Raw genomic sequence first — 144,179 nt, 5'->3', positions numbered from 1 at the left:
CAGTGCAATTTGCACTGCCCATTTTATTGAGGCTTTGCGACTGCACTTGACAGAAGTCAATGAAAGTCGCAAAGAAATCAGTAAATAGTAGCGCAGGAACCTTTTTTATAATCGCTGCGACATGAGTTGCAGCAATATGAACAGTTCCATTGCTGGCAAAGGGCATAATGTAGGGGGAGGAGTTCTGTCATCCTCAGAGAAAGAGTGGAGAACAATGTTAAGGCTCCGAAACATGGGTGGAATCTCCGCGATTCTGCCCGCGGTTCCAAATCCCTGTTATTTTCAATGGCACTTAAATTTTTACAGATTTTGCCGCAATTGTCACCTGGTGATTTGCGGTTAAAATTGCCCATATAGAATCACGTTCACAAACTTCTTTTGGGTGACAATCCTCCCGCGATTTTGTTTTGCGCAATTTTTCCTTGATTCGTTCCAGAACTGCTTATGGGCGACAAGCGTCCTGCGTTTGTTTGCACAATTTTACCACGATTCATCAGGAAACATTTGTGGCAAAATCACGTTGCAATTTGAGTGCCATCAAAAATAGCAGGGAACACAAAGAGTGTCCCGTGATTTGCGGTGATTGGGAAGTGCGGGCAGATTAGTGGCGGATCCGCCCGCGATCCAGAATGCCATAGTGTGAATGGAGCCTAAGGGTTACGTGTACAGCAAACCAGAGAGCGCAGGAAGTTATCGGTACACAATATTTCTGGCAGGATCAACAAGTATTTGTTTGCACTTATTTATCCACTTAAGCCCCGGAAGATTTTACCCCCTTCCTGACCAGGGCCTATTTTGCGATTCGGCACTGCGTGACTTTAACGGACAATTGCGCGGTCGTGCGATGCTGTATCCAAATGAAATTGACGTCCTTTTTTTCCCCACAAACAGAGCTTTCTTTTGGTGGTATTTGATCACCTGTGCGATTTTTTAATCATGCGCTATAAACAAAAAAAGAGCGTCAATTTTTAACATTTTAGGCCAATTTGTTTTCTGCTACATATTTTTGGTAAAAAAAAAAAAAAATCGCAAAAAGCGTATTTTGATTGATTTGCGCAAAAGTTATTGTGTTTACTAACTAAGGGAAAGATTTTTGTCATTTTTATGGGTTTTTTTTTTTAACGAGTAATGGCGGCGATCTGCGATTTTTTTTGCGGGACTGCGACATTGCGGCGGACAGATCGGACCCTTGACTGACATTTTTGACACTTTTGGGGGTACCAGTGACATTACTACAGTAATCAGTGCTATACATATGCACTGTTACTGTAATAATGACACCGGCAGGGAAGGGGTTAACTTTATTTGAGAAGGAGGGGTTAAGTGTGTCCCTAGGGGTGTGATTTTAACTGTGATTGGATGTGGCTGTGTGTGTAACAGCAGAGATTAACGGTCCTACACAGCAGGACCGTATGATCTCTGCTGTTACACAGGGGAGAATGAAAGGCGGCTGTGTTTACATTAGCCGCCTGCCTTTCTCCCGGTGTAACCGACGATCGCGAGTGACTCGCGAGTTAACTATCAGGCACCGCTCTCTGCTCGCCCCCCCCCCACCTTGCTCATTGGAGCGCTGGGCTGTGAAAGGGGTGGGAGCGGCCAGCTCAGGCTCTCAGTGGCTTGCTGAGTTGGGTGCCGATCTAGGCATCTGGGCAGATCCCGACTTCATTGTCGCGATTTTGCCTGAGCCTGGACTAGGGGAGTGATTCTAACTGGGGGGGGGGTGGCTTATGAAATGACCATAGAGACATGTGATCCTATATAGAAGGATCACAGGGGCTCTGTGATCATTCCAGGGAGAAGTACGGTCAGCTGTGTTTACAACAGCTGACCGTTCTTCTCTCTCAGCAATTGGAGCTGCCTGCTCGCTGCATCGGCTTCCCCGATGACGAGCGGGGGCGGGAGTGCGCCGCTGGCGGCGTGCGCTCGTCCCCTAGCCTCCCAATAGCGAGCGTCATACACGTACGGCGATTCGCCTGGGAGCGGCTGCCTGCCGCAGTACATCGTAAACTGGTTAATAAATACAAAAACGGGTGGAACTCCGCTTTAACTATTCATATGGTCATCATGAATGTTTGCCCTGTTGCTTGTAATCTGATTATCTCCTATGATTGTCAGTTCCATCTAGTGGTCATAATGCAGTATTTCTCTAAATATCTAAATCCAAAAAAAAATAAAAAAAATACCATGTTATGGCCACCAGATGGCGCTGATCTGGTGGTTAGGACATTGGTTAAGACATCTGCCCAGTGAATGTTTTATGCATAGACCCCCCAAATGTTGCCCTCAAATTGTGCAGCCCTAGGCAGGTAAACTTAGTTCCTAGTGGAATATTTAGGGTTAACAACAGCTTCAATCATTTTGCAACTGGCTCAGACACAGCGCACATTGTCCTCGAGTGGCGGTCCACCCACGCACTGGTAAAGCGGTGAGACTTCAACTCCTAGTTTAGGAACAATACAGGCAATCAGCATCTTCTGAAAAGGTCATTTTATTGTTTTGGTGAAAACACTGAATTTAAATAAAATTTCTCTCGTTCTCCAGCGTCAGTTGGAGCTCAAGGCTGGGATTGTATCGGCGATCACGGTGTGTGGGAGGGCTGTCATCTATAGGAAATCAGCTGCTAATTAGCTGGCTTCAGTCTGTGTTCCCTCTCTGAGTCACTCATGTACAGAGAGAGAGAGAATGCTTGCCAGGAGGAGGAATGGAGACAGGCATCACAGACACAGCAAAGGATTCAATTATATGGCTGATAACTCCGCTGAGCCTTACATAGTACAATGGGCACTGGCTGCAGTCCCTGCACCTGCAGGAGCTCACATTTCCCTCCACAGCCACACACACACTGGAGGAACTTTGAATGGAAGATGATTAACCTACCAGAGATTATTAAAGACAAAAGGACATTGGCTGTGTATGATTGTATAAACCTCCCTTTACTGGAAAGACCTCCTTCAATGCAGGAAGGGTGTCTTTCCAGTAAAAGTAGTAAAATAGCTAATGCAGGCAAGAAGTAAAACTGATCAGTCAAATACTGACTTTAAAATATATACTATATTACTAGGAGTCCCCTTCAAGGTCACAGTTCAGGTTGAATTGGATGGACTGGTGTCTTTATTCAACCTTAGCAGATATACTATATAACCAAAAGTATTGGGACGCCTGCCTTTACACGCAGATGAAATTTAATGGTATCCCAGTCTTAGTCCGTAGGGTTCAATATTAAGTTGGCCCAGTCTTTGCAGCTATAACAGCTTTAACTCTTCTAGGAAGGCTGTCCACAAGGTTTAGGAGTGTGTCTATGGGAATGTTTGACCATTCTTCCAGAAGGGCATTTGTGAGGTCAGGTATTATTGTTGGACAAGAAGGCTTGGCTCACAATCTGCACTCTAATTCATCTCAAAGGTGTTCTATTGGGTTGAGGTCAGGACTCTGTGCAGGCCAGTCAAGTTCTTCAACCCCAAACTTGCTCATCCATGTCTTTATGTACCTTGCTTTGTACACTGGTGCGCAGTCATGTTGGAATTGGAAGGGGCCATCTCCAAACTGTTCCCACAAAGTTGAAAGCATGAAATGTCTTGGTATGCTACACTATAATCCCCCTCCACCAAATGATTTGGACCAGTGCACAAAGCAAGGCACATAAAGAAATAATGAGGCACTAACACATAGATGCAATAGATAAAATCACAACCTCAATAAATATTGTAATAAAAAAATCACCAGAAAGTGCTTAATATCTGTGCAAAATGGGAATAAATTACCTATAAATATAGGTGATGGTGCAAATATAAACTTCACCGGATGGTGGAAAAAATATATAAGTAAAGTGCTGGTGCTCTATCCTTCTCAAGTAAACAATCCAAGTGTTGTGAATAAGTGCACTAATGTTAATAAATATAAATAAATATATGCTTAATGCAATCAAACATATAGGGGAAAAATTACTCCAATACAAAAAAAGGAGGAATGAAGATGTGAATTATATATAGGTGAATATGTGTTAAACACAAATATAAACATAAATATGGAAGTGACACACCATCAGGGGCGGACTGACCCTGGCTCCTCTCAAGCGAGCGACATAGGCTTACATCGTTTCGCCTGCCCGAGCCACCCTGCCACAGTAAAAAGGCGGCGGGTGGTCGGGAACTGGTTAAAATAAAGCATTAAAAATGGATTGCAAAATTCTGCTTGGCGGATTCCCTGAATCTGTCTGTGAAATGGTGCATCTCTAAGATGTTTACAAAGTACTACAGCAAATGCAACATTAAAAAAAAAAAAAAAAAACTTGCTCTTTAATTTGCAAAGAGGATAAGAGTTTGGTAATTTGGGGGGTCCATATGCTGTTTCTTTTATTTTTTTTTCTGAAAAAAAAAAGAAGCCAGCTGGGAAAGGTAAACTACAAGCAAATTTAATTGGTCACTGTTACTTTTGCTGAGCAGTGATGTGCAGGGATTTAGGCCGCCCCTGATAATTTGTTACGGATTTTAACCACTTTACCATCGGAGGATTTTCCTGCTGTACGTCCAGACCACTTTTTGCAACTTGGCACTGCGCGACTTTAACTGACAATTGCGCGGTCGTGCAACCCTGTACCCAAACAAAATTTACGTCCTTTTTTTCCCACAAACAGAGCTTTCTTTTGGTGGTATTTGAGCACCTCTGCGCTTTTCATTTTTTGCGATATTATAAAAAAAAAGCGAAAATTTTGCGAAAAAATTGACATTTTCTACTTTGACAGTTAAAAAATATCCAATATATTCAATTTTTGTCATATATTTAGGCCAAAATGTATTTAGCTACATGTCTTTGACAAAAAAATTCTCAATGAGCGTATTTTTAACCGCTTTAAGACCGGAAGATTTTACCCCATTCCTGACCAGGCTATATTTTGCGATTCGCCACTGCGTTACTTTAACGGACAATTGCACGGTCGTGCGACGCTGTACCCAAATTAAATTTGCGTCCTTTTTTTCCCCACAAATAGAGCTTTCTTTTGGTGGTATTTGATCACCTGTGCGATTTTTAATTTTTGAAAAAAAGAGCGACAATTTTGAAAAAGAAAAAACAATATTTTTTTACATTCTGATATACAGTATAACATTCCCCAAAAAAATGTAAAAATCAAATTTTTTTAACATTTTAGGCCAATTTGTTTTCTGCTACATATTTTCGGTAAAAAAAAAATCACAATAAGCGTATTTTGATTGGTTTGCGCAAATGTTAATGCGTTTAATAACTACGGGAAAGATTTGTCATTTGTCATTTTTATTGTTTGTTTTTTTTAGTAATGGCGGCGATCTGTGACATTTTTTACACTTTTGGGGTTACCAGTGACATTACTACAGTAATCAGTGCTATAAATATGCACTGTTACTGTAATAATGACACTGGCAGGGAAGGGGTTAACTTTATTGGTGATCAAGTGGTTAAATGTGTGCCCCATGCTTACTGACGTGTGTGGGGGGGAGGGGATTGTGTGACACAGACACAGATTGCAGGTTCAGCTATGCTGAATCCTGTAATCTGTCCCTGTCTGTCACATAGGAGATCCGCCCGCTTTGTTTACACAAGCGGGCGGATTTCCTCACTCGATCCCTGACGTTCGGGGAAGAGCGGCGGTGATCACCACCTCTCCTCCCCTGCAGGGCCGGATTAAGAGCATCATGGGCTTGGTGCTGAGGATTTTGAAGGGCCTTAAGGGCCGTGCCTTGGCATGCACCCAGAGAAGGAAGGGTGCAGCCATGCATGCCTAATTCAACATGGGATGCTGTCTCTGAAGCCCATAAACACATCCATGCATCGGCAACTGTCCCTCCTTGTCCGGCCTTCGTGCTGTGTGGGGAGGTTCTGAGGGAGCTGCCTGGGGAAGCGAGCATAGAAGCCAGACTTCTGTGTTTACAAGTGACAGAAGAGCGGTAACAGTGAATATGGCCAACCCGGGCCTATATTAAGGTAGGGGCCTGGAGCTGCAGCTCCAATAGCCCCTATGTTAATCTGGCCCTGCTCCCCTGGCCCGACTCCCGCTGTGTCTGAATACAGCGGGAGCGAGCCACCGGTGGCGCGCGCGCGCCACCGAGAGAGGGGAGAGTCTGGTGACTTAGGTCTACATTGCCAGACGATAACGAGACACTTTGCCGCAGTACCAGCCCAGTGAGCGGTCGGCAAGTGGTTAAGGGGGATCCCAGGCAAAAAATGGTGTGGGGTTCACCATGAAATCAATAGCCGGCCCTCCAAATCTGGTAAAAGTTTCAATGGGAAACACACAAAAAATGGTATAGGATCCCCTCAGACTCCATACTAGACCGCTATCTGAGCACGCAGCCTGACAGGCCAGGTCACATGCTCTTAACATGGGTCTGCACCATGATGATGAAGACAAGGTTTTTTTTCCCACAACTCTAGTCCATCAATTTTAAGTCAAAAGAAAAAAAAAACATACCTTTTGTATTCTTCAATATCCTGCTTGGGTGTCTTTGCTTTAGTCCACCGCATATTACAATCCAGAATTTTAATTGGCGCCCCTAACCTTTTGTTATTCACAAGAAATTGCCAGGTCTGCCTGTATACCAGATTCACCCTGAAGGGAAGATTGGGCCTCTAAGAACTTGGCATCGAAATCATTTGTTGCCCATTGCTGAGGCAGTCAGGGTACCAGCAGTATGTGATGAAGAAGAGGATGTTCCTAGGACCCCAAAATTACGACCTCAACCCCAGCAGAATCCTCAGTTTTTGAGTTCACCAGAAAGAGAGGAAGATAGTGAGGATGAGGAGATTATTTTTGATTGGTGGTGGCCGTCGCCTGAAAAGGGTCCTGTTAAAGTGGAGTTCCACCTTAATTTTATACTTACCTCCATCTTCTCGCTCCGGGTCACCTGAAAAAGAAATGGATAATCGCATTTTTTTTTTTTTTTACTTACCTCATAGCGAAGAAAAAATACTTACCTTACTTCCTTCTTCCTCCTTCCTCGGCCGCGGCCCGTCGTCACTTCCTGGCTCTGCAATGATACCTGGGAGCTGAACGTCATAGCTCCCAGGAATCATTGCGCCTGCACCGGCCCCGACGTCAGTTCCGGGGCGCGCGCGTCATCCCCTTCTAAACAGCTTCTGGGCATGCCCAGAAGCTGTGGAGGGATGACGCGCGCGACCCGGAAGTGACGTCGGGGCCGGCGCAGGGCATCGTGGGACCGAAGAAGACGGAAGAGGACCCCGAAGAGGATCTCGCTGGCTTCAAGCTGCCCACATCTGAGATGGCAGCGCTGGACAAGACGTTTTCAAGGTAAGTATTTGTCCTAACAGGTAAGTGCAACCCGGGACAGATCAGGGGCTAGCCATTGTGGAATGTACTAGCCCTGACTGTCCCGGGGGTATTTTTAAAAAAAAAAATAAAATTCCAGGGTGGAACTCCGCTTTAAGGATAATCACCCCTCTGTAGTTGATTGGCCTTCTCTGCCGCTTCCTGAAAGAAATAAAGCACAGGTGGTAGATCCATCCGCTACACCATCATTATCAGTTCCTAATGTGGGGCAGAGAAGAAGGAAGGAGTGAAGAGGTGATTGATGTACCCAGGGATGTCCCTCCTTGTGAAGATGTTTCAGTTGCTGCTCCATCCCTTGACTGGGGAATTGCCCTCTGATGAGAAAATGGGTCATCCACCTGTGGAGAATGTAGAAACTCTTTTGGAGGATGGAAGTCCAGCTTCGCAAAGGGATGAAGACTCAGGGAACACTCAGGAAGAGCCCAAGGGGCCTCAGCTAAGTTGTAGTTCTTGGGGTTTAGGGACTGAGCCTGAACCCAGTGAGGGCATGTCATCAAGACTTAGGAGAGAAATACATCCCTGAAAAGAAAAGACTGACTTATAATACTCTAGGAGAGAACTCTGAAGAACAAATTATAACGACTCAAAGCCCCACTCAAATAGTTGCCTCTTCTATTGGAGTCCCCAAGGAAGATGACCCTATTCCACCCGCTGACACTATTAGGTTGGCCACTGATTTATTGCTGGCCTATTGTGAGAGTGACTCAGACCTTTCTAGTATTTATTGATCAGTTATCAGCTGTTATTAATTCTACACAAGACTGTTATTAGTTCAAGTTCGGTGATGTCTTGCAACTTGGCTGAATCCTCTCTTCAGGAGTCCCTCCATCTTTGGGGACCAAAGACATTCAAGTGGGGGAAGATGTAGCCAAGTGGAGAAATAGCATACGGTATAATTGAGGCTGAAGTACTGTTTCTTTAAGATTGGTGATCAGTATGGGTTCTCCTATGAGAGTGGTGTGTTGGAATATGGGAGATGTAGTTCAAGGAAGGATAAAGACTATGCAGGATGGGCTTGATTGGACTATACTCCCAGGGAGCAGTGGAATCCGCGTAGAATTGTGGGTGAGAAGATAAATAAGGGGCGGAGTCGGATGTACGCTCTCTTGCTTCGGGGACCTCGTGGAGTGCGGAGGGTCTGGAAGAGGACTGCTGTTGAGAGCGGAGCAAGTGGAGGCTGAGGCCTGTGTGAGAGAGCGCATCTGAGTGGCAATGGAAGTCATGGTGAAGTGACTAGCCGGGTGCGGAGGCCTGCGGGACAGAAGTGGCGGAGAGTTGGGTGAGAGAGGCCTAACTGTTGTGTGTGGAAAGAGCGAGAGACCCAGTGACACAGCACAGAAGGCGAAAGAACTCTGAATATCTGAGACGGTTGCCATGGGACACTCCTGAGCTTTTGCAGTGTATACCACAAGTATACGTAAAGTGATTTATACTGATCACTTACTCATACTATTATGTATTACTACTAATACTCATAGTATTACTAAATACTCATATTTCAAGCAGAACTTGGATCTACAAATACCCCTTTCCCTGTGGATTACAAATGTCATTCCTGTGAATGACCACAGCTCAAGCTGCCGGTGAAGAATTGCAAGGCCTTGCTAGGAAGAGACTCTAGTAATTCATAGCTAAAGGGGGCCCCCTATAGGTGATAGAGTGCACTCTTTCAGTTGCTAGATTGAAGGTTAAAAGGTATCTCATTAAGACATATATAGATATACATATATTCAGTTGAGTTACTCAGATTTATCTATTCTATATACAGTCAGTGTAGACCAAATTGTCTGAAAGTCACTCTCACAAGTCTCTTAAGGAAGTTATATAATATAATTGTGCATATAATTAGATATCATTACAGTAAAACCTTGGTTTGAGAGTAACTTGGTTTAAGAGCGCTTTGCAAGACAAGCAAAATTTTCAAATAAATTTTGACTTGGTTTACAAGCGATGTCTTGGTATACAAGTAGCCTCAAGTCACAGCTGAGTAGAAAAGAGAAGAGAGTCACCTCTAAGTGTAGCAATATGGTTAAATTTAATGAAGGTACAAACTTTAGCAACTCAGATGGTTGATGATTGGAACAGGCACATCTAAGGATACAGGCATCCAGGCTAAAGCTGTCCACATAGACCATCCTCCGCACCGCCATCTACGTCATCCCTTCCATGCTGCCCCTCGCTTTCAGATCGCTTTACTGCAGGGTGGTCTTCCCGGTAAGGATTACAGACTGGCAGCCGGCGGTGCAGAAGATAGTCTATGTGGACAGCTTTACCCCGGATGCCTGCATACTAAGATGTGCCTGTTTTATTCATCAACCATGTGAGTTGCTAAATGTTGTACCTTCATTAAATGGAACCATATTGCTACACTTAGAGGCGCCTCTCTTCTCTTTCATACTCTGTAGCTCCTGCTGGATTTTGCTTCTAATCCCCTTGTGGAAGCGGCTATTTGTGGATGGACATTTTATGGTTATATAACCTCTCGCAATGCTATAATCTTTTTATATGGACTATAAACTGAAGGACTTATGAATAAATGGTTGTGGAACGAATCATCTGAGTTTCCATGATTTCTTATGGGGAAATTTGCTTTGATATAAGAGTGCTTTGGATTACAAGCATGTTTCCGGAACGAATTATGCTCGCAATCCAAGGTTTTACTGTATATCTATTTATATTCTGTCATATTGTTGTTACTAGATTTTGGGTCTTGGGTCTCATCTTTACCTTTGGGACCTGGAGACTCAAAATCTCATCATATTTCTTGGTCCTTATTCCAGTTTTGTTTGAAGTGCATCTGTTTATTTTCTATTTGAATCAGTAAACTAATATACTGATACTTAAGTGTCATTGGTATCTTTGAATTAACATGTCAGAACCAATAGTGCCTAGCGGGTCGGAGCTACCTGAGGGTCAAGGGAGCACGGAGGAAGTGAACAAACTCAGCAGCCCCTGTGGGGGCCGTGCTACACTTGCAATAATGTTTATTGAAAAAAAGTCAACAAGAAAAGGTTACAATACAAAAGTGAAACAAAAGAGCGACACAATAACCATTGTAAAAGGCAAAAGAAATGGTCCACACAGAAGAGGAACAAAAGAAAAAACTGAAAAATAAAAAAGGCAAGAGGTACATGGGTCCCCAAATGGCATGTATATATAGCATAATAATTAGGGAACACATATAGGAAATTGGAAAGGAGAGTGGGTTGCCCACTCTTGGATGTTGAGTCCCTTGAGCAGCATAGGGTGCATGTAAAACAGAACTTATAGAAGGGGACCCCTAAGACTGGATAACAAAGCCCTATTCAAGGACGACCTGTAGTAAGATAGGATATCGGTAGTTCAGGGAATACAGTAGAGATGGACGAAGAAGCCCAAGGCCCCTTTCACACGAGCGATCCGATCCGCCTGTCAGTTTTTCAGGTGGACCTAATCGGATGTTCTATGCATCCCTATGGGCAGGCCCGGATTGGCCATAGGGCACACCGGACATTTTCCCAGTGGGCCAGGGCTGGAAGAGGCTGTGACATTGTTTGTGATGTACAGGTGTATGTGCTGCATTATGGTGGAATGCAGGGCTGGCCATGGGTGGATCCACTGTGGATGGATATGTGGATTGTAGCAGGGCGGGTGTGCTGATGTATGCTGAAGGAGTCCTCACCATTCCCCCACCCAGCAAGGTGCTCCATGGCAACCTATGCCACCGCTGAACTGAAGGTCACGGTTTGCGCATGCACCACGCAGCCGCTGGTCACCTGGCTACCAGGATGCCAGATGAGAAGAAGAGACGGAGAGGCTGATGCCTTCCACACCACCACCTTCTGTATATGCAGCTGCAGGACCTTGCTGGCTTTCATTTGTGGGAGGGGGATCTCAAACCCGCCTCCTGCACATAAAAACTGGCGAGGTGCTGCAGCCGCCTATAGGGAAAGCAGTGCAGCTGGTGTACACCCACCTCTCTTCCCTCCCTCAGCAGTCTTCTAATCAGCCGGCTCATGGCCAGCCTTTTCTAATCAGTGTGCACCTGCTGTCTCTAGGCAGTGGTGTAGCGGAGGAGGGGGCAGCCGGGCTTTGGCCCCGGGTGCAAAATTTAGAGGTGCGCCGTCCCCAAGTGTGCTGCCCTTGATGTCATGTCATATTCCGTGGCGGTGGGAGCAGGGCATCGCACCCCTCCTATAGCAGCCATGTGCCTGGTTCAAGCTAAAGGGGAGACCGTTCTACCCAGAAAGTTGACTGTGGATGAAGTATTTAACATGCTTTGGAAGAACTACTAAAAGTAATACTCAAAAATCCAGTTATAAAGCAACACTCCTTTATAACTGGCTCTGTGAGTGATGCTTTATAAAAAAGCTATACTGGAAGGGACCAGTAGACAAAAAGAGAGCCTTTTGAGGATGGATAATGAAACCACAAGGACATGAGTTGGTCAAATAGAATGTGTTTTATTGGTGTAAATAATATACAGTTTTAGACTATGGTTCAAGCAGAGGAGTACAGAGGTGTGGATAGTACAAATAAGGTTGTATATAGAATAACACTTGTGGTGTAACTAACGTAGTGAGAGGTGGTAAAAATGATCAAGTCATGCGATGAACAATATAATACAGTAAGATGTATAAGTTTATATATAGATTGCAATGAATCAAACAGTACAGTACAATAAGATGTTTTCATTTTTTCTTTTTTTTCTCGCCTTTAAACACACAAGGGCTTACCTATTACCCCTACAGGACTAAATAAGCACACCCCCCCATCCTCTTCATTACCTTATTGTACTTACTGGAGTATCCCACTCTACCTTGCTCTGCCAGCAACTTTTCCATCTTGCTCTCTCATCCTCCCTCCTCCCCCCCTTTTCTCTCCACATTTCCCACCTGGAGCCCAGCCCCATCCCAGGAATCCCCGTCAGAAAACGGCCCTCGATTGGCCAACCTGTGGGACACTTACATCCCCTGGGGCACTACACTGTTTCCTGGGCAATCAATGTAACCCTGCCAGATCCCTGGCACCTTTAACCCACGTATACCGGCCCAAGTTCGGCCAACCTGTGGGACACTCACACACACCTCCCCTGTGATACTACACTGCTCTTTAGAAATCCAGTGTATCTTTGCCAAACCTCTGGCACTTCCAGCTCATGCATACCATAGTCCACGTCATTGACACTGGCTACCTATGTTCCCCTCTCATACCGAAAATACACATGGTTTATTCTAGGCACTAAGCCTGAGGGATCTCTCTACCAGTGCCATCCCCCCCAACAGACATTCGATTGATATATTGCAATCTATATGTAACTTATACATCTTACTGTATTGTACTGTTTGATTCATTGCAATCTATATGTAAACTTATACATCTTACATCACATGACTTGATCATTTTTACCACCTCTTACTACGTTAGTTACACCACAAGTGTTATTCTATATACAACCTTATTTGCACTATCCACACCTCTGTACTCCTCTGCTTGAACCATAGTCTAAAACTGTATATTATTTACACCAATAAAACACATTCTATTTGACCAACTCGTGATCCTGTGGTTTCATTATCCGTCCTCAAAAGGCTCTCTTTTTTGTCTACTGGTCCCTTCCAGTATAGCTTTTATTCTGCCCACGTCCTAGAGCCAGGGGAAGGACCGCTATACCGCTATAACACCAGGGACATCACACCCAACTATTTTAGCTAGACTATTTCCCCCCCCCCCCCCTTTTTTTTGTATGATGTTTTATAACTGACTTTGCAGTGATAACAAAGCCAGTTGTAAAACATTATCCACAGAGCCAGTTAGAAAGGAATTTCTCCTAATAACTGGCTTAATTTAGTTAATTTGTGAGTAAAGCCTAGTACACACGGGCCGCATGTTGGCTGGCTTCAGCCTGTGTGTATGGCGTCCAGACAGAGGCTTGCCATTCGGCTGGCTTCTGTCGAAAGCTCATGACCAAAAAAGGTCTGCCAAGCGACTCCTGATCAGCGCTCTTAGCCAATGGCTGAGAGTGCTGACCAGAGTGTTCTGGCAGGGGGGGGGGGGGGCTGGGGGGCTGTCCCCTTGTCAGAACACAAATCTTAGCAGGGGAAATCGCTGTACTAACATCGGGTTGTTAGTACAGCGGCTCTGACCTAAGCAGTCAGTTTAGTGGTGTGTACGAGGCTTAATGCTTTATAACTGGCTTTTCAGTATTCACAAAGCCAGTTACTAAGCATTACTCGCAGAGCCAGTTATAGAGGAGTCTTGCATAATAACTGGCTTTGTGAGTACTCCAATATATCTGGCTTTATAAGTCATGCTTTATAAACGGCTTTGTAACTACTACTTTAGAGGGTTTTTAAAAAGGAACTGCACTTTATAACGGGGTCTAGTAACTTTTTTTCTAAAGTAGTTGGTCACAAACCTTGTTCTAAGGCTACATTTGCACACACATTTAGGCACAATGCAAATCGCAAGGGCAGGTGATTCCTACTGTTTTGAAACCTGTGAGTGACTAGCTGTGTTGCCTTTTGTGTATTCCGAAGGTGCAGGAGTTGGGGCTGATCTAAGGTGTTATGGTGCAGGAATTGGGGTAATCTGAGTGTGATGGTGCAGGAATTGGGATGATCTGAGGTCTGATGGTGCAGGAATTGGGATGATCTGAGGTGTGAAGGTGCAGAAATTGGGGTAATCTGAGTGTGATGGTGCAGGAATTGGGATGATCTGAGGTGTGAAGGTGCAGAAATTGGGGCTGATCTGAGGTGTGAAGGTGCAGGAATTGGGGTAATCTGAGTGTGATGGTGCAGGAGTTGGGGTAATCTGAGTGTGATGGTGCAGGAATTGGGATGATCTGAGGTGTGAAGGTGCAAAAATTGGGGCTGATCTGAGTGTGATGGTGCAGGAATTGGGGTAATCTGAGTGTGATGGTGCAGGAATTGGGGTAATCTGAGTGTGATGGTGCAGGAGTTGGGGTAATCTGAGTGTGATGGTGCAGGAATTGGGATGATCTGAGGTCTGATGGTGCAGGAATTGGGATGATCTGAGGTGTGAAGGTGCAGAAATTGGGGCTGATCTGAGTGTGATGGTGCAGGAATTGGGGTAATCTGAGTGTGATGGTGCAGGAGTTGGGGTAATCTGAGTGTGATGGTGCAGGAATTGGGATGATCTGAGGTGTGAAGGTGCAAAAATTGGGGCTGATCTGAGTGTGATGGTGCAGGAATTGGGGTAATCTGAGTGTGATGGTGCAGGAGTTGGGGTAATCTGAGTGTGATGGTGCAGGAATTGGGATGATCTGAGGTCTGATGGTGCAGGAATTGGGATGATCTGAGGTGTGAAGGTGCAGAAATTGGGGCTGATCTGAGTGTGATGGTGCAGGAATTGGGGTAATCTGAGTGTGATGGTGCAGGAGTTGGGGTAATCTGAGTGTGATGGTGCAGGAATTGGGATGATCTGAGGTCTGATGGTGCAGGAATTGGGATGATCTGAGGTGTGAAGGTGCAGAAATTGGGGCTGATCTGAGTGTGATGGTGCAGGAATTGGGGGTGATCTGGGGTGTGAAGGTGCAGAAATTGGGGGTGATCTGAGGTGTGAAGGTGCAGGAATTGGGGTAATCTGAGTGTGATGGTGCAGGAGTTGGGGCTGATCTGAGTTGTGAAGGTGCAGGAACTGAGGCTGATCTGAGGTGTGAAAGTGCAGGAATTGAGATGGTATGAGGTTTGATGGTGCAGGAATTGGAGGGGATCTAAATTGTGAAGGTGCAGGAATTGGGGTGATCTGAGGTGTGAAGGTGCAGGAATTGGGCAGATCTGATGTGTGAAGGTGCAGGAATTGGGGTGATCTGATGTGTGAAGGTGCAGGAATTGGGGTGATCTGATGTGTGAAGGTGCAAAATTCAGTTGATTTCCTACTATTATTCAAGCGGTTTACAGCATTTATTTTATAGTTAGTTGAAGTTGTAAAGAAGTCTGTATAGAAGTTGACAGTTGTTTTTTATGCATCTGGCACTCCCAATTTCTTTGAAAACATTTTTCGGCACACTGTGCCCAAAAAAGATTGTCTACCCCTTGATTAGAGCAACCCTCATCTTGTGCTGCTTCATACTATTTTAAGGACTCAAACATCAAAACAGGATTTAAAGTAATACAAAAAAAAAAAACAAAAAAACAGCATCATATGGCAGCTCTGATCTAAATTGGACCCAGGCTGTCAGATTAAACTAAAAAAGGTACCGTAACCGAATCCACACATCCTGGAACGTTAAATCCTGTCATCAACCATCCCGATTAATGCCACGCCCCCCCCCCCCCCCCAGGCTGCTCAGTCTAAAATGCCCAGGCCTATTTCTTGTCCCAGTCCGGGCCTGCCTATGGGGCAGCGGGTGTCAGCAGAGACATGTCCGCTGACACTCGCTGCTATCCGATCCGATCTGGAGGATTGGATGAGAATAGACAGGCGGTCCGTTCTCATCCGATCTCCCCATAGAGGACAGCGGGGATCTGACAGCTCCGTCTCTGCACACAGAGCAGAGACGGAGCTGTCACTTGCCTGCTCAGAGGGGATCGGCGGATCGATCCCCTGCTGAGCAGAACAGACGTGCGCCCATGTGAAAGGGGCCTAAGAAGAAAAGAAGAGGTGTGAAACAATGAGAGGGGAGAGGAAAGGTACCGGAGTAGGAGGTAAGCGGCTATATAACATCATATTACAGTGGTAGATGAAGATATGAACACCAAGGTTCCCAGATTAACTCAAATTCTTCCTGTTTTGCTAGGAAGATACTGACAACCTTTTCCTGAGCCATAATCCGGGTACAGAGAAATTTTATAAATCCCTCATCACATTCCCCTGGATTTTTATGTTTCATCTATACAATTTCTACAATGATGAGCAGCTTTAGGTCCCTTCCATGCTTCTATTCAGCTCACGTGCATCAACTAGCAGAGTTAGGGCTCATTCTGATGGATGCTGAGATGCGACAGCAGTGCTAAACTGTTTTTTGGTGAGTCTGCATCAAGTGGTGGCCGGTGCTCCATGGGCTGGGCTGGGGGGGGGGGGGGGGCGGGTCAGACGAACCAGACCATACCCCCCTGACCACACCAGCTCCAGCCTGCACACCATACCCCCCCCCCCCTCCGGCTCACTCACCCTGGACTGGCAGGCAGCGGCGCCCCGAGCCCACCCTTTTTGAAGCCTATTAAAGCCTCTGGCTCTAATCACGTGCTTCAAAAAAACAAAAACCCCATTGGAATTCATGCGTCCGGCGCCCCCTGCATGTAGATTAAGGGGCCGGACGCATGGATAGGGGGGGGTGGCGCCCCTGCGCCCCCAATGGACAGGCTGCCGCTGTCTGCATCCATCATGGAGTTGCACGCAGGCAGCCTATAGAAGTGGATGTGGACACAGTAGCTGCACGGACACAGTCTCTTGTCAAAATATGATGTCAGTAGGAGTGGATGCATGGATTAGATAGCACAGTGAATGCATTTGGAACTGTGCACCTGCTCCTTTCCGTATCTCTAAGCCCGTGTTCACGCTGCCATGGCTTTAAAGTTGTGCGACTTTGGCACGACTTGCATGCGACTTCTTTAACAGAAGTCATTGTAAGTCGGTTCCATTGCACTGAATGGGGTCGGACTTCTGATGCGATAAGTGCTCAGAAATCGGAGTGCTTGTCGCATCAGTGTGAATCGTGCCTTATAATTTGACATGCAACTGTGTTTGTGCAGCAGCTGCATCCCCTTCCAATTCCATGGGACGCCTGTGTGCAGCTCAGAGGTGGATGTGTACGCAGAATAAACCAGCTAAGTATAGAGGATGGCGCTAATCACCCATCTGAATAAGCACTAAAGCCCCGTACACACGTACCGATTGTCGGCCGAACGATCGTCCGTCTTTTGTCCGGTGTTGTCGTGTTGGCTGAAAAGTGCTCAAGACTGCACACGAATTTTGTCGGCCAACAACAACCAACTTCAGAAGTGATGTCATGTGATGGTTAACTTTTCGTGTGTTTTTTCTTCTCTGAGCATGCCCAGTCTGGCTTTTGTCGGCCGAAATCTGTACTGACTGAGGAACAATCGGCCGTTCTGGTGTTGGCCAACAAAAATTTTATAGCATGCAGACCAGATTTTGTTCGGCCGAAAAGTCGCAGTCGGTTGTCGAAAGCATCATACTAACAAGCCGACAATTGGCCGATCGGACGTTGGCCGAATATTTACGGCCGACAATCGGTACGTGTGTACGGGCCTTTAGGCCCCTTGCACTTAGACAGGTGTCTAGGTCATGTGCATCCAATTTTGTCGTCAAGATTGACCACAATTTCTCAAGATCAAATGCATTTAGCCCCACGGTCTGCATTCTGTGCAAAATCTATAGCATGCCGAAGCCCTCATTCCCATTGGGCCCATTTGACATGCGAGTTGACCTGTCAAATTACATGCCAAATCAGAGTCTATTGCCAGCAATGGCATTGTCTGAATCGGTGCAACGCCGTCTTTGCGGCGCCGCACCTATTCCCAAAAGTAGTTTCTCCACTATTTTTGACGATTTCGGAGGTGATTTCAATAGACACCTGTGCAGGAACCCACACAGATGTCTGTCAAATCGCCCCTGAACTCGCACTGACATGCGGGTTTGAAATCAATTAGAAACCCGCATTCAGTGTGAAACTAGGCGAAATGCACTGTAGCTGTATGGGCAGAATGCTGCACCAAGGGCTCTCTGTGTTCAGGGCCAGTTCACACCACATGCAGTCCTGTGCATTTTATTTTTTTTGCTGCATAAAAAATGCATGGAAAGTAGGTTCTATGATCTCCAATGGTATAGATCACACCAGTGTGGTCAGTTCCAATGCGTTCTAGTTCCAGAGTAAAAAGATAAACATGTTGCATTTTTCCTGCACTGGACCATACTGGAACGCGGTAAAACGCAACAGATGCACGTCCATAGGTGTGCCCAGCTTATTGCAATAGGGTGTGCACCCCAAATGTATTAAAACATGGACGGTGTTAGTAGGGCAGTGGAAGTGTCAGTAGAGCAGTGCACTTGTTAGTAGGGCAGAGGTTGGTGTCAGTAGGACAGTGTCAGTAAGTTTTTATTTGTATTATTTTTTCTTTTTATTATTTTTTACAATTTTTTGTTTAGGTTCCCCATTGGGGACTTTGGTGAAATAGCAGGGGGAATCTACTGATTAGAGTGTGCCCAGGCACACCCAGCACACCCCCTGTGCACATCAAATATTTGAGAGAAATCGGCCTTTTGTGTGCATAGAAAAAAGTCTTAGATCTTTGAGTTCAGCTCATGAAAAATGGGGGCAAAAACAAAAATGTAGCGTTTATAATTTTGTTCATTGCATGTATATGCATATATAGATATTTATACATATATAGACATTGTTTTCACTAATATTTGAGTGGTTTGCCTCCCCCCCCCCCCCCCGGCTTTCTACATTTGTGTGTAAGCAGGGCAGTGGGGTGTTTATTCCAGCATTTTATATATTTATTTAGATTCATGGATAGATTTTCATCACAGTAAGGCCCCTTTCACACTTGTGCAAAATCGCATGACAAGTCGTTCTCCATTATTTCCAATGAGCCCCATTCATATCTGTGCAACTTGAAGTCGCACCGACTTTAAAGTAGTCCATGCACTACTTTTGGCATGATTTGGATGCGTTTTGAGGAAAAGACATTATAAGCCCAGTCAAACTTGCGTCAAAATCGCGGCAGCAAAGTCGTGTCAAAATCGCTGTAAAATCGTGTGACTTAAAAAGTCGCACAATTGTGCCGCAATTTTGTTGCTGCGATTTTATCACGATTTTGATGATATTTTGACTGGGCTTGAAGCAATGCCTATGTCTTTGGACCTCAAAATGCATTAAAAATCGGACCAAAGTAGTCAGGGCCTACTTTTGAAGTTGGTGCGGCTTCGAGTCGCATAGATATGAACGGTACTCATTGAAAATAATGAACGACTTGTCATGTGCTTTCGCAGTCCCAAATCGCAGGACAAGTCGCACAAGTGTGAAAGGGGCTTAATATCTACTTGTCATCATTATCGTTTTTTCTCATTCGATGTGTTTTTTGCTCATGGTTGCTTTGATGGTCTGGTGGGTGTTTTTTTTTTTTTTTTTCTTTTGCAATAAGTATGGTCTATATCTTATTTCACTGCCTTCGAGGGATATTTAAATTTATATATAGAGTTGTGATAAATAACATAACACATCATTTTGCTTGTTGTTAGGGAGCGCATTTAGGTGCATGCAGCAGCTTACTGTATATTTTTTTTTTGGGGCATCTACTTACCCTGTAGCAGCGCATGCGGTTCTTTCTTACCCTGTAGCAGCGCATGCGGTTCTTTCTTACCCTGTAGCAGCGCATGCGGTTCTTTCTTACCCTGTAGCAGCGCATGCGGTTCTTTCTTACCCTGTAGCAGCGCATGCGGTTCTTTCTTACCCTGTAGCAGCGCATGCGGTTCTTTCTTACTCTGTAGCAGTGCATACGGTTCTTTCTTTTAGGTGATACAACGCCTACTAACCACCTTTTCAAGGGTCTATGAAGAGTGATCCAAACAGAGCATTTAGTGCCGGTTCACATTAGTGCGATCACAGAGATCACATGTAATTCAAAGCGCACTGCTCCTAAATAAAATGCGATCTCTGTGCGGTGCAAATTTCAGCCATACAGTTTGTTCGCACCGCAATCGCGCTAAACACGCACATAACCCTTTTTTTTTATCCACAGCAGAATCGGATCGCATGGTGGTTCACACTAGTGCGATCCGATTCTGTGCGAACTTGCAGATCACACTGCGATATGCGATCTGATCTGGGGGTGTCGTTAACTTTTAACTGACACCCCCTGCGTATCGCATATGGCAGTGTGAACTGCCAGGGGTGCGGATGCAATGTGGGAACATGCTGCATATTCGCAGCGTTCCCGCATCGCAGAAGTGTGAACCAGAACTCTGAACGCGCTCTTCTTTCACACTATCCGGTCCGTCAGGCGGACTCCATTTCTCAGCGGGGGGTCGATCCGCTGATCCCCCGCTGAGCAGGAAGATGAGAGCACTGTCTCCGTGCTGTGTGCAGAGACAGAGCTGTCAGGTCTCCATGCATCTCTATGGGGGAATTGGATGTGAATGGACAGTCTGTCCGTTCTCATCCGATCCGATCCGCTGGACGGATGGCAAATAGGGTTTCCATCCGTCCAGATTTGATGGATCGGATGTCAGAGGACATGCCTACACTGACATCCGATGCCCCATAGACATGCATGGATGGGGGGACCGTTCAGATCCGCCATAAAAAATGACAGGTGGATCTGAACCGTCCACCTGTGGGAAAGGGGCCTGAGGGCTACAATGTGGATCACTCTTTAGAGAGCAATTGGCAGACAATGCCTCCTCACCACCTGCTTTAACCCCTTTCACTTGATTGGAGGAGCCTGTCTTGTAGGCTGCAGAGAGTCCCATGATTTCTAACAGCAGCCCTTCCTAAAGCCATCTGTTACAATAGATACTCTCTATATAATATTAGTTTAATTGAAGTAACATTGCTTGACCTTGCTCAATAAAAACACAGAGCACAGTGACAAAGTTTGCTGCTCTCTGCTTTTCTAATGGATTTCTGAGCTGGATGGTTTTGTAGTAAAAGTCAGATCAGTGTGTGAACACCTTTCCCCTCCCCCCCTCGCTTTCCCTGAGCTTAATCGCTGGGTGTCTCCCCTCCCCATGTGCTTCCATTAACGAGGAATTAAATGGTGGTATAAATATAAGGGAGTTAGGCCCAGAGAAGTACAACACTTCCTACTTTGTGATGGTGCATGATAGGAAATGAAGGGTTCTGGATGGACACGTGATGCTACAGCAAGGTAAGGCTGGCCACACATGGTCAATTTTTTTTGTACAATTTTCTGCTAGATTTACCGCATAATATGAGGCCAGAGCTAAACCACACTTTTGGTTGTATCCAATTGGGCAGGCCTTTGTACTACATAGTTGAAGGTTAATTTTCAAGAAAATTGTACAGAAAATTGTATCATGTATGGGCAGCCTTAGTCTTAAGATGCATTTTGTTTGAAATTGGGGAAAAGATCGAAAAATTTAAAAAGCTGACGGAAACAAGGTAAGTGAGTGGTGAGCATCTCCTGATGATGTCTCTTATATCTCCTGATGATGTCTCTTATATCTCCTGATGATGTCTCTTATATCTCCTGATGATGTCTCTTATATCTCCTGATGATGTCTCTTATATCTCCTGATGATGTCTCTTATATCTCCTGATGATGTCTCTTATATCTCCTGATGATGTCTCTTATATCTCCTGATGATGTCTCTTATATCTCCTGATGATGTCTCTTATATCTCCTGATGATGTCTCTTATATCTCCTGATGATGTCTCTTATATCTCCTGATGATGTCTCTTATATCTCCTGATGATGTCTCTTATATCTCCTGATGATGTCTCTTATATCTCCTGATGATGTCTCTTATATCTCCTGATGATGTCTCTTATTTATATATATATATATATATATATATATATATATATATATATATATATATATATATATATATATATATATATATATATATATATATATATATATATATATATATATATATATATATATAAAAATGATATCTCTTGGAAAGTGAAACTTGGTCTAAAAAGCTGAACTTCTCCTTTTTAATATGATTGGGAGAAGTATCCTTTTTGACCAGTATTTCTCAACTCTGAGCACACTTTAACAGGCCAGGTTTGCAAGAAAACTGAAAAAGATCATTTGCTGCTCGGTGACTACATTTTTTTTCAGTCTGGAGCACCCCAATGAAAATCTGGCCTGTTATGGGCCATACACACTATACAATTGTCTTTATATTTTTTTTTTTTTTTCCCTTTTTAGATTTACCAAATCTATATAATCCAAGTTCAGATCTAAACACTTTCAATGTGTGTGCAATCAGGCAGGCCCTTGCACTACATAGTTGAAGGTATTTCTAAAGGAAATCTAAACCAAAGTTGTATCCAGCTTTAGTGTGCCCTGAGGACCAGAGTTGAGAAACGCTGCTTTTGACTATTGTGCAAACAAATCCACAGCTGATGCAATTTTTCTATTGCTTTGCATGCTGCTGTGACCCATTTCAAGAATGGAAATGCATACAGATATATTATGATGCTATTCATTGATAAAGTTCTGGTGCAATGTGAGAAGCCATGCGATTCAGTGCTGGTTCCCGCATCGCACCAGATTGACACGGCGGTTCACACTGAGATTTGCATCACTGGGGGTGTTAATGTAACGTTAATGACTTCCACCAGATTGGTTTTGCAGTGAGAGCTGTGAAATGGTGCAGCAATCAGATCGCATAGGTGTTCACACCTATGCGATCTGATTGCTGCACCATTTCACAGCTCTCACTGCAAATGCGATCAGATTCTAGTGTGAACCAAAAATAAGGGTCCTGCGCCATCTCATCTCCCATATTATTTATTTTTTTTAGGGGGGAGAGTGGCAGTTTATTATGGGGCTGCAGCCACAAGCTACACCGTGGATTTACGCTTGTGGCGCGGCCCCATTAACCTAAATGGCCAACTTTCTCATGGGCGTGACACACTCACTCCTCACCTCATCCCATGTTTGTCTATTTTTCAGTTTTTGGGCAGAGTGGAAGTTTATAATGGGGCTGTGACCGCAAGCTACGCTTTGGCTTTATGCTTGTGCGGCGGCCCCATTCACCATATACTTAACCTCAGCCGTGTTAGCCCCCCCATATCAAAATTTTTGAACAAAACCTATGCAGTTGGTTGGATCTTTGTTGGATCAATTGTTGTTTGCGTTAGATCTCACACAGAAGTAGAGATATTAACAGTTATTTGCAGGGGGGGGGGGCTAAGACGTCGTCAGCCCCCCCATTATCAAAAAATTGGCTATTTTGGAAGATATTTGTTAGATCCAGTATGATCGACTAGTTGTTTTGTTAGATCTCACATAATTAGATTTATTAAATGGGGGGGGGGGGGGAGGATAGCCCCCACATGCAATTTTCTGGTAAAATTTCATTCAGGCTAATAGATCTTCATTAGATCCGGTAAGATCAGATGGTTTCAACGTTAGATCTCATATCATTAGAGATATTTCACATGAAAACACAGCGACTATGCAGCGTGTTCCCGCATCGCATCCGCACCCCATGGCAGTTCACACTGCCATATGCGATACACAGGGGGTGTCAATTAAAAGTTAACGACACCCCCAGTTGAGATCGCATATCGCAGTGCAATCTGCAAGTTCCTCAGAATCGGATCGCACTAGTGTAAACCGCCATGCGATCCGATTCTGCTGCAGATATAAAAAGGGTTATGTGCGTGTTTAGTGCGATTGCGGCCATAAAAACGTCTGCACTCCCAACAATGCACCGAAGTGACACAGGGAAGGAGACCCCCAGAAAACATACAGTATCTGCACAAGCGATCCCCACAGGGACTGCATCAGGGAGTCGCACAGACCTGGGGAACACACAGCAACACAGACTGCCACCCCAGACAGAGGCCCCACACAGAAGTACTTACCTGTACCAGATGGCGTGGGATGCCTTTATGAACGGAAAACCGCTGTCCTCACCTGACAGGGAGTGCCGTGAGCCAGGGACATGACACTGCAGCATCGCAGATGTGTCCTGTGAGGTAGCCACCTCACGGCTGCATCCCTGCGGCGAGCAGGGATGGGTCGTTCGTAATGCCAGGGCGAACCATAGCTGAACGCTCGATGGCGGGCTGGGGGTCCATCTGACCCTTAAACATTACTATATTCTCCCAGGCCCTGGCAAGGGTAGGGTCTTTTCTCTATTCAGTACCAAAGTTTTCCTTGTGCACATTAAGATCAGCAAACTCCAATGTAGCCTCAGGGTCAGCAGAAGGTTGTCCACCTTCACTGGCTGTGGGGACTTCCTCAGGCTCCTCCAGTTCTCCTGCCATAACAGAGAAAGGAAAATTTGGGGAACCTTGAGAGGAATCCCTTGAACCCATATGGCCTGGAGTTCCGAAACGGAGTCAGTTACTGTGACCGAGTCAGGACGGTCCCACAGTTCCCAAAACACATGGATGGCTGAGGAGCGGTCTCTAACCCCTTCAGTTTTAGCAGCAGACTCCTGTGCAAGTGTCTGCACCACGTCAGCCAGCGCCTTTCTGTCTGCTTCTGCAGCACTTGCCAGTTTTACAAACATCAACTGGGTTTGTTCTTGTACAGCACCAATCTGTTGTTGAAGCAAAGAGTTCGCTTGCTGTTGCGCAGCGATTGCTTGCTGTTGCGCAGCGATTGCTTGCTGTTGCGCAGCGCTTGCTTGCTGCTGTGCAGCGTTGGAGAACACCAACTGTTTGAGAATTTCCTCCATGTTCAGTCACTCCAGGTACTGGCCCTTTAAGTAGTAACTTACTACCACTGCCCGCAGGCCTCCACCATATGTAAGCTGGGGAACAGGTACAAAGCACCCTGGGATTTGCAGTCCTTCAGGCACAGATACCAAATCCAGGGTGGTAGTGACAAACAGTGCGGTGTTTATTGGTGCTGTACAGTGCTTTTAAGGAAAACTAAGCAGAGGAAATAATAAAATAAAAGCCTAGCCGTGTCTCGGCACTTACTATACCCAATGCAGGCCCTCACTAACAGGCTGAGCAAGCCCATCGTTTGTCAGCTTCCACAGATACAATCTGACAGTGTTACCAACCTTCTGCTCTCCTAGACAAACGTTGTCTGATTCCCCAGGCTGAGAGAGCCCTGGCTGTCTGTCTCTCTCAGGTGAGTTTAAATTGGCCTGGGGAAGTGGACCAAGATCTGAACTTGGATCATGGATCAAAGATCCCTAAAGGTGTATGAGAGGTGCCTGGGGGATGTATAAACCCCGAACAGGACTTTTCCTGGGACGCTCTGCTACAATATATATATACAGGGCTTTTTTTCTCAGAATAGGTACAGGAACTCCCCCTTCTAAGTCACTTCCTGTCTCCGCCCCTTACCCACCTCCAAGCACTGACCCTTGGTTCCGCCCTCTACCCACCTCTGAGGACCGACACTTGGTTTCACCCCCTACCCTGCTCCCAGTACGGCCCCTTTTAAAGAATATAGAGCCAAGTATAATTTTGTACTGCTAAGTATATTGTATGGAATTTGGTAATGATAACAAGAGAAGCAATAAAACAGATCTCCTGCAGCCAGCAGCAATAGACCCCCCCCCCCCCCAGCAACAATTGATCTCCCAGCAGCCAACATCAATAGACTCTCCAGCAGCCAGCAACAGTAGAACCCTCCCTAAACAGTAGATCCCGTCCAGTAATGCCCAGTAACAAAAGATCCTCCACCAGCAACAATATTGCCACGCAAAAATAGATCCACTCCAGCAACGATAGGCACCCCAGGAGCCAGCATCAGTAGACCCTACATCACAACCCAACACCCCTTGCTATGGCATACATTCAGTGCTGGAGGTGCCGGAACTGCGTTCCACCGCGTTCCTGCTGAAAAAAGGCCCTGTATATATATATATATATATATATAATATATATATACAGTAATCCCCCGCTCCATCGCGGTTCCGTTTTTGCGGTCCCGGTAATTCGCGTTTTTTTTTTTTTGTAATGTTATTTTACTATATAAATCATTAAAAATGAAATATTTTTGTGTTTTCCATAGCTCTTGCTATGTCTCTTAGTATCTTTTATGTGTTTAAATGAGTTTCTATTTTAAAAGTGTGTTTAAAGACCTTAAAATGCTTCTACACGTACAGTGACAGTAAAAAAATCATGCCTACAATGCATTTAATAGGGTTTTTCTATTTCGCGGAGTTTCACTTTTCGCGGCTGGGTCCGGAACGTAACCCCCGTAATGGAGGGGGGTTTACTGTGTGTGTGTGTGTGTATATATATATATATATATATATATATATATATATATATATATAAATATAAATATTTTTAAAATCCCAAAAAATTGTTGCCATATATCAGGCATCACTAAATGGTGGACCACAGTCTGCATCTGAACCGAGTCAGTGTCTCTTCCGGGCCCCTGCACCCCCCACTCTTTAGGAGTCATTCTGCCCACAGCCATCACCACTGCCCTTCTTACAGGGCTGACAGCTGGAGGCAGGACAGCTCAGGACAGAGGACAGGGGCTGCCCAATTTAACAAGCAGGTGATTGATTGCAAGGAGGCAAGGCGGTCATCACACAAACATGCGATTCGGACCTTAGAATATTTTACGGACTGGACCTCCATGAATTTTAGTTCAGTACCCCTGTCATATATGGTTGTATGTTGTTGTAGTAGTAGTAGTATCATCATTCCAATTTGGCCTAATGGTTCAACGGGTTTCGTGATAATTTTGCTTCCTCAGGAGCCACGCCTTTATATATGCAACCAAAATCAATCTACAAAGATGATAATATATAAATGCACAATCAAAATAAACCTTTATTGTATATTCATATATCGTTCTCTTTGTAGATTGATATTGGTTGCATATATAAGGGCGTGGATCCTGAGGAAGCCAAATTGATCCATCACGCCAAATATGAATTTTTACACTACTATTACACTCAACAATATATGGCAACATTTTTTGTGTGATTTTTAATGATAATTGAAATGTATAATAAAGTTGTTGGATTTATTTTTTTATTGATTTTCCTAGCGGTTTTTATAAGCTCAAAAAGAAACGCTAGAAAAAAAAACTGGATGAAAAATGCTGATAGCAGTGTTTTTGTACCGGCTTGTACTAGCGTTTAGAAGTGAAGGATCACATACTAGGTATCCTGAGCAACAGAGCCGCCTTGCTGCCATATATGTCAGTTATATGGTTAAAAAGGATGTGCATGGAGCCTAAAACAGCGGGATACAGCCAAAAAACATCAGCGCGTTTCAGCCAAATACGACCTTAATCATGACTCGGGTGTATAAGTGGGTCAGATTTCAATGAATGGGCAAAATGATGTTCCCTCTAAAGGGTAACTCTGCCTTTAAAAGTAAAAGGGGGGAGGGGAAGGGGACACTACAGTATAGTACAGTATAGTTCTGTGTGTACAGGTTTTTGTTAATATTTGAATAATTTTATATCATTTTGATAATGTATCTTTTTTTTTTTTTTTCCCTAGCCATATTTTGCTTAGTTTTGAAGATGTGACATCCTGTGATCACTTGTTTTTTTTTAGGGGGCTAGACTTGCATCTATGTCTCCAAACTGCGGTCCTTTGCTTTCTTTTATCCGGCTCTTGGGGAATTATTCCTCCCACTGATACCAGCGATGGGGCACAATTTCTCCCTCTGACACCGATATGTCATTATTCCTCACAATGACAGCACTTATGGGGCACTATTTCTCCCACTGATACCAATGATGGGGCACTATTCCTCCCACTGACACCAATGATCGGGCACTATTTCTCCCACTGACACCAATGATGGGGCACTATTTCTCCCACTGACACCAATGATGGGGCACTATTTCTCCCACTGACACCAACAATGAGGCAATATTCCTCCCAATGAAATACGTCTGTGATAACGCCCTGTGGGAGGGCGAAACGCGTGGACGCAATTTCTGGTCCTACGCTGCCGCTACGTCACTTCCGGTTGCGGTGGAACGCACACCGGGACCAAGCCTCCTCCTGAGCTAAACACCACATCCAGGAAGCCAGGAAATGAGACAGAATCTGCCTATGATCATTACCAAATAGTCTGTAATGCCTGCACAAATGTGAGTGTAACCTTATATGTTGATTCATTAAACTTTAATACGGATTTACACTATTGTGCATTTCTCCATTTTTGATTCTATGCCGTGTTGCTGTTTTGCTGGGAACATTATCCACTAGACCTCCAGGGATTTCATCTGGTTCCTTACTAGGACACAAGCTATTTTGACTTTCTATGCCGTATGGTATAGGAGTCAATTTTGTCCGGTAAGTGGAACATTCATAGGGGGTGGATCTACATCTACACTGCGCTGGATTGCTGGCATGGTTTTGCACATCTTTTAGCACTTTAATATTTGGACTATTTTTTCACTGGCTGCTTGCTGAATGCACTTTATACTCATTTTATTTTTATGTGGACTATATATATATTTTTTTTTCACTGATCACTTGCTGAATGCACTTTATATTTATATTTATTGATATTTCTGGACTTTCACATGAAATATTTAGGTTTTAAGTGTTTCACTATATATATGGTTGTTTTTGTCACCATTGTATCTTTCACACAAGTTTGTTGCAACTATCTGGCACATTGCATTTTCACCTATGTGTGTTACACCTTTAATGTTTATCGCAATGTGTATTATTTAATCACAACCTTTTTGCGCTGTGTAATACTCACTCCATATTCCAGAAAATGTTATTTTTTTGAACAGCATCATTTAGGTTTTTTTCTATTTATTTATACATACATATATTCTTCATACCCATAGCACAGTATATTTTTCTTTATTTTATTTAATATTCCTCCCAATGACACCAACAATGGGGCACTATTCCTCCCACTGACACCAATGTTGGGGCACTATTCCTCCTACTGACACCAATGATGGGGCACTATTCTTCCCACTGATACCAATTATGGGACATTATTCCTCCCACTGATACCAATGATGGGGCACTATTTCTCCCACTGACACCAACAATGAGGTAATATTCTTCAAAATGACACCAACAATGGGGCACTATTCCTCCCACTGATACCAATGATGGGGCACTATTCCTCCCACTGATACCAATGATGGGGCACTATTCCTCCCACTGACACCAATGATGGGGCACTATTCCTCCCACTGACACCAATGTTGGGGCACTATTCCTCCCACTGACACCAATGATGGGGCACTATTCCTTCCACTGATACCAATTGTGGGACATTATTCCTCCCAATGATGGGGCACTATTTCTCCCACTGACACCAACAATGAGGTAATATTCTTCCCAATGACACCAACAATGGGGCACTATTCCTCCCACTGACACTAATGATGGGGCACTATTCCTCCCACTGATACCAATGATGGGGCACTATTCCTTCCACTGATACCAATAATGGGGCACTATTCCTCCCACTGACACTAATGATGGGGCACTATTCCTCCCACTGACACCAATGATGGGGCACTATTTCTCCCACTGACACCAATGTTGGGGCACTATTCCTCCCACTGACACCAATGTTGTTGCACTATTCCTCCCACTGACACCAATGATGGGGCACTATTCCTTCCACTGATACCAATTGTGGGACATTATTCCTCCCACTGATACCAATGATGGGGCACTATTTCTCCCACTGACACCAACAATGAGGTAATATTCTTCCCAATGACACCAACAATGGGGCACTATTCCTCCCACTGACACTAATGATGGGGCACTATTCCTCCCACTGACACTAATGATGGGGCACTATTCCTCCCACTGATACCAATGATGGGGCACTATTCCTCCCACTGATACCAATGATGGGGCACTATTCCTTCCACTGATACCAATGATGGGGCACTATTCCTCCCACTGACACCAATGATGGGGCACTATTCCTCCCACTGACACCAATGATGGGACACTATTCCTCCCAGTGACACCAATGATGGGACACTATTCCTCCCAGTGACACCAATGATGGGACACTATTCCTCCCACTGATGCCAATGATGGGGCACTATTCCTCCCACTGATACCAATGATGGGACACTATTCCTCCCAGTGATACCAATGATGGGGCACTATTCCTTCCACTGACACCAAGCATGGGGCGGGGCACTATTCCTCCAATTGATACTATTGATAATATTTTTTGAATTTGGTAATTTTTGTTCCATTGCCTTTATGTTTCCGGCCGCACCGTCTGTCCTTGCATGTTTGGTCTAGCTCCTGACCTTAACAGTCCGCAGCCATCCTGCATCCACCCAGTTGGAGGGGGGTGACTGCTCTCTGTTGAGCCCCCCCATTTTTGGTTCCTTTTGAATTTGATTTGGAACCACTTTCTATGCCACATTTAGTGTCCGATCACTTAATGCGATTTACTTAGATATGTTGCTTCAGACGAGTGTTGACTCTCCTCCTCTTTTGGACTCTCACCGGGTGGTGTACCTTCGTCTGAATCCTTGCCCCTGTGGGGTTACTTTTGACCTGTGTTCCATTTATTAGTGCCTCTGTGATTCGGCCACTCTTGTGTGCATGTGGATTGCTCTTTAGGTGACAGCAGTCCACCTACAATATCTGTGTTTGTCCTTTGTTTTTAATTAACCACGTGGTTCATTTTTAGAGGTGAGGTAGAAGGTGTTGTGCCTCTATTTTACAACGTTACCGTGTGTTCTGCTTTTTGTATTTAATAAAATTTACCATTTTTTCATTAGCAGTGGTTCTGTTGTTTTTTCTTTTGAGACTCGATTTTGTGAAGTTATACCCCTGTTACTCTATTATATGGCGCTTTCTTTGGGGGTGACACCTCTTTTTCTAGTCATCCCATTCCCCTTTATTTGGGAATTTTTTCTCCCACTGACATCAATGATGGGACATTGTTTGCTCCCACTTATGCCATTTTCTATTTCCACTATCAGGCTTGGTATCAGTGGGAAGAATAGTGCCCCATCATTGGTGTCAGTGGGAGGAATAGTGCCCCATCATTGGTGTCAGTGGGAGGAATAGTGCCCCATCATTGGTATCAGTGGGAGGAATAGTGCCCCATCATTGGTATCAGTGGGAGGAATAGTGCCCCAACATTGGTATCAGTGGGAGGAATAGTGCCCCATCATTGGTGTCAGTGGGAGGAATAGTGCCCCATCATTGGTATCAGTGGGAGGAATAGTGCCCCAACATTGGTATCAGTGGGAGGAATAGTGCCCCAACATTGGTATCAGTGGGAGGAATAGTGTCCCATCATTGGTGTCAGTGGGAGGAATAGTGCCCCAACATTGGTATCAGTGGGAGGAATAGTGCCCCATCATTGGTATCAGTGGGAGGAATAGTTCCCCATCATTGGTGTCAGTGGGAGGAATAGTGCCCCATCATTGGTGTCAGTGGGAGGAATAGTGCCCCATCATTGGTGTCAGTGGGAGGAATAGTGCCCCATCATTGGTGTCAGTGGGAGGAATAGTGCCCCATCATTGGTGTCAGTGGGAGGAATAGTGCCCCATCATTGGTGTCAGTGGGAGGAATAGTGACCATCATTGATGTCACTGGGAGGAATAGTGACCATCATTGGTGTCAGTGGGAGGAATAGTGCCCCATCATTGGTATCAGTGGGAGGAATAGTTCCCCATCATTAATGTCAGTGGGAGGAATAGTGCCCCATTATTGGTATCAGTGGGAGAAATAGTGCCCCATCATTGGTGTCAGTGGGAGGAATAGTGCCCCATCATTGGTGTCAGTAGGAGGAATAGTGCGGTAAACACCCAACGGCACCCGCTGTGAATAGTTTCAATGGGGGCGAGCTGCCGATGGTGCACACAGGCGTCCACTACCCAGAAGTGCAGGAGGATCGTGTGTGAAGATATACGTGATCCTGCGCACAGCGGCGACCCTGTAGCAGTAAAACTGATATAGGGCAGTTGCTAAGTGGCTAATTTGACTGGGCAGAACAAATAACTCCAAATGACCCCTTTTTGGAAAATAGTCAGTCTGAAGTATTTAAGAGGCATGGCAAGTTTTTTGAATTTTATCACACAAGTTCTGAAAATTAAAAAAAAGAATATTTTTTTTTTTTTTTAATATTTTTTTTGTTGTACTGTCACCAGTGTAGTACTGCATGATCAGGGATACTGACTGGTGACCGTATGTAGAAAAAAAAATGAATAAAATTAGAGTGGTTTTAAAGGCAGAATATTTATTTTACCTTCATGCATTCTATGTATGAAGATAAAAAAATATTCTGTGTGCAGCAGCCCCCCTGATACATACCTGAGCCCCATCTTGATCCAGCAATGTGCACAATAGCCTCGGCTGTCGGAGACTCTCCCTCTGAGGCAGCAGCAGAGGCCAATGTCGGTGAGCCAATTAGGAGGGGGCTGGGCGGGGCCAGGCCACGGCTCCGTGTTGGAATGGACACGCACAACAGCTGCTCAGCTCGGGTGCCCCAATAGCAAGTTTACCATGTTTGTTATTCTTAAACAAAAATAAATTAATAAAAAACAACAAGACTGTAATATGAATTTGAATATTTTTTATTAAAAAAAAAATTTTTACATTTACACTCCTTTTTTTTTTTTTTTTTTTGTACATCATGCCGTCACGTCAGAGTAGTTAGGTGTCTTACAATAGTGATCCTGTACTACTCTGGGGGGGGGGGGGGGGGGGGGGTTGTGATCAGGGATATGAAATTTAGGATTCAGAAAAACAATTCTTTCACACAAAAAGCTTTCTTGTGATATTTTATCACCATTGGATTTTCCTTTTTTTCTTTTGCTAAATAAACAAAAGTGCACAGGAAAACCCCGCAGTTGATCCAGAGGAAGGCGAAAAACCCCTGCAAAGCGCGATTCAATTTGCTGCAGCAGGGGAAAAAATTCCTTCCTGATCCCCCGAGAGGCAATCGGATATTCCCTGGATCAACTTTACCTATAAATATTAGTACCCACTTATATTATGTACACCTAGGAAAGAATCCAGGACTTTTTTAAAGCAATCTAGTGACCTGGCTAGACCCACATCTTGGGTGGGGGGTCACAGTTTGGAATATTTTCCTTGGGCTCTATATGACCTTGTCCCGGCACTGCGTTGTGTGTATGTGGGGGTTGAGGGCTTTTACGTGCTTGGGTGAAACTTTGGTTCAAAGTTTTTTATATTTTTGATAAACTTTTCTTTCATCACATGTGGGACAAAAAGTCCCCTATGTGATGCATTTTTTGTGACAGGTTCTCTTAAATGAGACATCCAGGGTCTAAAAGACCCCTGACGTCTAACCTGCCCTCCACTGAAGCTAATGGAGTGCAGATCGCACACCAGGATGGGAAATTATATTTTACATGTTGCTTCTGGGCCATCAAACAGGAAAGGGAGATCAGGAAATGGACGTTCGCTGATCTCTCTTCCCTCCACCTGGCGCTACCTGCCACGCCAGTCCCGGGTCTGTCCATGGCTGCACAGAGCCCAGGAAACGTGACTGAGGCGCATGTGTGTGGGAAGAGGAAAGTGGCCGACGCTAACAGTGCTATGTGGAAGCGATCTGGTGGCTGCACTGCTACTGGATTGTTTCTGATAGCCAGCAGTTAGCATGACAGATTCACATACACTAAGTGAGATGCCTTCTTTTAGGTCTTGGTTTCACTTATGTTTTCGGGGCAGTAAAAATGGACAGCTGAGCCGTATTTACCCTCACTCAATCACTCCCCCATATGATGCAAAGGCACTGCCACCATCATAGGTAGTATTACACACCCCCAGTGGATGGCGCCAATGGGAATAAGTATAAGATTCCCTGGCACCACTTTCCTACTGCGTATGATGGTGGCAGTGCCTTTGCAGCATAAAGTGGTTGGGTGGTGGTAAATGCAGCTCAGCTGTGCGTTTTTCCTGCTCTAAAAACATATGTGAAAACAAGACCTAAAAGTAAGCATCTCACTGTATTTATGATGATGATCATCATCCTTATAGCACAGCAAGTGTTGTACTGTATAGCTGTCTGCACTGACTTGCCACATGCAATACAACAGTTGCTGGTGGTGTATCTTTCTGTACCTTCAATATTGAAGTGCTGTAAAGTTCACTTGCCTGCCTGTGCATTAGGATTCATGTGCTGGACTGTCAGCAGCATCCCTGTCCTGTCACCTCCGGCCACACGAGTACAGCCTCTGCCTCTTCGCTCCTCGGAACAGAGGAAGGTAGATCACTCCGCCAGGGAAAGGCAGTGAGTGGCTGGCCGAGAATTTAACTGCAACATCGCACAGTGGAGTTGGCACCTGCGAGCCGAAAAAGAAAAAATATTCATCTCTCTGCTCTTGCCTCCTGGGCCCCTCTGCTGGACTGATGGGGCCCAGAGAAATGTACTTTAAGCCCTGCTATGCCTAGGAACCTGGCTAAATCCAGTTAAAGTGAATGCACTATATAGATGAATGTTAAAACTGCCTGGGCCCCCCTGTCAAGCTGATAGGGCCTGGGCCTGGTACAGGAGGACCGTGCTGTACTGCCCTATCAGCGGCCCTGATGCCAAGGTGAGCAGTGTTGGGAAAAGGTGGCAGGGGATGTAGAGGTGAGCAGTGTTGGGAAAAGGTGGCAGGGGATGTAGAGGTGAGCAGTGTTGGGAAAAGGTGGCAGGGGATGTAGAGGTGAGCAGTGTGGGGGAAAAGGTGGCAGGGGATGCAGAGGTGAGCAGTGTTGGGAAAAGGTGGCAGGGGATGTAGAGGTGAGCAGTGTTGGGAAAAGGTGGCAGGGGATGCAGAGGTGAGCAGTGTTGGGAAAAGGTGGCAGGGGATGTAGAGGTGAGCAGTGTTGGGAAAAGGTGGCAGGGGATGTAGAGGTGAGCAGTGTTGGGAAAAGGTGGCAGGGGATGCAGAGGTGAGCAGTGCTGGGAGAGGGTGGCAGGGGTAAGACCCCTTGGCTGGGGGGTGCATTTTTAGTTTCCTGAAAGCTTGGAGAGTTTGGACTGTCATACATAAGGCAGGCAATACATTTTTGGTCATGCAATCAATGAATGAGAATAGATGTTTTCCATTCCCATAATTTTAGGGTATGTTAAAGGAGAGGCATGATGTTTTACATGTTTTGCAAATGTTTTGCATTTGCCACAATGTTTTGCATTTGGGCTGTGGCAATAATCATAGCCCCTATCATGCGCGGTGGGCAGTACCACCCTTGAAGCGCAACCCATTCAAATGCATGGGCCGCTCTGCAACCTGCCCGCGGTTGCTTCACAGTTGTCTTGTCTTTAGGAGGGGAGAACAGACCCCATGGAGGGTGATATCACAACTTCCAAAAGTTCTTCCTCGTCTTCTTCTCCTGCGGGTCGTTGAATCGCTGCACCTGTTTCTTTCATCGCAGCGATATCTTCTTTTATTTCAGCAAGTCCTAATTCAATCCACTTTAGCCTCTCCATCACTTTTCGTCTGTCCTTGCAGTTCCGAATTCTGTGGAAATAAAGAAAGATATTTATAAGAATGTGTCCATAAACAATCAGAAATGTTCAGATTTAATAGCTGACTCCACCTAAATTTGTGTTTGATAGAAAACCCCACTCCCCTTACCCCATTTGTTACTATTACCAGCAGCCTCAGTTCATTCATCTTTCCCCCATAGAACAAATGGTAAAGACATGTTAATCTCATTATGAACAACGAGGGGCTTGTGGTGCTAAATCGCAGCGAGGGGCTTGTGGTGCTAAATCGCAGCGAGGGGCTTGTGCTGCTAAAACCCCAGCGAGGGGCTTGTGGTGCTAAACCCCAGCGAGGGGCTTGTGGTGCTAAACCCCAGCGAGGGGCTTGTGCTGCTAAATCGCAGCGAGGGGCTTGTGCTGCTAAATCGCAGCGAGGGGCTTGTGCTGCTAAATCGCAGCGAGGGGCTTGTGCTGCTAAATCGCAGCGAGGGGCTTGTGCTGCTAAATCGCAGCGAGGGGCTTGTGCTGCTAAACCCCAGCGAGGGGCTTGTGCTGCTAAACCCCAGCGAGGGGTTTGTGGTGCTAAATCGCAGCAAGGGGCTTGTGCTGCTAAACCGCAGCGAGGGGCTTGTGCTGCTAAACCACAGCGAGGGGCTTGTGCTGCTAAATCGCAGCGAGGGGCTTGTGCTGCTAAACCGCAGCAAGGGTCTTGTGCTGCTAAAACCCCAGCGAGGGGCTTGTGCTGCTAAACCACAGCGAGGGGCTTGTACTGCTAAATCGCAGGCAGTGAGCACAGAAATCACACTATGTCTGTCTGCAGGCAGGAAAAGTTAAATAGGAGGTGGAAGCTCAGTGGCAGTGGGTGATAGCATGAAAACATGTAGTGTAAAAAATATAGAAAACTTATAAAGGATGTTCAGTGACTTACCTAAAGTAGCATGTTGCTGTTTTGACGATGATCAATATTAGAAGAACTAGTCCAACCCCTAAGGCCATTAATAGAAGGCGGCCATCTTTCTTCATTTGATAGAATGTACGGATGATATAGTTCAGATTGGGATCGGTGACTGGGATTCCCGAATCATGGGTACTGGTCTCAGTCGTCATTGGGGGAGACGTCCTGAAGCCCTTGGTGTCAATGACTGAAGGGGTTGTGCTATGTATATCTAGGCTTCCCATATCAGGGTTACTGGTCTCAGTCATTGGTGGAAGCATCCTGGAACCCTCTTTGTCAGTGACGGAAGGGGTCACACTATCTATATCTAGGCTTCCTGAATCATAGTAAACAGAATCACTGTTCTCAGTCATTGGTGGAAGCATCCTGGAACCCTCTTTGTCAGTGACGGAAGGGGTCACACTATCTATATCTAGGCTTCCTGAATCATAGTAAACTGAATCACTGTTCTCAGTCATTGGTGGAAGCGTTGGGGAGCCCTCTTTGTCAGTGACGGAAGGGGTCACACTATCTATATCTAGGCTTCCCGAATCATAGTAAACAGAATCACTGTTCTCAGTCATTGGTGGAAGCGTTGTGGAGCCCTCTTTGTCAGTGACGGAAGGGGTCACACTATCTATATCTAGGCTTCCCGAATCATAGTAAACAGAATCACTGTTCTCAGTCATTGGTGGAAGCGTTGTGGAGCCCTCTTTGTCAGTGACGGAAGGGGTCACACTATCTATATCTAGGCTTCCCGAATCATAGTAAACAGAATCACTGTTCTCAGTCATTGGTGGAAGCGTTGTGGAGCCCTCTTTGTCAGTGACGGAAGGGGTCACACTATCTATATCTAGGCTTCCCGAATCATAGTAAACTGAATCACTGTTCTCAGTCATTGGTGGAAGCGTTGTGGAGCCCTCTTTGTCAGTGACGGAAGGGGTCACACTATCTATATCTAGGCTTCCTGAATCATAGTAAACAGAATCACTGTTCTCAGTCATTGGTGGAAGCGTTGTAGAGCCCTCTTTGTCAGTGACGGAAGGGGTCACACTATCTATATCTAGGCTTCCCGAATCATAGTAAACAGAATCACTGTTCTCAGTCATTGGTGGAAGCGTTGTGGAGCCCTCTTTGTCAGTGACGGAAGGGGTCACACTATCTATATCTAGGCTTCCCGAATCATAGTAAACAGAATCACTGTTCTCAGTCATTGGTGGAAGCGTTGTGGAGCCCTCTTTGTCAGTGACGGAAGGGGTCACACTATCTATATCTAGGCTTCCTGAATCGTAGTAAACAGAATCTCTGTTCTCAGTCATTGGTGGAAGCGTTGTGGAGCCCTCTTTGTCAGTGACGGAAGGGGTCACACTATCTATATCTAGGCTTCCCGAATCATAGTAAACAGAATCACTGTTCTCAGTCATTGGTGGAAGCGTTGTGGAGCCCTCTTTGTCAGTGACGGAAGGGGTCACACTATCTATATCTAGGCTTCCCGAATCATAGTAAACAGAATCACTGTTCTCAGTCATTGGTGGAAGCGTTGTGGAGCCCTCTTTGTTATTGACGGAAGGGGTCACACTATCTATATCTAGGCTTCCCGAATCATAGTAAACAGAACCACTGTTCTCAGTCATTGGTGGAAGCGTTGTGGAGCCCTCTTTGTCAGTGACGGAAGGGGTCACACTATCTATATCTAGGCTTCCCGAATCATAGTAAACAGAATCACTGTTCTCAGTCATTGGTGGAAGCGTTGTGGAGCCCTCTTTGTCAGTGACGGAAGGGGTCACACTATCTATATCTAGGCTTCCTGAATCATAGTAAACAGAATCACTGTTCTCAGTCATTGGTGGAAGCGTTGTGGAGCCCTCTTTGTCAGTGACGGAAGGGGTCACACTATCTATATCTAGGCTTCCCGAATCATAGTAAACAGAATCACTGTTCTCAGTCATTGGTGGAAGCGTTGTGGAGCCCTCTTTGTCAGTGACGGAAGGGGTCACACTATCTATATCTAGGCTTCCCGAATCATAGTAAACAGAATCACTGTTCTCAGTCATTGGTGGAAGCGTTGTGGAGCCCTCTTTGTTATTGACGGAAGGGGTCACACTATCTATATCTAGGCTTCCCGAATCATAGTAAACTGAATCACTGTTCTCAGTCATTGGTGGAAGCGTTGTGGAGCCCTCTTTGTCAGTGACGGAAGGGGTCACACTATCTATATCTAGGCTTCCCGAATCATAGTCAGCAAAATCACTGTTGTCAGTCATTGGTGGAAGCGTTGTGGAGCCCCCAGAGTCAGTGATTGAAGGGGTCGCTCTATCTATATCTAGGCTTTGCGAATCATAGTCATAGTCACTGGTCTTAGTCATTGTTGGTGGAGACATCCTGGAGCCCTCAGTTTCAGTGACTGAAGGGGGATTGCTGTCTGTATATTGGATTCTGGTCTCAGTCGTTGGTGGAGACATTGTGGAACTCCCAGTGTCAGTGACTGATGGGGTCTCACTCAGTTTATGTCGGTTTCCGTGGTGCTTCTTGACCATCTCGGTATCGGCGGCCTCCAAAGTAGAATCTGATGAAAGAAAGACAAAGAAAATTAGCATAAATGTCCAAATAATGAACACTAGAGCAAACCAGGGTGCATTCATGACTATAAATCTACTCCAAATGTCCCTGGTCCAATTGATCATGAATCAAAACAAAACTATTCTAGCGCCATTCTTTATTGTGAACTCCAAATATGAATAGGTTTTTTTGTGTTTATGGTATCTATGGATCATTATGGGTCATTGCAATTGTGAGTCATAATAGATTTTGTATCTATTGACTGCATTCAGCCTTGACTTTTATATCAAAATGGTGAGATTTCATTGTGTTGGAGCTCTCTAAATCTAATTTGAGGTTTTTTTTTTATTGAAAATGTAATTTTGATAAAGGCCCCATGCACACAGGGCATTTTTGCAGCTTCTGTTAGGAACGTCAGACTTTTTTTTTTTACGTCATCTGTGACATAAGGGGGCAGGGTTCTCGGGTGATGTCACCGGGAGGCCATGCCCCTAATGGCTATATAATAAGCTGCACGGACCGGAGCCAGCATAATCACTGGAGACATCGTCGGAGGAGGACCGGAGGAAGAAGAAGACCAACGGGGAGAAGACAAGTGGAAGAAGAAGACCAGAGGGGAGAAGACAAGTGGAAGAAGAAGACCAGAGGGGAGAAGACAAGTGGAAGAAGACCAGAGGGGAGAAGACAAGAGGAAGAAGACCAGAGGGGAGAAGACAAGTGGAAGAAGAAGACCAGAGGGGAGAAGACAAGTGGAAGAAGACCAGAGGGGAGAAGACAAGAGGAAGAAGAAGACCAGAGGGGAGAAGACAAGTGGAAGAAGACCAGAGGGGAGAAGACAAGAGGAAGAAGACCAGAGGGGAGAAGACAAGTGGAAGAAGACCAGAGGGGAGAAGACAAGAGGAAGAAGAAGACCAGAGGGGAGAAGACAAGTGGAAGAAGACCAGAGGGGAGAAGACAAGAGGAAGAAGAAGACCAGAGGGGAGAAGACAAGTGGAAGAAGACCAGAGGGGAGAAGACAAGAGGAAGAAGAAGACCAGAGGGGAGAAGACAAGTGGAAAAAGAAGACCAGAGGGGAGAAGACAAGAGGAAGAAGACCAGAGGGGAGAAGACAAGTGGAAGAAGACCAGAGGGGAGAAGACAAGAGGAAGAAGAAGACCAGAGGGGAGAAGACAAGTGGAAGAAGACCAGAGGGGAGAAGACAAGAGGAAGAAGAAGACCAGAGGGGAGAAGACAAGTGGAAAAAGAAGACCAGAGGGGAGAAGACAAGAGGAAGAAGAGCGGAGGAAGGAGAAGACAAGAGGGGAGAAGAGCAGAGAAGACCAGATGAAAATTTTTAATAAACTTCTTAAACAGTCTCCTGTCATTATTTACATACACTGCCTCCAATGGGGTGAATGGGTAGGGGTACAATGTACCCCATACCCATTTACATAGGGAGGGGGTCCGGGATCTGGGGGGCCCCCCTTGTTAAAGGGAGCTTCCAGATTCCGATAAGCCCCCTGCCCCCAGACCCCCACAACCACCGGCCAGGGTTGTGGGGAAGAGGCTCTTGTCCTCATCAACATGGGGGCAAGGTGCTTTGGGGTGTGCTTTGGCATGGAGTTCCCCCTCAAGGTTCTCAGAGCTCAAGTCACACCACAAGTCGGATCATCCTGATCTGACTTGTGATGCGACTTCCATTCAAATCAATGGCCTGAAAGCCGTATCAAAGATGGTTCCTGGGCAACCATTGACTAGTACATTTATTAGATAGCGACAGCCTGGATCATAGATGTCATTTTTGGCCATAGTGTCATTTTACTGGTCCCTATAGGTGTATAGTGTGAGAAGTGATGGTGAGATACAATACATCAGATTGCCGTCTCCTGTGTTGATTTTTTGGTATAAGATGTGCGTTTTACCTTGTGTGGGGGGTAGTGTTGCCACCTCATCCCTTTAATCCAGAACACATATGAATTACACAGGTTCTGGGGCTGATATAATGCACATAAGGCACAAGTGAGTTTAATTACCACCTTAATCAGCCACAGAACCTGTGTAAATAATGTGTCCTGGATTAAAGGGATGAGGTGGCAACCCTAGTGGGCAGAAATAACTAGCTGGGAGAGGGTTAAATGTAGTGATCGACCGATTATCGGCAAAGCCGATATATCGAGGGCCGATATGCGCTATCCCCAATATATCAGAATCGTAATGTGTTCTGCACATTCTGTCTGCAGGCCAACCAATCGGCTTACCAAGTAATCAATTATGAAAATAGTTAACTATTTTCATAATGGATTTTTTGTTTCAGCCCTAGAAATCTGTAACACTTACCAGTCACGTGAACGATGACCTTCTTATATGGATGACGCTGGACATTGTCCACGGTGAGGCGGACCTCGTAGGTTCCGCTGTCTCTTTGCTGGATCGAGCTGATGACCAAGGAGCAATCTTCTGTATCTGAGTGGGTCAGACCCAGATGAAATCCTTTAGTTTGGTGATTATGCAGGTTGTGTAAGATGGATCTGTAGGGACCGCCTCCTTCCGGAGTCATTCCCCACTCGATCCCAACACTGCTTGCACCAGAGAGATGTTTGGCGGTGAACACACATGGGATCACCAGTGTAGAGCCGGCTGTAGCCTCCTGGCGGGTGTATAATGGCCGGGCATGAGAAAATTCCACACCAAATGTCAGGTGTAGAAAGCAGAAAACGGCGAGCACTTTAAAAAGGCTCATTTTCCAAATTTGTCACAAAGAATGGAGAAAAGTGACAAAGAAATGAAGATAAGATATTTCTCTTAGCTAATCAGAAATAAATCTGAATATCCGCTTAGAAAAATCAAATGAGTTCACAGAGCAAATTACACAAGGTGCGCTCTCTGCGAAAGTCAAATCTCATCTGGCAGACAGTCCCTGCTGCGCGTGCTTATATAGGGTCTGTGATGTCATCAGCGGCAGTTGGGCTGTTATTTTTCAGCTCTCACTGACCTCAGCTAAAAATAGATTTGTCAGTTGGCCAAAATTAACTGTCAGTTTGTTTTGAAAAATAAAAAATTTTAGGTTTGAGAAATTAGCATTACATCCTGGTACGAATTAAAGGACAGCCAAATGACTGTGCTGGATTGTAGATAAAATATACAGATATATATAGATATAGATATAGATAGATATATATATATATATATATATATATATATATATATATATATATATATATATATATATATATATATATATAGTATGTGTTTTTTTCTTTAGAAACACATTTTGCTACTTGCTAGCTATAAGCAGCAAATATTGTTTTTTTTTTTTTTAAGTGGAAGTCTATGGAATAATATTTAGAGAATAAGCATATCTTCAGCATCACTTGAATTTTTAAGCAAAATTTTAGCCAAAATGAAAATAAAAATAAATATAATAATAGGAAAATAGAAATTATTATTAGTAGCAGCTTAATCATTTCTAATTTCATAATAATTATTATTACTTTTACTATTATTATTAATAATACATTTAAATAATATAGCAATGTTCCTAAATATAAAAATAATAGTAATATTAGGAAAATCGAAAGTATTTATAGTAGCAGCTTTATTAATTTCTAATTTCATTCATATTATCATTAATATATTATTATTATTACTAATACTAATAATAATAATAATAATTACATTTAATATAGAAATGTTCCTAAATACAAAAATAAATATAATAGTAATATTAGGAAAATAGAAAGTATTTATAGTAGCAGCTTAATTTCTAATTTCATTCATATTATCATTAATATTATTATTATTATTATTACTAATGTACTAATGATAATAATAATACAAAAATAAATATAATAGTAATATTAGGAAAATAGAAAGTATTTATAGTAGCAGCTTTATTAATTTCTAATTGCATTCCTATTATTATTTGTATTAATAATAATAATAATAATAATTAATAATAATAATAATAATAATATAGAAATGTTCCTAAATATAAAAATAAATATAATAGTAATATTAGGAAAATAGAAAGTATTTATAGTAGCAGCTTTATTAATTTCTAATTGCATTCCTATTATTATTATTATTATTATTATTATTATTAATAATAATAATAATAATAATTCTAATAAATAATATAGTAATGTTCCTAAATATAAAAATAAATATAATAGTAATATTAGGAAAATAGAAAGTATTTATAGCAGCAGCTTTATTAATTTCTAATTTAATTCCTATTATCATTATTATTATTAATAATAATAATAATAAAAATAATAATAATATTAAATAATATAGAAATGTTCCTAAATCTAAAAATAAATATAATAGTAATATTAGGAAAATAGAAAGTATTTATAGTAGCAGCTTTATTAATTTCTAATTTCATTCCTATTATTATTAATATTATTATTACTAATGATAATAATAATAATAATAATAATTAATATAGAAATGTTCCTAAATACAAAAATAAATATAATAGTAATATTAGGAAAATAGAAAGTATTTATAGTAGCAGCTTTATTAATTTCTAATTTCATTCCTATTATTATTATTATTATTATTAATAATACTAATAATAATAATATTAAATAATATAGAAATGTTCCTAAATCTAAAAATAAATATAATAGTAATATTAGGAAAATAGAAAGTATTTGTAGTAGCAGCTTTATTAATTTCTAATTTAATTCATATTATCATTAATATTATTATTACTAATGATAATAATAATAATAATTAAATAATATAGAAATGTTCCTAAATACAAAAATAAATATAATAGTAATATTAGGAAAATAGAAAGTATTTATATAGCAGCTTTATTAATTTCTAATTTCTATTTAAAAAAAAAATCGCAATAAGCCTATTTTGATTGGATGGCGCAAAAGTTTACTAACTATGGGAAAGATGTATGTCATTTTTATTTTATTTTTATTTTTTTACTAGTAATGGCAGCGATCTGCGATATTTAGCGAGACATTTAGCGACATTGCAGCGGACAGATAGGACCCCTAACTGACATTTTTTGGGGGGGGGGGACCAGTGACCAGTATAAAAAAAATGAATAGAAAAGCTGCAACCTTAGAAAAAAATATGCAAAAGAAAAATAGGTATATCAGGTGCGCTAAATTATTGTTGATATCCAATATATGATGATATAGTGATAAATCAATAAAAAAATATTGAGTGATATATAATTGGGAAACAGCCTCAAAAACCAACAAAGTAAATAACATGTACTCAACATTGAGTGAAAAGAGGTGAAGATTGGTATAAAATCGTACAAATGTGTGTCCAAAAAATAAGTCCATAAATAAGATGTGAAAGTCCAATATCATATACATCCAACATGCATGTGAAATGACTCCAGGGTGCAAATTCAACACAACAGATGTGTGCAGCGAAGACCTCCACCGTGAATGTATAAGCCCCTTACCAGATGGGATAATACAAGGGCGTGTGTATTATCAGATCCAATATTATTAGGTAATCCAGGAAAAGTGAGAAAAAGCCCCAGATCCTTCTCTCCAGTCAGGAGAGAGCAGGTCAGCCTCTTACCAGATAAACCATGAGTCTGGGCAAGAAATTCCGCCTGTAGAGAGTGCCTTTTCTGTTCCCTGGAATCCTTGGATCTGCTTGCTCTGGTCGGTGTATATAGGTCCCCCCCTCCGTCCAGCAGGGCCGCTTGTTGCTCAGGGCGGGGAGGATCTCCCGGTGACGCGGGAGGTGTCATTACTGTTTTACTAGTAATGGCGGCGATCTGCGATATTTAGCGAGACTGCGACATTGCGGCAGACAGATCGGACCCCTAACTGACATTTTTGACATTTTTGGGGGGACCAGTGACATTACTACAGTAATCAGTGCTAAAAATATGCACTGTTACTGTAATAATGACACTGGCAGGGAAGGGGTTAATACTGGGGATGATCAAGGGGTTAAATGTATGCCCTTAATGCTTACTGACATGTGTGTGTGGGGGGGACAGAGACAGAGATCGCAGTCTCAGCTATGCTGAATCTGATGATCTCCTCCTGTCTGTCACTGAGAAGATCCGCCTGCTTCGTTTACATAAGCAGGCAGGTCTTCTCACCATTTCCCCGACGATCGCGCGCGCGGGGGGGGGGGTCATTGCGGCAATCGGAGCCACTCCTCCCGCGCCCGGACTCCCGGTGTGTCTAGTCCAGTGACATAGGTCTATGTCGCTGGACCCAGGGGAGCCGACATGCCGCAGTAATATTATTGTTGGCGGTCGGCAAGCGGTTGAGGGTGAAGCATACAAAGGGCAAAATTAGAACCAAAGTATGCGATGAGCACTGTTGAATGAGAATTCATTGAGAATTGCTACTACATCCATTGAACCAGATATTGATGCATTCCTTTATCAAAAACAGTGTAAAATACCACTATAACTAGTTTTATGTTGCTTTTTTTACTTTTAAAATAAAAATGTTACAAGAAAATTAAGTTTTATTACCCAGATTATTATATATACAGATTATCGATTTCAGTGATCGTTAACTTGTGATCTGCCCAATGTTTTCTGCTCATCGCCTCTCCTTATTGTTAGTGCATGTTTATGTGTTGCCACCTTAGGGCAGCAGGCAGTGGTGGGATTCAAACATTTTAGTAACCAGTTCCGACTTTCCCAGCAGAATGACCAGCGTGCCCCCTTTCAATGCACAGTGACCAGCGTTCCCCCTTTCAATGCACAGTGACCAGCGTTCCCCTTTTCAATGCACAGTGACCAGCGTGCCCCCTTTCAATGCACAGTGACCAGCGTGCCCCCTTTCAATGCACAGTGACCAGCGTTCCCCTTTTCAATGCACAGTGACCAGCGTGCCCCCTTTCAATGCACAGTGACCAGCGTTCCCCTTTTCAATGCACAGTGACCAGCGTGCCCCCTTTCAATGCACAGTGACCAGCGTGCCCCCTTTCAATGCACAGTGACCAGCGTGCCCCCTTTCAATGCACATTGACCAGCGTGCCCCCTTTCAATGCACATTGACCAGCGTGCCCCCTTTCAATGCACAGTGACCAGCGTGCCCCCTTTCAATGCACAGTGACCAGTGTACATGCCCCCTTTAATGCACAGTGACCAGCGTGCCCCCCTTTCAATGCAGAGAGACCAGCGTGCCCCCTTTCAATGCACAGTGACCAGCATGCCCCCTTTCAATGCACAGTGACCAGCGCTGCGTGCCCCCCTTTCAATGCACAGTGACCAGCGCTGCGTGCCCCCCTTTCAATGCACAGTTACCAGCGTGCCCCCCTTTCAATGCAGAGAGACCAGCGTGCCCCCCTTTCAATGCACAGTGACCACAGCATTGCCCCCAATCATTGCAGAGTGCCAGCCACAGCATTGCCCCCAATGATTGCAGAGTGCCAGCCACAGCATTGCCCCCAATGATTGCAGAGTGCCAGCCACAGCATTGCCCCCAATGATTGCAGAGTGCCAGCCACAACATTGCCCCCAATTGCAGAGTGCCAGCCACAACATTGCCCCCAATTGCAGAGTGCCAGCCACAGCATTGCCCCCAATGATTGCAGAGTGCCAGCCACAGCATTGCCCCCAATGATTGCAGAGTGCCAGCCACAGCATTGCCCCCAATGATTGCAGAGTGCCAGCCACAACATTGCCCCCAATTGCAGAGTGCCAGCCACAGCATTGCCCCCCAATTGCAGAGTGCCAGCCACAGCATTGCCCCCAATTGCATAGCGCCAGCCACAACATTGCCCCCAATTGCATAGCGCCAGCCACAACATTGCCCCCAATTGCATAGCGCCAGCCACAACATTGCCCCCAATTGCATAGCGCCAGCCACAACATTGCCCCCAATTGCATAGCGCCAGCCACAACATTGCCCCCAATTGCAGAGTGCCAGCCACAACATTGCCCCCAATTGCAGAGTGCCAGCCACAACATTGCCCCCAATTGCAGAGCGCCAGCCACAACATTGCCCCCAATTGCAGAGTGCCAGCGATCCCCCCCCATGCACTTACCTCACGGATGGTCTCGCAGTCGGCTCCCCGCGTCTCCGAGTCCTCCCGCGGAGCCTCCTTCTCGTCCAACGGCACGGTGTTTGCCTTTCGACCAATCAGGAAGCGGGAGGACCCGCTCCCTGATTGGCCAGGAGGAGGATCATGTGACAATAACGAATTCTCATTCGCTATTGTCACAGAATGGGCGGGCCGTGGCGCCACGTCTGCCCGAGCGCGGGACATTCAATTGTCCTGCGCGTCCTCAGACGCGCAGAGGGATTCAGCCGGTTCTGCGAACTTGCAGAAAGTTAGCAACCGGTTCTATGGAACCGGTGCGAACCGGCTGAATCCCACCACTGGCAGCAGGGGTGTTTCAGAATTCCTCTCTTGTTTTACAAAGAGAAAAATAAAAGGATGTTCCCATGTCATGGACAGAAGGGGGTGGGTGGCCTGGCTCCCTGAGCTAGGAGGCTTTAAATTATGGGAGGAGTGTGCCTTTAATCAGGGAAAAGTCCCCCCGCATGATGCGCTGTTGGAAAAATAAAAGTGGAGCTAAAAGAAGACAGAAATGTCTACCAATATCCGAAAATAGAATTCCTTAATCCAATATGGGAACATTTTCATCATAGCTGCCATGTAGGGTCAGGATGGAATCTGTTGTTTTTCCTTCCTCTGGGCCAAAATAACTGGAATCTTATAGAAAATAAACTTGACAGATATTTAACTTTTTTTTTTTTTTTTAACAAAGTATCTTTGTGTAATGTAAGAGGAACGCTCCATGATAGTGTCTTTGGGGGCGATGGCACCCAAAACCCCAGTGCCGCAAGGTGCTACGGGAGACATGAATGGGCCTGTAGCACAGGTCAGTCCTCAAGTGATTTAACCAGTTCTGGACCGGAAGGATTTGCCCCCTTAATCACCAGGCCATTTTTTGCAATTCGGCACTGTGTTACTTTAGCGGAAAATTGCGCAGTCGTGCATAGAGCTTTCTTTTAGAGGTATTTGATCACCTCTGCAATTGTATTTTTTGCACTATAAGCAAAAAAAGAACGACAATTCTGAAAAAAAAAAAAAAAAAACAATATTTTTCACTTTCTGCTATATAATATTACCAAAAAAAAATTAAAAAAATCTAAATTTTTCATCCTTTTAGGCCAATTTGTATTCTGCTCCTATTTTTTTGTATAAAAAAAAAATCGCAATAATCGCATTTTTATTGGTTTGCTCAAAAGTTATCGCGTCTACAAACTAGGGGAAAGAGTTATATCATTTTTATTTTTTAATTTTTTTACTAGTAATAGTGGCGATCTGCGATTTTTTAGTGGGACTGCCACATTGCAGCGGACAGATCGGACCCCAACTGACATTTTTGACACTTTTGGGGGGACCAGTGACATTTCTACAGTAATCAGTGCTAGAAATATGCTCTGTTACTGTACTAATGTCACTGGCAGGAAAGGGGTTAACCTAGGGGCGATCAAAGGGTTAATTGTGAGCCTAGGGGGTGTTTTCTAACTGTATGGGGGATGGGCTTATGGAATGATCATAGAGACCTGTGGTCCTATATAAACCAGCAGACCGTACTTCTCTCTCAGTGGGCGCCCCCCAGCACCACTCCCACGACCGACGTACCCCTACGTCGTTTCGCGCAGCTGAGCCAGCCTGCCGCAGTAAAACTGCGGCGGGGAGGTGGCAAATGGTTAAACAAGAATCATCTGTGTTACCGATCACAACTAAACCAATTCTTCTGTACAAAAATGGCGCCTGGAATGTGGTTGGTGCCGTGCCGAGCCAATGTGGCCCTTTAATGCGATGGTACTGGATGTGATTGGATGACATTCACAAACTTGCCATTAAAGTGCCCCTGGAAATCTTTAAAACATGTATAATAAAATTATACAGGAGTCATGTACACAAACTAATGTTACTTCCCCAAAGTAAGACTATACTTTTTTTTTTTTTTTTACATTTTGGATAGAATGGGGGAGGGGTATAACCTCTATCAGATTTTTGTTTTCCTATCTGTGTTCCATTGGGGAGATTTCCCTTCACTTCCTGTCCCATAACTTAAACAGGAAGTTTGAGGAAATCCCTCTAAAGTGAAGGAATTCCTGGTTGTCACCAGAACTAGTGTCCCCATTGGAAGATTTTCCCACTATTTCTGTCCTGGTGACAACTGAGATTTAGGATACGCTTTTGTTGATAACAGCCACAAGGACAAATAGAGTCGATAAATCTCCCTAACTGGGGGCACATACAGCAAAAGAAACCTGACAGGGGGACCTAATCCCTCTCCCCTCTGTACAAAACTATGGAAAAAAAAAGGATTACCTTTAGTTATACTTTAAAGTGGTTGCAATCCTCAGACATGAAACAAAAACAAAGCGTATCCCGCTATAGTGTGTACTTGTTCTAATACAGAGCACGAAGTGTCATTTCTGTCTGCTGCTTCCCTCCTCTGCTATCAGCATGACTTCCTTCTGACAAGTTTTCCTGACACCAGGAGAAAAAGGGTGACAGAGGAGGGACATCCAGCTAATTGACAAGCTCAGCTCATGTGTGCTGTGTGGAGGGGGGGGGGGGGATGTCTCTTCCCTCCAATCCCTTTCATAGTTCTCCTTACTGAGCTCTGCATAGTGTAACTTTTCCCCTCCTTGCCCCCTTTTTCTGCCATCTCAGACAAGCTTTTAATATACTCTGTCTGACCCAAGATGGCCACCATAGTCACATGGGGCACCAGCATCCAATCAGATGCTTTTTTTTACCTGACTGAGGAACTAGGTTCCTTTCGACTGCCTCCTCCATGTGCAGATGAGCGCTGCCTGCAGTGGGGAAAAAAGACTCCACCTGCCTACAAGCACAACCACATGACCATGCTGACCAATGAGAAGAGCACCTAAGGTTTCTTTTTTTCCTAAAAGAAAGAAGTGCTTTTCATTGGTTTCTCTGATCAATAAGCGCTTGCTATGGCGAGCATTATGATGGATGCTCACTCTGCAGTTGCGTATTGCGGTGAATGGACCGCAACAGGGGGCAGAACAGGGCATCATGGCTTCTATGGGTCTAGAGGGGAGGAGATGTTAATTCAACTTTTCATTTTTCAAGTCTTACACTTTAATTAACCAACACGTTTTATAAAATAAATATCCTAATTGTGGTGTGTGACATGGTGTGCTGAGCCTATCGCAGGGCTCATCTACAAATGAATTACATCTTTTTATTTTAAGCTACAGAAAATAGACAGATCCCTCTGGCAATCAGCTGCGCACACTGCCTGATTTTATCTGCGAGTAAAATACAGTAAAACTGTCACAATGAAAAGTGATCCTGAAGCTGCTCCCACTGAACACCAATGTAAGGAACATTCTTCCCACTGACCACCAATGTAAGGAATATTCTTCCCACTGATCACCAATGTAAGGAGCATTCTTCCCACTGATCCCCAATGTAAGGAATATTCTTCCCACTGATCACCAATGTAAGGAGCATTCTTCCCACTGATCACCAATGTAAGGAACATTCTCTCTACTGACCCCCAATGTAAGGAATATTCTCTCTACTGACCCCCAATGTAAAGTACATTCGCTCTACTGACCCCCAATGTAAGGAACATTCTTCCTACTGACCACCAATGTAACGAACATTCTTCCAACTGACCATCATTATAAGGAGCATTCTTCCCTCTTACCATCCATTCTTCCCACTGACCATCAATGTAAGGAACATTCTTCCCAATTTTTGTTTATTAAAAGTCTTGCAATCAATAATCATAAAATCAATATACATAAATAAATATATACATATTTACATGAAAAGGGAAAAAAAATACATAGCAAGTTCTGCTCTCAAATAAAGAATGGCTTTACAGCAAAAACAAAACTCACATCATGAAACACATCATTACCGGGAAAAATAATCTTAATAAGACTCACACCACCACACCAGACATCAAACCTGCGAAGTCAAGAAACAAAAACCACTCCCATTATGCATGCAGCCCTTCTTCAAAAATGAAGATATTAACTAACAAAAGCTAAGGGCGTGAAAGAAATAGCATAGGAAAAAAGCTTTTCACCCAGAGATGGACAGTTCACCAAAAGCAGGTCTGATATTCCTCCACGCCCTTATCCAGACCGCTCGAGGCTCCCTGCCCTTCTCAAGACCCCGAATCTTCCCAACCTCACCCAGAATATCGTACACCACCACCTCGACAGGGAGGACTTTCTTCCGCAGGGTAATCTGGCACCGTGCATTCCACGTGAAGTAACGGACAACTATACTAACTAGAAAAAGTGTATCCAAATCAAAATCCCAGAGAGTCGGGAATGCCCCGTACACCCACTCCGCATAACTCATGCGATAGAGAAAGGGGATGCCTAGAGCCCTCCCCACCCTTTTATACACCTCTATGTTAAAGGGACACTGGAGCAAAAAGTGGTCCATAGACTCCACTTTACCAACACACTCCGCTCTAGGACAATCCCGATCATCCACAGGGCGATGCTTCAGGTTCCCTCTCACATAGAGCCTTCCATGGAAAGCGAGCCAGGCTTGATCCCTAAGCTTCAAAGGGATTCTTCCTAAGTTAATTAAACGCAACCCCTCCCTCATTACGGGGCCTGGGCAATCCCTTAAGGTCAGCGACACACTGAAAGCAGAGCCCAAAATCCTCTTCTCCAGAAGCTTTCTGGGGAGGGACTTGATATCCCCCACTGTCACCTGCCACTGCCTAAGTATTTTCAGACACGGGGCAACATAAGCCGGAAGCTTGCCATGTCGGACTCTCAGACTTTTCACTGGCCCGCCATCTTCCCAGCATCGCAGAAAAGGCCTAAACCAAGATTGAAAAATACCCACCCATCCCGGCGGGGTCTCTGCTAACATATTACCAAGATTATACTTTAAAAAAAGCAGAGAAAAGAAAACTATAGGGTTGACCATTCCTAGACCACCCTCCCGCCTGGACAGGTAAGTTACATTGCGTTTGATCAGGTTCAGCCTATTTCCCCATAACAGTTGGAAAAAGCAGCTGTACACCTTTGCATAGAGAGATTCCGGCAAGATACAGACAAAGCTGACATATAAAAAGATTGGGATCAGGTAAGTTTTAATCAAGTCAACCCTTTCCCTCAAGGAAAGTTTCCATTTCTTCCAGCTTGCCACCTTGGCATTGGCATTCAACAACCTGCTTTCCCAATTTCGATGACCATAGTCACCAGGACCAAATTTGATGCCCAACACTTTAATTTCCTGCTGGGGCTCTGGGAAGGCATCCGGAAGTTCGAAGCTTTCACCCTCCTCACCCATCCAGAAAACTTCACTCTTTTCATGATTGATTTTAGAGCCAGAAGCCTCAGTGTACTGCTCTATCACAGAGACCACCTCCTGCGCCTCCTCCATCCCAGAGATAATAACAGACACATCATCGGCATAGGCCACGACCTTCAAAGGCGGCACACCAGCAATGCCCAAAGGCACCCCACACAACGATCCACTCTCTAACCTTCTTATGAAGGGATCGATTGCGAATACATATAGCAGGGGGCTCAAAGGACACCCCTGGCGCACCCCAGAGCCAACCTCAAAAGGCCGTCCAACCCAACCATTAACAAGTGGGAAGCTCTCAGCCCCTTTATATAATGTTTTCAGCCAATCAATAAACCTCCCCTGCAGGCCGTATCTACCAAGTAGCAAATACAGGTACTCATGATTGACTCGATCAAAAGCCTTCGCCTGATCCAATGCCAGCAAGTACTTTCTCCATCCAGCAGCCCTGCATCGCTCCAAAGCCTCCCGGACAGCTAAAATTGCTGAAAAGGTACTTCTGCCCTGGACCGAGCAGTGCTGATGATTGGACAACAAATCGCCTGCTACTGACGACAAGCGCCAAAAAAGAATCTTCGCCAAGATCTTTCTATCAACATTGAGAAGACTGATGGGGCGCCAGTTCTCAATTATTGAGGGGTCTTTACCTTTTGACAGAAGAATCACAGCGGATTGCCTCATGGAGGGAGGGAGAGAACCCTCATCTAAACAGCTGTTATAAACCTCCGTTAAAAAGGGAGCCAGAATGGACTTAAAACACTTGTAAAATTCAGCTGTCAACCCATCTGGCCCAGGCGACTTTTTGGTAGCCAGCTTCTCTATAGCACGAACTACCTCATCCGCTGAAATTGGTTCTGTCAAATCCATCAAAGGCAATGTATCATTTCCCAATCCTGGAGTAGAATCCAGAAAGCTTTCCATCCTGTCCCGACTAAGGTCCTTTCTTCCCAGAAGGTCTGCGTAATATGACCTGAAGATCTCCAGGATCCCTGATCTGGACTTCACCAGGGAACCCGTACTATCCCTCAGACCTATGACCGTCTTAACTGCTATGCCTTGCTTACAGTTCTGGTAAGGATCAGGCGAGTGATATTTCCCATAATCTCTCTCCAGAACCAAGGAGGCATGCCGGTCGTATTGACACTTCCTAAGAAGAAGCTTTACCTCCGAGATCTCCCCTGGATCTCCTCCATACGAGACAAGACGATCAAGCTTCCTCCGCAAATGCTGGTAGGCAATATACATACCAAGCTGCTTCTTCTTACTTATGGCCTTGAAAAGTCCAATCGCCCTTTGTTTCACAAGCTCCCACCACTCTGACTTACTGCTGCAAAAGTCCAGAATAGAAACCTGTGCCTGAAAAAAATCCTCAAAGGATTGTCTTACCTCTACATCTTCCAGGAGAGCCGAATTCAGTTTCCAGGTACCCCTTCCCCTGGGTGGAGTGTCCGAGGCATTCAGAGTCACAGACAGCATACAGTGGTCAGAGAACTCCACCGCCCTCAACTCAGGAGCCGAGAAAGCAGAGTTCTCCTTTAAAAAAAACCTATCTATCCTACTCTGACTATTTCCTCTCTGAAACGTGAATCCCGTGCTGCCAGGGCAGTGCTTAATGTGCACATCTACCAGGCCTGCTTGTCTAACCATATCTCTAAGAAAAACGCTATCATAACCCAGCCTGTCTATGGAGACCCTCCTGTCTTCAGGCCTAATTATGGTGTTAAAGTCACCTCCAAAGACAACCTGCTGGGATGTAAAAAGGAAGGGCTTGATCTTTGTGAAGAGGCATTTCCTGTCCCATTTTGACTGCGGTCCATAGATATTGATCAGGCGCAGGTCCTGCCCCCTAACAGAGACGTCTAAGACCATGCATCTCCCCATTTCTACCTCAATTATCCGCCGGCACGTTACCATATCGGTTTTAAAAAGAACCGCAACTCCGCTGCAAGGCTCAGCCGCAAGAGACCAAAAGGAGGGACCGCATCTCCACTCCCTTTTTGCTAGATGGACATCGGCCAAAGTATTGAGCCAGGTCTCTTGCAAAAATAAAATCTCAGCATCAAACTCACTAAGCAAAAATAAGGCAATATCACGAGCTCTTGCAGATTTCACGCTGGCGACATTAATGGTCGCCAACTTTATCAGAGCGGGCACTGCCATCAGGATGATTGGGGTAGTCGTTTCTTAACCTCCACCACACTCTCATCACCCGAAACAGCTCTCTTTACACTATGTGACTCCCCCTCATCCATAGATGATAAAGTAGATAAATCGGATACTAACTCCTCCCCTGATAAAACCGAAAATGTGTTGCCAAGAGGAACCCCTCCTGGCTCTAACTGTAAGGAAGAAGTGACCGCTTTACTGGTCTTCCTCTTCTTCTTTTTCTTCCTCTTTGTCCTCTCCCACCCCTCATCATCCGAATCCTCCACAACAGAGGGTGAGACATGGGACATGGACACCCCTCCCTCAACCCCATCGACCCCACCACCATCCAGCACCCCTGCACCCTCTTGGCCGCGTTTGCGGTGTCGAGAGACAGGGACTGGAGGTGGAGTAGGCCGAGGGGGAAGATCCACTATACCCGCCCCCCCAGCAGCTTCCGCTAGTCTGGAGGATCTACGCACAGTAGATGTAGGAACAACAGGAGGGACAGACTCAGGGACCACATCACTAGGGGAAACAGAATCTGACACAACAGACACAGACTCAGGGACCACATCACTAGGGGAAACAGAATCTGACACAACAGACACAGGAGGGGCAACAACAATTTCCTCTCTAACTTCAGCTGCTTCATCTTCTTTATCAAGCCTCTGCAGCTCAGTCTCCAATCCTGGCAAGTTATGCAATGCCTCTGGGCACTGGCTATATGGATGACCCAGCTGCTGGCACAAATTGCACCGAATCTGGGTGCATTCTCTGGCCAAATGGCCTAAATCCTGGCACAGTGAGCACTTCTTGTGGGTGCAGGACGATGCAAAGTGGCCTTTATCACCACATTTATTGCACACCTTAGGCTGACCTTGGTAGAAAATGGTCAGCCTATCCCTACCCAGAAAGGCTGAGCAGGGAAGGTGCTGAACTACATCGCCCAGCACCCCCAATTTTAGTGACACTGTCCAGGCCCCTGTCCATATCCCATGCTCATCAAGGACCTTCCGCAGTGGAGTGAGGACCTCGCCATATCGGCGTAGCCATACTAATAAATCAGCCTCTGGTATGGATTCGTTACGCACCAAAATGGTCACTGATTTTATCAGAGGCTGCCTTGAAATCACTTTTGGCACCAAACCACTCCACTGCTGAAGGCCCTTGCACCTCCTAAATCTCTCCCAGAAGAGATCCAAACTTTCAGGTTTTACAAACGACAAATCAAATTCATAACTCCCCACCGGGCAAATTAAAGCAAAAATATCACAAGCTTTAAACCCCATTTCCAAAATCAACTCAGCCACCCTCCCCCTTACTGGCGGAGTTCCATCCCCCACCCACCTCAACTGTACCACATTCCTCCTCCTATACCCACCAAACCTCCCTGAATTTTGACTAATAACAGAATTCCCACCACCCACCCTGGTGTGACTCCCCAAAGCTGAAGCATAGCTTCCAACATTCCTCCCAGCAGAAAATCCATCAGTTTTTTTTAAATTATCTGACACACACTTAGCAGATAACGATTGCACAGATTCGGGATTGATCTGTGCAATCGAATCTTTCCTCTGCTGAGCAGGAGGAGAAATGTCATTTTTATTTTTCCCAGCATTACTAACCCCTTCACCACCACCCACCACATTCATTGCTTTAACATTGTCATTTTTTATACTTGCTGGGATACTTATTATTGCTGTTGTCTTCACAGCAGAATCCATAGTTGCTGCTGCACTGGTAAAAACTCCAGCTGTCATCTTCTCTTCCACTAGGACAGAGTTTTCAGCTGTGGAAATAGCATTCTGTTTTAACACAGCAGCAGGTAAAGCATTGCAGGATATTTCCATTGCTACTTCCATTCCACTTCCAGAACTATGTTGATCCCCTCCCCCATCAGCAATCAGCACTGGAAGACTGGGAGGCTCAGGTGAACATGAAGCAGGCTCTTTGGAGCTGGCAGCCATTTTGCTTGCCGTGGGACTACTGGTCTCAGCCAGACCAGCAAAATCCATGCCTGGGGTGTTTAATGCAGGTCCATCCACATTCGTCTGATGGTCCGGGGCTTGCATGTCTGTCGGTTTCTCCACAGCGGTAACTCCAATAGGTAGCTGTATGCAGAGCTCTTTCTCACCTGGGACACCATCCACTACAGCAGATGGGGCAGACATGTTGGATGGCAGCATGGTGTACTGGGATTTCTCCACCATTACTGGCTTTGCTGACTTGAATCTCCTCTGCCCATCCTCAGGGATTTCTGATGGATCATCAGAAAATACAAACCTGTCTGCTTTCAGGGGTGACTCCATCTGCTGGATGAATGTCAGGGATCCATGTCCACTCTCAACCCCCTGGCTGGTTGCCGCTGGCGATTCCCAGTTCTGGCATGGGGGGAGAGGTGCAGAGGCAGATGGAGCCTGGTCATCCATTAACTGAGGCTGCTGATCCACAGAACTTGCTGATGCTTGGCTGGTAAATCGCCTCTCATTGTCAAATTTTTCTTTAAATGCTCCACTTCTGTCTTTCAGCCTTTCCAATAATAAAGTTTGTTCCTTTACCTTTTCTTCCAATTCCTGTAACTCAGGCTTCATGGCTGTGCGATTTTTACTCCAGGCCTGGAAATACTTGGTTTTGAAGGATTTGTGTTCAGCCTTCAAAACTTTAAGTTTTTCTTCCGCTCTCCCAATCGCCCTAAAACGATTGATAATCTTCTGGCTGAAGACATCCGCATTCTCACCAGGGCCTGGACCCACAGACAGGTCCTCCACCTCCTCCTCACTAGGCCCCGTGTCATCAGGGGGATCCCTCCCAGGGCCTCCCCCAGGATCAGGCATTGTTCCTGGGCCAAGCTAGCAAGCAAGGCCCAGGCTTGAAAAGGGCTGGTTCTCACAGAGAGCTCTTTGGGTGTGTCCTCCTCCTTCTTCCCACTGACCCCCAATGTAAGGAACATTCTTCCCTCTGATCAATGTAAGGGACATTTTCCCCACTGACCACCAATGTAAGGAACATTCTTCCCATTGACCCCCAATGTAAGGGACATTCTCCCCACTGACCCCCATTAATTATTTTAGGGCTTCACCTGGGGTTGAGAAAGAGGGAATTTGAGAGCGTATGAGTTGGGTTAGGAGCTGTGCTGTTGGGGCATTGCCATTGTTACTGTTCATTAAGTACTCTTATGGTGCAGAAGTGGTTCAGATTACACTGCCGCTTGAGGAGCTCCTAGCTATAAAACAATTAAATGAATGATTTTATAAAGCGCTGAGCACTGGATGTGAATTGTTCTGCAGTAAGAAGGCAGGTGGTAGCAAAGACATTGTAATAATCTATAATATTGTGATAAAAACATTTTTTTTTCCTCTCGATTCTTTAGAGCCCATTCACATTGAGGCGACACAACGACTTCGAGGGGGGGGGGAGCGACCTGTGAAGTCGCGTGCACCGCTGTGCACCGCGACTTCGGCGCGACTTGCAGAGACTTCACATAATGGAAGTCTATGCAAGTCGCTCCGAGGTCGCCCCAAAGTAGTACAGGACCCTTTTTCTAAGTCGGAGCGACTTGTGTCGCTCCTATTAGAACGGGTCCTGTACTACTCAATGGTCCGCGACATACCGCGACTTGTCAGGCTGACAAGTCGCCTGACAAGTCGCGCTAATGTGAATGGGCTCTTAAGGGTATTTTTACATGTTTACCAACAGTCCTTTTTGTGCTCTAGCCAGGAAAAAATACTTTTGTAGCAGAATGTTGGGAAGCAGATTTGTTATTACCCCCCCAGTCATGGTCAGGGGTCAGGCTTGGAGACCAGTAACTTTAGTAGTAAAGAAACTTCACCAACCAGCAGAAAAGGTATACAAGCAGGTCACCCTGACTGGTGAGCAGGGTCACCTGAGGTGTGAAGTCCAAGCCCTAACCCAAATTCACCAGAGCTCCTGATAAAGGAGATGGGTTTTAAAGTGTGTTAGCACCAGGTCATGGTCCTCAGGAGGAGTTGCCCCACCAGGAGGGGAGCAAGCCGGGGTCCAGTAGCAGATATAGCAGGTAGGGATCAAACAGAAGCGTAGTCAGTAAACAAGCCAAAGGTTGGTTACAAATGGTTGCAGGTTATGATCAAGCAGAAGAGTAGTCGAGGAACAAGCCAAAGGTCAGTAACAAGTGGTATCGAAGATACGGCCAGCAGCAGGAGCGACAAGAGCGAGATATTGGCTGGAGAGAGCACAATAATCTGGCAACCAGATAGTACAAAGGCGTGGCTTAAATAGATTAAATAGGAAGATCATGGGAGGAGCAAAGAGTTCAAGGTTCAAGATGCAGATTCAGATTTGGGTTCTGATGCCACCCTTTTACAATGTTTGCTCTCCCCCACTGAAGAGTCCCCACCCTACCCATTACCTACCCGCACTGAAGGAAAGTGCTACCTCCCATGCTGTGGTGTGCACTCTCCCCTTCCGGTTTGCTCTTTCCCCCTTTGCATTGGTAAGTGCGCTTCCCCACTGAAGTGTCCCTACCTTTGCTGATTATATTGCCCTCCCCCACTGATAAGTTTGCACCCCTACCTTTTGCTGGTTAATTTATCCCCCAACTGAATATTTCCTGAAAACTGAAGGATCAGAGCATTTAGCATTTCTCTTACCAGTTTTTGTTTATTTGAACTGCCAAACGCTGAATAAAAAACAAAAAACAAAAAAACAGCACGCCTTAAGCACCCGTTCACACTGGGGCGACCTGTCAGGCGACCTGGTCGCCTGACAGGTCGCCGTAGGTCGCCTTCCATAGAGAAGCTGCGGACCCGTTCTAATAGGAGCGACACAAGTCGCTCCGACTTAGAAAAAGGGTCCGGAGCTTCTTTGGGGTGACTCGGAGCGACCTGCATAGACTTCAATGTAATGAAGTCTGTGCCGGCCGCTCCGAGGTCGCGGGGCGAGCAGCGCGCCGCGACCTATGAGGTCGCCCGGCAAAGTAGCATCGCCCCAGTGTGAACGGGGCCTCAAACAAAGGCCTTACTATTCACACCTCTTCTAGTTCTGGATGGTTGCATGGGGGGGGGGGGGGGCTGCATGGGCTGCTGCTCCCAATTTGACAACCATGTGGGTGTGTGCGGATGTTGGTCCCCAAAGCACACTGACTTTATTCAGGGCCCTGCACCCACATCCACACTGCTTTCAAAATGGGAGCAGCAGCTATGTCCATGCAGCCACTGTGACCCAATCAACATGAATGGCACTGCCTGTGCAAGGTTGCAAGCACAGGCATATAAACCCACAACAGTAAAATCAGTCTGTATATGCAGTAAAGCATGCTTGTTATTCGCACTGTGAAACCTAAGGGGTTAATCCTCTGCATTGTGTAAAAAGACTGTTGCTGCGGTAAATCTGCGTGGGGCGGTCACAATTGGCCTCATGCTCACTGGACATTTTTACAGCGGCTGTTTTTGGCGTCAGATCTTTTTTTCTGCAGCCAGTAAACTCCCCAGCATATTAATCTATGTGTCCATGCACACATAGGCTGTTATTAGCAGTTTTTGGCAGGGGCGTTTTCTGGCTTTAAAAAAACCCAATTCATCCCTTCTTTCATCCACCTATCCATTCTTTCATCCATCCATCTGTCCCTCCCTCCCTCACTCTCCCCCCGCCCACTCCTTTATTTATCCCTCCATTCATATATCCATCCATCCCTCCCTTCATCTATATCACCATTCATACTGTAACCTCATTATCTTCATCCATCACTCCATTTCATCCCTCCCTTCATCCACCAATCCATTCTTCCTCATCCCCAGGAAGACGTCATTTGTGACGAAACGCGTCGGGATTGGCGTGCTGACGTCACCACGTGGAACCCGGAAGACAGGCGACAGTGCATCTGGCCGGCTATCTGTATTACAGCGCTAATTTATCTGTTTGAATGTGAGTTTTTTTTTTCTTTTACTATTAAAGTACTGTTTTTACCTACTTCACTATTGAAGCTTTTGCATTTTTTATATGCTGACCCTGCGGTGGATGCTGTTTATGCCCCTCATTGCTTGAGCACCATCCAAAGGCTGCACTTCCACTCAGCGCCGATCCGTAGCTATTCTACATCTCGCTGGTCTCCTTACCTGGACCCATTAAGGATCAAGTTGAATGGTACACTCTTTACCATTATCTGGTAAGCGTATTGGCTTGTCACTTTAACGGATGCACCACGGAGGAACACATTTAATACTGCTGTGGTGGAGGACTTCACAATTTTTCCCACACTGTTATTTCACTTCTAATTTTGGGACTTTAGCTATTTTAAGTATTTTATTTTTTCCTTTCCCGTGCTGTGCACCTGATCATATTAAGTTGCATTGTTGTTATACTTGGCCCCAGAGCCGAGTTGCATGTTCATTATAGCTGTGCACATGTATACACCTGCTGTGTGCACCTGATTTTATCAAGTTGTACTATTGTAACACTAGATCTTAGAGCCGAGTTGTATGTTTTTGTCTTATCCTTTCCTTACAGTTGTGCACATGTATACTATATATTACATATTGTATTATTTCACTCTGTCATTAGAGTACTTCACTTTAATTTATTGAATATTTTTCAACTATATATATATACATTTATAGATTTTTCTATTTATCAAATTTATCGCAGCTATACTTTATTTATTAAATCCATTCTTCCATCCATGCATGCATCTGCCCCTCACTCCCTCCCTCCATCCACTCCTTCATCCATCCCACTATTTATATATACATCCATCCCTCCATTCATTTATACATCCATCCCTCCATTCATTTATACATCCATCCCTCCCTTCATCTATCTCTCCATTCATATAATGTAACCTCCCTATCTTCATCCATCCCTCCAATTCATCCCTCCCTTCATCCACCCATCCATCCGCCCCTCCCTCCGTCCATCCATCCACTTCTTCATCCATCTCTCGATATATATCCCGTATCTCCCTATCTTCACCCATCCCTCAAATTCATCCCTCCCTCCATCCAATAATCCATTCATCCATCCCTCCCTCCTTTCATCCATCCATCCATTCCTTTACCCATCCATCTATCCATCCATCCCTGTCTTCATCCATTCATCCTGCACTTCCTGTATCTTACGGCCAATAATACAATAACACATCAATACTACTATTGCTTGTGGTAATAGTACTACTGCAAGAACAACATTAATATTTAACCACTTAAGCCCCAGCCCCATTTCTGGACACTTTTTGTTTACAAGTTAAAAAACAGTATTTTTTCTTAGAAAACTACTTGAACCCCCAAACATTATATATATATATATATATATATATATATATATATATATATATTTTAGCAAAGAGTCTGGAGAATAAAATGTCGGTCATTGCAATATTTTGTCACGCGGTATTTGCACAGCGGTCTTTAAAACGCCATTTTTTTGGGAAAAATTACGAAAAATCACATTTCACTGCATTTAAAAAATACTAAACAGTAAAGTTAGCCCATTTTTTTTGTATATTGTGAAAGATGATGTCACGCGGAGTAAATAGATACCCAACATGTTACGGTTTAAAATTGCGCACACCCGTGGAATGGCGACAAACTACGGTCAATAGAAATCTCAATAGGCAACGCTTTTAAAAATTTTAACGGTTACCAGTTTAGAGTTAGAGTGTAGCTCTTTTTTTTTAATTATTGCCCACGCTCTGGCGATCGCAGCGATACCTCACATGTGTGGTTTGAACAGCGATTTCATTCGCAGCTCGACTTCCGTATACGTTTTCTTTCGTGCTCGAGCTAACGGTGACGGGGGCGGCTAAAATATATATATATTTTTTCTATTTATTTAATTTTTTTTAACTTTATTACAGGTTTTTAAAAAAATAAAAATCTGATCACTTTTATTGCTGTCACAAGCAATGTAAACATCCCTTGTGACACCAATATGCAGTGACAGGTACTCTTTATGGAGGGATCGAGGGTCTAAAAGACCCTCGACCCCTCCACTACACTTTCATAGACGCCGCCTCCGGGTTACGTCATCGGAGACCTGATCGAAGCCGATTCCGGCTTCGATCGGTACTCCATCAAGCCGGCGGACGCGCCGACTGGGTGTTCGCGTCACCCGGTGGGACGGGAGGCCCGAGCAAAGTCACGGAAGGCAGCGGGGGGGGGGGGGGGGACGCCCCCTCCGGGGGGGGGACGCCCCCTCCTGCTCACCCGGGTAACGATCGAGCGGCTCTAAACCACAGTACCGGGATGGTGCCTCTAGCTAGAGGCACCATCCTGGTATAATACCGCAAAGTTTGCCGACGTAGCCCTACGTCACTTTGCGGTAAGTGGTTTAGTAGTAAAGGCAATAGAACGATTAATAAGAAAAGAGTGGAAATGGGAAATTTCAGTGAAATCTGGAACAATTTACCAAACTTTTGACTTGTTAAGATGCATTTTTGTCAATGGTAAGGTGAAATGAAGGCGAGATTTAAGGGTGATCTGGGCTTTACATGGCTCCTGCGGATTATGAAACTCTTTTTCAACATTGTTTGGCCCTGTTCTTGTGCCAGAAAACACCCCCATCCATCCGAGGAACAGAAACAGATCCTGACCCTAACTGCAACTCTTGTGCAATCCCAAACGTTTTTTTTTTTTTTTTTAAATAAAGTCATGTGATCTCCATAGCAGAGTTGGAATGGTGCTCAAATGGCTTTTTCGATAAAGTTTTGTCACACGGCGATTGATCATTTTTGCAAAATCTTATAATGGACTAACCTCCCTCCTACAGCATCAGTGTGATGCTGCATCTGTCCCGCACTGGCTCTAAGCCCAAGAGAGGAGTGATCACATGACCTTTGACAGCTCAGTTCTCTCTCCGCTCTGAGCAGAGAGCGGTGACTTTTAGTCACCGCTCTCTGCTCTGCCGCTCCAGCATTCACTGGAGCGCCAGGCTGGAGAGGGGGGCGGAGCAACTGGCTCAGGCTCTCAGTGGCAGCTTCCTTGGCTCTAATGGATAGGGGGGTTCAGTTCTACTTTTATTACACTATATTCATCATGTGTAAAAGTTATTTCATTTATAATTGTATAGATAATATAGCTGCTGACTTTTAATAAAAGAACACTTACCTGTCCAAGGATCCGGCGCCCCTCCTCCTCTGGGCCAGTTTTTTGCCATCCTTCCAGTCCCTGTCATTGGCATATTCACTGTGGGAAGCCAGCTGTGACTCCTTGTGGCTTCATAGCCAGATTCCTACTGCGCATGCGCAAGCTGTGCTGTGTAAGTGGCCCTGCAGCCTCCTGGGACATGTCACAGGTCCCAGAAGTTTTTGGGCAGTAAGGGTGGAAGTGGCAGCAGGTACCCAACCACCTCCCCCCTAAAAAAACATAACTTCCCTTGTAGGGCAAAGTTCCCGCTTTAATTGCACCTGAAAAATAGTTTTCTTTACCTATTTATTTATTTTAGATAAGTAATATCATAGCACTGTCTTTACTTGACATAATAGAAAATGAAAACATTGGCAATAATATTCGCAACAAAAACAGCAACAAAATGTGATATAAAGTACATAAATCACAACATATGAATAACACCATTAATAAAAAAAAAAAAAAAATTATAGTAATAATAACAACAATAATAATAATACAATCCTTTTAGAATAAAACATATTTTTAATAATATAAAAAGAATGATACCGTGCTAATACCCAAATGTGATAAAAATCAGAAAGCTGCTAGCACTACAATTGACCAAAAATTTTGTACATACATAATATATAAATATATATATATAATATATAAAAGGCAGCGTTTTAAAAAGAAAAAAAAATATATATATAAATATATAAATATAAATATATAAATATAAATATATATATATATATATATATATATATATATATATATATATATATATATAATTTTTTTTTTTTAAAGCTGCACTTTTATATATTATGTATGTACACAATTTTTGAATTTTTGGTCAATTGTAGTGGTAGCGGCTTTCTGATCATATATAAAATATGATCATATATATATTTACACACTTGTGAAAAATGATAAAGTTAATGATCAAAAATATACAAAGTCACAACAGAAAAGGGTCCAAAAAAAGGTCCACATTCCAAAAAGGTGCTCAGGTTTAAGTGCTGGAAAACTTATATAGAAACAGAGATGTCCAGACGCCACTAGTCACCAATGTGACAAGCCCACCACCACAGATAAAGATGTTGCGCTTACCAGAGGTTGTGGATCCAGGTAACATAAAGTAAATGGGTCATACAAGCGGGGATAATTACCAACGACTTAGAGACCCCAATCGCTCAGGAATATTTTTTTGGACTTTTCTGTTGTGATTTTGTGGATTTTTCATTATGAACTTTATCATTTTTCACAAGTGTGTGTGTGTATATATATATATATATATATATATATATATATATATATATATATATATATATATATATATATATATATATATAATGATCATAAAATTTTTTTAATTAATATTAACAATACAATAATTGTATAATAATATAAAATGTTTTAGTAATTATAACAATAATTGTATAATAAAAAATAGCTGAAGTAATAATAACAATAATAATACAATAAACTTATAATAATAAAAGTAATTTTAGTAACAATACCAATAAAGCTCAAAAGAACAGGGGTCTCTCAATCCTAATGTGTTAATTTGTATTTTAATTGTAACTGTCTACCTTTGCGCCATAAAGCGCTGCGTAAACTGTGGGCGCTATATATATAAATCCTCTGTTATAATAAAAATAATAACACAATTGTTTTAAAATAACTAAATAATTTTAGTAACAATATTAATACACTTGTTTTATACAAAAAAAATGTTGTTATCATAACAATAATCATACAATAGTTTTCTAATAATAAACATAATTTTAGCAGTAATAATAACATTATTAATACAATTTTTTTACAATAAAAAAATGGTATTGTAATAATAACAATAATCGTACACTATTAATAAAAATAATTTTATAATAACCACAACAATGATACACTACAGTTCAAATAAAATTTTTTGCTGTTTCTAAAACTCAAGCAGTAACACCATCACCAGTGGTCATAGTACTAAAATAATATTGCTGTCATCATTACTGTGTAATAAAAAATATTTAAAATTAATAATTTATTTTCAAAGGCTTATGCCAGATGGTCATTTCTACCAAGCCAAATAGGGTCTTTAGAAACATAGAAAAGTGACTAAGTAGTCAATTGAGTCTGCCCATTTTTTTTTTTTTATTGTATGTTTTTCATTTTTGTTACCAAAGTCTTTAGAGTGACATGGTTTTATTATTATTATTATTAATAATAATAATAATACAATTATTTTTATTTACATGGTTTTATTATTGTTATTTAAATTATTATTAACTTAAATTATTATTAACATAGTTTTATTTTTACTATTGGTTTGATTATTATTGTTATTTACATCATTATTTTATTATTAGTAATAATATTATTATTATTTACAGGGTTTTATTATTATTGTTATTATTATTTACATGGTTTTATTATTAATACTTACATGGTATTATTATTTTTTATTATTATCAATATTTTTTGGGGTTTTATTAATACTATTATTATTATTATTATTATTATTATTTACATGGTTTTATTATTATTATTTACATGGCTTTAATATTATTATTGTAATTATTAATTATTATGTACATGGTTTTATTATTACTATTATTATTATTTACATGGTTTTATAATAACTATTATTATTAATATTGTTATTATTATTTACATGGTGTTATTATTTCTAATTACACGGTAATGCTATTATTATTGTTATTATTATTCACATGGTTTTATTATTAACACTTACATGGTATTATTATTATTAACATGGTTTTATAAATATTATTAACAATACCGTTAATATTATTTACATGGTTTTTATTATTATTATTTACATGGTATTATTATTATTGTTATTAATATTTATATGGTTTTATTATTAATACTTACATTGTAATTATTATTATTTTTATTTACTTGGTTTTATTATTACTATTAATATTATTATTTACATGGTTTACTTATTATGATTTACATGGCTTTAATATTATTATTATTGTTATTATTATTTACATGTCTTTATTAGTATTTTCATGTTTTTTTATTACTATTTTTATTATTAATATTTACATGGTTTTATAATTAATATTTACTATTATTATTATTGTTATTAATATTTATGTGGTTTTATTATTTATTCTTACATTGTAATTATTATTATTTTTATTTACTTGGTTTTATTATTACTATTAATATTATTATTTACATGGTTTACTTATTATGATTTACATGGCTTTAATATTATTATTATTGTTATTAATTTTTTACATGGCTTTATTATTATTATTTACATGGTTTTTTATTACTATTTTTATTATTAATATTTACATGGTTTTATAATTAATATTTACTATTATTATTATTGTTATTAATATTTATGTGGTTTTATTATTTATTCTTACATTGTAATTATTATTATTTTTATTTACTTGGTTTTATTATTACTATTAATATTATTATTTACATGGTTTACTTATTATGATTTACATGGCTTTAATATTATTATTATTATTGTTATTATTATTTACATGGCTTTATTATTATTATTTACATGGTTTTTTATTACTATTTTTATTATTAATATTTACATGGTTTTATAATTAATATTTACTATTATTATTATTGTTATTAATATTTATGTGGTTTTATTATTTATTCTTACATTGTAATTATTATTATTTTTATTTACTTGGTTTTATTATTACTATTAATATTATTATTTACATGGTTTACTTATTATGATTTACATGGCTTTAATATTATTATTATTGTTATTAATTTTTTACATGGCTTTATTATTATTATTTACATGGTTTTTTATTACTATTTTTATTATTAATATTTACATGGTTTTATAATTAATATTTACTATTATTATTATTGTTATTAATATTTATGTGGTTTTATTATTTATTCTTACATTGTAATTATTATTATTTTTATTTACTTGGTTTTATTATTACTATTAATATTATTATTTACATAGTTTACTTATTATGATTTACATGGCTTTAATATTATTATTATTGTTATTATTTACATGGCTTTATTATTATTATTTACATGTTTTTTTATTACTATTTTTATTATTAATATTTACATGGTTTTATAATTAATATTTACTATTATTATTATTGTTATTAATAATTATGTGGTTTTATTATTTATTCTTACATTGTAATTATTATTATTTTTATTTACTTGGTTTTATTATTACTATTAATATTATTATTTACATAGTTTACTTATTATGATTTACATGGCTTTAATATTATTATTATTGTTATTATTATTTACATGTCTTTATTATTATTATTATTATTATTATTATTTACATGGCTTTATTATTATTATTTACATGTTTTTTTATTACTATTTTTATTATTAATATTTACATGGTTTTATAATTAATATTAATATTATTATTATTTACATGGTTTTATAATTTGCATGCCTTCATTATTATTATTGTTATTATTATTACCATGGTTTTGTTTTTACTATTGTTTTTGTTATTATTATATATATGGTTTTAAGATGATTAATAATATTATTGTTATTTTTATTTACATGGTTTAATTAATATTATTTGCATGGTATTATTAATATTATTGTTGTTCATATTATTGAAAATAATAATGATCCTATTATCATTGTTGTTGTTGGGAAATGCAGGCTGTGGTGACACCTATCAGTGTCACATTGCCCTCCCCTTCCTTTTTAGATGATGTCAGTGCAGCAGTAGGGGGCTGGTAGGAGGGGAGTTCTCAGACATACCAGGAGAGGGAGGCAGAGAGCCAGCCAGCAGGGGGTGCCTGTCCTCTTCCCCAGCACAGGAGGGCTGTGCAGGAGGGTGACCTGTGCTGGTGGCAGGCTGGGTGGATGTCCTCAGCTGCAGAGAGTGATGCTCCTGCCTCCTCCTCCTCCTCCTCCTCCTCTTCAGCACACACAGGATGCCGGCTCTGCTATTGCATGTGGCTGACAAGTCCTCCTCCTCATCCCCTTGTCTGACAACAGAGCCAGCTGATGTGGAGCCTCTCCCCTCCTGCACCCCCCTGGCCGGCTGACAAAGGACCCCAGCCCCCCCCTTCCTCCTCTCTGTCATCATGTCACCATGGACTGTCAAGCTGGACTTCCTCCACCACATCTCGGTCCTTTGCTTCGGTGAGTGCCTGTCCCCATCCTGCCTGCCGCCCCCCCTTGTATGGCATCCACACTATTGCATTTGCAGGGAAATGTTGCAGTTCTGGGTTATTTCTCAATGGGGGGCGCAATGACCACAACCAACCTTTTCAATTGACCCGACTGCAGGTCTGGCGCGTTGCTATGGGTTACTACCCTCTACGCATCGCCAGAAAGCCCAGAGCGACGGCGAATTCAAAAGAGCTCGGTAAACAGAATTCCTCGACCGCAGTAGAGTGTCAGCTCTTGCGAGCGAGGATGCCATTCCCACCTTGTTGCTGTAATTGACTTGCTTTTGTTACAACGTATCTTATTCTTTGTATGCATCGCCTTCCATTTTTTTAACATTTTTTTAAACTTTCATTTTATTTTATTGCGACGCTATCAAAAGAATTCAAATAACAAAAAAATGACTTCGCGTCTTACCAATACTCAGCGCAAGACAGGGACAGCAGGAATCGGAGCTCAACGGGCAACGCGGGGTTAAAATGCTTTCTGATAAGGGGGGGGGGCTTTTCTTTGCAGCTGCAGCAGCCGGCGGGTCTGCCCTGCGCTCGGCGGCTGTCTGCTGTCTTCTCAAGTGGCGTTTCGCGTCCAGCCTGGCAAAGGCAGGGGTTAAATAGTATGATGTCATCGCGGCTGGTTCGGTGGCTCCTGCAATACCCCGGGCTCTGTGTCACCCCTGTCAGCGCTTTGTGGGATTTTGTAATATTTCAGATTTTAAATTTTTAATTTTTATGCAGCAAATGTTTGCAATATTTTATACAATGTAACAAAATTGCGGAAATTATTGGGGGGGGGGGGTCATAGTGGTTGGTTACCCCCCTTGCAACCAGGTGATCCTTTACCTTTACTATCTGGCAGCATCCGGAAATCTCGGATTTGTAGACGAATGACATTTAGTTCGTCCAACGGATTGTAAACAATCGCCTTTTTTTTGTTATCAAGGATGACAAAAAGTTGAAGACAATAATGCTGCTGTTCTCCTGCAACCTCTTTGCGGCCACTTCATCCGGGCTGCATGGCATTTCTCAGGGTGGGTTTCCTGAAGGTGACAAGTTCAACCAATCAGACGTGTGTTGGGGACGCATGTAGTGTTCATTGGAAGACGGAGTGACAACCCAGGAGCGCAGTCAGTGCCAGTGCACATTAGTGCTATGCGAGAACCCTGAGAATCCATTGCTGTTTCCCGCATCGCACCTGGCTCACAGGCAGTTCACACTGCCATATGCGAACTGCTGGGGGGGGGGGGGGGGGGTGTCAATACAAAGTTAACAACACCCCCCAGATTAGTTTGCATATCGCAGTGCGAACTGTCAGTTCAGACAGGAAAGCGGATCGGATAGGTGTGAACACTCATCCGATCCGATTCTGATCCAAATGCGATGCGAATTCAGCCGTGCAATCTGTATGGCTGAATTCGCATCGCACAGACATCGCATGTGATTTGCACAGCAGTGTGCATTGCACTGCTGTGCAAATCATATGCGATGTCTGTGTGCTGCAAATTTGGGCCATACAGATTGCACGGCTGAATTCGCATCGCATTCGGATCCAAAGTCTGTCTGACATCGCATATGTGCGAACCGGCACTTAAAGTGTTACTAAACCCACAACAGTAAAATCAGTCTGTATATGCAGTAAAGCATTGCTTGTTATACTCACTGTGGGACCTAAGGGGGTTAATACTCTGCTTTGTGTAAAAAGGCTGTTTGATCCTGTCTACTCTGATCCTCCCCTTCTTTTACTGTCCCCAATCCATCTCCTGATAGAACAAACCATAGGGACATTGCACATGCTCAATTTGATGCGTATTGCTATAGATTTCTTTTTTTTTTTTTTTTTTGGGGGGGGGGGGGTGCATGTGGTCAGCAATGGCCCATTAGCACTGCCCGGACAGTGGGGTCGGGGGTCATGCAGCCTCATGGAGCACTGTGGCAAAAAGCGAAAAAACAGTGCACCAACCTTGCGCATTAAAACATTGAAAAACATTTCAAAGTCGACAATGGACACAAAGCGATCAGGTCACTGGGACTGTGACCAGCATGCTGGAGAACCTTCCAGGGTGCCGGACACACACTGAAGAACCTTCCAGGGTGCTGGACACATGCTGGAGAACCTTTCAGGGTGCTGGACACACGCTGGAGAACCTTTCAGGGTGCTGGACACACGCTGGAGAACCTTTCAGGGTGCCGGACACCCGCTGGAGAATCTTTCAGGGTGCTGGACACACGCTGGAGAACCTTTCAGGGTGCTGGACACACGCTGGAGAGCCTTCCAGGGTGCTGGACACACGCTGGAGAACCTTCCAGAGTGCTGGACACACGCTGGAGAACCTTCCAGGGTGCCGGACACACGCTGGAGAACCTTCCAGAGTGCTGGACACACACTGAAGAACCTTCCAGGGTGCTGGACACATGCTGGAGAACCTTCCAGGGTGCTGGACCAATGCTAAAGAACCTTCCAGGGTGCTGGACACACGCTGGAGAACCTTTCAGGGTGCTGGACACACGCTGGAGAAACTTCCAGGGTGCCGGACACACGCTGGAGAACCTTCCAGGGTGCTGGAGACATGCTGGAGCACCTTCCAGGGTGCCGGACACACGCTGGAGAACCTTCCAGGGTGCTGGAGACATGCTGGAGAACTTTCCAGAGTGCCGGACACATGCTGGAGAACCTTCCAGGGTGCTGGACACACGATGGAGAACCTTCCAGGGTGCTGGATACACGCTGGAGAACCTTCCAGGGTGCTGGTCACAGTCCCGGTGACCTGGTCGCTTTGTGTCCATTGTGGACTTTGAAATGTTGTTATGACCTATCTGTTTGTGAGTAAATGTCCTTACTTTTTACACCAATAAACACCACTTGGATAATGCGCAAGGTTGGTGCGCCCTCTTTTTCTTTTTTCCAGTGTTTCCATTGGGTGTCCCCAGACACTTGGGGGGCAGCAAGGTCTGTATATTGACCCGGATCCATAGAGATCCTAGGCAATATCTACCGCCATCACTTCACTTTTGAGCGCAGGAGATTTTTGTTTGTTATTAGCCTCATAGGACAGTCAGAGGAGAATGAAAACTCCTCCTACAAGCTTTAACCAGACACTGATGGAAGTCACAAGACTGCTATATACTGCTGATGAGAAAAGGTATTTAGCAGTTTATATTTACTGCGGCAGGCTGGCTCGGCTGCGGGAAACAAGGTAGGGGGTACGCCGGTCGCGGGAGTGGTGCTGGGAGACAAGTGCAGGCTCCCACCCCCACTAAGCAGCGGGGATGCTAATCCACGGGACCGGTGGCCGCGATTGGCGTCAGGCACCTGCGATCGCTGCCCGCTGAGAGAGGACGGTCAGCTGGTGTAAATACAGCCGACCGTTCTTCTCTCCGAAATGATCACAGAGCGCCTGTGATCCTTCTATATAGAAACACATGTCTCTATGATTATTTCACAAGCCCCCCCCCCACAGTTAGAAAACACTCCCTAGGCTCACACGTAACTCTTTGATCACCCCTAGGTCAACCTCTTCCCTGTCAGAGTCAATATTACAATAACAGTGCATATTTTTAGCACTGATTACTGTAGTAATGTCACCGGTCCCCCCAAAAGTGTCAAAAATGTCAGTTAGGGGTCCAATCTGTCCGCTGCAATGTCACAGTCCCGCTAAAAATCGCAGATCGCCGCTATTACTAGTAAAATAAATAAAAATGACATAAATCTTTTCCCTAGTTTGTAGACGCGATAACTTTTGCACAAACCAATCAAAATGCGCTTATTGCGATTTTATTTTTTTTAACAAAAATATGTAGCAGAATACAAATCGGTCTAAAAGGATAAAAAAAATTGATTTTTTTAATTTTTTTTGGGAATACTATATAGCAGAATGTAAAAATTTTTTTTTTTTTTTTTTTTCTTTTTCAGAATTGTAATTTTTTTGTTTATAGCGCAATAAATAAAAATCGCAGAGGTGATCAAATACCGCCAAAAGAAAGCTCTATTTGTGGGGAAAAAATGACATCACTTTCATTTGGGTACAGCATCGCACGACTGCGCAATTGTCTTTTAAAATAACGAAGTGCCGAATTGCAAAATAGGGCCTGGTCAGGAAGGGGGTAAATCCTTCCAGTCTTAAAGTGGTTAACTGACTATTGCGCGGTCATGCAGCTTTGTACCCAAATGAAATTTATATTATTTTTTTCACACAAATAGAGCTTTCTTTTGGTAGCATTTGATCAACACTGGGATTTTAGTTTTTATTATATAAGCTAAAAAAGACCAAATTTTAGAAAAAAATAAAAAAAACAGTATTTTTTACTTTCTGCTATAAAATATATCCAATAAAAACATTTAAAAAAAATCAAATTTCTTCATAAATTTAGGATGGTTTTTTTTAATTTTCTATTATATAAACAAAAGAAGACAGGCAATTAAAAAAAAAAAATAAATAAAATAAAAAAAAAAAAACTATACGTTTTACTTTCTGCTATAACACATATCCCTTAAGAAAATAAAAAATATCTAATTTCTTCATAAATATAGACCAAAATATATTCTGCTACATGTCTATGAAAAAAGAAATATCCCAATAAGTGTATATTAATTGGTTTGCATGAAGGTTATAGCATCTACAAACTATTGTATAAATACTGGAATTTCTATTTATTTTTTTATTTTATACTAGTGTTGGCGGCGATCAGCGACATATAACGTGACTGTGATAGTGCGGCAGGTAATCTGGCACTAACTGACACTGGGGGGAACTGACTAACTGACACTGACCTCACCAGTGACATTATTACAGTAATTGGTGCTAATAAAATGCACTGTAGCTGTACTGTAACAGCGCTGGGCAGGAAGGGGTTAATGTCTAGGGTGATCAAAGGGTTAAATGTGTGCCTAACCAGTGTTTATGTGTGTGCTGCTTTTACTGGGGACCTCGTTGTTGGTTTAGCAGGGAATTAAAAAGCATTGCGATGCCCTGTCACTGAGCACAGTTCTGTGTTGTTTACATTCACAGAGCTGTGTTCGGGGAAGATCTGAGCCAATCACTGGGTGTCAGCGGCCAATCATTGGCCAGCACTCAGTGATCGGCACGTGCTTTGACTAATCACAGCATAGCCGGTCTGGCGCACGCCCTCTACTCTGAAAAGAAGAATCACATGCATGTACAGTATCTCACAAAAGTGAGTACACCCCTCACATTTATTTAAGTATTTTATTCTATCTTTTCATGTGACAACACTGAAGAAATGACACTTTGCTACAATGTAAAGTAGTGAGTGTACAGCTTGTATAAGGCTGCATTCACATGTCAGCGTTTGGATCGCGGGCAGAATCGCTGCGATTCCGCCTGCGATCCGGAGATTATTGTAAATCGCGGGACGCCTGTGTGTTACCCGTGATTTGCAATAGCCCCCCAAATGCTGTGCGATGTTGCCGCGATTTCCACCTGCCGAATCGCGGTAACATCGCGGAAAAAAAATCGCGGGACGCATTACGCCCAAAAAAGTACAAAAGCTTCTTTGGAGCGTATTGCGTCCCGCGATTTTTTTTGCGCGATGTTACCGCGATTCGGCAGGTGGAAATCGCGGCAACATCGCACAGCGTTTGGGGGGCTATTGCAAATCACGGGAAACACACAGGCGTCCCGCGATTTACAATAATCTCCGGATCGCGGGCGGAATCGCGGCGATTCTGCCCCTGATCCAAACGCTGACATGTGAATGCAGCCTAAGACTCGGTTCACACTAGAGCCACTTGTCAGGCGACTTGTCAGCCTGACAAGTTGCGGTCCATTGACTGCTACAGGACCCGTTCTAATAGGAGTGACACAAGTCGATCCGACTTAGAAAAAGGGTCCTGTATTACTTTGGGGCGACTTGCATAGACTTCCATTATGTGAAGTCTGTGCAAGTCGCGCCAAAGTCGCGCTGCACAGGACTGCACAAGTCGCCCCCGAAGTAGTACAGAGTCGTGCCGCCCCAGTGTGAACCGACTCTAACAGTGTAAATTTGCTGTCCCCTCAAAATAACTCAACACACAGCCATTAATGTCTAAACCGCTGGCAACAAAAGTGAGTACACCCCTAAGTGACAATGTCCAAATTGGGCCCAATTAGCCATGACTGGTGGCGCAGCCATGTTGGAACAGGAAGGGGCTATCCCCAAACTCTTTCCACAAAGTTGGGGGCATGAAATTTTCCAAAATGTCTTGGTATGCTGACACCTTTAGAGTTCCCTTCACTGGAACTAAGGGGCCAAGCCCAACCCCTGAAAAACAACCCCACACCATAATCCCCCCTCCACCAAATGATTTGGACCAGTACACAAAGCAAGGTCCATAAAGACATAGATGAGCGAGTTTGGGGTGGAGGAACTTGACTGGCCTGCACAGAGTCCTGACCTCAACCCAATAGAACACCTTTGGGATGATTTACAGCGGAGACTGCGAGCCAGGCCTTCTCATCCAACATCAGTGCCTGACCTCACAAATTCACTTCTGGAAGAATGGTCAAACATTCCCATAGACACACTCCTAAACCTTGTGGACAGCCTTCCCAGAAGAGTTGAAGCTGTTATAGCTGCAAAGAGTGGACCAACTCCATATTGAACCCTACAGACTAAGACTGGAATGCCATACCACTTCTGGACCGGAAGGATTTTCCCCCTTAATGACCAGGCCATATTTTGCAATGCGGCACTGCATTACTTTAACAGACAATTGCGCGGTTGTGCGACGCTGTACCCAAATAAAATTGATGTCCTTTTTCCCCACAAATAGAGCTTTATTTTGGCGGTATTTGATCACCTGTGAGATTTCTATGTTTTGCACTATAAACAAAAAGAGCGACAGTTCTGAAAAATATATATATATTTTTCACATTCTGCTATATAACATTCCTAAAAAAAAAAAATTAAAAATCAAAATGTTTTAACATTTTAGGACAATATTACATATTTTTGGTAAAAGAAATCGCAATGAGCGTATTTTGATTGGTTTGCGCAAAAGTGTTTGCGTCTACTAACTACGGGAAAGATTTATGTCATTTTTATTGTTTTTTTTTTTACTATTAATGGCGGCGATCTGCGATTTTTAGAGGGACTGCGACATTGCGAAGGACAGATCGGACCCCTAACTGACATTTTTGACACTTTTGGGGGGACCAGTGCCATTACTACAGTAATCAGTGCTATACATATGCACTGTTACTGTAATAATGACACTGGCAGGGAAGGGGTTAACACTGTGGTTGGTTAAGGGGTTAAATGTGAGCCTAGGGGAGTGATTCTAACTGTATGGGGGATGGGTTTGTGAAATGATCATAGAGACCTGTGATCCTATATAGAAGGATCACGGGCGCTCTGTGATCATTCCAGGGAGAAGAACGGTCGGCTGTGTTTACAAGAGCTGCCCGTCCTTCTCTCTCAGCGGGGAGCGATCGCGGGTGCCCGGCGGCAATCCCAGCCACCTGACCCATGCATCGAAGTCCCCGCTGTCCCTGCTCCCCCTAGCTGCAGGCGTGCGACCGATGTATACCTACGTCGGTTCGTGCGTGTAAAGGCAGGCGTCCCAATACTTTTGGTAATATATCTATGCGCCCCAATTGTTTTGTATTACGGATTTAAAGGAAGCCTGTCAGAATAGAAATATGGGGACTGCCACTGCTGATTTGTCTGTAAAGGTTCCCCCCTCCCTCTAAGCATGTCATCTTCATCCTTAGTAAGTAAGCAAGGAGGATCAGATTGTGTATGGTCAGAGGAATTCGCAATTTTTACAGCAGCGTGCCAGGGTTAACTGTTAAAGCAGAACTCCAGGTGATTTTTTTTTTTTTACCATGCAGTGGGGCTATGTCCGCACGGCATGGGCTGATTGCTAGTTTTCGGGTTGGGTGGCGGGGTATTGAATTAAAATTCACGGAGGTCCGATCAGTAAAATTTTCTTCCAGCAGAGGTCCGAATCGCATGTTTGTGCGATGTTCCCATCACAGCACCCCTCATTTTATATAACAGTCCTGTTCTTACATCAGTGTCCTCATTCCCCCGCACATCACAGTCCCCCCCACCTTTACATCACCCCCCCCCCCCCCCCCACAGGACTGCTCCCATTTACATCCCTGCCCCCACACATGTTCCCTATGCATATCACCCTTCCCCCACAGCACTGCTCCCCGCTTACACCCCCCCCCCACCCACCACCACAGTAATAATGTGCTCTGCCCCCTTCACATGTGCCCCCCCCTTCAAATCACCACACTCACACACAGCATTGCCCTTTTCACTTTATCCTCTGTCCTGCCCCACCTTTACAGCCATGTCCTCTTGCCTATGTTTTCCTACCTTACACAGAACAGAGAGCGGGGGGCACAGCTGCAATGGATGGAGGGCGCGAGATGCCCGGGGTAACTTTTCCTATTAACAAGCGTATGATTGGTTGCTAGGACCACCCAGCATCCTAGCAACCAATCACATACTAGTTAACCTGAAAAGTTAAAGCGGAGTTCCACCCAAAAGTGAAACTTCCGCTAATTTGTCCCCCCCCCCCCCTCCGGTGCCACATTTGGCACCTTTCAGGGGGGAGGGAGGATGGGTACCTGTTTTTGAAAGGTACCCTTCCCCACTTCCGGGATACGGCACCACGGCCAATAGGAATGCGCAGCGTGCTTCGCACATGCGCAGTAGGGACCCAACTGGGAAGCCGCAAGGCTTCACTGCCGGGTGCCCTTACCGGCAATAGCGGCGGCAGCACCCAACAGCCGATGGAAACATCGGCTGTAGTGTTGACATCTCTGGACTCCAGGACAGGTAAGTGTCCTAATAGTAAAAGTCAGCAGCTACAGTCTGTGGAACTCTGCTTTAACCCAAGTAGCTCCTGCTCCTGTGCTCAATGTTGCTGTGCCTCCTGCTCTCCATTCATTGCTATCCCCTGCCTCCTGCCATCTGTGCTGCCTTGAGAATGACAGGGGCAGAGGCCAGGGGGAGGGGAGGGGCCCTAAATGTCATGACCATGGTTCTGGATGGGACAGTAACTGGATCTGGATTCGGACCGTGGTCCTCCATTTAGTGATGTCTGGTCTAGGGGTTCATTGCTATTCCCTGCCTCCTGCCATCTGTGCTGCCTTGAGAATGACAGGGGCAGAGGCCATGGGGGAGGGGAGGGGCCCTAAATGTCATGACCATGGTTCTGGATGGGACAGTAACTCGGTCTGGATGCGGACCGTGGTCCTCCATTTAGTGATGTCTTGTCTAGGGGTTCATTGCTATCCCCTGCCTCCTGCCATCTGTGCTGCCTTGAGAATGACAGGGGCAGAGGCCATGGGGGAGGGGAGGGGCCCTAAATGTCATGACCATGGTTCTGGATGGGACAGTAACTGGGTCTGTATTCGGCCCGTGGTCCTCCATTTAGTGATGCCTGGTTTAGGGGTTCATTGCTATGCCCTGCCTTAGTCGGCTAATGAATAATTGGGGAATTCCAAATGTCATTATTCATTAAAGTATTGGCGTACTTTGGAAAGTCCCTATGTCATTATTGATGAAATGATATAATCCCAGTGTTTAAGTAAAGAGTACTTAATGATGAGAGCATGTTGACATTTGATATAGTCAAGACAATTGTGAAAGCTTTAATAGAAAGGTCCCATTTATCTCTGTTATGAGATCATGGCTTAGCCAACAAAATGTGTATAAAAGTACGAGTTGTGGCATTGGTATGCTGGTGCTGTGGTTGCTAACTTGGCTACCTCCCGGGGCGTCTTGGGTTCGATTCCTGGCCAATGCACCCAAAAAAAAAAAAGTATGAGTTGTGAATCTGTACGCCACCACTTGGCTTCAGGCTAGCTGGTGGTCCAATGATCATTTTATATTCCGAATAAACCATATACAGATGACGAAAGCTGGTTGGCATTGATGTCCTTCTTTGAAAGACCTACTTAGGCCTGTTTCACACGGGATGGCCGATCCGGTCCGCCTGTCAGTTTTTCAGGCAGACCTGATCGGATCCTCCATGCATCCCTATGGAGCAGCAGATGTTAGCGCTGACATCTCCGCTGCTATCTGATCCGATCCGTGAAATCTGGACAGATGGAAGCCCTAATTTCCATCCGTCTGGAGGATCGGATCAGATAGGATCTGATGAAAACAGACAGGCGGTCCGTTTCCATCCGATCTCCCATAGAGGAGAGTGGGGATCTGACAGCTCCGTCTCTGCAAAGTAAGCGGAGATGGAGCTGTCATCCGCCTGCTCAGCGTGGATCGGCAGATCGATCCCCACTGAGCAAAACGGAGTCAGCGGGTGGAAAGCCCATGTGAAAGGACCCTAACATTATCGATCGATCAATTTATCCACCCCATATTTATCTATCTATCTATCTATCTATCTATCTATCTATCTATCTATCTATCTATCTATCTATCTATCTATCTATCTATCTATCTATCTATCTATCTATCTATCTATCTATCTATCTATCTATCTATCTATCTATCTATCTATCTATCTATCTATCTATCTATCTATCGTTGGTCCAGACATTAGAATTGAGTAGAACAGTCACCTGTAGTATTATTTTAAATGGAAACTTTTGATCCTGTATTGGTGATTGGCGTTGTTTGTGTATTTGGCGTTGTCAGGGTAGGACGGGTGACGGCGATGACTGTGTTCGGGGAGACGATTCCTGGGAGAATTGCGCTGTGTGACACGCCATGGTCTGTAGATTTCTCCTGGCTCCCTGCCTTGTGTAACATCAGCGTTACATCATCTGTGGCACCTAGCAGGGAGTATAAATAACCAGGAGGGTGACAGTGAGAGATGATTACATGGCGCTCTCCTAATGACAGGGCGCAGCCTCTGCGCTGTCTTCTCTCTCCACTTCCACACACATCGGCTGAGCGGGATCAGGATGTGACATCTTCAGGTGGATGGCAGGCCTTAACCACTTAAGCCCCGGAAGATTTTACCCCCTTCCTGACCAGGGCCTATTTTGCGATTCGGCACGTCGTGAATTTAACGGACAATTGCGCGGTCGTGCGACGCTGTACCCAAGTAGAATTGACGTCTTTTTTTTCCCCACAAACAGAGCTTTCTTTTGGTGGTATTTGATCACCTGTGCGATTTTTACTTTTTGCGCTATAAACAAAAAAAGAGCGACAATTTTGAAAAAATAACAATATTTTTCACATTTTGAAATTCCCCCCCAAAAAATGTAAAAATCAAATTTTTTTAACATTTTAGGCCAATTTGCTTTCTGCTACATATTTTTGGTAAAAAAAAAAAAAATCACAATAAGAGTATTTTGATTGGTTTGCACAAAAGTTATCGCGTCTACTAACTACGGGAAAGATTTATGTAATTTTTATTGTTTTTTTTTTTACTACTAATGGTGGCGATCTGCGATTTTTTTTTTGCGGGACTGCGACATTGCAGTGGACAGATCGGACCCCTAACTGACATTTTTGACACTTTTGGGGGGACCAGTGACATTACTACAGTAATCAGTGCTAAAAATATGCACTGTTACTGTAATAATGACACTGGCTGGGAAGGGGGTTAACACTGTGGGTGATCAAGGGGTTAAATGTGTACCTAGGGGCGTGGTTCTAACTGTGGGGGGGGCGTGGCTTGTGGAATGATCATAGAGACATGTGATCCTATATAGAAGGATCACAGGGGCTCTATGATCATTCCAGGGAGAAGAATGGTCAGTTGTGTTTACAACAGCTGACCGTTCTTCTCTCTCAGAGGGGAGCGATCGCGGGTGTCAGGCGGCAATTGGAGCCGCCAGCCCCGTGCATCGGAGTCACCACTGACGAGCGGGGGCGGGAGCGCGCCACCATCGGCGCGCGCTCGCCCCCTAGCTGCAGGCTTGTGGCCGACATAGCCCTACGTCGGTTTGCCTGGGAGAGCCACACTGCCGCAGTAAGTAGGCGGCATGTAGTCGGCAACCAGTTAAAGTGGGCCTGTCACCACCAGTCATATTGTTCTCATGATTTTGAAACCGTCACACACACAATGCCTCCTGCGAAAGGAAAATGGCCCCTCCAGATGGATATGCTTAGATCTTCATTACGCTTAAAAGCGGATAACCCACGGTCCTGCTGCCCTCAAAGACTTGGGGAAGTCTATTACACTGCAACTATACAAAACACACAGAGGGCGCACCCACCTAGTGCATTATCCTGAGACAAATAATTTATTATATAAAAACATGGTAAGCAATATACTCACAAAAGCAATAGTAAAAAGCGCATCACAGATCTCAGCATGTTCCATCCAAATGCATCAACATGTATAGATACAACAGACACTGAAGATCCCCGTGGGATGACGGGTTTCGAGGAGTTCCTCTTCTTCAGAGTCACACGCAAAAGACTGCTTACCCCCTTCTGCACTCCTGTACCCCTTATCCACTGGAGTTCCTTTTCTTCAGAGCCCCACGCAAAAGACTGCTTACACCCTTCTGCGCTCCTGTACCCCTTATCCACTGGTTCCCTTACCAGCAATGGCGGCGGCAGCACCCAACAGCCAGCTTCATGGCCGAGTCCCTGCTGCGCATGCGCGAAATGTGCTGCGCTCGGTAATTGGCCTGGAAGGAGAGGGAGGAATAGGGGGCCGAACCTCTGACGTTCCTCACCGCAGCGAGGTCCAACGGAAGTGGGGACAGGGTACCTGTCAAAAACAGCCAATATGCAGGACTCTTCTGGCAAATCTAGGACAGAGGAACAAGATGCGGTATTGTCTTGGCAAATACGGGGGAGTTGGCATGTTTAAGTCCCCCGTGCAAAGCACTAAGAGGAGCGCTGCTGGTACACACCCTCTACCTGTATCGCTGCAGTGGGAAGTGGGTAAATCCTGTAGATCAGGGGTCTCAAACTGGTGGCCCTCCAGCTGTTGTGGAACTACAAGTCCCATTATCCTTCTGCCTATGGGAGTCATGCTTGTAACTGTTGGCCTTGCAATGCCTCATGGGAATTGTAGTTCTGCAACAGCTGGAGGGCCACCAGTTTGTGATCCCTGCTGTAGAGGCTCGATCAGAAATATGGGGCTTATGCCTCGTACACACGCAACGATTATCGGCCGACCGATCGGCCGTCTTTTGTCCAGTGTTGTTGTGTTGGTTGGAATGTGCCTAGACTGCACACAAATTTTCTTGGCCAACAAAAACCAACTTCAGAAGTGATGTCATGTGTTGGTTTACTTTCCGTGTGTTTTTTCTTCTCTGAGCATGCCCAGTCTTGCTCATCTGATTTTTGTCTGCCGAAATCTGTACTGACTGACGGAAAATCGGCCGTTCTGTTGACAGCCAACAAAAATTTTATAGCATGCACACCAGATTTTGTTCGGCCGAAAAGTTGGAGTCGGTTGTCGGAAGCATCATACTAACAAGCCGAAAATCGGCCGATCGGACGTTGGCCGAAAATTCACGGCCAACAATCGTTGCGTGTGAACGAGGCTTTAGAGGGAAGTGATAGATTTAAAAAAAAAAATGGAGGCATCTGCCTTCTCTGCCCAGTCCTCAGACCGGCTCTGCCTCCATCCGCCACAATTGTCAGTGTTTTTATATTGAGATAATATACCCGGCTTCTGCCATCAGAAGTCTACAAAACAAAGGCATAAACCTAACCTTTTATGTGTGACTTGATGGGAAATCTGCGGATTTTATTGGTGCTCTACATATCCTCTTTTATGACTACTAGTAGCTCTTCTACGCTTCACATCAGAGTTGCAGAAATAACATCTCAGGTGGATGCCGGGATTCAGAGCTAATTTACTTTCATCTTCACTGAACTGTTTGCAGGCAGCTCTCAGTGGGACTTATTTACCAGTGATATACAATCGCTGCGAGCGTGGCTTGCATTATAATCTGTGCAGAAAAAAAAGTGCTTTTATCCTTTCTTCTCTGTTTCATTTTATTTCCTCTTTTGCGCTTCTCTCCTCTTCTAGCTTCTCCTCTCCTCTGTCCTTCTCCACTCTCCTCTCCCCTCATATTCTCTCCTCTCCTGCCTCCAGTCTGTTCTCCTCCCATCCACTCCCCTCCTTCCTTTCCCTTTTACTCTCCTTTCCTTTCCCTTCTCCTCTCTTTATTCTCTCTCCTCTTCTCCTCCGCCCTTCTCTCCCCTCTCCTCTTCCCCTCCACCATTCTCTCCCCTCTTCCCCTCCACCATTCTCTCCCCTCTCCTCTTCCCCTCCACCATTCTCTCCCCTCTCCTCTCTTCTATTCTCTCTCCTCTTCCCCTCCACCATTCTCTCCCCTCTCCTCTCTTCTATTCTCTCTCCTCTTCCCCTCCACCATCCTCTCCCCTCTCCTCTTCCCCTCCACCATTCTCTCCCCTCTCCTCTCTTCTATTCTCTCTCCTCTTCCCCTCCACCATTCTCTCTCCTCTCTTCTATTCTCTCTCCTCTTCCCCTCCACCATTCTCTCCCCTCTCCTCTCTTCTTTTCTCTCTCCTCTTCCCCTCCACCATTCTCTTTCCTCTCCTCTTCCCCTCCACCATTCTCTCCCCTCTCCTCTCTTCTATTCTATTCGCTCTCCTCTTGCCCTCCACCATTCTCTCCCCTCTCCTCTCTTCTATTCTCTCTCCTCTTCCCCTCCACAATTCTCTCCCCTCTCCTCTCTTCTATTCTCTCTCCTCTTCCCCTCCACCATTCTCTCTCCTCTCTTCTATTCTCTCTCCTCTTCCCCTCCACCATTCTCTCCCCTCTCCTCTCTTCTTTTCTCTCTCCTCTTCCCCTCCACCATTCTCTTTCCTCTCCTCTTCCCCTCCACCATTCTCTCCCCTTTCCTCTCTTCTATTCTATTCGCTCTCCTCTTGCCCTCCACCATTCTCTCCCCTCTCCTCTCTTCTATTCTCTCTCCTCTTCCCCTCCACCATTCGCTCCCCTCTCTTCTATTCTCTCTCCTCTTCCCCTCCACAATTCTCCCCCCTCTCCTCTCTTCTATTCTCTCTCCTCTTCCCCTCCACCATTCTCTCCCCTCTCCTCTCTTCTATTCTCTCTCCTCTTCCCTTCCACCATTCTCTCCCCTCTCCTCTCTTCTATTCTCTCTCCTCTTCCCCTCCACCATTCTCTCCCCTCTCCTCTCTTCTATTCTCTCTCCTCTTCCCCTCCACCATTCGCTCCCCTCTCTTCTATTCTCTCTCCTCTTCCCCTCCACAATTCTCCCCCCTCTCCTCTCTTCTATTCTCTCTCCTCTTCCCCTCCACCATTCTCTCCCCTCTCCTCTCTTCTATTCTCTCTCCTCTTCCCCTCCACCATTCTCTCCCCTCTCCTCTCTTCTATTCTCTCTCCTCTTCCCCTCCATCATTCTCTCCCCTCTCCTCTCTTCTATTCTCTCTCCTCTTCCCCTCCACCATTCTCTCCTCTCTTCTATCCTCTCTCCCCTCCCCCCCCCCACCATTCTCTCCCCTCTCCTCTCTTCTATTCTCGCTCCTCTTCCCCTCCACCATTCTTTCCCCTCTCCTCTGCTCTCTTCTATCCTCTCTCCTCTTCCCCTCCACCATTCTCTCCCCTCTTCTCTCTTCTATTCTCTGTCCTCTTCCCATCCACCATTCTCTCCCCTCTTCTCTCTTCTATTCTCTCTCCTCTTCCCATCCACCATTCTCTCCCCTCTTCTCTCTTCTACTCTCTCTTCTTTTCCCCTCCACCATCCTCTCCCCTCTCCTCTCCTCTCCTCTCCTCTCTTCTATTCTTTCTCCTCTTCCCCTCCACCATTCTCTCCCCTCTCCTCTCTTCTATTCTCTCTCCTTTTCCCCTCCACCCTTCTCTCCCCTCTCCTCCTCTCTTTTCCTTTTCCTCCCCCCTCCTCTCTTCTATTCTCTGTCCTCCTCCCTTTCCCCTTCTCCTCTTCCCTCCTCTACTCTCATTCCTTCTCCCATCTACTCTTCTTCCCTCCCTTTCTCTCCTCTATCCAAACTGTGGCCCATGGGCCTGATGTGGCCCCTTTGCTTGCCTTTATCTCGCCATTGGGGCACTGTTCCTTCCACTGTCACCAACAGTGGGGCACTATTCCTTTCACTGACACCAATGATGGGGCACTATTCCTCCCAATGACACCAGGGATGGGGCACTATTCTTCCCAATGACACCAGGGATGGGGCACTATTCCTCCCAATGACACCAGGGATGGGGCACTATTCCTCCCACTGACACCAGTGATGGGGCACTATTCCTCCCACTGACACCAATGATGGGGCACTATTCCTCCTACTGACACCAGTGATGGGGCACTATTCCTCCCACTGACACCTATGATGGAGCACTATTTCTCCCACTGACACCAATGGTGGGGCACTATTCATCCTACTGACACCAGTGATGGGGCACTATTCCTCCCACTGACACCTATGATGGAGCACTATTCCTCCCACTGACACCAATGATGGGGCACTATTCCTCCCACTGACACCAATGATGGGGCACTATTCCTCCTACTGACACCAGTGATGGGGCACTATTCCTCCCACTGACACCTATGATGGAGCACTATTCCTCCCACTGACACCAATGATGGGGCACTATTCCTCCCAATGACACCAATGATGGGGCACTGTTCCTCCCACTGACACCAAAGATGGGGCACTATTCCTCCCACTGACACCAATGATAGGGCACTATTCCTTCCAATGACACCAGTGATGGGGGACTATTCCTCCCAATGACACCATTGATGGGGCACTATTCCTCCCACTGACACCTATGATGGGGCACTATTCCTCCCAATGACACCAATGATAAGGCACTATTCCTACCAATGACACCAATCATGGGGCACTGTTCCTCCCACTGACACCAATGATGGGGCACTATTCCTCCCACTGACACCAATGATGGGGCACTATTCCTTCCACTGACACCAGTGATGGGGGACTATTCCCCCCAATGACACCATTGATGTGGCACTATTCCTCCCACTGACACCTATGATGTGGCACTATTCCTCCCAATGACACCAATGATAAGGCACTATTCCTCCCGATGACACCAGTGATGGGACACTGTTCCTCCCACTGACACCAATGATGGGGCACTATTCCTCCCACTGACACCAATGATGGGGCACTATTCCTTCCACTGACACCAATGATGGGGCACTATTCCTCCCACTGACACCAGTGACGGGGCACTATTCCTCCCACTGACACCAGTGATGGGGCACTATTCCTCCCAATGACACCAGTGATGGGGCACTATTCCTCCCACTGACACCAGTGATGGGACACTGTTCCTCCCACTGACACCAATGATGGGGCACTGTTCCTCCCACTGACACCAATGATGGGGCACTATTCCTCCCACTGACACCAATGATGGGGCACTATTCCTCTCACTGACACCAATGATGGGACACTATTCCTTCCACTGACACCAGTGATGGGGCACTATTCCTCCCACTGACACCAATGATGGGGCACTATTCCTCCCACTGACACCAATGATGGGGCACCATTCCTCCCACTGATACCAACAATTGCACCTTGTTACCGACTCCAGGAAATTTTCTTCTCCCACTGGCCACAGTCTGGCCCCTCTAAAATCTGAAGGATGGTAAAGTGGCCCTTTCCTTAGAAAGTTTGGGGACCTCTGATGTATCCTATTCTTACTCCCTCCCCTCCGCTGCTCTCCTTTTCTCTGCTACTTCTATTCTCTCCCCTCCCCCCTCAACTCTTCTCTTCTCTCACCTCTCCCCTCACCTCTTCTCTTCTGTCGCTTATCCTCTCCCCTTTCTTCCTCTCCTCTCCTCTCCCCTGCTCTGCTCTTCCCTCCCCATCCCCTTCCCCCTACTCTGCTCTCCTCCCCTTTCTGTTCATTCTATTCTTCTCTTCCCTCCTCTGCTTTCTTTATTTTTTTTACTCTTTTTTTTTTCCCCTCTCCTCTCTCCTCTATTCGCCTATCCTCTAGTTTCTCTCTTTCCCTTCTTTCTTCTCCTTTACCCTATTCTCTCTCATCTCCCCTTCTTTTAGCCTCTCTTCGCCCCTCCTCTAGGATCTTTCCACCCCTTCTTTCTTCTCCTCTCCCCTTCTCTAGTCTCTAGATCCTGTGATCCTCCTATTTAGGAACGCAGGTCTCTGTGTTCATTCAGCTAGAAAACACCCCCTAGGGACACATTTAACCCTTTGATCGCCCCTGGGTTAACCCCTTCCCTGCCAGTGTCATTATTACAGTAACAGTGCACATTTTTAGCACTGATTACTGTAGTAATGTCACTGGTTCCCCCCCACCAAAAGTGTCAAAAATGTCAGTTAGAGTTCCGATCTGTCCGCCGCAATGTCGCAGTCCCGATAAAAATTGCAGATCGCCATCATTACTAGTAAAATAATATATAACTAAAAATGCCATAAATAATTCCCCCTAGTTGTAGACGCGATACGTTTTGCGCAAACCAAACAATATACACTTATTGGGAATTTTTTTTACCAAACATATGTAGTAGAATACAAATTGGCCTAAAATGATAAAAACATCTGGTCTTTTTAACCACTTAAGCCCCAGAAGATTTTACCCCCTTCCTGACCAGGGCCTATTTTGCGATTCAGCACTGCGTGACTTTAACGGACAATTGCGCGGTCGTGCGACGCTGTACCTAAACGAATTTGACGTCCTTTTTTTCCCACAAACAGAGCTTTCTTTTGGTGGTATTTGATCACCTGTGCGATTTTCTGATCATGCGCTATAAACAAAAAAAGAGAGACAATTTTGCAAAAATAACAATATTTTTCACATTTTTTATATGAAATCCCCCTCAAAAAAAATGTAAAAATCAAAATTTAACATTTTAGGCCAATTTGTTTTCTGCTACATATGTTTGGTAAAAAAAAATCGCAAAAAGCGTATTTTGATTGGTTTGTGCAAAAGTTATCTCGTTTACCAAGGGAAAGATTTTTGTCATTTTTGTTGTTTTTTTTTTGTTTAACGAGTAATGGCGGCGATCTGCAATTTTTTTTTTTGCGTGACTGCGACATTGCGGCGGACAGATCGGACCCTTGACTGACATTTTTAACACTTTTGGGGTTACCAGTGACATTACTGCAGTAATCAGTGCTATACATATGCAGTGTTACTGTAAAAATGACACTGGCAGTGAAGGGGTTAACTTATTTTGAGAGGGAGGGGTTAAGTGTGTCCCTAGGGGCGTGCTTCTAACTGTGATTGGATGTGGCTAGTGGTGTAACAGAAGAGATCTACGGTCCTACATAGCAGGACCGAGTGATCTGTGCTTTTACACAGGGGAGAATGACAGGCGGCTTTGTTTACATTAGCCGCCTGCCTTTCTCCTGGTGTAACGGACGATCGCGAGTGCCCGGCGGACATCGTGTCCGCCAGGCACACGCGCGGGAGGGTCCATGACCGCGCCTCCGGGCGGGTTCCCTAGACCCTCACAGGCTAGCAACGTAACCCTACATCGCTTTGCCTGTGAGGGGCTGACCGCCGCAGTAAATAGTCGTGCGGCGGTCGGCAAGCGGTTAATTGGGAATGTTTTATAGCAGAAAGTAAAAACTGTTATTTATTTTTTTCAGAATTGTCGCTCTTTTTTTGTTTATAGCGCAAAAAAAAAAAAAAATAATCGCACAGGTGATCAAATACCACCAAAAGAAAGCTCTATTTGTGGGGGAAAAAAGACATCAATTTTATTTGGGTACAGCGTCGCATGACTGCGCAAATTGTCTATTAAAGTAACGCAGTGCCGAATCGCAAAAAATGGCCTGGTCATTAAGGGGGGAAATATTCCGGTCCAGAAGTGGTAATGGAGTAATATTAATAAGTGAGCACTAATACACGACCACTTCCTCCTCCGACACTTAACTGGATTACAGCCTCATTCCCCTTCATTCATTTCCAAACTGTTTCTGCTTTTTCTTTTCTATTTAATAGCGGATGGAGACTTCATACGGATTGCAGGAACGTAAAAATATCATTTTTGATGTTAAGTTGATGTACGCTAAGTAATGTGTCACTGCTACTTTTACATGGTAATATCTCAAACACATTTGGTGCATCTTTTGTGGTTATTAAGAAATACATATATATAAAATTTCAGTGTCATTTTTTATTTTTTTTCATGTCAAGACTTATTAACCACTTCTGGACCGGAAGGATTTGCCCCCTTCCTGACCAAGCCCTATTTTGCAATTCGGCACTGCGTTACTTAAACGGAAAATTGTGCAGTCGTGCGACGCTGTACCTAAATAAAATTGATGTCCTTTTTTTTCCCACAAACAGAGCTTTCTTTTGGTGGTATTTGATTTCCTGTGCGATTTTTACTTTTTGCGCTATAAACAAAAAAAGAGCGACAATTCTGAAAAAAAATATATATATATATATTTTCACATTTTGCTATGTAACATTCCCCCAAAAAATTAAAAAATCAAAATTTTGTAACATTTTAGGCCAATTTGCTTTCTGCTACATATTTTTGGTAGAAAAAAATCGCATTAAACGTATTTTGATTGGTTTGCGCAAAAGTTATCGCGTCTACAAACTTTAATGTTTTTTTTTCTTTTTACTAGTAATGGTGGCGATCTGTGATTTTTAATGGTGGCGATCTGCGGGACTGCGACATTGCGGTGGACAGATCAGACCCCTGACATTTTTGACACTTTTGGGGAGACCAGTGACATTACTACAGTAATCAGTGCTAAAAATATGCACTGTTAGGCTCTGTTCTTACCTGAGCGTTTTTCAGCTCATAAAACGCTCATCTGTGAAAATCCAAAACGCCCAACAATCAAAATCCCATTAATTTCAATGGCCCCTGTTCACTTCTGAGCATTTTGTTCCCTGAAGCAAAACGCCTGTAGCTGAAAAAAGTACAGGAGCTTCTTTTTGGGCTGATTACCAGCGTTTTTGTTAGATGTCAATGCCTCCCTCCAAAAACGCCTGAAAAAAATGCCTGAAAAACGGTGTAAAAATCGCTGTAAAATTGCGGTAAAAATCGAGGTAAAATTGCGGTAAAAAAATGCGCGAAAACGCTACGCTCAAGTGTGAATGCAGCCTTACTGTAATAATGACACTGGCTGGGAAGGGGTGAACAGTGTGGGTGATCAAGGGGTTAAATGTGTACCTAGGGGAGTGATTCTAACTGTGGGGGGCATGGCTTCTGAAATGACCATAGAGATCTGTGTTCCTATATAAAAGGATCACAGGAGCTCTGTGATCATTGCAGGGAGAAGAACGGTCAGCCGTGTTTACAACAGCCAACCGTCCTTCTCTCTCAGCGGGGAGCGATTGTGGGTGTCAGGCGGCAATCAGATAGACAGTGTGAGCTGAGATCGGAGATCCCACAGCTGTCTGGCGGGTGTCACCTTATTGGGAGCAGTCTAAAGTCAATATTGGGACAGCTCCTCTGTCCTCACTGTCATCAGAAATGATGCATCATGAAATGAAATCTGAGCGATTTATTTTTCCGTCGCTGGAAAGAATCCAATCATAGTGGGCCTGATCACTGAATTCACTAAAGATCGATGAGTAAAGCCTTCCATGTAAAGCTTATTTTTGTATGGGATCTCTTCTTGATTTTTCCCTCATTCACAGCAATGTGATTGGACAGTTCAAAATCGCATGACAAATCGCGCCCAATTTTTGGCAATGGAACCGTTCAAATCTGTGCGACTCAAGTCACAGCTTCTTTGAAAACCATTGCTGCACTACTTTTCTGCAATTACTTTGGGACTTGCATTGGCTTCTGTTAAATGAAGTCGCAAGCCTCAACAAAATCGGAGATCCAAATCGCACTGATCTGTGACTTTGAAATCACGCTGAAGTAGCGCAATTTCAAAAAAACCCGCACTGGAGTGAACCAGGGCTCAAAGCTGAGCAAAAACCCTAATTTTAATATATTCCTCAATAGCCACAAAGGATATAAATCTACTCTGTGCGTACCAGATACCTTTTCAAACCCAGTAGCAATGCCATCATCACTGTGCTGTACATGGCCTGTGCAGAGAGAAGAGCTGTGGGAGGGGCCCAGCCAACTCCGCCCACTACAGGCAGGAAACTACAGGAGGGGGTGGAGACAAGACCAGTCACCCTGCACAAGTAGAGAGAGCAGAGCTGTGGGAGGGGCCAAGTAATGCCATCATCACTGTGCTGTACATGGCCTGTGCAGAGAGAAGAGCTGTGGGAGGGGCCCAGCCAACTCTGCCCACTACAGGCAGGAAACTACAGGAGGGGGTGGAGACAAGACCAGTCACCCTGCACAAGTAGAGAGAGCAGAGCTGTGGGAGGGGCCAAGTAATGCCATCATCACTGTGCTGTACATGGCCTGTGCAGAGAGAAGAGCTGTGGGAGGGGCCCAGCCAACTCTGCCCACTACAGGCAGGAAACTACAGGAGGGGGTGGAGACAAGACCAGTCATGCTGCACAAGTAGAGAGCAGAGCTGTGGGAGGGGCCAAGCAATGCCATCATCACTGTGCTGTACATGGCCTGTGCAGAGAGCAGAGCTGTAGGAGGGGCCCAGCCAACTCCGCCCACTACAGGCAGGAAACTACAGGAGGGGCTGGAGACAAGACCAGTCATGCTGCACAAGTAGAGAGCAGAGCTGTGGGAGGGGCCAAGCAATGCCATCATCACTGTGCTGTACATGGCCTGTGCAGAGAGCAGAGCTGTAGGAGGGGCCCAGCCAACTCCGCCCACTACAGGCAGGAAACTACAGGAGGGGGTGGAGACAAGACCAGTCATGCTGCACAAGTAGAGAGCAGAGCTGTGGGAGGGGCCAAGCAATGCCATCATCACTGTGATGTACATGGCCTGTGCAGAGAGTAGAGCTGTGGGAGGGGCCCAGCCAACTCCGCCCACTACAGGCAGGTAACTACAGGAGGGGGTGGAGACAAGACCAGTCATGCTGCACAAGGAGAGAGAGCAGCAGTGAGCGGTCTGTATTACAGGAAGTCTCACACTTGATTACTGCACAGATCTGGAACAAATACACAAAGTTCACCGAGATTCAGGAAGAATACACATGATGAATGGAATAAGGCTGGGTTCTGTCCCACTGCAATTTACAGTCCAGGATCTGGTGCGATTCAGTTGAGATTCAGATAAAAGTTTTCCTGAACCGGACCCAAAAACGCACAGGACCCTTTTTAAGAGTGCTCCAGGGCTGCCCCTGACATGTGTGAACCAGGTCCATTAAGAGCCAGTCACATTCACATGTTATGTGAATTGGATGCGGTTAAAACCGCATCCAATCCATGTAAATGGGAACCCAGTCTTAGACAATATTCACTTATTCCAGAATTCAGCTTTAGTCCCGGTTCACACTATAGCGATGTCAGACATTGCATGTGATTTGGAGTGCGATGCAAATTCAGACATACAGATTGTATGGCTGAATTTGCATCAGATTCGGACACAACTTGCACAGGACCCTTTTATTGGGTCCGCAGCAGAATCGGATTGCATGGGTGTTCACACCTATCTGATCCAATTCATGTCCGAACTGACAGTTCCCACTGAGATATGCGAACTGATCTGGGGGTGTCGTTAACTTTTGTATTGACACCCCCAGCGATTCTCATATGGCAATGTGAACTGCCTGCGATTTGAATGCGATGCGGGAACCTGCAGTGTATTCGCAGGGTTCCCGTATCGCATATGTGTGAACCGGCACTTAAAGCAAACTTCTCCCCAGCAGCTGCGGGCGATATTCCAGTTTTTTTTTTTCCTATTTCAAAACTCAGATCCTCTGTATTTAAATGGCACATATTTATCCCTTTAAGTCATTTTCCATAATCCTGATGTGTCCAATGTGAAGATTAATATCTGACATATGGCGATCCGGCCGGTTAGAGGAGGGGCCTAATATCGCCAATGTGACCTTTGCGATTTTTGTCAGATCTAATGCAGAACTGATTATTAAAGCAACAAAAATATATTCATAGACAGAGCGCACAGAGAGCATGGGGCAGGGGGAAGGAAGTATCCTGGTCTATAATAAAACCATCAACAATATATTCCGTAATAATAAATAAGATTTGTTATCATATAATAAAAATGTTAAAATACAGAAGATACATTGCAAATAAGTATCATCTGGGATGCTGTATGATACAATAGGCCTGTTAAATAAACAAAGACAACAATAATAATAATAATAATACACCAACAAATGAAATAAAAATTAAAGTATAGTCCTTCTATTTTTTTTGTTCTATTCTATTCTATTTTTTTCCTATTCCATTGTATTATATTCTGTTATTTTTTATTCTTGCCTGTCCTATTCTATTCTTTTATATTCTATTCTACTTTATTCTATTCTGTTTTAGTACATTACTTCTATTTTATTTAATCTATTCTATTCTAATTTTTTTTCTTTTCCATTGTATTCTATTCTGTTTTTTTTGTATTCTATTCTGTTCTATTCTATTCTTTTATACTTTATTCTATGCAATTCTGTTTTACTCTATTCTAATCTTTTCTACTGTATTTTATAAGGCAGCATAAGTAGACTGCACGATTAATCGTTAAAAAAATCTTGATTTGTATTGAAGTCACTAGGGAGAGTTTTTGCATTGAAGTCAATGGGATGCAATTTTGCATTGAAGTCACCGGGACATGATTTTGCATTGAAGTCAGTGGGACACGATTTTGCATTGAAGTTACTAGGGAGAGCTTTTGCATTGAAGCCTATGGGACATGGTTTTGCATTGAAGTCAGTGGGACATGAATTTGCATTCAAGTCACAAGGGGGAGTTTTTGCATTGAAGTCAATGGGATGCAATTTTGCATTGAAGTCAATAGGACATGATTTTGCATTGAAGTCAGTGGGACACGATTTTGCATTGAAGTTACTAGGGAGAGTTTTTGCATTGAAGCCTATGGGACATGATTTTGCATTGAAGTCAGTGGGACGCAAATTTGCATTGAAGTCACTAGGGGGAGTTTTTGCATTGAAGTCAATGGGATGCAATTTTGCATTGAAGTCAATAGGACATGATTTTGCATTGAAGTCAGTGGGACACGATTTTGCATTGAAGTTACTAGGGAGAGTTTTTTCATTGAAGCCTATGGGACATGATTTTGCATTGAAGTCAGTGGGATGCGAATTTGCATTGAAGTCACTAGGGGGAGTTTTTGCATTGAAGTCAATGGGATGCAATTTTGCATTGAAGTCAATAGGACATGATTTTGCATTGAAGTCAGTGGGACACGATTTTGCATTGAAGTTACTAGGGAGAGTTTTTGCATTGAAGCCTATGGGACATGATTTTGCATTGAAGTCAGTGGGACGCGAATTTGCATTGAAGTCACTAGGGGGAGTTTTTGCATTGAAGTCAATGGGATGCAATTTTGAATTGCAGTCAATAGGACATGATTTTGCATTGAAGTCAGTGGGACACGATTTTGCATTGAAGCTACTAGGGAGAGTTTTTGCATTGAAGTCAATGGGACGCAATTTTGCATTGAAGTCAATGGGGCATGATTTTGCATTGAAGTCAGCGGGACACGAATTTGCATTGAAGTTACTAGGGAGAGTTTTTGCATTGAAGGCTATGGGACATGATTTTGCATTGAAGTCAGTGGGATGCGAATTTGCATTGAAGCCACTAGGAAGAGTTTTTGCATTGAAGTCAATGGGATGCAATTTTGCATTGAATTCAATAGGACATGATTTTGCATTGAAGTCAGTGGGACATGATTTTGCATTGAAGTTACTAGGGAGAGTTTTTGCTTCGAAGCCAATGGGACATGATTTTGCATTGAAGTCAGTTTGAAGTGAATTTGCATTGAAGCCACTAGGGAGAGTTTTCGCATTTTTGCATTGAAGTCAATGGGACGCAGCATACCATCATTGGCATCTTATTTTTTTTCCTAGCGGCAAAACGCTAATAAACCCTATTTTTGGCCGATCATTTTCGGCAGCCAATATATCGGTGCATCCCCAGTAAATGGAGAATGTCGATTTGTGTTTCGGTTAGCTTTAAAATTCAAGTTATTTGAGATGCTTTGCTTGCCAGGTGAAAAGCCCGTGAAGCAGATTTTCTATTTCCTGTTTTTATTCTACTTTTATCATTTCTATCTATTTTATTATCTCTGTAATTATATTACATAAAAATATCACCGCTTTGTATCTCTCGTAATTTCCTGTCTGCACCACAAAAATATATTAAATACTTTGCAAGAGTCAAAATCATTCAAAGTCCAAAGTAGAGAGATGCTGTGACTGATACCCTGTACCGTCTGATTGTCTCTTCCAGTTAATGCGCTGTCCCCGGAATGGGTAGATACCGCTTTCCCCTTTACAGGTGAGGAATTGTTTTTACTTGTATGGATTTTTTATCTTATGTTATTATTACAGCAGAACAAAGATAACCGAACTCGGCAGCCCAGTGCGTTCTACTCTATTATAAAAAAAAAAAAATAAATCTCTGTGCAAGCATAGCCGCCACAAATATTCCTCTTAATTTGCCTAATACCTTTATTTACTATGAATATCAAATCCATCTAGTGGTCATAATGTGACAGTTTCCTGACTGATGTATTTCAGGGAAATACCACACTGTGACCACTAGATGGAGTTGATTATAGAAGGCAGATTACAGGGATTTGTTCTGACAGCTATGCATTGTGACAGTCACACAGGAATTTTTATTTTTTTCACTTTTTGAACCGCTTCCGGACCGCCCACAGCCGATTTACTGCGGCAGGGCGGCCCTCCTGCGCGAAACGACGTAGACCTACGTTGGTTGCGCACCTGCAGCTAGGGGGCGAGCACGCGCCGCCAGCGGCACGCTCCCGCCCCCACTCGGCAGCGGGGACTACGATGCACGGGACAGGCGGCTCCGATTGCCGCCTGCCAGACGCGATCGCTCCCCGCTGAGAGAGAAGGACGGTCGGCTGTTGTAAACACACCCGTCTTCTCTCTGGAATGATCACAGAGCTCCTGTGATCCTTCTATATAGGATCACAGGTCTCTATGATCATTTCACAAGCCACGCCCCCCCACAGTTAGAATCACTCCCCTAGGCTCATATTTAACCCTTTGATCGCCCCTGGGTTAACCCCTCTGTGATTACTTCACAAGCCACACCCCCTGACAGTTAGAATCACGCCCCTAGGGGCACATTTAACCCCTTGAGCACCAGTACAGTTAACCCCTTCCCTGCTGGTGTCTTTATTACAATAACAGTGCATATTTTTAGCACTGTTTACTGTAGTAATGTCACTGGTCCCCCCAAAAGTGTCAAAAATGTCAGTTAGGGGTCCGATCTGTCCACCGCAATGTCGCAGATCGCCACCATTACTAGTAAAAAAAAAAACAAAAAAAAAATTACATATATCTTTCCCCCAGATCTCTCCATAAAGAGGACCTGTCACATCCAGGGCCGCAGATAGGGGGGGGACCACCAGTCCTCCTGTAGGGGGCCCGGGCACACAGGGGGTCCCCAACAGCACGAGGAAATCGGTGCGGTCAGGCGAAGGGGCAATTACAGAAGGAAGCCTTGTATGATTTTCTGCAGCAGCTGAAAGCCAGTTTCTCCCCCTCCTGCCAGCTTTCAGCTACTGCAGGGAGAGACACAGACACAGGGCATCATTCCTGTAATTTCTTCTCCAACACCGATCCCCCTCCCTCTTCTGCCTTCTTCTGATCTCCCCTCTGCCAGTGTGCCCCCCCCCTTCACTTTCCCGCCTCTGCAACCCCCCCCCCTTTTCCCCGCAGCACACTTCAGGCTTCCCTGTCCTGTAAAAAAATTAATTGATTGTACAAAAATAAATAAATAACAATTAAACATTGTAATAAATTAATTTTAAAAAATTGTAAAATAAAATAATTGTAAACATTTGTAACATTTTTAAAATAAATTATAACTTTTTTTTTTTTAAATGGAAAAAAAACAATTAAAAATAACCAATTCACACAAGTTCATCGCTATGTTTGTGTCCGCTAATGATGATTTTAGTGTATTTTTAGTGAAAATATTGTCAAAATATTGTCTTGATATATCTGGGGGACGCTGTCAAGTAGGCTGTAGGGGGTCCCGTGAATTTCTAACAGCAGCCCTGGTCACATTCCATGCTGTCACAAGGGACTAACCCTAATGCAAAAAAGAAAAAAAATTATAATTTTTTTTTTTTTTAACCACTTTTGCTCCGGAAGATTTTCCTCCTTAATGACCAGACCGTTTTTTTTGCGGTCTGGCACTGCATTATTTTGACGGCAATTGCGCGGTTGTGCGCGCGTGTATATATATGTATATGTATGTATGTGTATATATATATATATATATATATATATATATATATATATATATATATATATGTGTGTGTGTGTGTGTATGTATATATATATAATAGCACCACATGCATCGTCGCGATCGTTAGAGCGAGAGTAATAATTTTAGTGCCGGTCCTCTTCTGTAACTCTAAACTAGTAACCTATAAACATTTTCAAAGCGTCACCTATGCAGAACTTTAAGTACCGTAGTTTGGCGCCATTCCACGGGGCATCCGCAATGTAGCATGACATGTCAGGTATCTATTTACTCAGCGTAGCATCACCTTTATATTTTACCAATCAATTAGGTATTACATTGTGTTTGTGTGCAATAAAATTTATTAAAAATTTATTACATTGTGTTTGTGTGCAATAAAATTTATTAAAAATTTATTCCCCCCCCCCCCAAAAAAAACTGCATTTGAAAAACAGCTGCGCAAATACCGTGTGACACAAAAAATTGCAAAACCTATCATTTTATTCTATACGGCCTCTGCTAAAAAATACATATATAATGTTTGGGGGTTCTAAGTCATTTTGTAGCAAAAAAATGTTGATTTTTACATGTAGGAGAGAAGTGTCAGGATTGGTCCGGTTGGTCAGGTGGTTAAAGTATTTCTAAATGCCGGTTCACACTGGTGCGATGCAGGAACCCTGCGAATCCACTGCATGTTCCCGCATCGCACCTGACTCGCAGGAAGTTCACACTGCCATATGCGAAATGCTGGGAGCGTCAATACAAAGTTAACGACACCCCCAGATTAGTTTGCATATTGCAGTGCGAACTGTCAATTCGGACAGGAATCGGATCGCATACCCATGCAATCTGATTCTGCTGCGGACCAAAAAAAGGGTCCTGTGCGACTTTGGTCCAAATGTGATGCAAATTGCATGGCTGAATTCACATCGCACAGACATTGCATGTGATTTGCACAGCAGTGCGGTGACAGTGAACCGACATAGCGGAGTTCCACCGCCCCTCCAAAAATGAAAAGTCAGCAGCTACACATACTGTACACATACTGTAGCTGCTGACTTTTAATATTAGGACACTTCCCTGTCCTGGAGTCCAGCGATGTCGGCACCACAGCCTGATGTTTCCATCGGCTGTCGGATGCTGCCGCCACCATTGACAGTAAGGGAACCTGGCAGTGAAGCCTTGCGGCTTCACGGCGGGTCCTTACTGCGCATGCGCAAAGCTCGCTGCGCATTGAGATTGGCTTGCTGCTCATCAATTGTACATACATAATGGGGTGGAGATACTCACGACATCATTGACCTTATATGGCCATATTAGGTCAATGATGTCAGGAGTTGCGGTGCCGGGAACCCCCCCACCCACAGATTATTGGCCCGACATTGACAGCTGCCTTCTGGGTTCTGCTGAACATGAGTTTGGACCAAGCCCAGGGCCGAACCCGATCTCATCCCTTGTAGAAACATATTACCATCTGTTGGGTTTTTTATCAGTATCCCCGTTAGAAAGAATCACCCTCTCTATTTGTCCTGGCTGTTTTTACCAGGACTGAAGGTCACTAAGGACACTTGTTCTGGTGACACTATTGAGAGATTTTTCTCTCATTTCCTGTTGTGTCTCCAGGACAGGAAGTGAAGGCACACAGTTATTCTAATTTTTAATAATAAGAAAAAAAATAGATATATTATAGATAATATATATTTTCTGAAACGTTGTCATGTTGTGTCTTGGCAGCTGCGTGCAGCGGTAAACTGGAACAGCATACTGAGAGGAGAGGGGTGATCTACAGTCCAGCGTGGCCACTCAACTACCCCCCCACCATGAACTGCAGCTGGTACATCCAGGGAGATCACGGGGACGTCATCACAATAAGGTAAAATAATGCCGGTTCTCTCATTGGTGGAAAACATCACTTCTAACCCTCCCCCCCCCCCTCCAATCACTAATTATCTTATCCCTCTAAGGCCCCTTTCGCACAGGCTTTCCGCCTGGCGGACTCCATTTTGCTCAGCGGATCTCAATACACCGATCCCGCTGAGCAGGCGGATGACAGGTCTGTCTTCGCTTACTTTGCAGAGATGGAGCTGTCAGATCCCCACTCTCCTCTATGGGAGATCGGATGAAAATGGACCGCCTGTCTATTTTCATCCGATTCGATCCGATCCGATAAAAAATAGGGTTTCCATCTGTCAGGATCGGATCGGAGAGCACCTGTTGGTGTGAAGTGGAACAATGGGAAATAATGGTATTTGGCCTGTCCTTGCCTTGGGGAGTGTGTTAAGTGACATATTACTGACCAGTGCTGAGGGTAATTATTTCCCTTACTCACATTACAGTTGGGAGTAATTATTTCCCTTACCGACACCCCAGTTGTAGGTAACTATTACCTTTACTGATACCACAGTTAGGGGTTAATATTTCCCTTACTGACACCACAGTTGGATGTTATTATTTCCCTTACTGACACCACAGTTGGGGGTTAATATTTCCCTTACTGACACCACAGTTGGGGGTTAATATTTCCCTTCTGACACCACAGTGGGGGTTAAATATTTCCCTTACTGACACCACAGTTAGGAGTTAATATTTCCCTTACTGACACCACAGCTGGGGGTTATTATTTCCCTTACTGACACCACAGTGGGGGTTAAATATTTCTCTTACTGACACCACAGTTGGGGGTTATTATTTCCCTTACTAACACCACAGTTAGGGGTTATTATTTCCCTTACTGACACCACAGTTAGGGGTTAATATTTCCCTTACTGACACCACAGTTAGGGGTTAATATTTCCCTTACTGACACCACAGTTGGATGTTATTATTTCCCTTACTGACACCACAGTTAGGGGTTAATATTTCCCTTACTGACACCACAGTTAGGGGTTAATATTTCCCTTACTGACACCACAGTTTGGTGTTATTATTTCTCTTACTGAAACCACAGCTGGGGTTATTATTTCCCTTACTGACACCACAGTTAGCGGTTAATATTTCCCTTACTGACACCATAGTGGGGGTTAAATATTTCTCTTACTGACACCACAGTTAGGGGTTAATATTTCCCTTACTGACACCACAGTGGGGGTTAATATTTCCCTTACTGACATCACAGTTAGGGGTTATTATTTCCCTTACTGACACCACAGTTAGGGGTTATTATTTCCCTTACTGACACCAGAGTTTTTGGGTTATTATTGCATCCACTGACACCAATGTTGGGGGTTTTTATGGAGTCCACCAATACCAATATTGGGGGTTATTTTTGCACTTACTGACACCAATGTTGGGGGTTATTATTGTGCCTACTGACGCCAAAGCTGGAGGTTATTAATTACTGTGTGCACTGACACCAATACTGGGGGTTATCATTGCATTCACTAACACCAATGTTGGGGGCTAATATTTCACTCACTGACACCATTTTGGAGGGTTATTATTGCACTTACTGACACCAGTGTTGGGGGTTTTTATTGCATAAACTGACACCAATGCTGGGCGGTTTTGTATGCCCGTGTCTTTAGTGTGCTTTGTGATATTTTGAAAACAATGTAGCAAGACCAACATTTTTGGGCATTGAGGTGCAACGCTGCTATTATACAGCCCTCTGGAGGTGTCCAGATCAATGCTTGGGGACCTCCCATGATTAACAAGTTGACCACCAATGCCCTATACAGTCATAGAATGGCTGAAATCCCATTACCCACAGGATATATTTTGGCTGCAGGTGGAGCTGTATTTATCATTAGACACCCTGGGACTGTGCCTCGGCCAGGAGGGGTACAGGGGCAGCACTGCTCCACAAAATGGGCAACCAGCAATTATTATTCCTTTCTCTGGGAACCTCTGAACATTTGTCAGTAAGCTCAGGAAAGTTATTATGGAGGAATGGTAGTCTTCTGAGAGGAGTCCCAAGTCGCTCTGTAGCTCAGGTGACATGCAACCATCTTCTATATATCCAATAAGGTGGAGTTGAATGGTAGATAATCGAATTATGGCGCTGTGTACATTTACATAATTATTGTTTTTATATAACTTTTTTTTACTCCATAGCTTCAAGAACTTTGACCTTCAGGACTCTCACAAGTGCTCTATGGACTGGCTCCTGATTGGCCCATCCTCAAAGCGAGAAGAGTACAAAGTTTGCGGTTCCACCATGCCTCCAGCCTTCACCTCCTCCCGGGATCATGTCTGGATATTCTTCCACTCGGACGCCTCCAGTTCCGGCCAGTCTCAGGGGTTTCGGCTCTCCTACATCCGGGGTATGAGAAAACTCTACAGCAGAATGATAGCAGCCAATCAGATTGTAGTTGGTTATTTTAGGTGACCCTTGCATCTGCTGGGCAACTTCCTGACCTCAGAAGTGTAACCGAGGTGCCCATGGCTGCATGTTGGATTATTACTATGGGTTTAAATCTTACCAAGATGACAACTGAGCTACTATGTAACTAATTATTATTATTACAATTATTATTACTATTACTACTATTATTACTATTATTACTATTAATATTATTATTATTATTATTATTATTATTACTATTATTATTACTATTAATATTATTATTAGTAGTAGTAGTAGTATTACTATTATTATTATTACTATTTTTATTATTAATATTATTATTATTATTTACTATCACTATTATTATTATTATTATTATTATTAGTAGTAGTAGTATTACTATTATTATTACTATTATTATTATTATTACTATTATTATTAGTAGTAGTTGTAGTAGTAGTAGTATTACTATTTTTATTATTACTATTTTTATTATTAATATTATTTTTATTATTATTTACTATTCTCATTATTATTAGTAGTAGTAGTATTACTATTATTATTATTATTATTATTATTATTATTATTAATAATATTTTTAATATTATAAAGGATTGACAGTGGGTAAAATAAGTATTGAACACGTCACCATTTTTCTAGGTAAATATACACTATATTACCAAAAGTATTGGGACACCTGCCTTTACACGCACATGAACTTTAATGGCATCCCAGTCTTAGTCCGTAGGGTTCAATATTGAGTTGGCCCACCTTTTGCAGCTATAACAGCTTCAACTCTTCTGGGAAGGCTGTCCACAAGGTTTAGGAGTGTGTCTATGGGAATGTTTGACCATTCTTCCAGAAGCAGTTGGGAGGTCAGGCACTGATGTTGGAGAGAAGGCCTGGCTCGCAGTCTCCGCTCTAATTTATCCCAAAGGTGTTCTCTCGAGTTGAGGTCAGGACTCTGTGCAGGCTCATCCATGTCTTTATGGACCTTTCTTTGTGCACTGGTCCAAATCATTTGGTGGGGGGGGGGGGGGGATTATGGTGTGGGGTTGTTTTTCAGGGGTTGGGCTTGGCTCTTTAGTTCCAGTGAAGGGAACTCTTAAGACGTCAGCATACCAAGACATTTTGGATAATTTCATGCTCCCAACTTTGTGGGAACAGTTTGGGGACGGCCCCTTCCTGTTCCATCATGACTGCGAACCAGTACACTAAGCAAGGTCCATAAAGACATGGAGGAGTGAGTTTGGGGTGGAGGAAATTAACTGGCCTCCCGCCGTCTGCCGGCTCTGTGCTTTTTCAGTTCCTATATAGGCAAGAGGCAGGGCCACCTTGCTTTGTCACCCGGTGGCACTGCCCTCTTCTGACAACATGTGACATCAGAAGGGGCAGTGCCACCAGATGACATAAACAGTTGGCCCTGCCCCTTGCCTATATAGGAACTGTCAAAGTGCAGAGTGGGCAGACGGCAGGATGCCTCCCAGGAGGCGGAGCGTTTTTAATTTTTTACATTTTTTTGGTCGGTGGGTGTCGTGATTGATGATGGGCTTAACTCAAGAGATTTAAAAAAAAAAGGACTTGTCAAAAACAGTTTCTTGTGGTTATAACTTCTTGACAGTTTTCTGGTGACTGGGTAGGGGTACGATGTACCTGATATCCATTCACATAGGGGTGGGCTGGGATCTGGGGGCCCCCTTGTTAAAGGGGGCTTCCAGATTCCGATAAGCCCCCCACCCACAGACCCTGACAACCACAGCCCAGGGTTGTTGGGAAGAGGCCCTTGTCCCCATCAACATGGCAGAGCCCCCCCCTTCCCCTAAACCACCCATCTCCCCCCCCCCCCCCATGTGATTTCTCGTCCCCTCTTCTTTCCTGACCTGCCGGGTTGCATGCTCGGATAAGGGTTTGGTATGGAGTTTAGGGGGGCCCCAGGCCGTTTTTTTTTTTTTTTTAATTTTCAATAGCCAGGTCCTGGCAATTGTAACCGTGAGTCATTTTAAATGGGATATTTATTTAGAAATCCAAGTTTTGCTGCAGCATGTTTTATGCATGCTACAGATGCGCCTCTTTAGGGCACATTAAGGGAACCCCGCAGGCACGATATTTAAAAGAATTTTTCATTTTTATTGTTGCACTTTAAGCATAACTAAAATCAATGCTCCTGAAAAAATAATTTTATTGATACCCCTTTTATGGCCAATTACTTGCATATAACCCTTCAAAATGGGTACTTTTGATTTTTCCTGTTCGGCTCCCATAGACTTTAATGAGGTTCGCCATTCGGGTTAGAACATTGCCCCTGTTCGGGAGTTCTGCTGCGAACGGAACAGGGGGGTGTTCAGCCCATCCCTAGAAGACAGTACTGTTACAATACAAACCAATACAGGAGGGATAGGAGAGTACTGCTCACAAGAGCTTACAATCTAAATAATAAGTAATAACTGCGGAGGGGGAAGAGTTGTTCAGAAATTTACATTCTCAAAACAATCATCATAGATAAAAATTACACTAATGAAAAAACTCAAAATATTAATTTGTGGTTAATGGCACAAAAATATTCTGGAATATTGAAATATTTAACTACCTTGCGCCTGCGCTATAGCCGAATGACGGCTACAGCGCGGAATTGAATTGCCGGGAGGGCGTACAATGACGTCCTCCCGTGCACGAGCAGCCTGCGCTCTCCCTGCGGAGCGACCCGGCTTGCTCTGTGATCCGCGAGTCCATGAGACTCACCTGATCACAGATCAGAGTAAGAGGGCAGTCCCACCCCCTTACCGCGTGATCAGCTGTCAGCCAATGACTGCTGATCATGTGAAGTAAACAGCAGCCGGCGATCAGCTGTTTTTTTTCTCCTCACACTGTCAGTGTGAGGAGAAAAAAAAAAACGATCGCAGGCTGCTGTCAGAGGGACATCGGTCCCGAAGAGGAGAGGGACATCTGTGCCCACCAGTGCCACCTACCAGTGCCCACCAGCGCCACCCACCAGTGCCTCCTGCAGTGCCTACTAGTGCCACCTACCAGTGCCCAGTAGTGCCACCTATCAGTGCTCACCAGTGCCACCTATCAGTGCCTCATCATAAGCATTCACCTACCAGTGCCTATCATTGCCCATCAGTGCCACCTATTAGTGCCCATGAGTGCTGCCTATTAGTGCCCTTCAGCGCCACCTACCAGTGCCCTTCAGTGCTGCCCATCAGTGCCCATCGGTACCACCCATCAGTGCCGCCTTATTAGTGCCACCTTATCAGTGCTGCCTTATTAATGCCCATCAGTGCAGCCTATCAGGGCCCACCAGTGCAGCCTATCAGTGCCCAACAGTTCAGCCTATCAGTGCCTATCAATTACCTGTTTACAAAATTTTATAACAAACTATAAAAACTGTTTTTTTTTTTTTTTTTTCAAAATTTTCGGTCTTTTTTTGTTTGTTCAGCAAAAAATAAAAACTCCAGTAGTGATTAAATACCACCAAAAGAAAGCTCTATTTGTTTGAAAAAAAGGGTAAAAAATTTAATTTGGGTACAGTTTTGCATCACCGCCGCGCAATTGTCATTCAAAATGCGACAGCGCTGAAAGCTGAAAATTGGCCTGGGCAGGAAGGGGGGGGGGGGGGTTTAAGTGCCCAGAAGGCAAGTGGTTAAATATTCTGGTTAATGACTGGAAATATTTTAGAGTGTCTCTTATAGTTTGTTTTTATGTTGTTTTTATGTTGTTGGAATAAGAAGACGAAGACTTCGCAGTTCCTAATTTCCTTTTTATATTCCGTAAGAGGCGTCCTTGTGAGCAGAATACAGATCCTCCCTCCGCTGCACTCACTGCCTTCGCTGGGACGGAGCTTCTCTCTCCTCTTTCCCGTTAATGTCCATTTAGCCCTCTGATGGTGTTGAAGCTGGAAGTGAATTTCTGTGCGGAATATCTAAAGTGCAATCTGATAGAACACAGAGTACACCCAGCAATTACCGGAGCTGGGATCAGCTAATGACATCTTCGCACATCAAGCTTCACCAGTCCCCCCCGTCCCCCTCCCGCGTGCATCGTGCACTAGTTGTCTTTGCGGAAAACATTTAAAGCTGAAGTTTATTCCTTTTATACACTGCTCACAAAAATTTAGGGAACGCTTTTTAATCAGAGTATAGCATCAAGTCAATTACACTCCTGGGATATTGATCTGGTCAGTTAAGTAGAAGAGGGGGTTGTTAATCAGTTTCAGCTGCTTTGGTTTTAATGAAATTAACAGGTGCACTAGATGGGCAACAATGAGATGACCTCCAAAACAGGAATGGTTTTACAGCTGAAGGCCTCTTACATTTTTTTCCTACTTATCTTTTCTGACTATTTTTCACTAGTTTAGCATTTGGCTAGGGTCAGTGTCACTACTGGTATGAGGCGATACCTGGACCCTATAGAGTTTGCACAGGCAGTTCAACTCCTCCAGGATGGCACATCAATACGTGCCATTGCCAGAAGGTTTACTGTGTCTCCCAGCACAGTCTCAAGATCATGGAGGAGATTTTAGGAGATAGGCAGTTACTCTAGGAGAGCTGGACAGGGCTGTAGAAGGTCCTTAACCCATCAGCAGGACCGGTATCTGCTCCTTTGTGCAAGGAGGAACAGGATGAGCACTGCCAGAGCCCTACAAAATGACCTCCAGCAGGCCACTGGTGTGAATGTCTCTGACCAAACAATCAGAAACAGACTTCATAAGGATAGCTTGGAACCCAACGTCCTCTAGTGGGCGCTGTGCTCCCTGCCAGGCACTGTGGAGCTTGATTGGCATTTGCCATTGAACACCAGAATTGGCAGGTCCACCACTGGCACCCTGTGCTTTTTACAGGTGAGAGCAGGTTCACCCTGAGCACATGTGACAGATGTGAAAGGGTCTGGAGAAGACGTGGAGAACGTTATGCTGCCTGTAACATCATTCAGCATGACCGGTTTGGTGGTGGGTCAGTGATGGTCTGGGGAGGCATATCCATGGAGGGACGCACAGACCTCTTCAGGCTAGACAATGACACCCTGATTGCCATTAGGTATCGGGATGAATTCCATAAGTGTGCGCAGCCTATTGCATTAGGGTGTGCACCCAAATGTTTTAAAACATTAATTGGTGTCAGTAGAGCAGTGGAGTTCTCAGTGGGGCAGTAGACGTTGTCAGTATTTTTTAATTTTATTTCATTCTTTATTATTTTTTTACAACTTTTCTTTAGGGCTTTGGTGAAATATCAGCAGGGGGAATCTGTGCAGCACAGGGAGACTAGGGTGTGCCCAGGCACACCCGGCACACCCACTGCACACGCCTATGATGTTTTCTTTGGACCCATTGTCAGACCCTATGCTGGCGCAGTAGGTCCTGGGTTCCTCCTGGTGCACGGCAATGCCCGACCTCATGTGGTGAGAGTATGCAGCCAGTTCCTGGAGGATGAAGGAGTAGATACCATTGAATGGTCCCTACGCTCGCCTGACCTAAATCTAATAGAACACCTCTGGGACATTATGTTTTGGTCCATTCGACACTACCAGGTTGCACCTCAGTCTGTTCAGGAGCTCAGTGATGCCCCGATCCAGATCTGGGAGGAAATACCCCAGGACACCATCTGTGGTCTCATTAGGAGCATGCCCCGACGTTGTTAGACATGCATACAAGCACATGGGGGCCATACAAACTACTGAGTACCATTTTGAGTTGCTGCAATAACATTTCAGCAAAATGGACTAGCCTGCCGCATCATTTTGATTTTCGGGGTGTCTTTGAATTCAGCCCTCTGTAGGGTGATAATTTTCATTTCCATCAAACGATGTGACATCCTTTCCTTCCTAACACATTACCCAGTCCATACCAGTATAGATCCTAACACATTACCCAGTCCATACCAGTATAGATCCTAACACATTACCCAGTCCATACCAGTATAGATCCTAACACATTACCCAGTCCATACCAGTATAGATCCTAACACATTACCCAGTCCATACCAGTATAGATCCTAACACATTACCCAGTCCATACCAGCATAGATCGTAACACATTACCCAGTCCATACCAGTATAGATCCTAACACATTACCCAGTCCATACCAGTATAGATCCTAACACATTACCCAGTACATATCAGTATAAATCCTAACACATTACCCAGTCCATACCAGTATAGATCCTAACACATTACCCAGTCCATACCAGTATAGATCCTAACACATTACCCAGTCCATACCAGTATAGATCCTAACACATTACCCAGTCCATACCAGTATAGATCCTAACACATTACCCAGTCCATACCAGTATAGATCCTAACACATTACCCAGTACATATCAGTATAAATCCTAACACATTACCCAGTCCATACCAGTATAGATCCTAACACATTACCCAGTCCATACCAGTATAGATCCTAACACATTACCCAGTCCATACCAGTATAGATCCTAACACATTACCCAGTCCATACCAGTATAGATCCTAACACATTACCCAGTCCATACCAGTATAGATCCTAACACATTACCCAGTACATATCAGTATAAATCCTAACACATTACCCAGTCCATACCAGTATAGATCCTAACACATTACCCAGTCCATACCAGTATAGATCCTAACACATTACCCAGTCCATACCAGTATAGATATGCAGCGTGAGATTTTTCCCCATTGAGATCTGATGTGTTTTCAAAGGGTACCTTTCATTTTTTTGAGCAGTGTATTTTGCCTTCCCTGGAATCTCCCCCCCCCCCCCCATCAACATGCTAAATTAAATCTTTCCATGTTCAATGCATTCCTTATTTTATACCCAGTGACATCATTCCCGGGTCCATAGGCGTGCGCGCAAGCTGTGCTGGGTGTACCCTAATCACCCTGTGCAGTACCGATTCCCCCTGCTTTCTGGTGCCCCCTGTCTCCCCCCTGCAGTGCTGCCAGCTTCCCTCCTCTCCTCTCCTGCCGGCTGCTGTGGGTGATGTTTCTGGATGGAGAGCAGGGGAAGGAGCTAGTAAATATTTCATTTACTGGCCCCTTCCTTTTTTGAATGAACACAGTGAGTGATCTATATTGATCGCTCCTGTGTTCATTCTGCACATAAGCATAGTAACTATGGGGCTCCTAAAAAAAAAAAAAAAAAAATTGTAAAAAAAAAAAAATAATAAATAATATTGTAAAAAATAATATTTTAAAAATAATAAAAAAAATTGTAAAAATATAAAATACTGACACCATCCACTGCCCTACTGATACCGATCTCTGCTCTACTGACACTGTTCACTGCTCTATTGATTTACACACACGTGTGTTTGAGATCTGGGGTGCACACCCTAATGCAGTAGGCTGCGCACACCAATGACCGGGTCTCTGGGCTTCTCTTTGCAATGCAGGCAGATTATGGGCAAAAAACACATAAGTAAAACCGCATAAAAAATGCAACACTGGTGCGTTTTTGATGCATTTTGGCTACGTTTTTAATGCATTTAAATGAGGAGGTGCATTTTTTTTTTTTAACTGAGCAAAAATGCACAAAAAATGCAGCAAACAGAGATTTTAGCACCGCAACGGAAGCGCGACGGACCAGTGTGAAGACATACATAGAAATTAAAGAGATGCATTTTTCTTCAGCTTTTCTTGCACTGCTCAGTGTGAAAGCAGCCTATCGGCCGAAAAGGTGCCGCTGGTGGTCGAAAATAAATTCATATTTATTTCAATTCATTATTTTAATGAAAAAGTCAAATATAATACAATTATATAAAAATATATATATTTTTAACCCTTTGGAGTTGGCGCCTCCCTGCCCTTAAAGGCAAGGGTCTCAAATTGGTGGCACTCCAGCTGTTGCAGAACTATTACTCCCATGAGGCATTTCAAGGCTGACAGTTACAAGCATGACTCCCATAGGCAGAGGCATGATGGGATTTATAGTTCCGCAACAGCTGGAGTGCTACCAATTTTAGACCCCAGCTTTAGGGGTTTAGGATGGCAAGAGGCGGGGTGGGGTTTATGATCATGTGACCACCGTAAATTGTCTGTCACCGCGGTCACATGATTGGAAAGCTTCTTGCAATCAGGAACTTTCTTTTAGCCACCAATAACTGTGCCGGGCGTGCGCTCTCGGCACAGCAGGATTCACATTAATGCACACAAATATGTGGCTGCTCGGCGCCAAGGCCCACCATCCAAGAGGCTGCATATTTGCGTGCGGCCAGCGCCAAGGGGGTAAAAACTATTCATTTCGGTTTCAATTTTCGGCCAAGTGCATCCTGAATATTCGGTTTCGGTCCAGAATTTTCATTTCGGTGCAACACTATTTACAAGGCAAAAAATTATTATCATCTCCATAATTAAGCCCCCACCCCAAGGTGAAACGCGTTGGGAGAGGGGCAGGGTGGATGAAATTGTTTGTTATGCGGGGTCTCCAATGGCATAAAGTTTATTGAAAAAAAAAGAAAGTAAAAAAAGGGTTCGGCAGTGGTGCAGCTTCTTGGGAGGAGGATGGGTCCCCTGTACCCTAAGCATCTGCCGCTGGTGGTGGGGCTTTACGTCCGCCTTGAGCGTTACCTCTTATTGCTGCATCAGGAATTCTTAAGATGAATTTATATTTTTTTCCTGACTTGGTAATTAATATTTCTTCTTTCCTAAACAGGTAAAATGGGACTGAGTTCCTGTCCGTCGGATGAATTTCTCTGTGGAAACGGCAAATGCATTCCAAGCACCTGGAAGTGTAACGCCATGGATGAGTGCGGGGATAACTCAGACGAACGCAACTGTACGCCGCCATCTACAGAGATTCGCACAAGCCTCTGCCCTCTGGGAACCTTCCCTTGTAACATGGCCCACTCCACGCAGTGCATGCCCAACGAGCTGCGCTGCAACTCCGTGAAGGACTGCGTCAGCGGCGTCGACGAGGAGAACTGCCCGGAGTTGTCGTGCGGTGGAAAGCTCAGCAATTTCTATGGCTCCTTCGCCTCGCCAGACTTCTTCCGGCCTGACCGCGGCCACTCGGAGCTGCAGTGCACGTGGTACGTTGACACAGAAGATAACCGCCACGTCATCCTGCAAATCGACTTGCAGCTGGGATACAGCGACTTCGTCAGGGTTTACGAAGGCATCGGTGAGAGGAGCGAAAAACTCCTCCAAACCCTTTCCTTCCGAAACAACCGCCACACGGTCAGTGCCGAGTCCCCCAATGGGCAGCTCACGCTGACGTACCACGCGCGCTTGAAGAGCATGGGTCATGGGTTCAACGCCACTTACCAAGTGAAGGGTTACTGCCTCCCCTGGGAGCATCCGTGTGGAACGGATGACATCTGCTACTCGGACAGCCAAACCTGTGATGGGTGGTGGCACTGCCCGAACGGCAAAGACGAGGAGAACTGCCCGGCCTGCCAAAACAACGAGTACCCCTGCGAGGGGGGCAGTGGCTTGTGCTACTCTTACCTGGACCGCTGCAACAACCAAAAAAACTGCCCGGATGGCTCTGATGAGAAGAACTGTTTCATGTGCCAGCCTGGCAACTTCCACTGTGGCACCAACCTATGCATTTTCGAGACTTGGCGCTGCGATGGGCAAGAAGATTGCCAGGATGGCAGCGACGAACAGAACTGCCTGGTTATCGTACCGCGAAAGGTCATCACGGCAGCGCTGATCGGCAGCCTGGTGTGCGGACTGCTGCTGGTGGTTGCCTTGGGTTGTGCATTCAAGCTCTATTCGCTACGAAGCAGGGAATACAGGTGAGCTAATATATGTACCCCAGTTACCTGGTGATATACCTGAAAGTTTGTGACCATCTGGACATCACAGCTATATGGGCTTGTTGGACATCCCATTCCAAAACCATGGCCATTAATATGGTGTTGACTCCTCCCCTTCCCTCTCCCCATGGCCATTATTGTGGAGTTGCCTCCTCCCCTTCCCTCCCCCATGGCCATTAATGTGGAGTTGCCTCCTCCCCTTCCCTCCCCCATGGCCATTAATATGGAGTTGCCTCCTCCCCTTCCCTCCCCCATGGCCATTAATGTGGAGTTAATAGAAAAATAAGTCGCGCTGAGTGAAAGGAATAAAACAAATCAATGTCCAACAATCAAATGTTCCAAATATAAACTTGAATAGTGAATAGTGTTGAAAAAATATCGAGAATCTTGAACAGCCTCCAAGGTCTCGTAGGAAATGTGCTTACCAAACGAACAATAAAAATCTGCGAGATTCATATGCCGAGGTACATTCACAGGCCAAGGAGATTGACTGGAGTTCATGTGCCAGGATCCTCAATGTGTATTGCCATATATTAAACAAAAAAGAAAAAATGCTCCATAGCGTGATACCGTACAAAAACTGAATTGTAGTGATCAAATGTATAAATCAGAATAGATTCCACCACCTCGTGTGTGAAAATCCTTGACCAACTGTGAAGCAGCTTACCAAAGGAGAAAATAAGCCTGTAAATGTCCCAGTGTTAGGAAAAAGGAAGAAAGGGGAAACCAACACCAAATGTGAAGCCTCTTACCAGATGGAAATATAATTAAGCAGAATATGGTTAACTCCAGATGCACCAAGAAGCCAGCAAGACACCCAAGAGCACTTCAAGCCTCTTACCAGATCATAGGTAATATGCACAATGTAGTCACTTGCTGTACTTCCCCATCGTATGTGTAGGTAGACTCAGGGATCCAATGACATCTATGGATAGGTGCTGTAGGGTTCTCAGTACCAGGGTACATCAACACACCAGCCCAAGTAGAAAGAAAAGTGCCAATAGTGTGATATCTTCTAACACATTTATTAGATAAAAAGAAAGGCACTTACAAACATATGGTAAAAATCGCAAAGGATGAGAAGCCACCGGCCGGACGGCAAAGCGCATCCGCTCCTTCAATAGACTTCCGGGAATGACGTCAGCACGCCGTGACCCAAGGTCGTTTCGTCCAAGAAGACGTTATCAAAGGTATGGACGGCGTGCTGACGCCATCTCTTATACTAGGACCAATCAGATATCCGGAAGTGATTGAACAGTTCCGCCATTAAGCTGGAGACAGAAGATCGGATATCCGGAAGTAGGGGGGGACCTACCCTGCCATTTTACTTAGAGGCAAAACTTAACCTCAGTACCCTGATGCACCACATACTACGGGGCGGCCCCGTCATACACTAGATCGCCACACATTATGGGGATGAATACTGCTATTAATGAATTTAGCAGAATATTAATGGATATGTAAAACAAGCGAATATGGCTATCAAAGTCCCGGCGCCATCTAGCGTTCAAATGGGGGAACGTTTTAAAAACGAACCGGCATTTAAACAGCATGAGGACCCGAACAGCCAATCCGCCGGCATTACAGTGATCTTTTATACAGAATCAATAAAACAAAACATACTCAGATTTTTATCAGGGAATCGGTATTAACCATCAAAATTATATACCACATGGTTAAATATATGTCAATATTAAAGGCATATCAATGATGAAATAAATAGAACCAATCAAAAACCCTCTTCAAAAATTAATAAAAACCTTAAATTAAAAATTAAAAAACTATCCAAAGTTGAATTGATAATTATATGAATAGAATAATATTAAAAACATGCTGCACTACATGTATGTTGGTACCATAGATGAAAAGTGAATCTGACCACATGAATACTGATCACGTATGTTGATACCTCTAACTAATTTAACTTTGTATTAAAACTATTTCTAAAAACTTTATAAAATCAATAAAAAGAGGGGTTTCGATCAGTGCTAGATACTAAGTAGATAAACACATACAATCCCTACTCAATTGTGAGCACCAACAGGGAAAAAAACTATGTCAGATTCCAATGTGTTAATGAAAGGGAAGGAAAAGGAGGAAAAAAAGGGGATAAAGCAAGGGTCTAAGAATTGTCCAAAAATGCATTTACCTCAACATCAACGTTGAGGCCATATGGTACATAGCATTTTACCCGGTGTATCCACGAAATCTCGAGTTTAGAAATGCCCCTTATAAGAGGCTCACCCCTCCAATGTGGCACAAAACGATCTATGCCCAAAAAGGGTGTGTGTCTTGGATCTTTATTATGGACAGCAGCATAGTGTTTGGATACGGAATGTTTAGCAAAGCCCTTCCTTATATTTGCCACGTGTTCATTTAGTCTTACATTAAGGGGGCGCTTAGTCCTACCTATGTACTGGTGTCCACATGGACATTGTAGAAGAAAGACGACCCCAGTTGTTGTGCATGAGATGAAAGGCTCAATGGTATGCCTACGTCCTGTGCTTTTGGACACAAAGTCCTGCACTCTTCTCCGTTTGTTAGAATTGAGGGTGCAAATTTGGCAACGATTGCACCTGTAATAACCAGTGAGCTGTTGTAAGAAGCTGGGTTTGGGGACAGGGGGTTCTAGGATGTTAGGGGAAACCTTGTCCCTCAAAGAAGGGACACCCCTAAAAACCACCCTAGGTCTGTTGGGTAAATTATCCCGAAGCACGGGGTCATTGTTCAAAATATGCCAATGACGTGTGATTAGATTTTTTATGGTCATATGTTGACTAGAGTATGTAGTCACAAAAGGTAAAGCAAATGTGCCAGCCTGGTCTTGCTTTCTGGACTTGCTCAACAGAAGTTGTCTGTCAGTTGTTCTCACCTCAGACAGAGCCTGTTGAAGGAATTCCTCGTTATATCTGTCATGGTCTTACCTTCTTGCTGTTCTCCTTTGTTTGACATGTGCTGGCGGCCATCTTGGTTTCTGGGTTTCTTGTAGCCTCCCACCCTGCGGCTCCTCCTTCCCACTGGGAGGAGCTGGATGCCTAGCTCATATATATAGGAGGTCTGTGGCTTCAGTTCCTTGCTTGGTCCTCCTGTGTTCACATGCTTCTAGACTGCTGCTGCTTCTGGTCCCTGATCCTGGCTTCGTCTGACTACCCTGCTGGCTCCTGATCCTGGCTTCGTCTGACTACCCTGCTGGTTCCTGATCCTGGCTTCGTCTGACTACCCTGCTGGTTCCTGATCCCGGCTTCGTCTGACTACCCTCCTGGTTCCTGACCTCTGGCTTCGCAAGGACTCTGCCTCGGTTTTGCCATCCGTTTGGACTTCTGCTTTATAGCTTGATTTTCAATAAAGCCTTCTTATTTTCACTTATCTGTTGTTGTAGGTCTGGTTCATGGTTCCGTGACATTAGGACCAAGCCATGAATTCTGACGGTACAGGGCCATCCTCGCTACCCACGCTGGTTGCCAGACTTGATCAGCAGGATCACCTGTTGGGTCGGTTCGCCGTGGCGTTGCAAACCCTGCTTGAATGCACGGCTCATTTCGCTCCCGTTGCCGATGGGTCGGTTGTCGCTCCTGGGCCCGCTCCTACTGCCGCTCCGGTTGTTGCGCCAGAGTCTACCCCGACACCTGTTGTTGCGCCTGCGGTGTTTCGGGGTATGATCGGTTCTGCCCCCCTTCCACAGCGCTTTGGGGGAGAGCCAACTCAGTGCCGAGGTTTCCTTAACCAGGTGGGCATTTATTTCGAGTTGCTGCCACATGCCTTTCCTACTGAGAGATCAAAGGTGGGCTTCTTAATTTCGCTGCTCTCGGACAAGGCCTTGGCCTGGGCCAGCCCTTTATGGGAGAACAACGATCCGGTGGTTGCCGAGTTTTTCGGTTTTGTTGCTTCTCTTCGGAGGGTATTCGATGTGCCGGGTCGTGCTGCCTCTGCTGCGAAGCTCTTTATGTCCATCAGACAGGGTTCACGATCCGTAGCTGAATACGCCATTGAGTTTCGTACCCTGGCAGCAGAGGTGGGCTGGAATAATGAGGCTCTGGTCGCTGCTTTCTCTCATGGTCTCTCGGATGCCTTGAAGGATGAGGTTGCAGCTAAGGACCTACCAGTGGAGCTCGAGTCTCTTATTTCTTTCTTGATTTTGATTGACACCAGACTCAGGGAGAGACCTTCCTTTAAGGAGAGTCTGCGGAGGCCTCCTAACAGATTGGCGCCTACCTTTGCTGTCCCACCCGTGCCTCCCTCTCCTCCCACGCCTCCTGGGGATGACTTGGCTGGGGGTGAACCCATGCAGCTGGGCTTTGCTCGCCTGTCCAAGGGGGAGAGGGTACTCCGAAGACGCGAGGGTCGATGCATGTACTGTGGTCTCGGTGGGCATTTTAGGTTGGCATGTCCGAACCGTCCGGGAAACGCTCGCACCTGAGATCCTGTCGGGGGCAGATCTTGGGTGGAGTCTCCTCGTCCCCGGTTTCCCGTGTTGACAAACCACTGATCACTGTTGTCCTCTCCTGGGTCGGGGGCTCAGTGACGACCCAGGCGTTGGTGGACTCTGGTGCTGGTGGTTTGTTCATTGATAGTGTGTTCGCTGCCGCCAATTCCATTCCTCTGCAGGCCCGAGGTTCTCCACTGGCTCTTGAGGCGATAGACGGCAGACCCCTTCTGCCGCCACACGTGACTCATGAGACCCTTCCAGTGGGGATAGCCATTGGTGCCGTTCACAGAGAGTCGGTCTGCTTCCAGGTTATTTCATCTCCACACTACTCGGTGGTCTTGGGGTACCCCTGGCTCCAGAAGCATAATCCGACTTTCGATTGGAGATCGGCCGAGATCCTCTCGTGGTCACCGCAGTGTGGGGCTAGTTGCATCCATGGGCCTGTCAAGTTGCTGTGTACTTCCTCGGACTCTCTGTTGCCTCCTGAATATGAGGAGTACCGGGATGTATTCGATAAGGTGCGCGCGGTTGCCCTACCTCCGCACCGCCCATACGATTGTGCCATCGAGTTACAACCTGGTGCCGTTCCTCCTCGTGGCAAGGTCTATCCACTGTCGGTAGCGGAGAATGAGGCCATGGAGGAGTACGTGAATTAGGCGCTTTCACGCGGACACATTCGCAAATCCTCGTCCCCGGCAGGGGCTGGATTTTTCTTTGTGAAAAAGAGGGGCGGTGAGTTGAGGCCTTGCATCAATTACAGGGGTCTCAATCGCATCACGATCAAGAACGCTTACCCGATACCCTTGATTTCCGAGCTGTTCGATCGCCTTAAAGGGGCCACAGTCTTTACCAAACTCGACCAGAGGGCGGCATATAACCTCGTAAGGATCAAGGCGGGCGATGAGTGGAAGACCGCGTTTAACACCAGGACCGGTCATTATGAATCCTTGGTTATGCCCTTTGGGTTGTGCAATGTGCCCGCAGTCTTTCAGGAATTCATTAACGATGTTTTCCGTGACCTGTTGCAGCAGTGTGTGGTGGTCTATTTGGATGACATCTTGGTATATTCTGAATCCATGGAGACCCACATTCTGGATGTCAGACGAGTGTTGCAACAGTTACGAGAGAACAAGCTGTTCGGTAAGCTTGAGAAATGCGAATTTCACCGATCCCAGGTAACCTTCTTAGGTTACATCATTTCCGCTGAGGGGTTCTCCATGGATCCTGAGAAGGTTTCGGCTGTCTTACAGTGGCCCCAGCCCAGTGGTCTTCGCTCCCTGCAGCGCTTTTTGGGCTTCGCCAATTATTATCGGAAGTTTATCAGGGACTTTTCCATGCTAGCCAAGCCTCTCACGGATCTGACCAGGAAGGGCAGTAATTCCCAGGTCTGGCCGCTCGAGGCCATCCGAGCTTTTGAGGCTCTAAAGTCCGCCTTTGTGTCGGCTCCGATTCTGTCGCATCCCAACCCTGGGTTGCCCTTTGTCCTCGAGGTGGACGCGTCTGAGACGGGAGTAGGCGCCCTTCTGTCTCAGCGTAGAACACCAGAGGGTCCTCTGCTTCCTTGTGGGTTTTACTTCCGGAAACTGTCTTCCGCGGAGTGCAACTATCAGATTGGTGACAGGGAGTTATTGGCTATCGTGCAGGCCCTTAAAGAATGGAGGCACTTGCTCGAGGGTTCGGTGGTTCCGGTCCTCATCCTGACGGACCACAAGAATCTGACCTACCTTTCTGAGGCCAAGAGATTGACACCACGTCAGGCCAGATGGGCTCTGTTCTTGTCACGTTTTAATTACGTGGTCTCCTACCTACCCGGTTCCAAGAACATCAGGGCGGATGCCTTATCACGGCAGTACTCCGACCTGTCCAGGGAGGAGTCGATTCCGACTTCGGTCATACCTCCGAATCAGATCCTGGCCGCCATTCGCACCAGCCTGACCTCTCCACTGGGTGAGCAGATTTTGGTGGCTCAATCTGGTGCTCCCTCTGGGAGACCCAACGGCAGATGTTTTGTGCCTGAGGAGTTGCGCACTCGGTTGTTGCGAACCCACCATAACTCCAAGACCGCGGGGCATCCTGGAAAGAATCAGCTGTCCTGGGCTGTTTCACGTCTGTTCTGGTGGCCTTCCCTACGTTCCGACATCGCCGCATATGTAGCGGCATGCTCCGTTTGTGCCCAGAGTAAGTCCCCTCGGCACCTTCCGTTGGGCCTTCTGCAACCCATAGCCACCTGGGAGCGCCCATGGTCACACCTGGGGATGGATTTCATTGTGGACCTCCCTGCATCCTGAGGCCATACGGTCATTCTCATGATTGTGGATCGATTTTCCAAAATGTGCCACTGTGTTCCTCTCAAGAAGTTACCCTCTGCACAGAAGTTGGCCACGATTTTTGCCAGGGAGGTCTTCCGGTTGCACGGTCTGCCCAAGGAGATCGTGTCGGATTGGGGGAGTCAGTTTGTGTCCAGGTTCTGGCGCGCCTTTTGCTCCCAGTTGGGGATTCATCTCTCCTTCTCCTCGGCCTACCACCCTCAGTCCAATGGGGCCGCAGAATGATCCAATCAGGCCTTGGAGCAATTCCTTCGTTGCTATGTCTCCGATCACCAAGACAATTGGGTTGACCTCGTGCCTTGGGCTGAGTTTGCCAGGAACACGGCGGTGAACTCTTCCTCTGGGACGTCTCCCTTCATGGCCAATTATGGGTTCCAACCTGCCGTGTTACCGGAGGTATTCTCTCCCCAGGATATTCCGGCTGTGGAGGATCACCTTTCCGTCCTACGTGCTTCTTGGGTACAGATCCAGAAGTCCCTTGAGGTCTCTGCGCAGCGCCAGAGACTCCAGGCTGATCGCAGATGAGCGCCTGCTCCTTCCTACCAGGCCGGAGACCGTGTATGGTTGTCCACCCGCAACCTCAACCTTCGAGTGCCCACTCCCAAGCTGGCGCCTCGCTTTGTTGGTCCCTTCCGAGTGCTTCGCAGGGTAAACCCGGTAGCCTATGCCCTTGCGCTTCCTCCTGGCATGCGGATCTCCAACGTGTTTCATGTCTCCCTGTTGAAGCCACTGGTGTGTAATCGTTTCACCTCCTCGGTTCCTCTGCCCCGTCCGGTCCAAGTGGGCAATCGTGAGGAGTATGAGGTGAGCAATATCCTGGACTCACGCCTGGTCCGCGGTCGGGTGCAGTTTTTGGTTCATTGGCGTGGTTATGGTCCAGAGGAGCGTTCCTGGGTTCCCTCCGCAGATGTCCATGCTCCTGCCTTTCTCCGAGCCTTCCACGCACGCTTCCCTCAGAAACCGTTCTTTACTCCGCGGAGGAGGGGCCCTTGAGGGGGAGGTACTGTCATGGTCTTACCTTCTTGCTGTTCTCCTTCGTTTGACATGTGCTGGCAGCCATCTTGGTTTCTGGGTTTCTTGTAGCCTCCCACCCTGCGGCTCCTCCTTCCCACTGGGAGGAGCTGGATGCCTAGCTCATATATATAGGAGGTCTGTGGCTTCAGTTCCTTGCTTGGTCCTCCTGTGTTCACATGCTTCTAGACTGCTGCTGCTTCTGGTCCCTGATCCTGGCTTCGTCTGACTACCCTGCTGGCTCCTGATCCTGGCTTCGTCTGACTACCCTGCTGGCTCCTGATCCTGGCTTCGTCTGACTACCCTGCTGGTTCCTGATCCTGGCTTCGTCTGACTACCCTGCTGGTTCCTGATCCCGGCTTCGTCTGACTACCCTCCTGGTTCCTGACCTCTGGCTTCGCAAGGACTCTGCCTCGGTTTCGCCATCCGTTTGGACTTCTGCTTTATAGCTTGATTTTCAATAAAGCCTTCTTATTTTCACTTATCTGTTGTTGTACGTCTGGTTCATGGTTCCGTGACAATATCCCTTATCAAGGAACCTAGTTGTTAAAGTTTGTGCCTGTCTGTCAAAATCTCGAATATCAGAACAATTCCGTCTGATGCGGAGGTATTGTCCCTTAGGGATAGCTCGCAACCAAGGAGCGTAGTGACAACTATCGACAGGAATGTAAGAATTCCTGTCAGTAACCGACAGGAATTCTTACATTCCTGTCGAGAGTTGTCACTACGCTCCTTGGTTGCGAGCTATCCCTAAGGGACAATACCTCCGCATCAGATGGAATTGTTCTGATATTCGAGATTTTGACAGACAGGCACAAACTTTAACAACTAGGTTCCTTGATAAGGGATATAACGAGGAATTCCTTCAACAGGCTCTGTCTGAGGTGAGAACAACTGACAGACAACTTCTGTTGAGCAAGTCCAGAAAGCAAGACCAGGCTGGCACATTTGCTTTACCTTTTGTGACTACATACTCTAGTCAACATATGACCATAAAAAATCTAATCACACGTCATTGGCATATTTTGAACAATGACCCCGTGCTTCGGGATAATTTACCCAACAGACCTAGGGTGGTTTTTAGGGGTGTCCCTTCTTTGAGGGACAAGGTTTCCCCTAACATCCTAGAACCCCCTGTCCCCAAACCCAGCTTCTTACAACAGCTCACTGGTTATTACAGGTGCAATCGTTGCCAAATTTGCACCCTCAATTCTAACAAACGGAGAAGAGTGCAGGACTTTGTGTCCAAAAGCACAGGACTTAGGCATACCATTGAGCCTTTCATCTCATGCACAACAACTGGGGTCGTCTTTCTTCTACAATGTCCATGTGGACACCAGTACATAGGTAGGACTAAGCGCCCCCTTAATGTAAGACTAAATGAACACGTGGCAAATATAAGGAAGGGCTTTGCTAAACATTCCGTATCCAAACACTATGCTGCTGTCCATAATAAAGATCCAAGACACACCCTCTTTTTGGGCATAGATCGTTTTGTGCCACATTGGAGGGGTGAGCCTCTTATAAGGGGCATTTCTAAACTCGAGATGTCGTGGATACACCGGGTAAAATGCTATGTACCATATGGCCTCAACGTTGATGTTGAGGTAAATGCATTTTTGGACAATTCTTAGACCCTTGCTTTATCCCCTTTTTTCCTCCTTTTCCTTCCCTTTCATTAACACATTGGAATCTGACATAGTTTTTTTCCCTGTTGGTGCTCACAATTGAGTTGGGATTGTATGTGTTTATCTACTTAGTATCTAGCACTGATCGAAACCCCTCTTTCTATTGACTTTATAAAGTTTTTGGAATAGTTTTAATACAAAGTTAAATTAGTTAGAGGTATCAACATACGTGATCAGTATTCATGTGGTCAGATTCACTTTTCATCTATGGTACCAACATACATGTAGTGCAGCATGTTTTTAATATTATTCTATTCATATAATTATCAATTCAACTTTGGATAGTTTTTTCATTTTTAATTTAAGGTTTTTATTAATTTTTGAAGAGGGTTTTTGATTGGTTCTATTTATTTCATCATTGATATGCCTTTAATATTGACATATATTTAACCATGTGGTATATAATTTTGATGGTTAATACCGATTCCCTGATAAAAATCTGAGTATGTTTTGTTTTATTGATTCTGTATAAAAGATCACTGTAATGCCGGCGGATTGGCTGTTCGGGTCCTCATGCTGTTTAAATGCCGGTTCGTTTTTAAAACGTTCCCCCATTTGAACGCTAGATGGCGCCGGGACTTTGATAGCCATATTCGCTTGTTTTACATATCCATTAATATTCTGCTAAATTCATTAATAGCAGTATTCATCCCCATAATATGTGGCGATCTAGTGTATGACGGGGCCGCCCCGTAGTATGTGGTGCATTAGGGTACTGAGGTTAAGTTTTGCCTCTAAGTAAAATGGCGGGGTAGGTCCCCCCCTACTTCCGGATATCCGATCTTCTGTCTCCAGCTTAATGGCGGAACTTTTCAATCACTTCCGGATATCTGATTGGTCCTAGTATAAGAGATGGCATCAGCACGCCGTCCGTACCTTTGATAACGTCTTCTTGGACTAAACGCCGTTAGGTCACGGCGTGCTGATGTCATTCCCGGAAGTCTATTGAAGGAGCGGATGCGCTTTGCCGTCCGGCCGGCGGCTTCTCATCCTTTGCGATTTTTACCATATGTTTGTAAGTGCCTTTCTTTTTATCTAATAAATGTGTTAGAAGATATCACACTATTGGTGCTTTTCTTTCTACTTGGGCTGGTGTGTTGATGTACCCTGGTACTGAGAACCCTACAGCACCTATCCATAGATGTCATTGGATCCCTGAGTCTACCTACACATACGATGGGGAAGTACAGCAAGTGACTACATTGTGCATATTACCTATGATCTGGTAAGAGGCTTGAAGTGCTCTTGGGTGTCTTGCTGGCTTCTTGGTGCATCTGGAGTTAACCATATTCTGCTTAATTATATTTCCATCTGGTAAGAGGCTTCACATTTGGTGTTGGTTTCCCCTTTCTTCCTTTTTCCTAACACTGGGATATTTACAGGCTTATTTTCTCCTTTGGTAAGCTGCTTCACAGTTGGACAAGGATTTTCACACACGAGGTGGTGGAATCTATTCTGATTTATACATTTGATCACTACAATTCAGTTTTTGTACGGTATCACGCTATGGAGCATTTTTTCTTTTTTGTTTAATATATGGCAATACACATTGAGGATCCTGGCACATGAACTCCAGTCAATCTCCTTGGCCTGTGAATGTACCTCGGCATATGAATCTCGCAGATTTTTATTGTTCGTTTGGTAAGCACATTTCCTACGAGACCTTGGAGGCTGTTCAAGATTCTCGATATTTTTTCAACACTATTCACTATTCAAGTTTATATTTGGGACATTTGATTGTTGGACATTGATTTGTTTTATTTGTTTTATTCCTTTCACTCAGCGCGACTTATTTTTCTATTATCATTTAAGGGTGTGGTCACACTTGAAGTCGCTGCTTCCTAACTTTTTTGTCACCTTTAGCGCAGTTATTACTTTGTTTTTCATTAATGTGGAGTTACCTCCTTCCCTTCCCTCCCCCATGGCCATTAATATGGAGTGGCCTCCTCCCCTTCCCTCCCCTATGGCCATTAATGTGGAGTTGCCTCCTCCCCTCCCCTTCCCTCCCCCATGGCCATTAATATGGTGTTGCCTCCTCCCTCCCCTTCCCTCCCCCATGGCCATTAATGTGGAGTTGCCTCCTCCCCTATGGCAATTAATGAGGAGTTGCCTCCTCCCCTTCCCTCCCCCATGGCCATTAATGTGGAGTTGGTTCCCTTTGTGGTTATTAGGCCTCATGCAGACTGGACATTATAAAAATGCCAGTAGCTTTGTAGTGAGTCTTTTGAGCGTTTTTCAGCGTTTTTTATAGTTTTCTTTAGCTAAAAATTCCCTTTCTGCTATTTTAGTAACTCAGACTTTCCCACAATGCAATGCTTGCCAGTGTGAACACCCATGTGATAATATTTAGGTGCGGGGAATAAAGGGTCCTACAACATTTTGGTGCAAATGTGGACCCTTCTGTCAAGCTCACTGCATTTTGCAATCTGTTTTGGGGTGTCGTTCAGGGAACATTAAGCCCCCATTCCCATTGGGCAGATTTGACATGTGATTCGTTCTAAGGTAAGTATTTCATAATGTGCTAGTATGTGATGCATACTAGCACATTATGCCATTGTCCTGCAGGGGTTTCTTTTGTTTTTTTTTCTCAGGGGATACTACCGCTTAAGGCTCCATTCACACTACCGCGACTTGTCAGGCGACTTGTCAGCCTGACAAGTCGCGGTCCGGCGCGGTCCATTGACTGCTACAGGACCCGTTCTAATAGGAGCGACACAAGTTGCTCCGACTTAGAAAAAGGGACCTGTACTACTTTGGGGCGACCTCGGAGCGACTTGCATAGACATTCATTATATGAAGTCCGTGCAAGTCGCGGTGCACGGGACTTCACAAGTCGCCCCCGAAGTAGTACAGAGTCGTGCCACTGCAGTGTGAATGCGGGCTAAAGGTGATTGAAGCTCCTCTATAAGGCTATTTTCTCTTCTGGTCAAATATTCTTCAAATATGGGCATAAGCAAATATGGGCATAAGCAAATAAGGGCATAAGCAAATAATGGCGGCACAGTGGTGTAGTGGTTAGCACTTTCACCTAGCAACAAGAGGGTCACTGGTTTGAATCCCAACCATAACACTACCTGCCTGGAGTTTGCATGTTCTCCCTGTGCCTGCGTGGGTTTCCTCTGGGTACTCCGGTTTCCTCCCACACTCCAAAAGATATGCTGGTAGGTTAATTGGATCCTGTATAAAAAAAAAAATTGTCCCTACTGTGTATGTATGTGACTTAGGGACCTTAGATTGTAAGCTCCTTGAGGGCAGGGACTGATGTGAATGTACAATGTATATGTAAAGCGCTGCGTAAATTGACATCACTATATAAGTATCTGAAATAAATAAATAAATAAATAAAGGATAGGTTCATTCATAATGAACATCGAGTGAATCAGGAATTATGGCCACTATTTGTAGTTGACGAGCATAAGGAAATAAATTAATCTGAGCAAGAAGAGATACAATGTAACAATCCTAGAAAACACTGGCGGAAAATAGCAATTTGTTTGTTTGTTTTTTTTTTTTTTTTCTCATTTCCTCCAGTATTCTCCAGAATTGTTGCATTTTATCTCCTCTTACCAAGATGTATTTAATTCCTATGATCCCCAGCTCCATCTAGTGGCCATAATGGGGTATTTTCTCTTTTCACTATATTTGTTACAAATACGCTTATTTTTATTATTGCCCATAATATGAAGAACATTAATCCACCTTAAAAGAGAATTATGGGGTTTCCAACAAAACACACACACACACACACACACACACATACACATATATATATATATATATATATATATATATATATATATATATATATATATATATATATATATATATATATATATACAGTATATATACTCACCTAGGTGGATGCAGCATGCTGGTGGATTATTCACTGCCCCGATACGAAACTACTATAGGGTGTGCCACTTTTTTAAAAAACATATTTGTGTTGGTTAGATATCCAGGTATTGGTGTGTGACTTCTGTCCAAGACATCATTGGATGATGTGGGGGAAGGGGTGGGGGGGAGGCTATATCCCAGGCCATGGTCAGGGGGTCTCTTAAGTGAAAACATTTGTACTGTGTCAGAATAGAGACCGTTTTCCCCTCACATATAACTAACCAATTATTTTCCTCATTAGGGCATTCGAAACTCAGATGACCCGCTTGGAGGCGGAGTTTGTAAGACGCGAGGCTCCTCCTTCTTACGGACAGCTTATTGCTCAAGGGCTTATCCCGCCTGTTGAGGACTTTCCAGCTTTCAGTGACTCTCAAGTATGTAAATGATCTGTCTATCTATCTATCTATCTATCTATCTATCTATCTATCTATCAGGCCCGGATTGGCTAATCGGGAGCACCGGGAGAATTCCCGGTGGGCTGGTTGGTGCGAGGGTCGTTGTCACGGCACTGGGTTGTAGGCTGCCTGCACTCACAGCAGCCCCACTCCAGTGGCGTAGCGTGGGGGGTGCTGGGGGGGCTTGAATGCAGCCGGCCCAACGTACTCCCGAGACGCCTTAGATTTAAAAATGGTGCCACGCGGCGCCAACATGTCACCGCGCATGATCAGGAAAGGCCGTACAAGTTCGGCTATTCCCGGGAATAGCCGAACGTATACGAGCTTTCCCGAGCGGTGGCGGCGCATGCGCAATGACGTGTTGGCGCAGTGCGGCGCCATTTTTAAATCTATGGCGCCTCAGGAACAGATAAGTGAGACTCCTCCACAGCCGCACTACCTGCCATTATGCGGGGCTGCGGGCATACTACAAGAGATGCAGTGCTGCAGGGATGGTACACCTGTACCATATCCGCAGCACTGCATCTCCTGTAGTATACCCGCAGCCCCACAATCTCTTGTACCATGCCCGCAGCCCTGCATTCTCCTGTCCCATGCCCGCAGCCCTGCATTCTCCTGTCCCATGCCCGCAGCCCTGCATTCTCCTGTCCCATGCCCGCAGCCCTGCATTCTCCTGCCCCATGCCTGCAGCCCTGCATTCTCCTGCCCCATGCCTGCAGCCCTGCATTCTCCTGTCCCATGCCCGCAGCCCTGCATTCTCCTGTCCCATGCCCGCAGCCCTGTATTCTCCTGTACCATGCCCGCAGCTCTGTATTCTCCTGTACCATGCCCGCAGCCCTGCATTATCCTGTACCATGCCCGCAGCCCTGCATTATCCTGTACCATGCCCGCAGCCCTGCATTATCCTGTACCATGCCCGCAGCCATTGCAAACTTATATTCTGAGGTTTTAATTACATTATTTTAATATAGTCAGTCGTGAACTAAAGTGGGCCAGTCTAAGGCATGAAACTCCAGGGCTGAAAATGAGTCTGTCTGTCTATCAATATTGCGATGCGGGAACCAGCGTCATTCCAGTGTGGGTTCCCGCATCACATGTCTCTGGCAGACAGTTCATGCGAACCCCTATGGGTGTCAATACAAAGTTAATGACGCCCCCAAGATCGTTTCGCAGAAGCTGTGCAGGGATGACGCTCCTGCCCCGGAAGTGACGGCAGGGCCGGTGCAGTGCATTGCGGGACCGAAGAGGACACGGAAGAGGATGTAGAAGAGGACGTGCAGGCTTCAGCTGCCCACACCTGAGATGGCAGCGCTGGAGAAGACATTTTCAAGGTAAGTATTTCTTCTAAAAGGTAAGTGCGACCTGGGTCAGTTCAGAGGCTATCCATAGTGGAAAGTACTAGCCCTGACTGTCCCGGGGGTATTTTTATTGAAAAATACTGTCAGAGGCCGGAACTCCGCTTAAGAGTCGGTTCACACTGGGGCGGCACGACTCTGTACTACTTCGGGGGCAACTTGTGCATTCCCATGCACTACGACTTCGGAGCGACTTGCATGGACTTCAAATAATGGAAGTCTATGCAAGTCGCTCTGAGGTCGCCCCGAAGTAGTACAGGACCTTTTTTCTAAGTTGGAGCGACTTGCGTCGCTCCTATTAGAACGGGTCCTGTACCAGTCAATGGACCGCAAGGGAGCGCGACTTGCCAGGCTGACAAGTCACCTGACAAGTCGTGCTAGTGTGAATCGAGTCTTAATGTTAGAATGTTCACATGACCACAGTCTCCACCGGGTCCCAGGCATTGATTGATGCTCTGCACAAAAGGTACCCCCACATGCAGGACGAAGATTACCCCACCCACAAATGAAAACTGGACAGAGGGTAAAACCCAGGGATCCTCAAACTATGGCCCTCCAACTTTTGTGGAACTACACATCCCATGAGGCATTGTAAAACTCTGGCATTCACAGACATGACTAGGCATGATGGGAATTGTAGTTCCCGTACAGCTAGAGGGCCATAGTTTGATGACCCTTGGTCTAGCCCTTCCCCACGCTTCCCCAGAGAATCGAATCTTTTCCTACTCTATCCAAAACTAAAAGGAAATAGCCTTATATACACACATATACAGAGTAGGAACATCGGATGGGTCTGTGTCCATATTGAGGGATTTTTAATTTCTTCCTGTGCTGAAACCTGGACAGGAAGTGAAGAAACATTTCACCATTTATGGCTACAAACAGCATATAAATCTGACAACCCTTCTCTGCTTTCTCCAATAACTCTGGAAATGTTTCATTCTGGAATCAAATTTTGCAAATAAAAAAAAAACAATTTTCGCTTTCCTAATCCCTTCCTTATTTTTTTCTCTTTCCAGGTTTCCATGTTGCAGAACATCCGCACAGCCATGAGGCGTCAGATGAGGCGTCACACGTCCAGAAGGGCCTCTTCCAGGAGGCGTTTAGGTCGGCTGTGGAACAGATTATTCCATCGCCCTCGGGCGAGAGGCCAAATCCCCCTCCTGACCTCGTCGCTGCTTTCCCGATACGGGGACACGGACGCCGAGAGGGGGGAGGAGAACTGCTGGAGCCCATCGACGCCTCCAGAAAGACTCAACACACACACACAAACCGGCGGCCAGGATGGAGGAAGCCCTGACCTGGCAGTTGGCCGGCATGAACTGGAGATCACGGGTCGGCTCTCTTCGAACCTTCTTCAGGAGGCACGCTCGGGAGGGAACGCTCAGCCTGAAATGGAACGGTCCAATGCCCGTTTGGACTCAGAAGACAGCCGTGGTTACTTGAATCCAGCCATAACAGAAGATGCGGGGGATCGGACGCCGGCTGGTCCCTCGGATACATTTTACATGGTGCCTGTACCGGAAAGGACTACTGCTGGTCCCAGCGCTGCATCTAATAGCCATCAGTTCAACAGGAAACACTTAAAATTGCCTTTGAAGTACTCAGACAGCTTAGTGAATGTCCAGATTCAGGGGACTGAGCCGCCATGTGGCTGTGCGGCTTCTTGCCAGGAGGAGCCTTTGGGCGTACACGTGACTTGCCACCCGACAACCCCGTCAGCCTCTCATCCGCTGTCGGAGGGCAGCCCAAGTGACGATGACTCTTTACTCAATTGCTGATGTAATTTCCTCCCATTCAGGCTTTTTTTATACAGTGGTACGATGTGCAACTGGGTCATGATCTTGTAACCCAAAGCAGCCAATCAGCATTCAATGCCCTGTGGCTTAAAGTGTTTCCCTCGCCAAAAACTTTTTTCTTCTTCTATTTTTGGACAGAGTGGGGAATGGTTAAGACACCTGATATTTTTTTTTTTTGCTGTCTGTGTCCTATCAGAGAGATTACCCCATTACTTCATGTCCAGGAGACACATCAGGAAGGAAGAGGAAATCAAATGGAGAAGAATTCCTCTCTAAGATGGTTGTCACCAGAACAGCTGTCCGCACTGGAAGTTTTTCCTGTTTTGGTGACATCAATTTCTTTGCCGGTTGCTATTAGTAAGCTAAGGTTTGGGCCAAACCTATGGGAAGCTGTCACATGATGGCAGGCCACTGGCCCAATCAGCTGCAGACACGTGTACCAAAGGGGCAGGGATGTTGTTGATATCATGGTCCTAATATGACCATATAGCCATAGTCAATGACAATGTCCAAATACACCTATTTGGCCATAACAGATCAACGATCTCACTAGCAACCCGTCCCTTTTATACATGTGACTGTGGAAAGCTAGTATCATCATTGATGTATTATGGTCATATAGCCATGTTTGGTCAATTACATTGTCCAAATACACCTATTTGGCTACTATAGGTCAATGATATCCAAATATGTCCATTGACCATATATGTCTATGAGGCCATAGTATGTCACTGATGTCACCAGGATCCCCACCCTTTTGTCATGTGTGGCTATGTGGCATGATGCTCTTGACATCATTGACGCCATATGGCCACAAAACCATATTTGGTCATATTTGACCTGCATCCTCGCCCCTTTATTATGTGTGGTGGGGATGCTAGTGTCATCATTGACCTAATATGGCCATGTAGCCATGTTTGGTCAATGACATTGTCCAAATACGCCAATCTGGCTACATTGGGTCAATGATATCCAGATTTGTCCATTGATCAAATATGTCTATGAGGCCATATTAGGTCAATGATGTCACCAGCATCCCCACCACTTTGTTACATATGGGTGTGGGGTGGTGATGTTCTTGACATCATTGACCCAATATGGCCATATAACCATATTTCGTCAATGACATTGTCTAAATTCACCCATTTGGTTATACACTGCATGGCCAAAAAAAAAAGGCGCCACCAAAAAAAAAGGTCACACACGTTGGGCCACCTTTAGCTTTGGTTATGGCATGCACTCAATGTGGAATTGTTTCGATAAGCTTCTGCAATGTCACAAGATTTATTTCCGTCCAGTGTTGCATTCATTTTTCACCAAGATCTTGTATTGATGATAGGATAGGAGAGTCGGACCAATGCGCAAAGCCTTCTCCAGCACATCCCAAAGACTCTCAATGTGGAGAAGTTCTGGACTCTGTGGTGGCCAATCCATGTGTGACAATGATGTCTCATGCTCCCTGAACCAATCTTTCACAATTTGAGCCCGATGAATCCTGGCATTGCCATCTTGGAATATTCCCGTGCCATCAGGGAAGAAAAAAATCCATTGATAGAATAACCTGGTCATTCAGTATATTCAGGTAGTCAGCTGACCTCATTCTTTGGGCACATGTAGAAACTATCCAAAAGGTTGTTGCCTGCTTAGTTTAGTTAGTTGCTCAGTTAATTCCAGGTGGCAACTTTTTTTTTTGGCCAAGCAGCGTATTAAATCAATGAGGTCACCAGCATTCCTACCCCTATGTTATGTGTAGCTGTGGGATGCTGGTGACATTATTAACCACTTGCCGACCGCCGCAAGTACATATACTGCGGTGGTCAGCCCCGGCCAGGCAAAGTGACGTATATATACGTCACTAGCCTGTCACCAGCTTGTGAGCCAAAATCGGGCGAGCACGCGCCCGCTGAGGCGCACGCCCGCCCCGGCTCGTTCCCTAAGGAGTCAGTGCGTGTGACCGGCGGACCCGATGTCCGCCGGTCACTCGGCGAACGTCGGTGGAGAGGGAGAAAGGCAGGCGGCTAATGTAAACAAGCCCCCTGTCATTCTCCCCTGTGTAAAAATTTCGATCAGATGGTTTTACTATGTAGGACCGTTGATCTCTGTTTTTACACTAGTAGACCTGTCCCATCACAGTTAGAAACATGCCCCTAGGACACACTTAACCCCTCCCTCTCCAATACAGTTAACCCCTTCCCTGCCAGTGTCATTTTGACAGTAACAGTGCATATGTATAGCACTGATTACTGTAGTAATGTCACTGGTAACCCCAAAAGTGTCAAAAATATCAGTCAAGGCTCCGATCTGCCCGCCGCAATGTCGCAGTCCCGCAAAAAAAATCGCAGATCGCCGCCATTACTCGTTAAAAAAAAAAAACACCAAAAACACCAAAAATGACAAAAATCTTTCCCTTTGTTAGTAAACGCGATAACATTTGCGCAAACCAATCAAAATACGCTTTTTGCGATTTTTTTTTTACCAAACATATGTAGCATAAAACAAATTGGCCGAAAATGTTAAAAAATTTTGATTTTTACATTTTTTTTGGGGAATTTCATATAAAAAAAATGTGAGAAATATTGTTATTTTTGCAAATTTTACGCACTTATTTGTTTATAGCGCATGATCAAAAAATCGCACAGGTGATCAAATACCACCAAAAGAAAGCTCTGTTTGTGGGAAAAAAAGGATGTCAAATTCGTTTAGGTACAGCGTCGTTGTCCGTTAAAATCACGCAGTAAAAAATCGCAAAAAACCCCCTGGTCAGGAAGGGGGTAAAATCTTCCGGGGCTTAAGTGGTTAAGCTAATTTGGCCACATGACATTGTCTGAATAGGTCCATTGACTAAATATGTCTATGTGACCATATTAGGTCAATAATGTCACCAGCATCCCTGCCCCTTTGTTACGCACGGCTGTGGGGTGGGATTGCTGGTGACATCATTGAGCTAATATGGTCACATAGACATGTTTGGTCAATTACATTGTCCAGATATATTCTTTTGGCCATAAGGTCAATGATGTCACCAGACTGCCTTCCTCTTTGTTAATAGCAACTGTGATGCAGGTATGGCCTAATATGGCCACCTAGCTATATTTAGTCAGTGATATTGTCCTAATGCGTCCATTTGGCCATATTAGGTCAATGATGTTGCCAGCATCCCCACCCCTTTTGCTATGTGCAGCTACCGGGCTGGGAATTCCCTGGCAGCAGCTCATTGGCCCAGTGACCTGCTATCATGTGACAGCTTCCCGTGGGTTAGGACCGAACTGGGTTTATGTCATCACTACTGAAGTAAATTCCCCAAATTGAAGCACAGACAGCAATAAAAAACCTGAGGAGGTCCCAACCCTTCCCCACTCCATTCAATTTGTAAAATCTACAATTTCCCAGTTGTCACAAAAACAGGAAGTGAAAGAAAACCTTCCAATAAGGACGAATATAGAAGAAAACACCTGCAGGTGGTGAGTGGTCGGTGCACTGGCTTGTAGTCTCCTCCTAGCACTCGAGGAAATGTAGATAAAAGAAAGCCGGCAGCTCGATATTCTGCAATGATTACCTTTATTAATTCAGGTATGGTACAGAATATTACAGGGCTTATGCGTTTCGTCATGTAGCTTTAGTCATAAGCCATTGCTGGAAGATCGAGCTGCCGGCTTTCTTTTATCTTCCAATAAGGATGACTATAGTAGAAAACACCTGCAGTAAGCAAACGTAGATAAAAGAACGCCGGCAGCTCGATCTTCCGCAATGAGTACATTTATTAATCCAGGTGTGGTACAGAATAATACAGGGCTTGCAGGTTTCGGTGTCTAGCCTTAGTCATAAGCCATTGCTGGAAGATCGAGCTGCTGGCTTTCTTTTATCTTCCAATAAGGACGAATATAGTAGAAAACACCGGCAGTAATTCCCTGAGGTGGTGAGTGGTCGGTGCACTGGCTTGTAGTGTCCTCCTAGCATTCGAGCAAACATAGATAAAAGAAAGACGGCAGCTCGACCTTTTGCAATGATTACCTTTATTAATCCAGGTATGTTACAGAATAATAAAGGGCTTACGCTTTTCGTTATGTAGCTTTAGTCATAAGTCATTGCGGAAGATCAACCTGCCGGCTTTCTTTTATCTTCCAATAAAAACGAATATAGAAGAAAACACCTGCAGGTGGTGAGTGGTCGGTGCACTGGTTTGTAGTGTCCTCCTAGCACTCGAGTAAACGTAGATAAAAGAAAGTCGGGAGCTCGATCTTCCGCAATGATTACCTTTATTAATCCGGGTATGGTACAGAATAATACAGGGCTTACGTGTTTCGTCATGTAGCCTTAGTCATAAGCCATTGCTGGAAGATCGAGCTGCCAGCTTTCTTTTATCTTCCAATAAGGGTGAATATAGTAGAAAACACCTGCAGTAAGCAAACGTAGATAAAAGAAAGCCGGCAGCTCGATCTTCCGCAATGAGTACATTTATTAATCCAGGTGTGGTACAGAATAATACAGGGCTTGCAGGTTTCGGCGTCTAGCCTTAGTCATAAGCCATTGCTGGAAGATCGAGCTGCTGGCTTTCTTTTATCTTCCAATAAGGACGAATATAGTAGAAAACACCGGCAGTAATTCCCTGAGGTGGTGAGTGGTCGGTGCACTGGCTTGTAGTGTCCTCCTAGCACTCGAGCAAACGTAGATGTAAGAAAGTCGGCAGCTCGATCTTCTGCAATGAATACCTTTAGTCATAAGCCATTGCTGGAAGATCAAGCTGCCGGCTTTCTTTTATCTTCCAATAAGGACGAATGTAGTAGAAAACACCTGCAGTAAGCAAACGTAGATAAAAGAAAGCCGGCAGCTCGATCTCCTGCAATGAATACATTTATTAATCCAGGTGTGGTACAGAATCATAAAGGGCTTACGCGTTTTGGCATGTAGCCTTAGTCATAAGCCATTGCTGGAAGATCGAGCTGCCGGCTTTCTTTTATCTTCCAATAAGGACGAATATAGTAGAAAACACCTGCAGTAATTCCCCGAGGTAGTGAGTGGTCGGTGCACTGGCTTGTAGTGTCCTCCTAGCACTCGCGCAAACGTAGAAAAAGGAAAGCCGGCAGCTCAATCTTCCGCAATGAGTACATTTATTAATCTAGGTGTGGTACGGAATAATACAGGGCTTACGCATTTCGGCCTGTAGCCTTAGTCATAAGCCATTGTGGAAGATCCAGCTGCTGGCTTTCTTTTATCTTCCAATAAGGACAATTTGGGGAGATTTCCTCTCATTTCCTGTTGTGTCTTCAGGAAAGAAAGTCAAGAAAAATATCCCCAACAGGACACCCAGAAAATACATATCAGATTTTAAAACCTTCCCAATGCTATTCAAAACAAAAAATATTTTTCCTAAGGATACAATTGAATTGCTTTGGTAAAGCTGAACTCTAGGCTGGATACACAGACAATATATATATATATATATATATATGAGTCGTTTTACCTTTCAAAGATTTATTTGTATTTCTGTCCATCCAGTTCTGAGATTTACACTGCTGTGCCACACTGTACAGCCCTCCCTGGTAGGGCAAGAGAGCTGATTTATTTATTATTTTTGTGCTTCGGTTCAGTAACACTTACAGATCGAATTCCTCCCCCAGAATGCGATTGGACAATGAAAGGAGAGGCAGCAGACTGATGAGTTCCTCTCTCTCACTTTGCTCTCCCCTCCTATCAGCATGCTCCTTGCACTGCAGCAAAACTGATGGGTGCCTTGTGCTGCTCCTGTGTCTCAGAGTCTGAGCTGTGCTGTACAGGGGGTGGCATGAGGTTGAAACCAAGTCAACCTCAGGTATTTACATTTAAAAAAGCACATTTAATGATGTTATAATAATTTCAGAGATGATCTCATTAGTGTCTTTTATATCCGCCTGGAGTTCAGCTTTAGGCTCCATTTACATATAGGCGTCTCGGATCGCGGGCAGAGTTGCGGCGATTCTGCCCGCGATCCTAAATCATTGAAAATCACGGGGAGACGCGGCGCTTTTTTGCCGCAATTGTCCCCCGACGAATCGCGGTGAAATTGCAAAAAACACAATTGTGGGATATCTGTTCGCCCAAAAAAAGTCTTTTGTGCAACGGGCGTCTCGCGATTCTGTTTTTGCGATTTTACAGCGATCCATCGAGAGACAATCGTGGCAAAATCGCGCCACATTTGGGGTGCCATTTCAATTCAGGGGAATCGCATGGGCGTTCCGCGATTTGCAATGATTCGGGATCGCGGGCAGAATCACGGCGATTCTGCCTGCGATCCCGAATCATTGCAAATCCAAATCATTGCAAATCCGATCCGAGACGCCTATATGTGAATGGAGCCTTAGCGATATTCTGTAAAAGCCCCGCGGGATATATCGGGGTTGTATGACTAAGGATGGGCTAACACCTCTGCACACGCATTGTCATGCATTGCTCCCATGCTCCCATGCGTTGCTGTATATATGTTTTGTGTCCGCCCATTCATTCCCTATGGGCCCTCAACAACTCAAAAAAGTACACAACCCTTTTTTTTTTTTGCAACACAGGAATCTCCCCGGTGTGTGAGAAAAGGGCGGCATTGCTGGGTTGGCGTTCCATAAGAAAAAAATGTATCTTTGCAACAATTTATATGGCAATAGGTGTGAACAGATCCGGGATAGCAAATCTTGTCCATATACAAGAGGAATTAGTATTCTTGCTTGAATCAAGGGGGGGGGGGGGGTCTATATTCAAAAAAATTGCTGTGTAAATTTCTCCGCATAATACCCATAATGTGTCTAATATTTACACTGTATTACCAAAAGTATTTTCCTGATTGGGGTATTTCAGGAAAATACCACATTATGGCCACTGGATGGAGCTGAAGAGCCTAGGAAATATACACTATATTATCAAAAGTATTGGGACGCCTGCCTTTACACGCACATGAACTTTAGTGGCATCCCAGTCTTAGTCCATAGGGTTCAATATTGAGTTGGCCCACCCTTTGCAGCTATAACAGCTTCAACTCTTCTGGGAAGGCTGTCCACAAGGTTTAGGAGTGCCTATGGGAATGTTTCACCATTCTTCCAGAAGCGCATTTTTAAGGTCGGGCACCAATGTTGGATGAGAAGACCTAGCTCGCAGTCTCCACTCTAATTCAATCCAAAGGTGTTCTTTTGGATTGCGGTCAGGACTCTGTGCAGGCCAGTCAAGTTCCTAAACCCCAAACTCGTTCATCCATGTCTTTATGGAGGAGGAACTTGACTGACCTCAACCGGATAGAACGCCTTTGGGATGAATTCGAGCGGAGAAGTGCATTTGTGAGGTCAGGCACTGATGTTGGATGAGAAGGCCTTGCTCACAGTCTCCACTCTAATTCATCCCAAGGTTGTTGTATCAGGTTGATGTCAGGACTCTGTGCAGGTCAGTCAAGCTCCTCCACCCCAAACTCGCTCACCCATGTCTTTATGGACCTACAGGAGGGGGCGGAGACAAGACCAGTCACCCTGCACAAGGAGAGAGAGCAGCAGTGAGCGGTCTTTATTACAGGAAGTCTCACACTGGATTACGAGATTCAAGAAGAATACACATGATGTATGGATTTAGACAATATTTGCTGATCCCGGAGTTCTGCTTTAAAGGGAAAGTCAGGATATAGGTATAGGTTTAGGAAAGGATGATTGGTTGCCAGGGCGTTACAGCACTTCCCCATGCTTGTTTATTTTATATTATCAGAAGGAAATTGACTCAACTGAGCATGTGGCGTATTGTTATATATTTCAGTGTCATTGCCATACCATTGCACAGCCCAGGCAGGGCAAGTCCACCTAACACCCCCCACAGTTTAGATTATGTCCTCAGTGTAAAGTGGGGTGATGGTCCATCATAAATTAAAAGAAGTATGAAACACACAAAAAACAAACATACATACTCACCTATTATCTGTACCCCCGCCGACTCCACACCGAGAACTGAGCAATCAAAGACCGCTGATCGCTCACTTCCCAGGTCCGCTCACCAAGCACAGACTGGTGACTCTCATTCACCGCTCTGTGCTGTGCCCCTCCATTGCTCACCGGACTGTGGAGGGGGGGGGGGGGGCAGCGCCTAGGTTAGCCTCTCAGGCTGAGGCAGCTGCCGGTCAAACATGTGGGTGAATCCCAACATTATTGTCGGGATCCCTGGCTCTGTGTCTGGGTCACAGGAGAGCAGAACTAAGTGCTAACAGGAGAAGTAGGGCTAAAAAAAAAAAAGCTTTGGCCTTTAAATCTAAAATGTATAAATAAATAAGCACTCCCCAGCCCCCTGGGATCATCATCTCCATCTAGTGGCCATAATGCAGTATTTTCCTGACTAAATCATTTCAGGAAAATATGTTTTTTTTGGCCACTAGAGGGAGCTGACGTAGGAAATAAAGCAAAATATGGGCAGAATTTGAGGGCTAGGTGAATGTTTTAACATTCGTCCAACCAGTTTTTTATACATACAGTAGACCTGCATGGGCATGGCTTGTGCATAGGGGCCGAAAAATGGAAGTAGTTCAAAAAAATTGCAGAGAAAAAACAAAAACAATGAAATGACATGAGAAACACAGCAATGTGTACACTGAGGTATCTACAGTGTGCCTCACACGCACTTTCATCAGTTTTTTCTTTAAGCCTCTGTTGTGACCAATTGGAATTAATCCCACTTTGCTTTTGGTCTATATTTTTTTTAACTAGTTTCGGATAGAACGTGGAAGGATGAGTAACTTGTGTACTGCAATCCAGGGGCTCAGCTAGTGCTTGTTTACATGTGCGTTCGGGGGGTGATAAAGATAGGCCGTTGATCCCTGTTTTTACTGCCCCCGACCATCCCTATTAAAGTGGTTGTAAACCTCAGACATGAAATATATACAAAGCATAATCCTCTATAGTGTGTGCTTGTCTCAATCCAGAGCACTAAGTGTCATTCCTGTCTGCTGCTTCATTCCTCTGCTATCAGCATAAATCACTTCTGAAAAGTTTTCCTGACCCCAAGAGAAAAATGGTGACAGGGTAGGGTCCCTTCCCTCCAATCAGCTCTCTGAGCTCTCCTCACTAAGTGTAACTTCAGCTTCCCGCCCCCCCTGCTTTTCAGAGCTGAGAGATCCTGTATACGTTTTTTTCACTTTGATTGGATGAAGGGGAAAGACAGCTGCAGATAAACAGGTACAACTTATGTAGGAGGATTTATTTAATCTCAATGTATCGCCTGAGGCCAGTCACTTCACTGGGTAAATGTGAGGGTTTTACAGCCACTTTAATAACCAGTTCTGGACCGGAAGGATTTGCCCCCTTAATGAACAGGCCATTTTTTGCGATTCGGCACTGCATTACTGTGCGACACTGTACCCAAATAAAATTGATTTCCTTTTTTTTCCCCACAAATGGAGCTTCCTTTTGCTGGTATTTGATAACCTGTTTATTTTTTTGAGCTATAAACAAAAAAAGAGCAACAATTCTGAAAAAAAAAAATATATATATATTTTTCACTTTCTGCTATATAAGTCACAAAAATAAATAATTGAAAAATCTATTTTTTCATCATTTTAGGCCAAATTGTATTCTGCTACATATTTTTGGTCAAAAAAACCCCAATAAGCGTATTTTGATTGGTTTGTGCAAAAGTTATCCCGTCTACAAACTATGGGAAAGATTTATGTAATTTTTACTTTTTTTTTTTTTTTTTTTTAATTGTCGGTTGTTTTTTGTCTATAGCGCAAAAAATAACAATTGCAGAGGCAGGGCTGATGGTAGAAATCACAGGGCCCCATACAGCCTACCTGGCAGCCCCCCCCCCCCCCAAATTTAGCAAGACAATATTTTCACATAATATATGCACTAAAATCATGATTAGCAGACACAGAGAACCTGCGTGATTTAGTGCCGGTTCACACTGGGGCGACCTGTGAGGCGACCTGGTCGCCTCACAGGTCGCCGCAGGTCGCCTCCCATAGAGAAGCTGCGGACCCGTTCTAATAGGAGCGACACAAGTCGCTCCGACCTAGAAAAAGGGTCCGGAGCTTCTTTGGGGCGACCAGGAGGTGACCGCCATAGACTTCAATGTTATGAAGTCCGTGGCGGCCGCTCCGAGGTCGCGGCGCGCTGCTCGCACCGCGATCTCGGAGGTCGCCCCTGCAAGTAGCGTCGCGGTAATGTGAACCGGCGCTTAGCCCCTTTTTAATTGTTTTTTACGCTTTTTGTTTTTAAATGTCCAACTTTTTTATTTTAAATGTAAAACATTTTAACCATTCTTTTATTTTAGTTTAAATTTATATTTATGTTTATATTTTTTTAAATTATTTATTAATATTATTTTTTTTTTTTAATTAATTATTTTTTACAGGAAAGGGAAGCCTACAGCACTGCAAGAATGGGGCAGCACAGTAAAAGGGAGGCACATGGGAAGGGGGGGTCAGAAAAGGGAGGGGGGTCGGTGTCGGAGAAGTAATTACAGGAATGATGCCCTGTGTCTGTGTCTCTCCCTGCAGCAGGTGGAAGCTCTCAGGAGGAGGGGGGAAACTGGCTTTCAGCTGCTGCAGAGAGCTTCACAAGGCTTCCTTCTGTATTTGCCCCTCCGCCCAACCGCACCGATTCCCCATACTGTTCTGGCCCCCCTGTGTGCCCGGGCCCCTTACAGGAGGACTGGTGGTTCCCCCCCCCCTATCAACGGCCCTGCGCAGAGGTGATCAAGTACCACTAAAAGAAAACTCTATATGTGGGGGGGGGGGGGGGGGAGGACATTTTGATTGTGTACAGCGTCGCGCGACCGCGCAACTGTCAGTTAAAGTAACGCAGTGCCGTATTGCAAAAAATGAACTGGTCATGAAGTGGGGGTAAATCTTCCGGAACTGAAGTGGCTAAGGACCAACGTCCGAAATGTGTAGGGTGTTTTTACAGCGTTGTTCATGTCTTTTCAATAAAGGAATTCTCATTTTTGGATGCCGACCATCCCTTTCCTTGTTCTACTCATTTTCCCTTCCACTACCGGATAGTTCAAGAGCCTGCACAAGGAACCAAATCAAGTGTTGGGGAAATATTGTTTACAAGATGTGATGTTTCACCACCGCGTCTTACCAAATCAAAAAGCATGAAGGTCGCTTACACATGGGGCTGTCCAGCTGCAGCACATCCCTCCCGGTGTGTTAGTGCTCCTGGAGGGGACGGGTGCAGCGACCAGCCCTGCTGCAGGCAGACTGTCAAAGTCTATAGCAAGCTGCAGCTGAGCACTTTACGAAGTGGTACCGATGTGGGTTGGACCATAAACGCTGGTACCAGCCTTCAGCCCTGTCCAGACACAGCTTGCCATAGACTTTAAGGCTCCGTTCACATATAGGCGTTTCGGATTGCGGGCAGAATTGCCACGATTTTGCCCGCAATCCCGAACCATCGCAAGTCACGGGACGCCCGAGCGATTCCTGTGACTTGCAATGGCACCTCAAACACGGCACGTTTTGGCAACGATTATCGCCCGACGAATCGCGGTAAAATCACGCTAACAGAATCGCGGGATGCCTGTCACCCAAAAGAAGTTCTTGTACTTCTTTTGGGCATCAGGCGTCCCGCGATTCTGTTTGCGCGATTTTACCGCGATTCGTTGGGCGACAATCGCAGCAAAATCACCCTGCAATGAGGTGCCATTGCAAGTCACGGGAATCGCTCGGGCGTCCCGCGACTTGCAATGGTTCAGAATCGCGGCAATTCTGCCCGCGATCCGAAATGCCTATATGTGAACGGAGCTCTACAAACTGCCTGCAGAGGGCCTGGACGCTGCACCCGTCACTAAAATCAGGGCTGCTCATAGAAATCGCAGGGCCCCGTACAGACTACCTGACAGGGCCCCCCAAAAAAGTGCCCCCATTATTGCCAGTGCTGGGAGGGGGGCCAGCGAGGGACAACTGTCTCTTTCTCAGCAGATAAAAGCTGGCAGCAGGGAGAGAGATCAGCTTTCATCGGCTGGAGGAAGAGTTCTGTATTTGTTGTCCATCAGTAATCCCCCTCCCTGTGTGGGCCCCCCTATGTGCCCGGGCCCCCTACAAGAGGACCAGTGGCCCCCCCCCCTATCAGCGGCCCTGACAAAATACCGAGAGGGACACATTGCAGCTGAACGGCTCCGTGTGCAAGGGCCCTAGGTTGGTCGGTGCGTTGGATTGAACCGTCCCCAGTTGGGATCTTTGTTCCTGTCTATATCAGATGACAGTTCTCAGCCCCGTCCATGGTAAAAGTTTAAGACTGCATTAACAGTATGAGAGCGATTTTGTGTGATCTGTACATTTTTACAACGATGTAGTCCAGTTTTAAGAGAATAAATTATTTTTGTCCTACCTCATCCTTGTTCTCCTTCTTCTTTGGAATAGTTGTGGTTTTTTTAGGGTCCTTGCTGCGAAAAACTGCACTTTAAGGTTCGTTTCACGCTGCTGCGACCCCATTGTCGTGCGATTTCCAGTGTGACTTTCATGCAACACAGACCATGGGACTCTAAACCGCACTGAAGTTGCATCAAAGTTGTGCAGGAACCTATTTTTAAAGTCGCATTGATTGGAACAGCTGCCATTGAAATAAATGTTTCAATATACATCAGTCCAGTTGTATTTATTCACACCACATCCAAAATTATTATAGCAAAATCATTTGAAAGAAAAAAAAAAAGGGTATTTTTAAGGTGTTGAATCCTTTTATTAGAATAATTTACCAATACATTTCTATTTTTTAAATGTCTCTTTATTACAAATTTATTAAAAATTTTTGTGGTGTTTCATTCCCCTAAAAACATTAAAAGACTCCATATAGGATCGGAGGTGACTCCCCTATAAACATATATACACCATATACTGTATAGACCATATTATATGATTTTACCCATTTCAAATAAAAGGAGAAGGGGAGAAATGCCTTGTCCAACGCGTTTCATCATCTGGCCTGCCTCGGGTGGTTGTTTAAACTAGTGATCGACCAATATCGTTTTTTTATTGCCGATACCAATATTTTGGTCATCGCATATCGATATTGGCCGATATTTTCGTACATTAAATTTTTTTTTTTTTTTACAGGTACTCTCATGGAGGGATCTGGGGGTCTAAAAGACCCCAAACCCCTCCTCTGCACTTAAAAGCATTCAAAATGCCAAGTTTGGCTGTTTTGAATGCTGTAATCTTTTTGAACTTGGCGCAGAGTACCTGAAAGTGATGTCATGAGATCACTTCCGGGTTTTTACATGGAGACCCAATCAGAGCCGAATGCGGCTTTGATCGGGTCTTCTCTTCGGCGGCCGTGCAGGATGGTTGGCGGGGTCTCCCGGTGGGACGCGGGGGGAAGACGTCCCCTCCCGCTCCTTGTAATAACAGCCGGATCGGTTGTGATTACAAGACAGCTGACCATCGGCAGGGCCATCTTACCGAATGGGCACGCTGGGCAGTTGCCCGGGGGGCCCCACCTGCCCAGCGACGCAGCCCCAGTCAAGCATTAGTTCTGATTCCCGTGTGCATTCCGCTGCTGAACTTAGCAGGTGGCAAGCGCCTGTCGGCCCTGCTCTGCTGTCAGGCCACTTGGGCCATGGAGGGGGAGCCCACAACTGCAAGAATGCCTGTCCCCCTCCACGGGAACAGGAACACACAGGACAGTTGAGTCTGACTCCCGTCAGTGTGTGTGTTCACCGGACCCAGCCACCCAACTTGGAAGCTGTCATTCGCCTGGCACTGCTGTACCAATAAATATCGCCTTATCGATAATTTGCATTTTTATTCTCGTGGGTGATTGTGTAGGCGGGGCCCCAGTGCACTGCATTACCCGGGGCCCTTTAATGCTCTTAAGATGCCACTGACCATCGGCTATGGATGCCGGTACCGGGGTGATGCCTCTAGCTGCAGGCATGACTCCAGTACAAGCACTTTCCTGAAATATCGGTAACCTCAGGGGCCGATTCCGATATATCGGGGAAAGTGCAGATCGGCCCTCGATATATCAGCTTTGCCGATAATCGGCCGATCTCTAGTTTAAACGCACCAATACAGACCTTTCAACCAGCAGGGATTGATGATATGCTGTGACTCCCCCCCTATCGGCATTGTCTGGGACCCCTTGGAGGCCAATTGCTTGAGTTATCAGCTCCTTGACTGTGTTTACGCCTTGCACCGCTCACACTCTTACCTGCCTTGTGCGAGATCATTATTGTTTTTTTATTCTACCCGTTGGTGGTGGATATTGTTTTTTAACCATACTCGACTGCACCCCATGAACCCCTGAGAAAGCCTTCATTGCGAAACGTGTTGGGACAAGGCATTTCTCCCTTTCTGATTTCTTTGAAATGCATGATATCATATAATATGGTGTATATACACTATATTGTCAAAAGTATTGGGACACCTGCTTTTACACGCACATGAACTTTAATGGCATCCCAGTCTTAGTCCATAGGGTTCTATATTGAGTTGGCCCACCCTTTGCAGCTATAACAGCTTCAACTCTTCTGGGAAGGCTGTCCGCAAGGTTTAGGAGTGTGTCTATGGGAATGTTTGACCATTCTTCCAGAAGCGCATTTGTGAGGTCAGGTACTGATGTTGGATGAGAAGGCCTGGCTCACAGTCTCTGCTTTAATTCATTCCAAAGGTCTATCGGGTTGAGGTCCGGACTCTGTGCAGGCCAGTGAAGTTCCTCCTCTATAAAGACATGGGTGAGCGAGAGACATGCAAAAATGCGGAATATTGCTGCACTCCTTGGTAACTTTATTGAAGCATTAAAAATAACATTGCAGAAACATAAAAGCTAACACGTTTCACGCTAAAGTCAGTTCCTGTTCCTGTCATACCTGTGATGTGATTTTAATGCTTCAATTAAGTTACCAAGGAGTGCAGCAATATTCCAGATTTTTTCATGTCTCCGAATCCCACAGACGAGCTGTGCAGCACCCTGGGTTCCTGTTCACAACGCGTGAGAGTTGGTAACTAACCTAGAGAGGCATTTTATCGGCTTTACTGACATGGATGAGCGAGTTTTGGGTGGAGGAACTTGACTGGCCTGCACAGAGTCCTGACCCCAACCCTATAGAACACCTTTGGGATGAATGAGTGTAGAGACTGCGAGCCAGGCCTTCTCTCCAACATCAGTGCCTGACCTCACAAACATTCCCATAGACACACTCCTAAACCTTGTGGACAGCCTTCCCAGAAGAGTTGAAGCTGTTATAGCTGCAAAGGGTGGGCCAACTCAATATTGAACCCTACGGACTAAGACTGGGATGCCATTAAAGTTCATGTGCGTGTTAAGGCAGGTGTCCCAATACTTTTGGTAATATAGTGTATGATTATAGAGAAGTTGCTTCCTATCTGGGGGGTTGCAATACTGAATATGGATTACGGAGTCTTTTCATGCTTTTAGGGTACTGAAAACCCACAAACTCTTTTAATGAATTTGTAATAAAGGCACATTTTTTAGGAATGGAAATGTATTGGTAAATTATTCTGATGCAACACCTTTAAAACCCCCCTTTTTTTTCTTTAAAATGTTTTTGCCAATTAAAATAAATGTGTTTAAGTCGCAGCCGTGTGAACCAGGGCTACGTGGCATATTTAAAGGGAAGCCACACCCTGTTTTTTTTATTTTTTAATTTTATATATTTTATTGTGCATGGTCAGTGTTACAAATCGTACCAATGTGAGTTAATGTTTCAAAAAAAAAATCTTCATTTTATGCACATCGGGGGGGGGGGGGGGGATGCGGGGATCAGCCATTTTTGTACAATAGAAATTGCATGCTTGCTTTTTAATCTGAAGTTTACTGATTTATTTTTTTTTTTTAAATCAGCACCAGGGACAGTACTCACATGAATGACAAGAGTCCCCTGTGCTGGTTGCTGCTCTGTCCCTTGAAATATTCCTTCCTCTGCCCCCTGGATACCCCCACAGCTGCAGTTTCAGCCCTCTAGAGCCCAGGGGGACCATGCCAAATCCCCCCCCCCCCCAAGGTGTATGGGCATTATGTGTCAGCAAAAATTCCACCCCCTCCAAAAAAAAAAAAAAAATGAGCACTAATGGCATTGCTTACCCCCTAAGCATAAATTCACTCTCCTCCCAGGACAAATCCGCCCCCCTGCTGAACCCCCCCCCCCCTCCCAGCACAAAACATTGTCCCCCATCCCCCCTCCTAGCTCAAATACTCTCTCCCAAATCCCCCCAGCACACAATACCCCCTTCAAAAAAAAAATAAAAAAATCGCTCATTCTAGCACAAATCCTCTACTCTTCAAATCCCACTCCAAGTTCCCCCTCCCAGCACAAGGCCCTCCTCCTAGCACAAATCTTCCCACCCCCAACTACCCCCCATTCATCCCTGCTGGCACAAATCCCCCCAAAAACATTTCCCCTCCTAGCACAAATCCCCTCTCACCTCTACCATATCACCTCTTCTAGCATACCTCCTCCTAGCACAAATCCCCTCTCGCCTCTTCCATATCACCTCTTCTAGCATACCCCCTCCTAGCACAAATACCCCCTCCTAGCACAAATACCCCCTCCTAGCACAAATACCCCCTCCTAGCACAAATACCCCCTCCTAGCAC

General features: G+C 44.7%; 1 protein-coding gene across 1 annotated transcript; it reads left to right on the top strand.

The window, feature by feature from the left end:
- The first annotated feature begins 68,159 nt into the window (after window positions 1-68,159).
- LRP3 (LDL receptor related protein 3) lies at window positions 68,160-127,667 on the top strand. Its single transcript, XM_082270409.1, has 7 exons — window positions 68,160-68,523; window positions 94,720-94,767; window positions 98,449-98,587; window positions 100,768-100,976; window positions 109,630-110,716; window positions 124,325-124,457; window positions 126,853-127,667. The coding sequence occupies exons 1-7, from the start codon at window positions 68,466-68,468 to the stop codon at window positions 127,612-127,614; spliced, it is 2,436 nt and encodes an 811-aa protein (XP_082126535.1). The 5' UTR covers window positions 68,160-68,465; the 3' UTR covers window positions 127,615-127,667.
- The last annotated feature ends 16,512 nt before the right edge of the window (window positions 127,668-144,179 follow it).

The sequence above is a fragment of the Pelophylax lessonae genome (genome assembly GCF_965119305.1).
Source record: "Pelophylax lessonae genome assembly, chromosome: 10".
NCBI lineage: Eukaryota > Metazoa > Chordata > Amphibia > Anura > Ranidae > Pelophylax > Pelophylax lessonae.
The sequence above is the reverse complement of the archived record's forward strand: the minus strand, read 5'-3'. Positions and strand labels throughout refer to the sequence as shown.

Bases quoted from the DNA above. Each gene is read 5' to 3' on its own strand.
- LRP3 (XM_082270409.1), top strand. From the start codon at position 68,466: ATGTCACCATGGACTGTCAAGCTGGACTTCCTCCACCACATCTCGGTC. The intron at 68,524-94,719 runs GTGAGTGCCTGT...TGTCTCTTCCAG, and splicing joins CATCTCGGTCCTTTGCTTCG to TTAATGCGCTGTCCCCGGAA. The intron at 98,588-100,767 runs GTAAAATAATGC...TTTACTCCATAG, and splicing joins GGGGACGTCATCACAATAAG to CTTCAAGAACTTTGACCTTC.